We start from the raw sequence: 144,179 nt of genomic DNA, 5'->3' as shown, positions 1-144,179 counted from the left end.
TACAGCAGATCAAACAATCTGGGGTATTGGGAAGGAGAAAGCTAAACAACTGATCTACTGATTCTTTCCCATCTCTGACTTCCTTTATTCCAAAAATTCCCTCTATGGCATCAATTTCTAGGCCCTACGAGGTTTGTGCTCAGCCTTTCCAGACAAACCCTGGGGGCGGCAGTGCCCCCGTCGGTCCAGTACAGTTAATGTGCCAGTACAGAAGTTCCTCCGTGTCAGCTGGGACTTTGCATGGGGGCTTTCGGGTCATGAGCAACAGCATTTGATAGTATTGTTCAGGTTTTCTATATTTATACTGCCTTTCTGTCTACTTATTCTATCAATTACTGAGAGAAATGTTGAAGTCTTTAACTGTATTTGTAGATTGGTCTATTTCTCCTTCTAGTTATGTCCATTTTTGTGCCATGTATTTAAGATCTGTTATTAGTACACACAAAGATTGCATTGCCATGTCTTTTTAATGAATTGATCACTTCTCCACCATGAAATGTCCCTCCGTACTCTGTTATAATACTTTCTTGTTATGCACTCTGATTTTAAGTTTTTAATACAGAATACTTCAACTACATTGTGATTAATGTTGGCATGATGCATTTATTTCCATGTTTTAACTTTTAACCTCTCTATGTACATAGTTACATGTTTATCCAATCTGATAAAGTGCTTTTTATTTATTTATATTTAAAGATTTTATTTATTTGCCAGAGAGACAGAGAGAGGGAGAGAGCACAACAGGGGGGAGCGGCAGGCAGAGGGAGAAGCAGGCTCCCTGCTGAGCAAGGAGCCCAATGATGTGGGACTCGATCCCAGGACCCTGGGATCATGACCTGAGGTGAAGGCAGATGCTTAACCGACTGAGCCACCCAGGGATCCCATGACAAAGTGATTTTTAATTGGAATGTTTAGGCCATTTGTATTTAATGCAACTATTAATATGATAGTTTTAAATTTACCATCTCACTATGTGCTTATTATTTGTCTAATCTTTTTGGTTGTTATTCTGTATTTCTTTTATCCTTCCTTCTGAATGTCCAGCTATTAAAAAAAAAAAGTCTCTCTTCTCAGACCCAATTTAAACTTGTGAACATTTTCCCATCCTCTGTGAGCTCTGGGAATCATCTGTCTTACAACTCACAGTCATTCTTGCCCAGATTCATGCAGTTTCACCCTATATATGTGCAGCTTTATATTCAGCAATAGATTCAAGAGAAAATATTATGTAGATGTTTGTAACTCTTTATTTGAAGAGTTCCCTCCTATCTAGTATTTTGCCCCTAAAAATTTTAGCCACCTCTGCTGCTCTGAACTTGAATTTCTATCTAATTCAGAAAGATCACACTGTATTCTGCTTCAATACCCAAACTTACACCAGAAAATGTCTCTAGGCAGAAAGGCAGGTGATTAGAGACCTTATATGTTTTATTCCTTCTTTCAGGGATCATAGTCTTACACTGTTTTGTGATGCCTGAATTGTTTTATATATTTTGTACAGTTTTCTAGTTGCATATGACAGGATAGTTAGTCTTTTTTTTTTTTTTTTAGTAAGTCTAGTCTTAATATTTCACATGGTAGGAGAGGGAATTCTCATTAACCATTGTGGGACAAGAACATAAGTAATGGATAATACTAGTGATTTTTAAGACATAATGATGAGGCAAAGCAGATGAAAATATAATATTAAAATATTAAAGTAACTAAATAGGTTTAAAAAAGAATATGAACATAAGCAAAATTAGCCTATTATAACTGAAGACACGAATAGTCATTTGAGGTAAGTGGTAAGTGACCAGCAGGGACCATGAACAGAATTACTATGCTACCGGTAATAATCTCTTCCATCATCTATGTGCTGATTACCTCAGTGCATTCATTTTGTGCACGTTGAGCTGCACATTTTGAATATACATAGACATGCATATGTATATATATTTCAATAAAATAATATGGTCTACATTACACCACAGAAATTACTAGAGGAAATGTAAGTTTAAAGCACATGTAGTATATATGGAAAGAAATGGAAAACAACTTTGTTATACTGGTAAGTATATAAACACCTGAAAGTATTTTGAGAAAAGTAACACTAAGTTTCAGTTATTAAAATATTAGTAGATAATTCAAATATACACTAGGACTCATTAAAGGCTAAGGAAATGAAACAAGTTAGTAACAAGCTAGTAAAGTAATAAGTTAGTAAACAAGTTGTCATAGTAACAAGCGGGTTACTATGACAAATTGTAAAATATTCTACACATTCAAGTAAATTTTAAAAAGCATGTGGAAGGCCCATAAAGAGAAATATCAGTGGAGCGAGAACAGAAAGCTAGAATAATCTAAGGCATTTACAATCAACTAGTTTATTCTTGGGACGCCCGGGTGGCTCAGTCGGTTAAGCGTCTGCCTTCGGCTCAGGTCATGATCCCAGATCCTGGGATTGAGTCCCACATCAGGCTCCGTGCTCAGAAGGGAGTCTGCTTCTCCCTCTGCCTGCCCCCTCCCGCCCCCCGTCAAATGAATAAATAAAATCTTAAATAAATAAATAAATAAAAATAACTAGTTTATTCTGAAAGTAGTACTTTTAGTTAGCAAGGGATGACTATATATCCAAGAGAGTGAGAATGACATGAATTACATACAAAATACTCTTAGCCATGTGAGTGTTCAATTATTTCCCCTTTCAGTATGTACATCAATTTGATTACCAGCATGAGTGTGTGTCTATGGGGGCAAGTTTATTTATTTCTTTTATTTTCAAGTTTGTTGACCCAGTGAATCAAAGCCATGGCTCTTTTTTTAAACTCTTGTGATATTTAATTCTATATTTCATCTAAAAATATCTTCATGCAAGAGATATTTATCTTTTGGTTATAAAATATGTTATTACTAATTTTGAGGTTTTTCCTTAATTTTTGTATGTGCCAAGTGTACTGATATATGGTATTACAATTCAGGAATTTTTTCTATCAGTATTTTCATTCACAACATCATTCATTATTTTCTTAACTCAAAAAAGTATACCTCAATCTGTAAGCATGCATTTCTGATCTAAATTTTCTCTTATGCTTTTATTTCTTAATACATTTAAAATTTTAATTAATCTGATATTTAAATTGCTAACATATGATATGAAGTAAGGATTAACTTTACTCAGCCTGCTTTTCATACTAAATGGATTATAAAATGAGGTCTCTCTGAAAGTTAAGAGCTATCTGCAAATCATAGCACAACACATTTTCTTTGGAAGGTAGTCAACATGTATAGGTTCTGTGGATTTTCTAGACAAAGATTCCTGGAACTATAATCATTGTCTTCCCTCTATCCCTCCCTGCCTTCCTTCCTTCCTTTGCTCATTTAGGTAATCTCATCTGTGGCATTTTCCTTATCTTTCAAATGCTTTTGAAGTTCAAACTGGTACATCATAGTGATTCCCTTCTAGGAGACACCCATGCCTCCTCCAGCCTCTACCAAAATATTTTCTTACTCTATTGAGTAGGAATTCCTTATGATTTCAGGCTTTTGTGTGACACCTCTCCTTCTTGGCAGCAATGTTTTCTTTCTTGTTTCCTTCTCTTTTGCATTTTTTTTTAACTCCTTATGATTCCTAGTGTTTGCTTCTTTCCAGGGACCTGGATGAACCACTAAATGGGCTCCAATTGAGGTAGTATCTTTAGAATTATTTAATAAAACCCATGGTCACAGTAGTATAGAAAGAAAATATAACTTTCATCTGCTATTTTAATGTTCTACTAACAAGTAAACACTAACATATCCAGTAATTAGTCCATTAACTATGAAATAATTAGGTAATTTGTTTTTTTAACTTTGTGCTTTTGTAATTTTTCCATTTACATAAAAGTTACAAGGATGGTTCAGATCTCTATACACCCTTCATTCAGCGTTTCCTAACATTAACATAACCATTGTACATTTATCAAAATTAAGAGTAACATTAACTAACTACAAACCTCATTTGGCTTTCACCAGTTCTAACACTGATATCCTTCTTCTGTTTTAGGAACCAACCCAGGATTCTGCACGGCACTAGTCTGTGACTGTATTCTGTGTCTTTGTCTTTCATGATCATCTTCTGTATGTTGTACTTACTCTAATGGTAGCTAAGGATTTTGATGTATATGCTCATATTACATACATATAAATAAAAATAAACTAAATTTCTTTCAGGGTGAGAGCTAAGAATTAAATTTAAAACTCACACATTTTCAGGGTGCCTGGGTGGCTCAGTCATTAAGTGTCTGCCTTCGGCTCAGGTCATGATCCCAGGGTCCTGGGATTGAGCCCCGCATCGGGCTCCCTGCTCAGCAGGAAGCCTGCTTCTCCCTCTCCCACTCCCCCTGCTTGTGTTCCCTCTCTGGCTGTGTCTGTCTCTGTCAAATAAATAAATAAAATCTTTAAAAAAAAAAAAAAACTCACACATTTTCATAATTCTTGACAAAATGCCATGCTTCCTTATTTTGATCATCGTTACTGTATAAGCTGACTTTCTAGCCCCTCACACTGCATCTTTCTTGCTTTTCCACTCCCAGTACTCAATTTCAGTAGCTTAATTAGCCTAGGTTTTCATATGGTTTTATGTTATTATTGTGTCAGGTGTTTTTATTGTATGTAGCTTCAAACACATCTGAAAGCACATTAAGTTGTAAATAAGTTATTCACAGAGAGAATGTGCAATACTAAAAAAGCTAGAGAATAAGAATTTGAGAAAGGTTAGAAGGAACAAGGGATTTCACCCAAAGGCTATTTATTTCTAGCCGCCTCAACTACTATCACCAAAAAAAAGCTAGGTTGTTACTACAAACAGCTCTAGTTTATGGTTTACATAGAAAGACACTATATGCACAACAAACAAGTGCATGCTTTTCATTTTCTTTAAATTATTTTTTCCACATAGCGTATTCACTGATATAATCATACCTAAGGTATATGTTTCTCTTACTTTGAAGGTATAAATATAAAATTTGCTAATCTCCCTTTAGAAAGCTGATCTTTTTTATCAAAATAGAAAAAACATCCCATATATTTTAATATATATATTTATGAATGCAAAGCTCTTAAATCATGAGAGTCTTACAAAGTAAATATTAAGTAAGAGTCAATGATATGTCATGAAATGTGATTTAATCTTAGACAGTTGGAACGGAGTTGTTATAGAAGAAAAAATACTAAATGTGGACTACTAGATGGTTTTAAATATATAATTCTAAAATTTTTTTATAATCTAAAATTAAACCTTGTGTTTACCATATATGTAATCTTTGAAAGGATTTCTAAGCCTCCTGCTCTCTGAATTAAAGGATTATGAATACTTGAAAATCATTTCTTAAAATACAAAAATAAAGTGGAGAATAATGAGATAGATCAAAAAATGGCATAGCAATTGAACTCTTGCTATTCACCTGTAATGTCTTCACTGAACTATTATAGTCTATCAATTTATGTTTAATAAAGAAACATTATGTTTTTAAAATTATGTAGAATGGTATCATATCAGTTTGCTACTTTAAATACTTATAGGTATAAAAAAAATGAAGTGCATGAAAATTACTGACAAGATTACTTTTTTTTTTTAAAGATTTTATTTATTTATTTGACAGAGAGAGACACAGCAAGAGAGGGAACACAAGCAGGGGGGAGTGGGAGAGGGAGAAGCAGGCTTCCCACTGAGCAGGGAGCCCAACACGGAGCTCAATCCCAGGACCCTGGGATCATGACCTGAGCCAAAGGCAGACGCTTAATGACTGAGCCACCCAGGTGCCCCAGACAAGATTACTTTAAATGTCTACATTTTCAGAGAACTATTCAAGGGCTCCCCAAAAGTAGTGCCCATTTAGTCTAATTCCAATTATTCCAGTTAAGACCAGAAAGGTTAATTGAAACACAAGTTTACAAAGTATAACAGAAATAAGATGAGAACTCAGTTCTAATTATAATGGGCATATCTTTCTTCTCTGCCATGTTTTACTTAGAAATACGCATATGCGGCACCTGGGTGGCTCAGTCGGTTAAGCGGCTGCCTTGGGCTCAGGTCATGATCCCCAGGCTCCCTGCTCAGTGGAGAGTCTGCTTTTCCTTCTCCCTTTGCCTGCAGCTCTGCCTACTTGTGCTCTCTATCTCTTTGTCAAATAAATAAATAAAATCTTAAAAAAAAAAAGAAATATGCATATAAGTTATTTCTTTTATTAGTTTGAAGTATGACATACAGGTTAAGTACATAAGCCCTGACTCATAGAGTCTGGGTTCAAACCTATTTGTTCAACAGTCTAGTTGGGTAGATTTTAAGTTAACCTAACTCTTCCCAATTTTCTCACCTGAGAAAATGGACATGACCATGGTACTTACCTCATTGCTTAGTTTTGACGACTAAATTATAAAATGAATGATGTCCTTAGCATGCTTCATGTAACAATTTAAGCACATAAGTGATACTGTACTTAAACATAATAAAAAAAAGGATACCAAGAATCATTTTTTTTTTTTAAACAAGTAGATCTTTACACTGATCTAGAGAAAAGTTCAGATGGAATAGAAATAATAGCCAAGTAAACTAACAAAATTTCATAATCTGGCTCACCATTAGTGTTGTGTAGTAGTGTGGTAGTGTATCATATTCTAGGCAGAGTACTTGGAACCTCACTCAGAATAAAAAGCAAATCTTACTAGGTATTTAGTACATAAATAATCAAGTTTATAATGAATTAATTGATAGGAGTATTAGGGCTCCCCGGGAACAAAACCAATAGGCTATGCACATGTGTGTATAATAACATATAGTACAAAGTAAAGAATATATATATATACAATTGTCCTGGCAAGGCCAAAATCTACAGGATTGTCTGGCAGGCTGAAGACCCAGGACAGAGTTGATACTGCATTTCAGGTCAGAACACAGCCGGCTAGGAGCACTGCATTTTTCTCAGGGGACATGAGTGTGTTTTCTATTAAGGTCTTCACCAATATTATGGAGGACAGTTTCTTTCACTCATAGTTTGCAGATTTAAATGTCATTCTCATCTAAAAAATACCTTCACAGTAATATAGAGAATGGTATGTGACAAAACATCTAGGTAGTTTGCCCTATTCAAATTAACACCCAAAATTAGCCATCACAATAGGTCGACCCAAAATTGTTCTTTAGCAGATTTCATCATCTTTCTTTCTTTCTTTTTTTTATTTTATTATGTTATCTTAATCACCATACATTACATCATTAGTTTTTGATGTAGTGTTCCATGATTCACTGTTTGCGTATAACTTAAGAACACCAATACCCATTTATTATCAAAGCAGAAAGCTGCTTATCGTCTCCTTTTCCTTGAAATTCATATACACCACCTTGCCTCCTTCTATTCCTTTCACCTATCTATCCAAGTAATCAGTAGGTACCCCTGACTGTCAACTCTTCCATAAAGATCACCAGAAAACTACTTTATCAGGCAAAATTGAGCTTATCTGACTTACCACAGCAAGGGAGAACACCCCCTGAGAGTCTCAATAGTGTCTCAGGAGAGGCAAGTTAGGGAGGGATATTTAGAGAGTCTGGAGTCTAACTTCAAGTGGTATTAGGCAGGTTCTTCAAAACGGGGTATTGGTTGGAATTGTGCAAAATCCATTATAGAATATTTTAGTATCTGTGAATTCAATATGGCAAGAGTTTTGAGGAGCCTTTTAAAGCAAACTGGTATCTGAGAAGCAGGATATTTCTGCAGGTGAGCAAAATGTTATCTTAATGGGAGATCTATTTACACAGATGAGCAAAATACTCAAATAAATTTGTTTGCAAGAACTCCCTGATACAAACAGGCAAAGAGTGACAGTAATTATCTGACTACAGCAATGCCTTCCTAGCAAAGAATTTCCTGGAATGAATGGTTAAGTCATGTTGCTATAAGTAGTCTAGATTCTTCATTAAGTTGTGTCTCCTTTGTAATCTCTTCCTACTCTGTTCTTGATCCATCATCTACATTACTTCTTCCTCTCTCCTGCATGTTTAAGAATGTTTATTATATACGGTCTTCTAACCTCCCACTCAAACTTACCTTTACTTTTTTTTTCCTCTAGTTTGCTAGACATAAATCTAAAATGCCCATCTTATCCTGTAATTCGCATAGTAAAACCTTCAATATCTCTAAGTTTCCGGGTCACCAAAAAGGATAAACAAGCTCATTACAATAGTCCTTATTGTTTGGCCTTGGTTTATTCCTTCAATATCTTCCCTAGCCAAACATCTATATATGAACTTATATATGTAAACTTTGCCCTGGCCATATCAAAGTTAGAATTTAAATAAAAGCCAATAAGATGGGAGATATTTATAGAAGGGTTTAAGTACCAAGATAGAGGGGTGCCTGGGTGGCTCAGTTGGTTAAGCAACTGCCTTCGGCTCAGGTCATGATCCTGGAGTCCCAGGTTCGAGTCCCACATCGGGCTCCCTGCTCAGTGCGGAGTCTGCTTCTCCCTCTGACCCTCCCCCCTCTCATGCTCTCTCTCTCTCTCTCAAATAAATAAAATCTTTTTAAAAAAAGTACCAAGATAGAGAATATAGAAATAATCAACTCTTATATCAAATTATATCAGGTACATAGTGAATTCGGTAGAACCTGAAGCAAATGTTCTCTGACTGAACCATTTGAGTAAAAACCTGATATTCATGTTTTTATATTTACATGAAAATGGGATACTTAGAATGAGGTAGAGTAGGAAAAAAAGCCCATCAACTTTCTTCTCTAAGCCTGACCAAATTATTGATAAGCAATCAGGAAATTGGTGGTCCAAAAATCATTTGTCAATATAAGAGGAGAAAGTGGTTTGAAATCAAAACAGAATGAAAAGTGACACAGTGGATAACTTTTACAGAACAGTTCTGCTCTAACAGTTTAGTTAATTCTCTGACTATATCAACTGTTATTTACTGGGCACCTACCGTATATAAGACACTTTTCTGGGCAACATGTGACTTACAATGGCATTTAATTTATAGTCCCTGTTATCAAGAAATTTACAGTCATGTTGAAAAATAACTCAAAAGAATTCATAAATGTCAAGGTTTTAAAACTATAAGGAAGCTTAGTGAACTTCTATTAAAAATCTTTTCTGGAGCCTCAAAAATGTTAAATAGACCTTTTTTTTTTTTTTTTTTAAGATTTTATTTATTTATTTGACAGAGACACAGCGAGAGAGGGAACACAAACGGGGAGTGGGAGAGGGAGAAGCAGGCTTTCTGCCGAGCAGGAAGCCCGATGTGGGGCTTGATCCCAGGACCCTGGGATCATGACCTGAGCCGAAGGCAGGTGCTTAACGCCTGAGCCACCCAGGCGCCCCTTAAATAGACCTTTAATTGCTAAGGAGTTGGGCTATTTTTTATATGCTCTGACTTTCCTCTAAAAGCATTCAAAAATATGAGTTATCAATACTAGTAATACTAAAAATAACAATATAATATCTATTCCAAGATGACATGATTAATTTCTAATTTAACAATACAGAACATCAGTACTATTAGTTTAGGAAAGCAAAACATAAAAAACAAACAAAAAACTTCAATACACTGATGGAGATACAGGTTTGGGTCATTTTGAGTTCAATGAAATATCCCATTTTTCCTTCCAATTTGTTACTGTTTGTTGTTAAAATATGAAACATAAATGGAAAATAAAATCAACTCATAAAATAGACTTGAAGGCAGAGTATATCATTAAGTCAGAGTTAGTCCAAACCTACCCCATGAATACAAAGATTTTTGAGTGGCTAAAAATTTGTACAACAGATTTTGAAGCAGTCTTTCACATACACAAGCAAACATTCATTCAGTGATGTTTGCTTTCATCACACACAGACAGCAAGCCCAGTCCACATGCCCTGTGCCTCTCCACACTGGCTATATAACAACCGCTATTTGGTATTTAAGGAGCACTTTTTGTGATGAACGCAGTGTGTTCATTAATCCTCATTCATTTTTGAGAAGCCATTTCTGGAAGATTTGTGCAAAGCTTACAATACAGTTAGACATATGGAGACAGTGACTCACAAATTGAAGAATATGATAGCAGCATTACCAAATACTGTGTTTCACTGGGGTCAGAACTTTCTTCTAATCCACATAGTACATACCAAACAGATGGAGTGAGAAATCAAATCTTTGGTGTGGGTGGCCTTATCTTTTCAGCCAAAACAGTCCACATATACCCACAAAAGATATGCATTCAATAAATTTCCTGAAAAAATATTTCAGGGATTTTTTTCTCAAAATATTTGACTAAGTTCCTTGAAATGCTCAATCCCTTTTCCAAATAATCTAATTTCTGGAAATTAATTATTTTTTATTATTTTTTATTTTTTTTTTAAAGATTTTACTTATTTATCTGACAGAGAGAGACACAGCGAGAGAGGGAACACAAGCAGGGGGAGTGGGAGAGGGAGAAGCAGGCTTCCCACTGAGCGGGAGCCCAATGCAGGGCTCGAACCCAGGACCCTGGGGTCATGACCTGAGCCGAAGGCAGATGCTCAACGACTGAGCCACCCAGGCGCCCCTGGAAATTAATTATTTTTAAAAAATGACTATGTCCAAAAAATCTGCTTTATACATATTATTAAAACACACAGTCATCTAAGTGTCCAACAGTTGGAGAGTAGTTAAGGAATTTATGTTTCATGAAATTGATAGAGTCTCACTCAGCCAACTCTCAGAATAGGGTCATGCAGAGAAACGGAATAGCGTTTACCATGTAACATTTGGTAGGAAGAAGTAAATATAAGATTTTATGTATATTACGATTACAACTGTGAAAAACGTGTATGGGATATTTTGGAAGGCTAAAACAAAATATGAAAAAAATTAAAAAATCATGCTTTGTTGGATTCAGCGTATTTTTTTCTTTATAGACATGATTTATGTTGCCATAATCTTCTCTGTATTATAATCAAAACTATAGTTAAATTTTATTTATTGTTATTTTTTTATTTCAGAAAGTGCTTGGCTTTTGTCTCAACTCTTCCATTCTTTTCTGGTCACACCATACACAAAAATAAACTAAAAAAGGATTAAAGACCTAAATGTGAGACCTGACACCACCAAATCCTAGAAGAGAGTAATTTCTCCGACATCAGCCATAACAACATCTTTCTAGATATGTCACCTGAGGCAAGGGAAACAAAAGCAAAAATAAACTATTGGGAGTACATCAAAATAAGCACAAAGAAGGAAACAATCAACAAAACCAAAAGGCAACCAATCTTGCCTTTGTTGGCAACAAAACCAACCTATGGAATGGAAAAATAATTTGTAAATAACATATCTGATAAATGATTAGTATCCAAAATATATATGTAAAGGGCTTATAAAACTGAACACTCAAAAAGCAATCCAGTTAAAAAAAAAAAAAAGGGCAGAAGACACGAATAGACATTTTTCCAAAGAAGACATACAGATGGCTAAAAGACACATGAAAAAGATGCTCAACATCACTCATTATCAGGGAAATGCAAAGCAAAACTACAGTGAAATATCACCTCATACCTGTCAGAATGGCTAAAAAAAAAAAAAAAAAAGGAACAAAAAGTGTAGTTGAAGATGTGAAGAAAAAGTAACCCTTGTCCACTGTTGGGGGGAATGCAAGTGGGGGCAGCCACTGTGGAAAACAGTATGGAGATTCCTCTAAAAGTTAAAATTAGAACCACCCTAATATCCAGTAATTGCACTACTGGGCATTTACCCAAAGAATATGAAAACACTAATTTGAAGGGATATATTCACTTGTATTTTTATTGCATACATATATATAATGGAATATTATTCAGCCATAAAAAGAATGAAATCTTGCCATTTGCAACAACATGGATGGAGCTAGAGAGTATAATGCTAAGAAAAATAAGTCAGAGAAAGACAAATCCCATATGATTTCACTCGTATGTGGAATTTAAAAAACAAAACAAATGAACAAAGAAAAGAAAGAGAGACCAAAAAAGAGAGACTTCACTGCAGAAAACAAACAGATGGTTACCAGATGGGAGGTGTGTAGGGAATGGGTGAAATAAGTGAGGTGGATTAAGAGTGCATGTATAACAATGAACACTGAGTGATGTATAAAATTATTAAATTATATTGTACACTTGAAACTAGTATAAGACTGTATGTTAATTATACTGAAATTAAAATAATAAGGTAAAAAAGGCAATTATCTAGGAAATCCTCTTTATACATATCTTTAATGTTAAATCATGATTATTTAAAATTGTCTAAAGTCATAATTTTAAACATCTTATAACCTGTAAATACACACACACGTAAACTCTACATATACTTGGTTTGCTCTGGGTATTTTCTTTCCCCATGATTCCAAGGTGACTGTTAAACATTGGAAGTGATTCCTTCTCATTCAAATCCAGGAAGAGAGCAAATATTTTTCACCCACCACCATTTAACAGATACCCTGTGATGGTATTGATTGGCCCCCCCCCAGCACATCTTTTGGTTTAGGACATGTCCTGCACTAACTAGCTTAAACTCCAATCACGGCCTATCCAGAATTTCTGTGAAAGGGGTAAAAAGTGTCAGTGTCATCGACAGATGAAGCACTTTCAAAGAAGTGTTTAGTAAGACTGCAATCTAGTCCACCACCCTTGCCGATATTCTGGGGAAAACTTGAGAAATTTAGCCAATCATTTGACTCTTGAATTTATCATCCATCCATAAATATTTTCTTATTTTTTGCTTAGTTTGCTCTTTCAGACTACAAACACGGTCTTCAATTCGTAATAAAAATGTTCAATCTGAAATATTGGGTCAAAACTCTGAGCTTTCTTTATAGCTAAATATTTTCTCCCTTTGTAGTTTGAACCAAGTTTTGGCTACAAACTTGCTATAGGAAAAGAGTATGTTTGTTTGGTGTCTTCTCTAAATTTTCTAAATGACGAGCAATGGCCTTATTTAAACTGGTCACATCCAAAGCTAGGTTTGGAGCAAGTATTTCAAGGTAATTTTCTTATGGGATGTTTTCAAGTGATCCTTAGAAGATCCCTACTAGGTTCCTCTATCCTGAAACTCTTAATCCTGAGATGCTTTTATTTTGTTCTAGTACTCGCTTTTGGTTCTTTTCTCAAGCTCTAGGAGTTAACATCTAGGTTTTTGCTAGTGGAGTGCCTTCACCTTTCCAAGCAGCCTGAAGAATCCAAGACCATCCCACAGAGTCACTTGGGACTAGTATATAGTGCATGAGAAATAGCCATGTATACTTGTATGCTACAAATTTGGGGAGTTCAGCCCAACTGATCCCGGCAAAGCAGCACTCTAAAGGCTCCAAATTCAAAGTAATTCTCCAGACTGTCTCTAGCCTTCTTAAAATTCTTTAACAGAAACAAGATTTTCAGCAGAGTATGTCTTCAATCTGCATGGGTCTCCTATTAAGTATTCTAAGTAAATTAACAGAAGTTCCACCCTAACTGTCTTTGAGGGGCAGCTACTACCCCATGCAGTGGAATGGAAAAGGGACTTACAGTTCCACTTTCCTCGAAGAGATCCTACTCACAAAAACCTACTTTATTCACCTCTCTCATCTTTTTAATAATCTCAAAATAGGTGGTGGGTGGGAAGAGTGCGTTCTAGGATGCTGGACTCATGGAACAAGTCCCAGGCCATATCCTCAAAAATCTGCACATTACAATTCACACATACCACTGCATGTCAAAGCTATTGTGCCTAGTTGAAATTCCAACTTTTAGGTCTTGTTACATTTGTGATGATTAAATTCACTAGCTTTCCAATTTATTCATTTTTAAAATATTTTCATTGTAAAATATACCAATGCTTGCTTAAAACTGTGTAAAACATTTTAGAATAATCTTCCTAAGGTTTTTAGAAAACATTCATTAATAGTTTGAAAACACTTCATGAAATAAAGACCAGTTTTGTCATTGGCAAGGCAATGTTTCATTATGAAAGTAGTTCTGTTTACAAATTTAGTATCTATTACTACATTAATATAAAATAAGCTTTGTGTTAAATTATCTGGGACATATTAATTATATTAATATATTCATTTACAGCATTAAAGTTGTTAACACTTTGATTTACATGAATATTTAAGAAGAATGGAGCTAGTAGTAAAAAAAGATCTAACACTGATTTAGTCTTTTCTAACATTTCTAGCACAGAGGTAGGTGCTGAATAAATGTTTTTCAGTTCCATTAGTTGAAATATTTTAAAAGTATAGCAAATTTCAGATTTTCTTTTTCTTCTTGTCCTTATCTTCTCCCTTCTTAAAAGCAATCAATAAATTCTTCAGGTCTGTGGTTCATCAGAAGAAAATGATTTAATTGATCACAAATATTAGTCTAAATACAGTCAACCCAATTTAATGGACAGTAGTCAAATTCATTCAGAATATAAATTCTGTAAGGATACAATCAAAGAAGGACAGGAAAATCATTCCTTTAAAAATGCTGAATATTCACATGCATTTTAATGAGACTTGCATTTAGATGAAGACAATTAAGAAACAAACTTTGAACAGGTTGGAACTCAATAAACACTTCTGAAACTTTTTTTTTTTAAATGTAATTTGCTTTACAGCCGAGCTCTTCCCTGGCAGCTTCTCTATGGGTTCTTAGCAGCACATTCACTGTAGTCAATGAGCCAGTTCCAAAGATATTTCAGGAACCTAGTTTGTGCTTAGGGGCAGCATTTTGGTAATTAGAACTTCTATTCTACACAAGTGGAACTTATTAGGGGGAGTACTTTAAGTGACTTAAGCAGGTAGGACTATTTGTACTTATTTTCTGAGCTGCCAATATGTTAATCTAACATCTGGTTGGGAGGGGCAGTTTGCTCTGCTCTGCCTCCAGACTTATCTTTGTTTTTTCTTTTCTCATAGAATTTAACTGTTCTTTACCTAAGTATACTGCTAATGAATGCATCTACTTCCTGAGATAATATTTGCTTTCATTTTGATAACCACAGTGCAGAGCAATTATGCTAGGCCTTGCACATGGCACCTGTTTAATAAATGTTTGTAGAACTGAATTAGCCTTAAAAAAAAAAAGAACTGAATTGGCCTTCTGAATTTTATTACCCTAAAGAAGTCATGGATATATGCTAACTTCATTATTTTAAACAACAAAAGTAAAATCAATAAGAATATTAACAGCTAATATATTAGAGCACTTAAGGCAGTTGCTATTTCAAGCACTGTCTATACATTAACTAATCCTCATAACAAGCCTATCAGTAGGTAGATTTGTTTTCTCTTGTTTGCACAATTAGTAATTGAAATGATATGAGATTAAACAATCTTTTTCTTGGTCATATATACAGTAATGTAAATTCAAGATTCAAAATCCAACATTCTAGCTTCACATAATTTGTGTATTCAAACAAACAAATCTTAAATCTTAAAGGCATTTTTGCTTATGGCTAGAATGGAATAATTTGGAACAGATCAAAGTTCACATAGACACCAACTATAAAAGCCAAATAAAACAAAGATATAATTTACTTAAAAGCATCAGAGACCTGCAGAAACAGGGAAGACCAGACAGGCTAAGATTCTGGAAAAGAGAAAAACCTAAAAAGGAAAGCTTATTATCTGCCGTTGCTTTTTCCCTAGAGTATTCTTCTGGGGATAGGCAAGAGGCCAGGACAAGGACTATGGCTATGAGTTACAGAAACCAGCGAATTTCCATCAGTTAGGTGCAGCTACAGCAATGTGGCTAAAACTCAAGGCACCTAACACACCTGGGTGTCTCCCATGGAGATATTTCACAAATCCTGATACATAACGCAGCAGAATGCAAAAAAACTAAGAAAAATCTCTGAATTGCAGAACAGAATTTTCTACAGTCTTGTGACGGGAAAGATATAAGGACCCAACAGGGGAAAAGACCCAGTTTAAAAAACAAAACAAATAAATAAATAAAACAAAGGCCCTAATGTGAAAACTCAAGAGGCCCACACCTTTAAAAAAATGTGATAAATGGAAATAACAGAGCCTTAAGAAACTGCACCCTCAGCTCAGGCTTTGATTGGATTTAGAGTTCAGCTCAACTTCCTCTTACTGAAAGAGGAAAGTGTGACACCTTTCTAAAGGAGGATAATTTCATCTGTGTCCTCTAAAATTTTATTATAAAAGGCCTCTCTAGCATTCAATAAAATATTACCACAATTATTTTTAAAAGGACCAAAAATCTAGAAGAGAAATAGTCAATAGCAGCCCAAAATATGGTTTAGATAATAAATTTTATTTTTATTTACCAAACAAATTTTAAATAGAAATATGATTAATGTATTTTAAAAGAAAAATATGGAATCTTTAAAAATGAATCAAGTGGGTTTTCTAGAGTTGAATATAAAATATCTGAATTTAGAAATGTAATGGGATTAACAAAAATATAAACAGATCAATAGAAATTATCCAAACTGAGTCCCAGAAGGAAAGAGAATAAGAAATAAAATAGACTTGTAGAAAACTGTGACAAGTCAAATACGAGTATATGTATACTTAGAGTATATAATTGAAGTCTTGGAAGAAGAAGAAGAGAGAGAAAATGGTGTAGAGGAAATGTATGAAGAAATAATGGTCATAATTTTGCCCAATATGATAAAAAAAAAAAACTCCACAAGGAGCTCTACAAACTCAAATCATAATAAATACAACAAAACAAAATATTCCTCAGCATACAATAACAAAATGGCTACAAACAGAAATATCCTTAAAGGGGGGGAAAAAGAGAAAACATGTTAGTGTGAATAAAGCAACAGTGAGATTCTCAGTCAGGCAGGTGGATGATTAGATAAATGATATATAGACAGATAGATAGATACGTAGGTAGGTCGGTAGGTATACAGACAGACATAGATTTAGTGCCTTTCTCAACCATTAAAACATTTAGTTCCTTAAAACATCTCCAAATGAGGGAATTCAAATTGATCCATATAGGGGCGCCTGGGTGGCTCAGTCGTTAAGCGTCTGCCTTCAGCTCAGGTCATGATCCCAGGGTGCTGGGATCGAGCCCCGCATCGGGCTCCCTGCTTGGCGGGAAGCCTGCTTCTCCCTCTCCCACTCCCCCTGCTTGTGTTCCCTCTCTCGCTGTCTCTCTCTCTGTCAAATAAATAAATAAAATCTTTAAAAAAAAAAAAAAAAAAAAAAAAAAAAAATTGATCCATATAATCTGTTAACTAATCATACCAATTTCACATATTCTTTTCCAATGACTTCTAGGTTGATAAAAATAACATGTGGTATGAGTCAATTTCACATTTTTATAGGATTATCTGATTGAATTCCTAGTTGTATACTTTAACTCTATTACTTCACCAAGTACATATATTGCAGGGGTTCTTCTTATTGAAATCATATTTCCTTCACTTTACTGGATCCTAACTTAAGTTTTCAAAATTCTTACCATTTATATTTATTAAAATGACTATTTCAATGTTAGATCAGTTGTTTTATAATTCTCTTAAAGACTTTTTAGGCAGAGGAGCTGTAATAGCATTTACCTATTAATTGTGAGTTTTTAACGATGGATTCCATATTTTAAACAAACAAGTCTAAAATTATGCTACTGAGTTCCTTCAGAACACTAAAGTCAATACATATATAAATACATAAAAATTACATACATATAATTTTATATATTTACATATGACATATTATATTTTCCCCAAGGTGATAATATCTTAAGTATATAAAGAACATTTAAGGAAAATGTAAGTTAAGTTATAGAGGGAAATGATATAGTTCTGTCTTAACAAACGTGAAGATGCCAATGTAAGGTCACTAGCTGCCATTACACAGAAATATCAAGTACACTCCAGAAAAGAAACTAAAAATTTCTTAGAAAATCCATAAATAAGTGAACCTGTTTTGCTAATGATGCAGTCAGCTTGGTCAAGGGTAGAGTTTGACCTTTTGTTAGCTTTTGGCCAATTAGTTTTAAAGAAGAAAACAAAACAAAACAACACATTGTTCTAGCTTTTATTTCTACAAAACCTGCCTTGGCTTTGTTTGGTTGTTACTAATCTATATATATATGATTGATTTTCCTTATGATATATCATTAAATTTTAGCTTCACTTTTAACAGAACTAAATAGTTTTTATTATTTATGAAGATGCCACTGAAATGGCCTACGTGTCTCATTGCATTGGAACTATAGAGATGTACTGCCTGAGTCCAATACATATAACAAAACATCAATTTGCACAACTTAACTATATACAATTTTTGTCAGTTATACCTCAGTAAAGCTGGGGAAAAATATCCTAAAACTATTTTTTTAAATGTTTTATTTATTTATTCATGAGAGTCAGAGAGAGAGAGAGGCAGAGGGAGAAGCAAGCTCCCCACCTAGCAGGGAGCCCGATGCGGGACTCGATCCCAGGACCCCGGGATCATGACCTGAGCCGAAGGCAGACGCTTAACCATCTGAGCCACCCAGGTGCCCCTAAAACTATTTCTTAAATAGGCCTTTAAATTGGGCTTTAAGTGAATGTTTGAAGAAACACATAGTTTTGCTATAAGAAATTAGTAGAAATTTTTCATTTGTCAGTGAAAGTATGCTTCTGTATAGAAACACAATGTATATCAATATTTTGGAATTGAGGAAAATATGAACAAATATGTGTGGATAAGTAAAAAAAAAAGTAGTATCTATCAAAAATTTTTTCCACATAATTCTCCATATGTTTTGGTCTATGTCTAGGGTTGGGTGGGAAAGTTATCTTTAAAATTTTAGGTATCACTCATGGCCCAACATCTGGAGAGTAATAGGAACACATTTGTTTCATAACTACACGTAAAGGAAAACTATAATATATGTTTAAAAACAATTACTTCATGTGATGTAATTTTAAGGTTGTTTTGTTCTTAAATTTTGAGGAAAAACTCATTTGTAAACAGTAGAAATATAATTGTGTGAGTATTTAAAGGGAGTTCTGGAGAAAATGATTTTTCATTTTCCAATTTGAACTATTTTTAAGTCTACCAATTTATACATTTCTAGAAATCTATCTTTACTTCTCTGTATATACTCTTTCCTTAGGCAGGCTCATTTTCAGGACTTCTAATTTTAGTCACTTGCAAATGGCAACTTATCTTTTGCCTTGACTATTCCAGTTGATTACTTTGCACCATCCTTTGGATGTTCTGATATTTCAAAGACACCTAAAATTCAACATTTCAAAACAAAACAAAACAACTCTTAATATCTTTCCCCACAAAACCTGATCCTCATGCAACATTACTTTCTGAGCAGTTGCACAAATATCTATCCATGTATGCAAGAGCTATCTCCTCCCTACCCCAAGCCTCAGTCACAGTCAGAGCAACACCAAGAATTTCTTTTCTACCTCTTAGAGATCTCTTGACATATTAGACTGCGTTTCATAAGGACAGAGACTGTGCCTACTTTTTGTTCACTGATATATTACCAAAACCCTGGTGATGGGTATTTAAGAGGGCACGTACCACATGGAGCACCGGGTGTTATATGCAAACAATGAATCATGGAACACTACATCAAAAACTAATGATGTAATGTATGGTGATTAACATAACATAATAAAAAAAAATTACCAAAACCCTATATGGTACATACCTAACCACAAAGAGGTACTTAATATTTATTGAATGAATAAGTGAATATTTATTCATTCAACATATATATATATGTTTATTTTGGTCTACAACAATCAGTATATATATGTTTATTTTGGTCTACAATAATCAGTGAAACTTATAATGTTTTAATCTTTTGGGATCAAGCAAGAAAAATAGAAACAGCATTTAAAGGGGAGGGCCGTAGGGGTGCCTGGGTGGCTCAGTCAGTTAAACCGTCTGCCTTCAGCTCAGGTCATGATTTTGGGGTTCCTGGGATCAAGCCCCACATCAGGCTCCCTCCTAAGTGGGGAGTCTGCTTCTCCCTGTGCCCCTCTATTCTGCCACACCCCCCCTCCCCGGCCACTCTCTGCTCTCTCTCATGCTCTCTCTCTTTCAAATAAATAAAATCTTTAAAAAAAGAAATCAAGGGGAGGGATGTTATTACAGTGAATTGGTTACACAGTTGGCAGAAAAATCTGAGAACCTAACTAGGGACAGTAAAAGAAATACAGATTTCAAGGACAGAAAGCGATTAACTCTTAGGCTGGAGGGACAAAGTGCAGAGAAATGTTACATTTTAGCAGTTAGTATCATAAACAGCAGCTGGATGTGATGGGTGTATTCTCTATGTGCTGGAGCCATGCTGGAAATGTAATCTTTTTCCAGAGAGGATGACTGAGGCATGGAGATGGGGAGACAATACCACACCATCTCCAGCTGCCGCCACTGACTATCCAAAGAGCCGGAAATAACAGACCATGGGACTTGGGAATGTACCCTCCATGTATTATTATATATTACTACCACTACTACTACTAATAATAATGTATATATGCACACAACATGATAGAACAGAGTGAGGTAAGGGTGAACTTAATATAAATGCAGATTGTCTAAATCTATGAGAACAAGTCTGAACTCTTGTTCCCAGGTTAAGGTTCACTGAGCACCTGGACAAAAGTCATTTAATGATGGTTGATTACATGGACTATGGAGTGATACACAGTAGAGCCTTAAACTCAAGGGTTAGGGGTACCAGTCCCCACCCAGTAAAAAAAAAAAAAAATCCACACATAACTTTTAACTCCCCTCACCTACTGTAGACTAGAAGTATTACCAATAACATGAACAATTAACACATACTTCGTATGTTATATGTACTACATACTGTATCCTTACAGTAAAGTAAGCTAAAGAAAAACGTTAAGAAAATCATGAGAAAAAAATCATAAGGAAAATACATTTACATTACTGTACTATAAAAAATCCACATGTAAACGGGTCTGTGTAGTTCAAACCTGTGTTGTTCGAGGGTCATCTATATTTTTCTACGTATTTTAATTAGTACTGAAGTCCATGATATATTTTTTGAAAACAAAACCACAAATAATCTTTCACAGTAAGATCCATTAGACAACAGATGATATCTAAAAGTTTTGCCTTTCACTTAGTTCATTTGATGGTATTCAAATCTCCTAGTTGTCAGAGAAAGAGAAATACTGTATGGTATCTATCACTTAAATGTAGAATCCAAAAAGTTATATACATAGAAACAGAGAGTACAGTGGTGATTATTAGGAGATAAAAGGTAGGGGGAATGGGGAGATACTGGATAAAGAATACAAACTTTCAGTTATAAGATAAATATAGTTCCGGGATCTGATGTACAGCATGGTAACTATAATTTAATAAAACTACACTGTACATTTCAAATTTGCTAAGAGAGTAGATTATAAGTGTTCTCACCACACACACATAAAATGGTAACTGTGTGAGGTGATGGATGGGTTAATTAACTTGACTGTGGTAATCATTTCACCATGTATACATATATCAAATCATCATGTTTTATACCTTAAATATATACAATTTTACTTGTCCATCATACCTCCATAAGGCTGAGGGAAAAAGATCTCTGATGCATTTGACAAAAATATAGTTTAGAATTTTAAATTTATTTTATCATAAGACAAGTAATTATTTAATTTAAACTCATTTGGAGGCAGCTACCTGTATTACTAACAGAACTTCAGAATTTCCAGTAATCTATATCCAAGGCATGACACAAGGGACCTTATGTTTGAGCATGGTACTAGGGGATCACTGGTCCTAGGCAAGTGTTTTGAAATAGTAGGCACTTAATAAAAAATACACAAAACCACAAACTAGATACTTGGTAGGAAATGGCTCCACATTGAAAAATAGTTGAGGCTGATTCTAAATCTCTCAAGTCATCTTTAGTTCACTTTTCTTTTCATTAGAATGAATTAGGAAGCATTAGCTTGAAGGGCATGAGGATATATAAAGTCCTCTATGCGGCAGACAAAATTCTTAGTGAGGTGTTAAGTCCTTTACATTAAAAAGTAAACAAAGCTCATCTTAGTGATTAGCTGAATTCTCCAGCTATAGCAGAAAATTTAAGGTGGATTTCTTCAATGATTCATTCTATTGAATGAATTTATTCAATGACTCTATACTAGAAATTATTATCTAGCACAATCTTACTAATCTAAAACTGGGGACCCCCTGTTGCCTAGTCAGGAAATAAATCTAACCTCAGATTTATATTTTTTCATTAAAAGCACAATTATCTCCACCTCTGCAGGAGACAGCAGGTCCTAAACAGATATCTCAATCCAAGCCAACTGTTTCTTGGAGCTCTGTTTCCACAACTTACTTCTTAATCACAATTTACAGGACAATATGGTGTACATATTTATTATACATAGCATGCACATGGATGATGTGAATATCTTTACTTTGTCTCATTGTTTTATTGCTTTCTCCAAATCTCACCTAAATATATTCCACAGTCAGCTTTTGCAATCTTTTGCATGTACCTTTTTCACTTTGTATTTCTCTTGCTCCAGTTATTCTGTTGACATTTGCCCTGATTAGATCTACCTCTTTTAGGTCTGCACTTGGTGGAGCAAAACACAATGGCTTTTTTTTTTTTTTTAAAGATTTTATTTATTTATTTGACAGAGAGATAGAGAGCACAAGTAGGCAGAGAGGCAGGCAGAGGGAGAGGGAGAAGCAGACTCTCCACTGAGCAGGGAGCCCGACGTGGGGCTCGATCCCAGGACCCGGGATCATGACCTGAGCCGAAGGCAGCCGCTCAACCGACTGAGCCACCCAGGCGCCCCAAAACACAATGGCTTTAACAGGTCTAATTTTGACTAGTTTCTCTTTAAAGTCATGGCAACTAACAAAGCTCAAGTGGATCCTTAATGATGTCCAGCAATCATATGTTCTCACTCCCCCATATCAGATGTGACTATTTAATCTCTTCACCTCTTCACTCAAACCTCCAATCACTGCTTCTCAAAACAAACGCTCAACTTATGATCTTTCACCTACTGGAGTGAAAGAAGAACTTTCTTGGAGGAAAGAGAACCAATCAAAGTTAAATTTCAGCAGACTACCAAACTCCTTTCTACCCCTACACTCTGCCTGATACCAGAGGTGAACTATTCATGCTTTCTACTGTCAATCTCTCTATGTATTCACTAAATAATTTTGCAGTTATGAAATAAAGGGGTTACTGCCATGTTTTTGTTATCTCATCAACCAAAGTATATTTAGCTATTCTGTTTAAAATGGTTGCCCAATATATCAGATATCAGAAGTGATATGTTTTGCTGTATCCTTTCATCACATTTTTTTAAAAAAGATTTTATTTATTTATTTGAAAGAGAGAGAGAGAGAGCATGAGCAGGGGGAGGGGCAGAGGCAGAAGCAGACTTCTTGCTGAGCAGGGAGCCCGATGAGGAGTTCCATCCCCTGAAGCCTGAATCATGACCTGAGCGGAAGGCAGACACTTAACCGATGAGCCACGCAGGCACCCCTCCTTTCAACACTTTTTTTTTTTTTATTAAAGATTTTATTTATTTATTTGACAGAGAGAGACACAGTGAGAGAGGGAACACAAGCAGGGGGAGTGGGAGAGGGAGAAGCAGGTTTCCCACGGAGCAGTGAGCCCGATGTGGGGCTCGATCCCAGGGATCATGACCTGAGCCAAAGGCAGATGCTTAACGACTGAGCCACCCAGGCACCCCTTTCATCACTTTTAAGCTAGAAAAATCACTTAAAAATTCACTTCAATTTTAAAGCAAGACAAAAACATTAAAAATGTAATATTTCATGAACAGAAATAGGGCTTAATGCATATACAGAACCCCAGGTCTAAACTTAGGATAAAACAATAATAAAAGCCTAACCACGTCTGTCTGCCTACATGAAACCCCGGATTGTTTCTAGATGTATCTTAGTGGGTGGGGGGGAACCTCTACTGGAACCACACTTCAGTGACTCATGATTATGATTCTCCTCCCCATCCCCTCAAATTTTTACTAATAAAAATGTCATCAGATTAGAAAAATATATATATTTTTATGATTCATAGAGAAAAATTGTAAAATATTTCATAGAAACATAATGACATAAGAGCATACTTTCACACCTCAGTCAATCCTTTTTTGGATGGTATATAATCCAAATTCACTTTGGACCCAAGCAGTGTTGTGATTTCAATTTAACATCTCTTCACTTTTAGGAAATATGCAACTGGGACTCATGCAAAATCCAACTCTTTGTCCATGAAATTCTTCAGAGTTTATCTTGCATGAGAAACTAGGAAATGTTCTATAAATATTCATAAGCTGGCAGTTATATTTGAGATATATTTGTGGTATGAAAATAAAAGCTCATAGAAAAGCTTAGTTGAGATATATTTGAGATATGAAAATAAAAGCTCATAGAAAAGCTTAACCTGATTATTTTAAAATTGAGGTAGGAAATTTTTGTAAGGGCTCTTGCATGACCAATGTGTTTATTTTAAACAGCTCCTTTTACTATCTTGTTTTCCATGTTTTAGCTGGTATTAATGTAAAACGATTTCATATAATAGATGTTATTCCTTCTGATGCATAGTCTGCTGTACTGGTCGTTTTGCTTGGAGGTTATCATAAAGGAGAAACTTTTTTATATACCCTGTCAATACTTAGCAGTACCTCCACGTTCTTAACACTCTTACTTTTTTATGTGATGTCTGCCAATTTCTCTCTCACCCAAACTTCTGATTTACAATGTTTATGAACTTAGCAAACCAATTTTTCCTATTTATCAAAATAAATATTTGTCAAAATCTATTTAACATAGGAGTAATTCAGAAATCAAGCCTTTAAAAATTTTTTATGAATATATGTATACCAGGTGATTGATAGGATGATCACTTTAGTGAAAAAAGTCCTGGAAGATATTGCTATAATTATTATATTTGGAGTATTGCAGGATCTCTGAGTTCATTCTTATTGACTCAAAAGAAATTTATGCAAATGATATCCCAATTAAACTTAGCAGTATAAAAAGGATTCTTATTAAGAGATAAATTTTCTAGAGACCAGATCTAATTTATTTATTTTTTTTTTTTTAATTTTTTTTTTTTATTTATTTTTTTTTTAAAGATTTTATTTATTTATTCATTAGACACAGAGAGAGAGAAGCAGAGGGAGAAGCAGGCTCCCAAGGAGCAGGGAGCCCGATGCGGGACTCGATCCCAGGACCCTGAGATCATGACCTGAGCCGAAGGCAGACACTTAACCATCTGAGCCACCCAGGCGCCCGAGACCAGATCTAATTTAAACAAAACGTATGCAAATGACCAAATAAGACATTTTAAACATATAAAATGAAATAAGACCAATGTGTGTGCTTTCTATTGTATAAAAGTTATTCTGAAGGTAATATTATCTTTGGTATTCTCACTTTACAATTATCAGAGTTTCTCTTATATTAATAAAAGAGCTAGAATTTTGTTGCATAAGAAATAATTTTTCCCGGTAGGACATTTTTAGAATCAGTATGCATATGTCATGTTAATAAACCAATTTAGTAATGCTTTGGAGTGGAATGGTTGAAAAATGGGACTATTACTTTTGCCTCACTAAATTTCTATGAAAGGAAAAAGACCTTGTCTTTATTAAAGTGGTTGAAATAAATGAGATTGAGTCTTTGCTATTTTTCATGACTGCATATTTTATATGGCCCAGAAGCATCAGACCAAATTTACAAATTTCCTTAGGATTGTTTCTAGGAGTCAGACCTTTTAAATATGTTCTTCCATATTCAATATATTCATACCATACAGACTTAGCAATAATATTGTATATCCAGCTTATTTTTTCACTGAGGAAAAATTCCATACAGACCATAGCTATGTAATTTAAGGTACATAACTATAGGTACATAACTATATATTTGTAACAACTCTCCCTACCAAGGTTTGGGTATTTTACATCACCCAGAAAGTGTTCATGTGCTTTTCAGTCAAGCTCAAGCTCCATCAATTAACACTCTTCTGAGCTCTACCACCATAGCTTAGATTAGTGCTATTTTGAACTTCATATAAATGAGATCATACAGTATCTACTCTTTTCTCTCTGGTTATTCTCACTCAATAAAATGTTTTGAGATACAATCAAGTTGTAACATGTACTAGTTTATTCCTTTTACATTTGTGTAGTGAAGACTTAAACTCTGGTGTTTGCCATTACCTGGAGATGATGCCTAGGCCCTTGGACTGTCACATCTGTTAGGAATATCTTTGTTTGCATGGGAGCTTTGGCTACTAGACAATCTGACAACATGATGTAGAACATGAGCTTTCATTTGTGCACTATCAGTTCTTTCTCCAGAGGGACTGGAGACTAAAATATATCAGCCAACTTCTGAAAGGGCTAAAGACAGGCAGAATGTGATCAAGCCCCAGTAAAAACTCTACGCATTAAGACTTGAGTGAACTTCCCTGTTCGACAATATTCTGGGCTTTCCCACATCGTAACAGGAGAGTAAAGCATCCATGACTGCATAGGGAGATGATAATGGAAGCTCTGTGCTTGGTACCTTTCTTGGACTCTGACTCTTTGAACTTCTTCTCTTCTCATAGTTTCTAGCAGCTTAATGCAAAGTACTTGCCAATCCTGGACAATGACTTCTAGCAAAGCTGATCAGAATATTTTCAACTGAGTAGCGGAAAAACAAATATTCAGTTCATAGTGGGAAAAGTAGATATAAAAAAAGGGGGGGGGGGAGTTGTGTTAGCTGATGGCCAGCACTAAAATATACAATCAGAGTCTATAGCCTTGGATTCTGAGTGATTTGTTTTTGTTCCTGAGAAGCTCTGGACCTACTATCTTTTTTTTCTTCCCAAGGCCTGTTTTTTGTTTTTGTTTTGTTTTGTTTTGTAGGAATCATGACTTTACCTCCATGTAGCCCCCAAATTATCATTACTTAAAATAATTCAAGCGAATTTCTATTCCTTGTGACAGAAAGCACTTAATTACAATAATCTTGCATGAAGCTCACACTTCCCCAGATGACCAACTTTTTTTGTTACTGACACTTTGTTTATACATTATGTTTTAATTTCTCAACTTTCTTTCTCTTCATTTTTTCCCCACAATAATAATTAAATCTTTTGGTATTAAAGGGAAAAATAAACCATTTGTTTACTGAGGAGCTAACTCTGTTGTCATCTGCATCCCCAAATTTGTACCTACCCTTCATGTATCTCCTCTAGAAACTCCCCTCATCACTCTTTCCCAATCTCTTCCCCAATGTCTTCCTTACTTGACGAATGCCTTCTTATTTCGTTATTGCTTTACCTCAATTTAGAAATGTATTACATTATATTATACTTGCATCCTAAGGAAGAATCCTCTTTTGTCCAATGTTTTTCCATCAAGATATTATCTATTTAGCATCACATTTCTTCAAAGAATAACCTACATTCATGGTTTCCAATTCCTCAGGGAGCATTTATACTTCAATCCTTTTGAAATGTCAGAATGCCTCGGTGGCTCAGTCAGTTAAACGTCTGCCATCGGCTCAGGTCATGATCCCAGGGTCCTAAGACGGAGTCCTTGCTCAGTGGGGACCCTGCTTCTCCCTCTGCCTGCCATTCCCCCTGCTTGTGCACTCTCGCTCTCTGACAAATAAATAAATAAAATCTTAAAAAAAAAAAAAAAAAAAAGAAATGTCACTTCTACCCAACTTCTCCATTATAAATTTAATTTCACATCACTAATGGCCAGGCATTCACAAAATGTCTTCATTTTAATTTTTGTTTTCTGTAACTACATTGATGTGTATGATACAACTGATAATACATTTATCTTTTATATATCCATAACTCGTTCCCAAGGACTACGTAAAGGGTAGGGAATAGAAGGGACAGAAAAGAAAGGCTGCCATCCTATGTAGACAAATAAAAAATGAGAGAGCTTATGCCTGTCTCTTAAAGTTTGGTGTTCTTATGAATTTTCTCCTTAGAACTCTTATCTTTTTATTGTTCTTATCCTCTTAATGTATATCTTTTGTGTGTTATCCTTGGGAAGAGTTTAAAAAAAAAAAAAAGATTTATTTTAGAGAAAGCGCACATGGCAGGGGCGAGGGGATGGGCAGAGGGAGAGGGAGAGAGAAACCCAAGCAGACTCTGTTTTGAGCATGGAGCCTGACATGGGGCTTGATCACAACCCCGAGTTCAAGACCCCAAGATCAGGACCCCGAGATCACAACCTGAGCCGAAACCAAGAACTGGATGCTTAACTGACTGGTGCCCCTACACCCTTGGGAAGAGTCTTAAGAGGACAGATTGCTGCTGAACACCAGACTTCGGTGTGCAATCTTACAAAATTTACTGTATTCACCCTTCTCCAGTCTCTTCTATCAGGAGGCTGACCTATTTGATCTACACTAATGAACTCTCTTAACCTACAGCTTATGGTTAGGTTTGGCCAATGAGGACCACTAACAGAAGGTCAAGGAAAGGAAGAAAGTAAAGCTCAATTATGTATTCTACAGTTTTTCCTCCAATTGAGTTCCCAAAGGTTGGCAGCATCCCTTGACCGAGTAACATACTTTTTATCTGTTATTCTTCTTTACACGGTTTGTTCACTCTGAATTCTGGGAATAATTTCCTCTTATTTAGAGTTAGGGGCATGAGTAGATTTCAGCTACTACAAATTCTGGGATTAGCATCTCTTATAGTTCCATAAACACTTTAACTGAACGCTTCTCAAATTACCCAGTTAAAGTATGCCATCCATTTCCTCTCAGGGCACTGACAGAGATAGCACTCTTCATGTATCTATGAATTTTTGTTTTCTGTCATGTTTTTGGGTTGTTTTCTTTTTGGTGTCTCTCCCTGAAAGATAAATTCTCACATCTCTTTACTGTGTCTCTGGACCATTAAATGGCTTTTAGTCACCCAAGCCTCTTGACATAAATAGTAGAAATGAGCCAATGGTAGAAACCACCTTCTTTTCCCATTTTGATTCCCATTTACATTCATTTCACTGTTCTTATACTCACCTGGCTCTAATGTTTCTGAATCACACCTTTGTATAGGGTTATTGCTTTTGGCCACATATAGACATTTCTCTGTTTAAGAAAAGACACATCTTTTTCCTTGTCTAGTCACTTGGAATTCCACTTACAGTTCTAGCTTTTGTCATCTCATCCCTATACAAGAAAGGTTTAGTCAGGCTTAATAATCAGCCCTCTTTTCTCACCATATGCACTCTTCCTTAGCAATTATATCCATGTACACAAATTCAACTATCATCTCTTTGGATAACTTTCAAATATATGACACAGGCTTAATTTTTCCTTTGATTCCTTCTCTAAACTTTAATCTCAACTATCCATGTAAGATATTCATTATACAAACGATAAATCAGTTCGTGTTAAAGAACAAAGTTCCAGCCCTGGCAGAAAACCAACAGTTAGTTGATCATGGTAGCTATTACTAGTAGCAGTATTTACAATGGACCGTCAGTGAGTATCTAAATCCCACCATACTCAAAACAGAATCCATGGTTTTCTTTTGCAAACTTACTCTGACAAGGTATTGGGCAGAATAAGTTGAAATTGTAAACAAGCAGAAGTAATTAGCTGTATGAACCTCCACACTCTTCTTCTTTACAAAGCGATCTAGACCTTCTATGAGGATGAAACAAATTCTGATATCTCCCTTCCATCTGGTGGGCTGGCAGTGAATCCTTATAAATGTCCTTCTACCTAGAATTCCCTTCTCCAGCTAATTTTTTTTTTTATCCTTTGAAAACTGGCTCAAACCACTATCTCCCTCTAAAAAGGCATTAATGACGTCCACAACTAGAACAAATCTTTATAAATTCACTTAGAATTCTGTATTTCATTATAGATTGTATTGTACTATATTGTAGACAATATAAGTCTACAACCTACTTGTACTTATTATGGTTCAACGGTTATTCATGTAGACTCTGTCTCCTCCTCTTGTCTGTATGCCTTCTGAAATTACACATTAGGTTCCATTAATCCAGAAACTATTAAAATGTCAAATGTAAACACTCAAAAGATACTTGTTGAAATAAAATGCTCTTTTGATCTAATATATAGTTATTTATGGAGTGAAACTAGCTTATAAAGAAAGAGAAGTGGGGTGCCTGGGTGGCACAGTCGGATAAGTGTCCAGCTCAGGTTTCTGAGATCTCAGGGTTCTGAGATCGAGCCCATGAAGGGCTCCGCACTCAGTAGGGAGTCTGTTTGGGACTCTCCCTCTCCCTTTGCCCTTCCACCCACACGTGCTCTCTCTCAATAAATAAATCTTTAGAAAAAATAAAAATAAATTTAATTAAAATTAAAAAAGAAAAATGTTTGACATTTTCCCATATTTGTATGCTGTTTTTCAGCATAACTGTTTCTAAAGACAACTATAAGAATAGAGATTATTGCATCATTGTCCTAGCAATATTCCTTAAATAGGTGATCACAAAGCAGTGCTTATGGTTAATGACAATATCAGTCTATGTTTGAAATCTGGTCATCTCTAACTCACTAAAGATATATATATACCCACCTATATCTAAATATATCATTCTTTCAGTCCACGGGAAGTAAAATAAGGTTCTCACAAATTAAAGTGAATAATACTTTTTTTAAAAAATTATTTATACAGTTCTTAGCAGACTTAGCTGTCAGAATGGTATTCTAACAGAAACCCTTAACCTTTTATATATCTTGAGCTAGTCTATTTTATATGACTCATAACTTTGCTCTGTATTTAAAAAACATTATATGTACTATTTCCCATGCTAAATGATTCAACATAGTTTTGCTCTTAACTGTCATTGTATCTACAATATCATTGTAGCCTAGTAAACAGTCATACTCCACCAATTTCATAACTCCTCAAATTTTTATACTAATAACTCTGAAAATACATACAGATTGCATTTTTTTAATAGTTATTCTCTTGTCAAGTCATTGATCTCAAAATATGGTATCTTTATTATATGAACTGTAATTTAGAAGGGCTCTTCATAAATTGGAAATTAAGAACTTTTAAAGAAACCAATGAAAAGCATGCCCTACTTCCTTTCGTTACTTATCTTGGAGAATAATGCAGTTTCTTTACATTTAACTTAATCAAAATAAAGATATTTAATTTTTAGAGAGAACAGTAAGATAGCCTAACTCTTATAATGTGCTTATAATGTATCAAGCCATGGATTTTGATAAAACTCTTCTTCAAAAATGTGTAAGCTATAGATGAAAAAAATCTTGCTTATGTTTGCTAATAAAATATTGCTAAAAATTATATAGTTCATATTTTTTTCAAAATTACTAGAGTACATCAATAGCCTTTCCTAGTTAATAAGGATTATTATAATTTCTTTCAACATGCCTACTATACATACATTCATGTATTATAATTTTTTCTAAAAATTTATAATGTAGAAAATACCAAATCATATCAAGAATGATTTAAAAATTTATTAAGCTATATCAAATTCTTGGTTAAGTGTTAAGTGGTTAAAACCCCCATTTTTCTGTAAGAGTTCTGAATTCTAAAGTAGTTTTTAAGATGCAGCCCCTCTATATGTAATAATGTAAAAAAAAATCAAAATATTGCATCCATATATATTTTAATTAATTACATGTCTGAGAAGAAGTAAAGGCATACTCCAACTCAGCCGGGATTTGGCCAAATTATATTGAGTTTCTACTCTATGATAGACAATAAGAATAGGATAATGAACCAAAAACTTGTGAAGTTTATATTCCAACGTGAGAGACTGACATTAGGTAACAGGTGCACAATAATATACAGTCTGAGAATTTAAGTAGCCATTGGCCCTGCGGCTCTTAGAAGCGTAGACATGGAAATCATCGAAATACTTTTTGAGTCCAACTTCTCTACCAAACCCTAGACTCATATCAAACTGCCTAATCAAATCTCCATTTGAATGTCAAACAGAACTTTCTTAGTGGATACATCTAAAACTAAGTTCTATCTTCTAAAATCTGCCTTACCAGCAGCATTTTATATCTCTGCTGATGCACTGAGCACTTTACTTGCTGCCAAGATCCCTTATCAGCACTGAGGTGCTCATTCCCCCAGATGCCAGGGGTATTGGCTGCTTACAGATCACAGCTGGGTCATTCTCCCAAAATTTCCTGATCTGAATGGACAGGAGCTGATGTGCCAAGGTTATGCCCCATGTCCAGTGATAATTTACATCCAATACAGTGAGGGGGTACAGAGGCCAAACCCTCTTGCCTGAACTCTGGACAACTCAAAGGGTCCACCTTATTTCTGGAGTTCCTAGTAGCATCAGCTAAGGCGTCTGTTACAACTCAGACATATTTCAACTACTATGTCTGGTCTATCCTGCTTCCCTTATTCCTTATAGTAGTCTGTATTTCACAATAAACCGCCTGAGTGAAATCTCCATTTCAGATTCTGACAGAAGAGAACTGATCCTAAGTGTGGTCCTAGGAAGCAGACTCTAAAATGGGATTTGGGAGCTGAACCACCAACTGACTGACTGGCATGAAAATCCTATCACTGGTGGTGGACAGCGTACTGACAGCCCCTGGTAAACTCTAGGGGTGCCACTCTTACACAGTTGACAGATACAGTCCTATATACAATACATCAGGCATTTGAGAAGGTAGAGAAAATACTAATTATACAGAACAATGAATATATTGGAGGAAAACAAGACATAAGGTTAATTAATCAGTAATTTTAGGTGAAATGGGAAAACTAGAGGGCTTTCTTGACATATGTAAAGAGATGCTCTTCTCCTGGAGCTAAACAACGGATGAAACTGAGGATAAGGCACGAGATGTAATTATAAGGGCAGCAGAGTTCCAAGGAAGGTTTAATTCTCAATCCAAGCCCTAAGTGGGAAGGAAGGGAATTTGACACTTGGGATGTAAGCATATGGCTCTTTGCACTTGAAAATCTGCAGATGTGACCTAATTTTCACCCCTTGTTTAAAGATGATACAGAGGTCTCTTCCTTGCCAGATAATACATGTACCCATGAGGCCTTACCCTTCCTACCTTCTTTATCACTAGACCAATAACTATGGTTTAATGATAGCGTATTCCAGGAGTGCTGAGATTCCCATGGTGTAATGGTTATACCCAGGAGTATAGGAGTGGAAGACCCAGTGAACATCTACAGAAAACAGAAGCTTGCTGAGTATTTATGTGAATGGATTCTGAAAAATGATGGACCTAGAGAAAAGGTACATAAAGTTGAACAAAGGAAAGTTTATCAGTATGGGAGCACTCTTTGATAATGCAGTCTTTAACTCTGTGGCAAGGACCTCAGAAAAAAGTGAAACTAATATGCTGCTGCTAGTTTAGAACTTGGAAGCTGGAAGCTTGGTGAAAATGATGACCCATCTAAAATGAAGTAGAAATGCTGGAATAACTGTGACAGATGGTAGAGAAAAGGATTAAAAGCCTCAGAGAAGTATGCATGCCAGAATGCATGTACTATATAACACCAGAAAATTTCAGCCTATTATCTTCCGTGGGAGGTCATACAATATACATACAGTTGACCCTTGAACAATGTGGGGGTTAGAAGTATCAAACCCCTGCAGTCAAAATTCATTTATAACTTCCTGAGTCCCCCAAAACTTAACTACTAATAACCTACTGGTAACTAGAAGCCTTACCAATAACAATTAACACATTTTGTGTATGTATTACATACTGCATTCTTTTAATAAAGTAAGGTAGAGAAAAGAAAATATTACTAAGTCATATGGAGAAGAAAATACATTTACAGTACTGCACCGTATTTATTGAAAAAAAAAATCCACATATAAGTGGAACTATGCAGTTCAAACCATGTTGTTCAAGGGTCAGTTGTACTATTTTCCAAAGCAATAAGGATCTCCTCTATAGACAAGAGCATCTCCTTCAGAGATGGTAGAGTACTGAACTGGGCTCACTGATAGAAATAGCATGATAGGATTTTGAATGGATAGGGACCAACATAGTGGTAATACTTAGCCTTCAAAGCAAGACAGGCACATTTGATGACAAAGAGTAGATACATTTGAAGGCAGAAGGCAGGTCTGACTTCAGAGAACCATAGAGACAGTTAATAGGACATAGGTCAAGATAGATGTGTAGCCAACAAGTATATCACTACAGTAATTTAACAAAAATAAATCAAGTATAAATAACTGTAATTTTAAAAAGGAAGCTGTCCCAATAAAAAGTCAATGGACCATCTCCTTTTTATCCACCAGTTCTCCTCCCATAAAAAATGAATAATAGCAGACACCAATGGGCTATTATGACAATTTTAACCATATAGTAACCCAACTGAAGCTACTTAACAGATGTGGAATCTTTGCTAGAAAAAAACATAAAGAAAGACTCAGGTACACGGTATGGGTCGTTGATCTGGCAAATACTTTGTTTTTCACCTCTCAAGAAGAATCGGAAGCAGTTCACAACCACCTGGGATGGAAAATATACTAGACATTTACAGTCTTGCCCCAGGCTATGTTAACACTTCTTCTCCTTATTATAATATAGTTCAAAGGGACCTAAACCACCTGGACATTCTGTAGGATATCACATTGGCCACTTTATCAATGATAGAATGTTGACTGGATCCAATACGCAAGGAATGGCATATCAATTGAACACTTACTAACACACGTGTACTCTGAATGGTGGGAGATAAACACTGTTAAGATTCAGGCACCCAACATATCAGAGGCATGTTAGGGAATTTAGTGATCTTCAGGATGCTGGGACATTACCTCCAACTTAAAGGATATATTATTGTATCTCATACCCGCAAGCACTTAAGGTGGAAGTACAACACCTAATAGGCTTCTTTGGGTTCTGAAAGCAGCCTATTCATACTTGGTGATAGATAGTTCTCCAACCATTCACTGAATGACAAGAAAAGTGGTCATCCTTGAGAGTGTTCTATAGCATGAAAGAGTTCCACAGCCCAGGCCATCTTACCAGTAACCCTGACACTTGGGTCATATGACTTGGCAGGATTTATGCCACTAGAGGTAACTCTGGTGGGAAAAGGAGCTGTGTAGAGTTTACGTCAAGTCCCAATAGGAGAATCACAGGCTGAGGAAAAACCCAAGTTCTTACAATGGCTTACAAAATTTTGCATCATCTGTCCTCTGTCCTCTCTCTGACCTCAATTTTCTGTTATTCCCCCAACACTATTCATTCCAGTCACACTGGCCTCTGTGCTGTTCCAGGAATGCTCCCAAAATAAGGCGTTTGTGATTTCCCTGCTGCCTGGAAGGCTCTTCTCCCAGATGTGTGCATGACTAATTCCCTCACTTCCTTTAAATATTTGGTCCAAGTCACCTTGTTAATAAGGTCCATCTTGTGTTGTAACTTGCTCTCTTCCTCTATCACCGCTCACACCAATGCCCCAAATCTCTATTTTCCTCCACTACTTTTCCTTTTTTAAAATAGCACATTACAAGTTCCAACATTCTTGATATTTTACCTATTTTTTTTTAATTTTTACCTGTTTTTAGTCTCTCTTCACTGATAGAACATAAGGCAAAGATCTTTGTTTTGTTTGCTGAATTGTCCCAAGTGCCTTGAACAATTCCTGTCATACAGTAGGTACTCAACAAATTTTAAGAATGAATTAAGAGAACAGTCACCACTTTGACTACAATAGCCTTTGAAATGATAGTCTTTTACTTCAGGAGAATATTGAAAGTAAGGGTAAAAAATAATACATGCATCTGAATAATGCCTAAGGGCATCTGCTAACAGGAGCAAAGAAAAACAATCCAAACCTGTGTGAGGAGAAATTAATACAGTTGGTGCAACAATGATACACTAAATTAACTGGTCTTCTGAAACCTCATTAACATCTATAGAATTTCTTCTTTATCTACAGCACAACATAAACATTATTGCTTATAGTAATGACTTGAGATTCTTAAAGGAAATGCTGCTAAAATATATTCCATGTGTACTCTTTAAAAGTCTGGAGAAGATAATGTAGGTATTCATATTATTCATTTTGTATAATTAAAAACAGTTTGAATGGTAAAAAAGTATAAATGGTTAATTTCTCAGCTAATATTTAGAAAATACTAATGCAGATTAGCACCTTTGCCTATAATTCTAAATAAGAGATACACAATGTCGTACTGTGAAATCTCAATTATCGGTGCGTAGTTTTTCCAGTCTGTGGATTCTGTACCATGTGTTTCAAATCACAGAGCAATTGCTCTGCACTACACAGAACATTTCTGACTGTCAGATTCTGTCTCCATCTCTAACTTCTGCCTATCCAGGTGTTCCCACATGTGTAGGTTACCACCTGCAAATTCTGGAATTGGCAGCAGTCTAAAACTAATTCAGACCCAACAGAATCCATAGGAGATATTTCCATCCTGAGGCAATAACTTAATAAAATCATAAGTTAGTCCCAGTGGGGGCCTTAGATACAATCTAATCCTATGGCATATAAACAGAGCCCTAAGTGGACAGCTCTCGGTACCAATGAAAGGCACATGGTGTTGGCCTAAAAGGCTGAACTGAACATCTCTGCTTTATTTCTTCTATTTCCTGTGCTTCCACTTGAGATACTTTTTTTTCCAACCAGAGTTGAATTTTTTTTTTTTAATTTAAAACACTTCTAGGGGCGCCTGGGTGGCTCAGTTGGTTAAGCGACTGCCTTCAATTCAGCTCCGGTCATGATCCTGGAGTCCTGGGATCGAGTCCCACATCAGGCTCCCTGCTCAGCAGGTCTGCTTCTCCCTCTGACCCTCCTCCCTCTCATGCTCTCTGTCTCTCATTCTCTCTCTCTCAGATAAATAAATAAAATCTTAAAATAAATAAATAAATAAATAAATAAATAAATAAATAAATAAAACACTTCTAAGTTTTATTCTTTACAGATAAAGAACTAAAATTCCAGGGTGGAGAGAGCCCCATGACTCAGGCATAAATGTTCTTCAGTTTAATTCACGCATGAAACCATTTTTTTATACTACAGTCTAAGTATTGGAAAGGTTCTGTAAATTTCCTGAGGTTAATGATACAGAGCCAATGAAAGTGATGGAAAAGTCTTTGGAATGCATAGTTTAAAAATGTAAAATTGATGATGTTTCAGGTTGTGAAAGCCAAAGAGGAGCAGTACAAAACCTACAGGGTCAACAAAGCAGAGCTACAAAGCTACATGGCCTACTCCAAAATCTGTTATCACCAGTTTTGAACTTTCTCTAGAACTCCAACTGTCTCCTTGACCTCTCCAGTGGCTATATAAAAGATTCTTAAACTTTAATGTAACTTCCCCAAGAAAACCCTTATTTTTCTCCTTTAAACTCTTCTCCCTCAGTTTCCCCCAGCTCTGCAATTAGAACTACAGACCCAGAAGCTTAAGACAAATATCTAGGGTTGATCCTTGCTTCCCTGTTTTCTCAGTTCCCTCAATGAATATACGAGCAAACCCTGTCAATAATATCCCCAAACATATCACCAGTATTTTTATTTTCTCCATTTTTATTGACCTACACCTAATTCCAAGCAACCACCTTCCGGCAGCTAAACATAGCAAAAGCCTTTACCAGCGATCATCACTTTTATTCTGCCATTTATTCTTTCACCTGTTCTTTACCTGGTAAATAAATCTCAGTAACTAGTTATTCCCAATTACATAGTTATTGGCTTGTACTCATCGTTATTTGGAAATCATTAGTGTTTATTTATGTATTTAATGTTTGTTTGCTTGTATCACTTCCTGGAATGAAGGCGTGAGGGGCATGCCTGTCTCATTCTTATTTGCATCTAAAATACAGCCTGGAACATAACAGGTACTCAATAATATCTTGTTGAATAAAGGAATAACAACAAAAAAAAAACCGTTATAGGATGCTATGACTATGGTTTGATGTTTTTAAATTCCTATTTACTAATTCTTTTGTAACTGTGGTGAATCTTTCTTAACATGATCAAGCTCACCAATCACAACATAAAATGTACGAGGCTTAAAATACTGCCAGATGGGTTATCATTTGTTTTCAGCCAAACAGTGGCTAATTATACAGACAGCAATAATTAATGCTATTTTGTTTTGTTTCTAAAACAGAAAGATAATCTCTCTCAGTGACTGCCTTATCCATTGTCAAGTTTCCTTTTTAGGAGGGACAAAACATGGTGTAGGTAACATTAATATCATTCATATTTGCCTTGCGATCTCACATCTTTTGGTTGTACTTTTGTCACTTTTTAAATTCTGTTATACATAGATTAATAGCAACTTTATTTTATTTAAGTAGCACATCTAATGATGCCATGGGGATTTACTGCCAATATTGGCACTTGGCCCTAAGCCATAACTATTTGGGGGAATATGTTCACATTTAAGAAAAAAAAAAAAAAGGCTAACATTAAAAATAGATTTTGTTTATAACTTGGAAAAATTAAATCTGCTACATTTTTTAAAGATTGTTTAATCCAGTTAACCATACTTCTTCCAGAGGTTAAATCACCTGTTGAAACTCTCATAGTTATCTAATGACTAACCCAAAGCTGGAACTAAGGACCTCAGTTAAAGTCCAGTGCTTCATTACATCCTATTTTATTCATTTATTCATTCAGCCCATTTATTGATCATCCACTATATTTTTTTTCATTAATGTATTTATTCCACAATCAAAATAAATCATAATTTAAAGCCATAACATTTTGAAAAGGTAAAGGAGACTTTGTGACACAGCGGCATTAATAAAACAACACTGGTCTAAAGTGCAACACTAAACAGGTGTTTTCTGTTCCCGAGGTAGAATAAATACTTAACAATTACACATAAAATTTCACTAAAGATCTGGGAGGAGGCAAGTAGCCTTTGGAAACAAACTGTCCAATGAACAGAGGCAGGCTGCAAATAACTTTCCTTAACATTTTACTGCAAGAAGGAAAAACCCCCAAGGTGTCTACTAGCGCATACCCCCGTTTCCTGCTCCTGGCGTTGGTTTCTTCCTTCCTTCCTCAATCACATCCAAATCCAGAAAGGCCTCTGCACCCCATGCTCAAAAACACCACTGTGAGTCCCCAAGGACCTCAGCACAGACTGCTGTCAATGAGTCTGTGTGCGACCTTCCTCCAGAACCTCCAGGGAAATCAGGAGCCTAAAGAGCAGCAACATCTCTTTAAACAATGGTTTTAACTGTCCAGTGAGCTCTGATGGACCATGTGCATTTCATAAACAAACCAAAATAGCGCCTTAGTATCTTCCTATTTCTCCGGGAAAATGTTAAGTAAACCATTCAAGTAAAAAAGAAAATGTTTACAGAGCAGTGAAAAATGAAAATTCAAAGGGTTTATGCCAAAAAGCAAACCAGTCCTCTGCAGCCTAACTCATTTGTTTCTGGGCCACGAAGCCATGTAGACAGCGATCAGGCAGTAGATGGTCCCCCCACCCCCAGCCCAGCGTCAGCGCCAGGGTGGTCCGGTGAAGCATTTGGTCAGGCAGGCCTCGTTTCAGGTGGATGGGCACACCGTCGGATTTCTGGAAAAACTTCTGCAGCTCAGGAACTTTGTTTTTCCCAGCATAATCATATACAGCAAAATCAGAACTCAGTTTGGTTGGTGTGGCAAATATGATAGGCGGTGCTTCTGTGGAAACCTCAGGCCTTAATCCCTGCGGGCTACAGGCGTCGGAAGCCCATGTTCCCGTCAACTTCTGCGAAGCCACTGAACTTGTAATACGTGACGCCCGGTGTCCGGCTTCCCGCAGCCGCTGCTTGCGCAACTCAATCACCCGCTATATTTTAGGCAAAGTACCTGAGACTACAGAACGCTGCAGAAATACACTGAAATTAACAGAATTATCTATAGCTATATAAAATAAAGAAAAATACATTTCAAAGTTTGCTTGTAACTGATCAAACTGCTTGCGCACATACCAACTCCCTGAATTTTACATCTCACTTATTTAGAAAGATTTCATGCCTGACTACTGGCTTTATCTTGCTCTACTCCCTGTCTCCGTGGCTGTTTGCCAGGCAATTGCTTCATTTAGTAAGAGATTTTGTTATATACTTTATACATGCTGTTAATTTAATATTTATGTCAAAGCAGTAAATCAGACATTACAAATCCCATCTTTCAGGTGATTACACTGAGGTTTATATACCATAGCTAGTAAGAAGCTGAGCTAAGTTTTTTTTTTAATTTTATTTTATTATGTTGTTAATCACCATACATTACATCATTAGTTTTTGATGTAGTGTTCCACGATTCATTGTTTGCGGAAAACACCCAGTGCTCCATGCAGAACGTGCCCTCTTTAATACCCATCACCAGGCTAACCCATCCCCCCACCCCGCTCCCCTCTAGAACCCTCAGTTTGTTTCTCAGAGTCCATAGTCTCTCATGGTTTGTAAGTTTTGATCTCCTATCTCTACAGCTTATGCCTACACCCATTCAGTTATGCCATTCTGTCCTGATTATTTTTCCTTGATCTTCAGTACTTGAATGTTTCCTGATTTTTTACTTCATCCATATTTTTCACTCTGAAATCCATGTAAGAATTTTTGATCTCTGTATTTGCACTGTTGTTTTCAATGTGTATTTTCAAATTTAATTTCCTGTCTGGAGCATTTTTGCCCATTCTATTTCGATAAACGTTCCCCTACAACCAAAAGCCTGTGACCAAGTGCTGCCGATGACAGTTATTCACAAAATATTTTTGGGGGTACCTAGATGAAATATGATTATAGTATTAACATATACAAAAAAGGAAGTATAAAGGTGAATAATCAAAACACATCGTTACTTTTACAATACACATAAATGATGCTGTTCCACTGACAACAATAACTGAAATGAGGGACCAACACAGAGGAAGATTACCTCTCTGTCCTATGATAACCCACTCCTAACCATTATTATTGATACTATAGTTGTGATAAAAAATATTGAAAGCATAACTAATCTTCTTTTCCACAACAGATTTCTCAAGTTGTACCTGGTCTATCCAGACTCTTTAATTAAGATAATAAACAAGGTAAGAAGCCCTGGCCAGCCTGTCTCCAACTTGGTCTTTAGCATTATAGAGAGTAAGACAAGACGGAGTTTCTATTCTTATATCAAAATATTTTCTTTTCAACTCATCCATGTCTTTAGGGTGAATCTCTTAAAGTTTGGCTTTCATGACTTTCTATGTATTTTGATTTAGTAGTTCTAAATAGTAATAGTTTTGCTGATTAATATTTACTTCCCCTTCTTAAACCTTCTCCCTGGTTTTTGGAGAGAGTTCTAAACCTGAACATCGGGTCTTGACCTTTGATGTGAAATCTCATCACCCATAGTTCCCGCTCTCCTGAGTAGGAGGAGGAAAATCGTTCCATGTCAGAATGGTAATATTTGCAATGTGACTTAAGAATTAATTTCTCTCACACTTTGAGGGCAATGCAAAGTAGCTTTAGTTTTATAAATAACAAAGAGGACGGGTTTCTTCATTTTAACACATTATGAACATAGTGACTGGTCAGTACAACAGTTTGCTCTTTCTACTTGTTTTTCCATTAGATTAGTGCTCTGTGTCTTTAAATTTTAAAGCACTCCTAAAATAGAATAAAAAAATTAAATAATTATGACAACTACAAAAAAATGTATTCACAGACTCCCTATGTATAAATAAACTCAGAGAACTCAGTACACAGAATATTCTTTTGAATGATCTCTTGCGGGCCCATATTCATTGATCTGAATAAAACTCCTTTAAAATTCAGTCAAGTCTGAAACTTCATCTATTAAAAACAAATAAATAAATATATGACCTTCATCAATTCAAATTAATCTTGTTCTTCCAATTTTAGTTTGTCATTATTTAGACACATATAGTCAGAGACAAACATAAATGTATTTACAATAACCAACCTATGAATAATGCACAAGACAATTTAACTGCCCCTTTTTAGAAAATGGTCAAATAAAACATCAAACTGAAGACCCAGGTCATGTTATTTTAATGACATCTATTTGAGATTTATCTTGAGTATGTCCAATTTCACACCAAGTGGCTGGATAATTCAACATCCCATCTGTGGAAGGTTCCTGGCCACATAAAACTCACAGCCAGGACTCATTTCCTATTCACTTTTAGAAGCAATTTAAGCATTGATTTTAATGTTTAAAGGCAGTTTGAGTTCCAGATACCCAGATGTTTAATTTTTATGCTGCATTTTTAGAAGAACATGGTTCAACTTATGGGTTCCTGTGAACAAGTTTTAAGTTTGATTTTTGGAGAAACAGAAAAATTTGGGGGCCCAGGTGTATTTGTGTTTTAAATGGTACCTTGTTATTTTGAATTATCTTCTGGTAAAATTCAGGATCTCATTATTTGTTTGACAAATATGTATTTGTATTATTATAGACATCTGCATTTTTTTTATACTTAATATCTAAGCTGGTATATTTACCTATAGGAAAGCAAAATACTTAGCAGAAATATCAGATTTTATTTTTATCCTCAAACTGTATATTATAAGGAGAATATTATAAAAGTTACACTAAAATTTTAAGCAGAGAAATCTGTGAAATTGGAAAACAACAACTGAGTTCAATTCTAACCATGTTTCTACATAAAGCTAATGGAATCTAACTAGAAACCAAAGTTCCTATTCCATTAAATCAACTATTATAACATATGACTCAATGTTTCAAGCTAGACTTCACATCACATTATGACAAATGAAGAAATATTCCCATTCTTCTCATCAGGGCCTTGAAGACATGAATAGACACATGTAAGTTTTACTTTTTTTTTTTTTTTTTTTTAAAGATTTTTTATTTATTTATTTGAGAGAGAGAGAATGAGAGAGAGCAAGCACATGAGAGGGGGGAGGGTCAGAGGGAGAAGCAGACTCCCTGCCAAGCAGGGAGCCCGACGCGGGACTCGATCCAGGGACTCCAGGATCATGACCTGAGCCGAAGGCAGTCGCTCAACCAACTGAGCCACCCAGGCGCCCAAGTTTTACTATTTTTAAACTTCCCATAAAGATACAGTTTGAATGAATATCAAATGAATATCAGAATGAAACAGTGAAATAAGTTTCTTAAGTCCTGTATCTACTCTTGAGAAGACATCAAAATCTAAATTTTACTTTCTATGCTATAAAACAGTACCGTGTTTGGTTTTTGTAATACACATTATGGAAACATCATAGGAAATACCAATATCTAAAACAAGAAGGCCAAACAGACACATGAAAAGATACTCAACATCACTGATCATCAGGGAAATAGAAATCAAAACTACAATGAGATATCACCACACAATTGTCAGAATAGCTAAAATCAACAACACAAGAAACAACAGGTGTTGGTGAGGATGTAGAGAAAGGGGAACCCTTTTGCACAGTTGGTGAGAATGCAAAATGGTGCAGCCACTCTGGAAAACAATATGGAGTTTCCTCAAAAAGTTAAAAATAGAACTACCCTACAAATCCAGCAATTGCACTAATACATATTTACCCAAAAGAAAAAAAATATGGATTCGAAGGGACTCATGCACCCTGATGTTTACAGCAGCATTATCAATGCTAGCCAAATTATGGAAAGAGCCCAAATGTCCACTGACTGATGAATGTAGGTGTGTGTGTGTGTGTGTGTGTGTGTGTGTGTGTGTGGAATATTACCCAGCCATCAAAAAGAATTAAATCTTGCATTTGCAACAATGTGGATGGAGATAGAGGGTATTATGCTAAGCAAAATAAGTCAGAGAGAGACAAATACCATATGATTTCACTCATATGTGGAATTTAAGAAACAAAACAAATGACCATGGTGGGAAGAAGAGAGAAGCAAACCATAAGAGACTTAACTATAGAGATCAAACTAAGGATTGCTGGAGGGGAGGCGGGGGAGGCATGGGTTCATTGGGTGATGGGGATTAAGGAGGGCACTTGTTGTGATGAGTACTGGGTGTTGTAAGTAATGAACCACTAAATTCTATATCTGAAACTAATATTACATTGTAAGTTAACTGGAATTTAAATAAAAACGTGATACTAAAAAAAATTAAAAATAATAAAAACTAAAATCAAATAGTCAAAAAAGGGGGATACATGCACCCCAAAGTTTACAACAGCATTATCTATAATAGCCAAACTATGGAAACAGCACTAGCATTCACAAACTGACAAATGGATAAAGAAAAGGTGGTATATATATATATACACAATGGGATATTACTCAGCCATAAAAAAGAATGAGATCTTGCCATTTGCAATGGCATAGATGGAGCAAGAGAGTATTATGCTAAGCGAAATAAGTCAAAGAAAGACAAATACCAATGATTTCACTCATATGTAGAATGTAAGAAACAAAACAAATGAGCAAAGGAGAAAAAAAGACAGAGAGAGAGACAAACCAAGAAACAGATTCTTAACTATAGAGAATGAACTGATAGTTACCAGAGGGAAGGTGGGGGGTAGGGTGGGATGGGTTAAATAGGTGATGGAAATTAAGAAGTGCACTTGTTGTGATGAGTACAGTGTGATGTATGGAAATGCTAAATTACTATATTGTACACCTGAAACTAATACTACACCATATATTAACTAACTGGAATTAAAATATAAACTACCAAAACTGAAACAGAAAGAAATAGAAAACCTGAGCAGACACAAAACCAGCAAGGAAATTGATGCAGTAATAAAAAAAAACTCCCAACAAACAAGAGTCCAGGGCCAGAGGGCTTCCTAGGGGGAATTCTACCAAACATTTAAAGAAGAATTAATACCTATTCTTCTGAAGCTGTTTCAAAAAATAGAAATGGAAGGAAAACTTCCAATATCTTTCTATTACGCCAGCATTACTTTGATCCCAAAATGAGACAAAGACCCCACCATAAAAGAAAATTACAGACTAAAATCCCTGATGAACATGGATGCAAAAATTCTCACCCAGATATTAGCCAATAGGATCCAACAGTACATAAAAAGGATTATTCACCATGACCAAGTGAGATTTATTCCTGGGCTGCAAGGGTGGTTCAACATCTGCAAATCAAACAATGTGATACGACACATTAATAAAAGAAAGGACAACAACCATATGATCCTCTCAATTGATGCAGAAAAAGCATTTGACAAAATACAACATCCTTTCTTGATTAAAACTCTCCACAATGTAGGGATAAAAGGAACATACCTCAATATCATAAAAGCCGTATACCAAAAGCCCACAGTGACTATCATTCTCAGTGGCAAAAACTGAGAGCTTTTCTCCTAAGGTCAGGAACATGACTGGGATATCGACTCTCACCACTGTTGTTCAACACAGTACTGGAAGTCCTACCCTCAGCAATCAGACAACAAAAAGAAATAAAAGGCATCCAAATCGGCAAAGAAGAAGTCAAACTCTCATTCTTCGCAGATGACATGATACTTAATGTGGAAAACCCAAAAGACTTGACCCAAAATTGCTGGAACTCATACAAATTCAGCAAAGTGGCAGGATATAAAACCAATGCACAGAAATCAGCTTCTTTTCTATACACTGAGACAGAAGAAAGAGAAATTAAGGGATTGATCCCATTTACAATTACACCAAAAACTGTAAGATACCTAGGAATAAACCTAACCAAAGAGGTAAAGGATCTGTACTCTGAAAACTGCAGAACACTTATGAAAGAAATTGAGAAAGAGACAAAGAAATGGAAAAATATACCATGCTCATGGATTGGGAAAATATTGTTAAAATGTCCATGCTACCCAGAGAAATCTACACATTCGATGCAATCCCTATCAAAATACCACTGACATTTTCCACAGAGCTGGAACAAATAATTCTAAAATTTGTATGGAACCAGAAAAGACCCCAAAAAGCTAGAGGAATGTTGAAAAAGAAAACCAAATCTGGTGGTATCACATTTCCGGACTTCAAGCTCTATTACAAAGCTGTAATCATCAAGACAGTATGGTACTGGTACAAAAACAGACACATAGATCAATGGAACAGAATAGAGAACCCATAAATGGACCCTCAAATCTATGTTCAACTAATCTTTGACAAGGCAGGAAAGAATATCCAATGGAAAAAAGACAGTCTCTTCAATAAATGGTGTTAGGAAAATTGGACAGCCACATGCAGAAGAATGAAACTGGACCATTTTCTTATATTGTACACAAAAATAGACTCAAAATGGTTGAAAGATCTAAATGTGAGACCGGAATCCACCAAAATCCTAAAGGAGAACACAGGCAGAAATGTCTTTGACCTGGGCCACAGCAGCTTCTTGCTAGACACGTCTCTAACGGGCGCCTGGGTGGCTCAGTTGGTTAAGCGACTGCCTTCGGCTCAGGTCATGATCCTGGAGTCCCGGGATCGAGTCCCGCATCGGGCTCCCTGCTCAGCAGGGAGTCTGCTTCTCCCTCTGACCCTCCCCCCTCTCATGTGCTCTCTCTCTCTGTCAAATAAATAAATAAAATCTTAAAAAAAAAAAAAAAAAAAGATAGACACGTCTCTAAGGACTAGGGAAACAAAAGCAAAAATGAACTATTGGGACTTCATCAAGATAACCTCATAAGCAACTCAACAACCTCACAACAACCCTTTTAATAGAATAGTTATGACTCTACCAAGTTTTTTACATATAACCTAGAAGCAAGAAATTTAAGTGATTCGTCAACAGTTAAACAGCCAAGACTTAATTATAGACACTGACTGGGACACACTGTCTTCTTAGAAATAAAAGCTACAAAACAATCTTAAGATCTTTCAACTATTTTTTTTCTCTTTGTCCACTGTTCCAGAATAAATCAGAATAATAGTAGAGTCATAAGAAGGAAGTCATGTAAACAACAGAGGAACTTTGAAGGCAAGGACTCTTCTAGTACAGTTCATAAAAGCAGGGGGAAAAAAAAGTAGTATATTCTTTCTTCTAGTAAACCTCTGATTACCTCTCAAAATCTACTTGCAATGCAAATGAAAAGGGTGCAGAGAATTCTCTCAGTATTACTCCTTACGTTTAAACATGTTTCACTTCATTGCTAACACACCAGGTTCACTGTGCATAATAATGAGTGTCATTGGCAATGGATTTTGTACATTCTATAACTACAAGAAATAAGTCAAATCCTTTTAAATCCTATGAAAAATTAATGCTTAACAAAAGAAGCATAGTAATTCTGTTACTCAATACTGGATTAGGTTAATTTGTTCTCCTTTGTTATTTCAATCTGGAAAACATTTTCTTCATGCTTTTGCACTTATCTACCATATTATGAGTTTATTTTGTCCTCTTAAAATTGAACAGTGTGACATTCTCTTTACCTCTGATACAATGCTGCACAGGGTTTTTCAGTTATTTTGCTTATTTTCTAATCAAGTGACACTGTCATTGAACACTTATTTAGCATATGCTCAAGCCAATGTGAAACCAAAATACAAGTATCTTATAGGTAGGTGTATAGAAAGTAGATTTTGGGCATGTGGTAGGCAGATTAAAGAAACTGTGTAATCCAATATTATGTCCTTCACATACTTCTCATGTCAAAGTTGAGAGCCTTAGTCCATCCTACACTATTATTTACCCATGATTCTGGGCTGGATTTATATCCATTTACATTCAGTAGGCACTCTTTCACAGTTGTTTAATACAATATATTAAAAAAATCACTATGAAATTTTTATTCAAGATGTCAAAGAATGTTTATGTTCTTTAAGCCAAAATAGACACTTGTAGGCACCAAGTCATAGAAATACACTGAAATAACTATAAGGAGGAAAGTTTGCCCAATATTTATCTCAAAATTATTCAGACAAAATATTGGAAAGAATATAATGTCCAATATCAGCCAAATGTCAAGTACATGATGAAACATCTAAAATGATGTGAATAAAAAATATTTAATCACATAGGAATCTAGTCTAGTGGTTGAGTACAAGTCTTATTGGACTTTCTGGGTCCTCCTACAAACTGCTTCCACAAAATATCTCCCACAAACTACTAAATGAGTGATGAGCAAGTTATTCTTTGCCTCTTCTTTTCTCAGCCATTAGACAGAGAGTGTAACTGTCTTACAGATTACTGTGAACATAATGAATTAATGAACATTAAGGTCTTTGAACAGTGCTTAGGGGTAATTAATGCTCAAAAAAGATGAGCTATTATGAGTATTTTATTATAACTAAAGTAATATATTAATGATTTGAAATAATAAAAAGATGAAAATAATTACTGAACATTATACACTGAGATTATCAGTGATGGTTTTATTTAAAATGTGTTAATTTCATACTTTTTAATTTAAAAAAATATTTTTATTAACAACCCATATTTTATAATAAAAATTAGAAACATGAAAATATACTTAACAATTACTCTACGTGACAAAAGCTAACCCTACTATGGCCTCTAATTGACCACTGATTCCTAGATCGTTTTGAATCTAAAAACTTTGCAAGCAGAATTTTGGAAGCAGACTTCCTATAGGACTGTTTCATCGAAGATTCACTGGATCATACTGTGCTTTAAAGAAACAAAAAACAAAAACACTATCTCAAGCTAAGGGAGAGAGTACTCTGCTCATCATAGTTTCTCAGTAACCCAGAATGATGGAACAACCACCACCTCAAAGTTCCATTAATGTACAAGAATAAGGAAAGCCATAGACAACCTTGTATTGGCAATTAAATGCTTTAGCATTGAAGTATCACACTTCTTCTAACAACTCATTGGTTAGAACTAGTCGCATGATGAGATTAAACAATGAGAGAGCCTTGGTGTGGCAAAATGGATTTTCTTATCTTTTACAAAAGCATGTTAAAGATTAGAAAGTTAAGGAATGTGCCTAGCAGTCTAAGATTTAAATGCCAGTTGGCATCCTAGCTCACAAATGAGGTCTCAACCAGTCCCAAAAGATTGGGATCATTCCCTGCATATTTTCAGACCACAATGCTTTGAAACTAGAACTCAATCACAAGAGGAAAGTCAGAAAGAACTCAAATACATGGAGGCTAAAGAGCATCCTACTAAAGACCAAATGGGTCAACCAGGAAATTAAAGAAGAATTAAAAAAAAATTCATGGAAACAAAGGAAAATGAAAACACAACTGTTCAAAATCTTTCAGATGCACAAAGGCAGTCCTAAGAGGGAAGTATATAGCAATACAAGCCTTTCTCAAGAAACAAGAAAAGGTCTCATATACACAACCTAACCCTACACCTAAAGGAGCTGGAGGAAGAACAGCAAATAAAGCCTAAGTCCAGCAGGAGAAAATAAATAAAAAAGATCAGAGCAGAAATCAATGAAATAGAAACCAAAAGAACAGTAGAACAGATCAACGAACTAGGAGCTGGTTCTTTGAAAGAATTAATAATATTGATAAACCCCTGGCCAGACTTATCAAAAAGAAAAAAGAAATGACCCAAATAAATAAAATCATGAATGAAAGAGGAGAGATCACAACCAACACCAAGGAAATAAAACAATTATAAGAACATATTACGATCAACTGTATGCCAGCAAATTAGATAACCTGGAAGAAATGGATGCATTCCTAGAGATGTATCAACTACCAAAACTGAAACAGGAAGAAATAGAAAACCTGAACAGACCTATAACCACTAAGGAAATGGAAGCAGTAATCAAAAATCTCCCAACAAAAGCCCAGGGCCAGATGGCTTCCCAGGAGAATTGTACCAAACATTTAAAGAAGAATTAATACCTATTCTTCTGAAACTGTTCCAAAAAATAGAAATGGAAGGAAAACTTCCAAACTCGTTTTATGAGGCCACCATTACCTTGATCCCAAAACCAGACAAAGACTCCATCAAAAAGGAGAATTACAGACCAATATCCCTGATGAACATGGATGCAAAAATTCTCACCAAAATACTAGCCAATAGGCTCCAACAGTACATTAAAAGGATCATTCAACAAGACCAAGTGGGATTTATCCCTGGGCTGCAAGGTCGGTTCAACATCCGCATATCAATCAATGTGATACAATACACTAATAAAGAAAGAACAAGGGGCGCCTGGGTGGCTCAGTAGTTAAGCGTCTGCCTTAGGCTCAGGTCATGATCCCAGGGTCCTGGGATCGAGCCCCGCATTGGGGTCCCTGCTCCGCAGGAGGCCTGCTTCTCTCTCTCCCACTCCCCCGCTTGTGTTCCTGCTCTCGCTATCTCTCTCTGTCAACTGAATAAATAAAATATTAAAAAAAAAAAAAAGAACAAGAACCATATGATCCTCTCAATAGATGCAGAAAAAGCATTTGACAAAATACAGCATCCTCTCTTGATCAAAACTCTTCAGAGTATAGGGATAAAGGGTACATACCTCAATATCATAAAAGCCATCTATGAAAAACCCACAGTGAATATCATTCTCAATGGGGAAAAACTGAGAGCTTTCCCCCTAAGGTCAGGAACACGGCAGGGATATCCACTATCACCACTGCTATTCAACATAGTATTAGAAGTCCTAGCCACAGCAATCAGACAACAAAAAAAAATAAAAGGCACCCAAATCGGCAAAGAAGAAGTCAAACTCTCACTCTTTGCAGATGATATGATACTTTATGTGGATAACCCAAAAGACTCCACCCCAAAACTGCTAGAACTCATACAGTAATTCAGTAAAGTGGCAGGATATAAAATCAATGCACAGAAATCAGTGGCATTTCTAATATACCAACAACAAGACAGAAGAAAAAGAAATTAAGGAGTCGATCTCATTTACAACTGCACCCAAAACCGTAAGATACCTAGGAAGAAATCTAACCAAAAAGGCAAAAAATCTGTACTCAGCAAACTATAAAATACTCATGAAAGAAACTGAGGAAGACACAAAGAAATGGAAAAATGTTCCATGCTCATGGATTGGAAGAACAAATATTGTGAAGATGTCAATGCTACCTAGAGCAATCTACACATTCAATGCAATCCCTATCAAAATACCATCAACTTCTTTCAATGAAATGGAACAAATAATCCTAAAATTTGTATGGAACCAGAAAAGACCCCGAATAGCCAGAGGAATGTTGAAAAAGAAAAGCAAAGCTGGCGGCATCACAATTCTGGACTTCAAGCTCTATTACAAAGCTGTCATCATCAAGACAGTATGGTACTGGCACAAAAACAGACACATAGATCAATGGAACAGAATAGAGAGCCCAGAAATGGACCCTCAACTCTATGGTCAACTAATCTTCAACAAAGCAGGAAAGAATGTGCAATGGAAAAAAGACAGTCTCTTCAACAAATGGTGTTGGGAAAATTGGACAGCCACATGCAGAAGAATGAAACTGGACCATTTCCTTACACCACACACAAAAATAGACTCAAAATGGTTGAAAGACCTCAATGTGAGACAGGAGTCCATCAAAATCCTAAAGGAAAACACAGGCAGCAACCTCTTCGACCTCTGCCGCAGCAACTTCTTCCTGGAAACATCGCCAAAGGCAAGGGAAGCAAGGGCAAAAATGAACTATTGGGACTTCATCAAGATAAAAAGCTTTTGCACAGCAAAGAAACAGTCAACAAAACCAAAAGACAACCGACAAAATGGGAGAAGATATTTGCAAATGACATATCAGATAAAGGGCTAGTATCCAAAATCTATAAAGAACTTATCAAACTCAACACCCAAAGAACAAATGAACTGGAGGGTATTATGCTGAGCAAAAGAAGTCAAAAATACAAAGACATGTATCATATGATCTCACTGATATGAGGAATTCTTAATCTCAGGAAACAAACTGAGTGTTGCTAGAGTGGTGGGGGGTGGGAAGCATGGTGTGGCTGGGTGAGACATTGGGGAGGGTATGTGCTATGGTGAGTGCTGTGAATTGTGTAGGACTGTTGAATCACAGACCTGTACCTCTGAAACAATACATTATATGTTTAAAAAAAAAGAAGATAGTAGGAAGGGAAAAATGAAGGGGGGGGATCGGAGGGGGAGACGAACCATGAGAGACTATTGACTCTGAGAAACAAACTGAGGGTTCTAGAGGGGAGGGGGGTGGGGGCATGGGTTAGCCTGGTGATGGGTATTAAAGAGGGCACATATTGAATAGAGCACTGGGTGTTATATGTAAACAATGAATCATGGTACACTACATCAAAAACTAATGATGTAATGTATGGTGATTAACATAACAAAAATAAAATTAAAAAAATAAGTAAATCATAACAAAAATAAATAAATAAATGCCAGTTGGCTAGAAATTTAATCGTATCATATGAATATTAGCTATACCTTTCAAAATGATGGTCTCAGTAAAACTAAAACAAGAAATAAAGGAGGTCAAGTGACTGAAAGGACGCTGGTGAACTTCAGATTTAATTAAGAGGGCAAAGGGAATTTTTTCAATATGCCATGAGACTCTATGCTTTTGAGTTTAACTGCAAATGTCAGAAGTCAAGCAGGGAAAATATCAAAAGAAAAAAATCAGTAACACAAAAAGCAGATGAGATAATAAGTATAGCACAAATCTACCAAAAAGTGAATATTTCTGTCTCAGAGCTATTTAAAAGGTCCAGGAACAATGTCCCCTTTCTCCAAATGCCAAAAAATTTCATTTCTATATTAGTAGACTGAGAATTAGTTATTCAGTATTCTTGGACATGGTCCCAACCTTCTGTAATTATCTGGTAAGTATTGGAAAATACAATTAACTATTTTAAGTTAAGTAAGGACTTCCTAATTTGTAAAATACTTTTTGGTTGAATAATGTAAGATTCCTTTGAATTCAGCCATTCTAAACTAAAGGTTTAGATTAAAATCAGTTTTCTATTCTCATTCTACCTGCCCAATAAGTCCTAGTTGATCATTCATTTCCACTCCCTATCTTCATCCAGTATCCTATAATCCACGGTGTCATGGTCTTTCTCCTATATATCTAGGGGCGCCTTCTCCATCTTCTGTTTACTCCCAGACTCTAAAACTTGGGAGTGCCCAACGTTTATTTCGTTGAATTTCTTTTCCTCTACATTCTCATGTCTATCAAATCTTTGGTGAACTCATAAATGGTTTTAAATATTCTGATAACTCCTAGATTGATACCTTGAGCCCATAGTTTTCTGCTCATCTAGCTTATGTAACTAACTTAGTTACTTGGCATCTCTCCTTGAATGTCTAATAAGATTATCAAACCAACATACCAAAAACTGAGCTTCTGATCACTCCCCATCAACCACCATACACACATACCCTGTAAATCTATTTCTTCTCCATCTCTACTAAATACAATTGTCCAAGTTGCTCAGATTGAAAAACTCAGAGACAACATGAAGCACAATAGGTTATTTGGTAAGTCAAAAATTCCTTGCTTTCCAGGTAGATTACTCAAAATGTTAAACAAACAAACAAAAACCTTTTACAACCTCTAATTAAGAGCAGACCAAAACTCCAAGAAAACATCATCCTGTTAATAGGGAGAAAACCAAATTCTAATTTTGTACCAGTATACTTTAGATATTAAAACTCATTCTTTTAAAAATTTAATAAATCCATTCTAATCTTAGCCAGCTTGACCACACATAAAATTCCTTTTCCAAGATTCCTTTTCCATAAATTTTCTACAACTTTTTTATGTGCATTCAGATTTTGTCTTTTTTTTTTTTTTCTTTTTCTCTTTCTGGAACAACCAGTCTTTCCTTACCTACTTTTCCTACACAGTTGTTTCCTCTTGTCCTTATTATTTAAAGGAGCTTTAAGTACATATATTGATTAGAATGCTTTATTCCTCATGAAAACTCAGAAGCAAGCAATTGTGGACTCTTACACTAGCATTCTGTGGATTGGCAAATTTATAAATATATTTTATAATTTCTAGAAGTATATTCTTCCTCAGTAAATTTTTTAGTGTTGCACAAAACATGTTTATTAATACACCCAGTTATCTTTAGTTCCTCTGTAAATACAAGCCAAAAGTGGATAAATCTATGTTCAGTAATTAACATTTCAATATTGCATCTTTTTTTGGAAATTATGTAGATATTCAATGAATATCACTAAACTTATATCATTATAACTTAGTTTTTAAGTTACTAAAGATTTAGAAACTATTTTTAAGTAGACATACAATAAAGCATAATTATTAAAGTTTTTATAAACTAAGTACTTTCATCTATTTACTTGTTCTTAACAACTATGTTTAGATTACAATGAAAATTTCATGAGGCATTAAACAGCTTAACCATAATCTAAAATTCTTTCTTTACAAATTCTGTAACAGAGATAACATGAGCTTATTTGACTTATAGTAAACCTAAGTAAAAATAAAGTATTATATTTAATGCTAACTCTAAAGACATGCCTGTCTTACCCAATAAAATTAAACTAGCTTTTATTTACCAAATGTTACCTAAGATTATGTGAACTTGAAAAACATCTGGGTTAGTTTCTATATTTTCTAAGTGTATACTTGATTTATATAAATGTTTGTCTTTAAGCCAATTAAATAGAGCTCTTTGGCAATACCATCCAGAGGTAGGGAAAAAAACAGATCTAGAACATACACATAATCATACATAGACCTATAGACAGACATAGCAATCTTACAGCTTTTAAAATTTTAGCCATGAGCTATGCTAATGCAAAACTCACTAGTTCATAACAGAGCATTAGGATACAAATTATGTTTCTAAGCCCTAGACTGGAACCACAGACTAACCAAGGGCTAAGGATTGGTGCAGTTTGGTGACATAGGGCTTAGCATAAGCAACTCCATTTTGGGATTTTTGTCTTGTTTTTCATAATTACAACTATACTCTTTGCTCACTCTGACCTCTTAACTGTTCTATGCTTGAGGCCATTTGCACTTGTTTCTTGTACCCAAAATGTTCTTTCCTCATATATTTGCATGACTTAGTTCCTTTACATTCTGCCTTCAGATCTTTAATAAAATGTCACTTTCTCAATGAAATCTTTTCTGACTACTCTATTTAATTTTGTAAAACCAATACTTCCATGCAACTCCCCAACCTCCTTCCAAAATCCCTCTTATTTTTTGTTTCGTAACATATCACCATTTCCCATACCATTAACTATCTACCTTGGTTTTTGCCCAATTTTCCTATTAAATGTCCCATGAGCAATGATATTTTTTTCTGTTTTGTTCACTGTCGTAGCTTCACTGTCTAGAAAACCATTGGTATATAGTACACTTTTGTGATGACTGACTGAATTATTTCAACTCAACAGAAATACTTTGAACTGTGATGGCAGTATAATTTAAGTTTTATTTATAATTTTATATTAGATTTTAATGTGTTTATAAATATTTTAGCTGTTTCCATGGTATTTTAATTTACAAAAAATAGTTAAATCTATCGAGAAGGTTTTATTTTTATTTTTATTTTTATTTTTTAAAGATTTTATTTATTTATTTGACAGAGAGAGACACAGTGAGAGAGGGAACACCAGCAGGGGGAGTGGGAGAAGGAGAAGCAGGCTTCCTGCAGAGCAGGGAGCCCGATGCGGGGCTCGATCCCAGGACCCTGGGATCAGACCTGAACCGAAGGCAGACGCTTAATGACTGAGCCACCCAGGTGCCCCAACGGAAAGGTTTTAATGTTAAATCAGCTTGCTATTAATTTAGAAATGCTTAAAAGTCCTCTGGTTTCGTACTCTTAAAACCTACACTTAATAATAACAGAAAAAATATCACATAGCTAAAATACATAATTGTTACTTTTTCTTGTATCACTGAAAAACTTAAGTTTTTCTGAAGTGTAGGACACTGAGTAAATGTTAATCAAATATTATGTTGTTGGGGCGCCTGGGTGGCTCAGTTGGTTAAGCGACTGCCTTCGGCTCAGGTCATGATCCTGGAGTCCCTGGATCGAGTCCCGCATCGGGCTCCCTGCTCAGCAGGGAGTCTGCTTCTCCCTCTGACCCTCCCCCCTCTCATGTGCTTGCTCTCTCTCATTCTCTCTCTCTCAAATAAATAAATAAAATCTTTAAAAAAAAAAAAATATTATGTTGTTTTATACAAATGTTAAATTCAAATCCAGAGGTACCTCATTTTATTATGTTACGTTCAAAAATGAATATGTATGGCACATATGGTCAAAATTCCCTTCATAATTACCCTTAAAGTATAAAAAAATCTAAGCTGTTGAATGCTATTTTATATAAATATGTAAGCTAACTTGTAGTATTTAGCAGAATTCATGTGCAAATTCTAAGAATTTAAAAATATATATAAGCAAGTGATTGTATATAGTTGAATAGAGTTAAAAGAACATATGTTGGAATCCCACTGCTCAGATACGATATTCATAGTCTAGAACATTTGGATTATTTCCTAGAAATCTTAGAAATGGTTCAGATCTGGATATGATTCAACGGAATGATATAAAACTTAGTAAAGTTAAAGGGGTAAAAATGTAAATTTCTACTAAATGAAAAGATCTTCAAATGATAAAAAAAAGTTTAGGAATCCATTTTATAGAAAAAATGATTTAAAAATCTTTCTATAAAACTATATAATGTTTGATTTTTTTATCACCAAATTCTTACAGTTGACCACCAAAATTGATTTTGTGGTGGCTGATCACATTAACATATATGCAGTGTTCTCACAGAGCTCTCTTTGTAATTGACAGGACCTTACATAGAGACAAAAAAATAAATGTCATATTCAATATTAAAGTTGTTTAATATAACTAAAGTTTCATTGAGGCTAGTTTAATATGCTTAAAGAGTTACTTAAATAAGTCTATATATTTTAAGGTATTTGCTCTGCCTAAAATTAATTTAAAAAGCTATATTTTAAAAGGTTGTAAAATTAGACATTGAAAACAAAGGTTCTGATTTCACTGTGTAATGCTGTTAAACTTTTAAAAGCAGAATTACCATGTTAGTAGCCAAGTTCCTTTATAACATATTAATCTGAAAAACCACATATATTGTACACTTGCAACTTGGCACCTTAGAGTATCTCTCCCAATCCAAACACCACTACCCAAATAGTGTTTCACAGAGATTTAAAAACTCATAAAGATTTTCAAACTCAGTTGGTGGTCCCTGCATCTTACAATGGGCCCATTTCCTATACATTAAAATTGTAGCTAAGGTAATTCACACAGAGAAGAGTAAGATATAAATATATGTTAAGACCTCACGGGGCGCCTGGGTGGCTCAGTCGTTAAGCGTCTGCCTTCGGCTCAGGTCATGATCCCAGGGTCCTGGGATCGAGCCCCGCATTGGTCTCCCTGCTCCATGGGAAGCCTGCTTCTCCCTCTCCTACTCCCCCTGCTGGTGTTCCCTCTCTCACTGTGTCTCTCTCTGTCAAACAAATAAATAAAATCTTTAAAAGAAAAAAAAAAAGACCTCACAATATGTCACTCTGCTAGGAGCACTATATACATTCAGTTTTAACCAAATTCTTAGTAAGTTTATTCTAGTTATACAGATGATTCAATTAAAGACAACTCACCTAAACACAGGCTGCTAGGAAAGAGCCTCAATTTCTGATTGGGTTACTACTTTCACTGTTTCTGTCATTAGGAATAATAACAGCAAAAGTGATTCAATGCCAGGCACTGGGCAATATGGTTTATACACTTTATGTTATTTATTTATCCCAATAACCTTAAAAGATAAGTGCTATTATTCTCATTTTATAGAGAATGAAACTGAAGCTCATGAATATTATGTAAATTTCCCAAGTTTACACAGTTAGAAGATGGACGTGTCAGAGCTCCTTTCAGCTCTCTCAAACTAAAATTGCAACATGTGGGTCTACCTGCTTTCAGTTATAGAACTTAAAGGCTAACTCAGAAGATTCCAAACACATGGACCTGAAAACCACAGGAGAAAAAGAGTCCAGCACTTCTTACTTCTGTGTGACCAGAGGAATGCCACTTTCTTCATATTAAAAAGGAGTAAGAAGAATTCATCCCTCAAAAGATTGTTATAGAGTTTGATTAAGACATTCATTTAATGCACTTAGTACACCATCACTGAGGAGCCCCCACCTTACTTCCTCCACCAGCCCAGGAATAATAAAAACTCTTTCCTCATCATGGTGAAACATAAAGTAGAAGTTATTGTCTTAAGCTTTGCCACAGATTTCTCCCTCAATGGACTGGGCTTAGAGTTAGATAATTGGTTAGAAAGCATAAATGCTTTGGGGCCACAACAGAGAAAATAATAAAGCCACAAGACACCAAGAATATAAGTCATATCATAATGATAAAACTACCAACCTTTTGGCTTTAGAATTTCATTAGAAACTTTACCAGAGAATGTATCTCAAGTAATAGCTCAACTGTATTTTATAATTAGGATATCTTTTGTATTTAGTAACTTAATTTTGTATGCATAATTGAAAAGGGAATTTAGTTTATTAATTCATATGACAATTCTCCATTATAAATTGACTATACAAAGCAAATGACACAATTTCAGACAATAAGGAGATGAGTTTCTGAGATGAAAAAACTTAGTTTTATTTATTCATAGTCTACCAGGTTCCAAAAAGACTTAACATTGAACCCATTTTTTAAACTATGTAAAACCAAGCAAAATGACATAAATTGTAAGTGCTTATGAAAACAAAAACAATATATTTCAAATAACTGTACATATTTGATACTGTATTTCTTTTGCTCAGGGATTAATTAAAATTTTACTGAGAACTAACTCCTCTGTTTTGCAATAGTTGTCACAGACTATCATGCTATTTTGGCTAAGCTGTTTTTTATTCTCAAAACAAGTAACAAAACAAACACTTGTCTGCTTTTTTATTTGATAAGCACTATCCATTTTGGGGTTTTTTATAGTTCAAATTGCATTTTTATGGCAATGGAAATGTTAATGAAAATTCAATAAATATTTATTGAGTTCCTACCAGAGCAAGATGTTTTGCCAGGTCCTAAGGGGAATAGAAAGATAAATAAGATTTGCTTTGTGACTTCTAAGATTTTACCATATCATGCAGTTTACATGATGAGATGGAATGGAAAATTAGATTGAAAGGAAAGCTAGGGCCAGATCATGACAATTCTTCCACACTGTGATTAAATTTTGGATTTATCTCTATCATCAGGAGATTTAGCATCAGACAGACCAGGTTTGAATCTGATACTTCTGATTACAATGAGATACTGATAAAGTCACTGTAAGATACTCTCAGATAATATGTCGCTTTAAGCCTTAGCTCAAAATGGGGGCAATACTGACTTCTTTCAGTTATTTGCAGCCATTCTTCTCCCACTTTCCCTTGGAACTTCCCACATTTCTAAAATGTGAGATCCCTTCATTTATTCATTTTATTAACTCCTACTCTTCTTTTAGATGTTAACTAACACTTTACATATTCAAAAAATTTATCCATGACATTACATCCATGATGGATCAGTTTCCCTTTTAAAAGTTTACAGCATTCTGTTTCCTCACTTGCAATGATGTTTCTATAATTTATTATATAACAGAATCTGGAATCATGGCAGGGGCGGGAGGGGCAGGGGTTAAAGTGACTTTCTTTTGGCTTACCATTCACTTTCTTCCTTCCTTCCTTCCTAGGTCAGGCATGATGAAAATGTTTAATATATTTTTTAAAGATTTTATTTATTCATTTGAGAGAGAGAAACAGAGACAGAGAGAGCATAAGCAGAGGGAGAGGCAGAGGGAAAGGGAGAAGCAGACTCCCCATTGAGCTGGGAGCCCGACATGGGGCTCGATGCCAGGACCTGGAGATCATGACCTGAGCCGAAGGCAGACTCTTTTTTTTTTTTTTTTTTTTTTTTTAATTTTTTTTATTGTTATGTTAATCCCCATACATTACATCATTAGTTTTAGATATAGTGTTCCATGATTCATTGTTTGTGCATAACACCCAGTGCTCCATGCAGAACGTGCCCTCCTCAATACCCATCACCAGGCTAACCCATCCTCCCAACCCCCTCCCCTCTAGAACCCCCAGTTTGTTTTTCAGAGTCCATCATCTCTCATGGTTCTTCTCCCCCTCTGATTTCCCCCCCTTCATTCTTCCCCTCCTGCTACATTCTTCTTCTTCTTTTTTCCTTTCTTAACATATATTGCATTATTTGTTTCAGAGGTACAGATCTGAGATTCAACAGTCCTGCACAATTCACAGCGCTTACCAGAACACATACCCTCCCCAGTGTCCATCACCCAGTCACCCCATCCCTCCCACCCCACCCCCCACTCGAGCAACCCTCAGTTTGTTTCCTGAGATTAAGAATTCCTCATATCAGTGAGGTCATATGATACATGTCTTTCTCTGTTTGACTTATTTCGCTCAGCATAATACCCTCCAGTTCCATCCACGTCGTTGCAAATGGCAAGATCTTATTCCTTTTGATGGCTGCATAATATTCCATTGCATATATATACCACATCTTCTTTATCCATTCATCTGTCGATGGACATCTTGGCTCTTTCCACAGTTTGGCTATTGTGGACATTGCTGCTATAAACATCGGGGTGCACGTAGCCTTTCGGGTCCCTACTTTTTTATCTTTGGGGTAAATACCCAGTAGTGCAATTGCTGGATCATATGGTAGCTCTATTTTCAACTTTTTGAGGAACCTCCATACTGTTTTCCAGAGTGGCTGCACCAGCTTGCATTCCCACCAACAGTGTAGGAGGGTTCCCCTTTCTCTGCATCCCCGCCAACATCTGTCATTTCCTGACTTGTTAATTTTAGCCATTCTGACTGGTGTGAGGTGGTATCTCATTGAGGTTTTGATTTGGATTTCCCTGATGCCGAGCGATATTGAACACTTTTTCATGTGTCTGTTGGCCATTTGGATGTCTTCTTTGGAGAAATGTCTGTTCATGTCTTCTGCCCATTTCTTGATTGGATTCTTTGTTCTTTTGGTGTTGAGTTTGATGAGTTCTTTATAGATTTTGGATACTAGCCCTTTATCTGATATGTCATTTGCAAATATCTTCTCCCATTCTGTCAGTTGTCTTTTGGTTTTGTTGACTGTTTCCTTTGCTTTGCAAAAGCTTTTTATCTTGATGAAGTCCCAATAGTTCATTTTTGCCCTTGCTTCCCTTGCCTTTGGCGATGTTTCTAGGAAGAAGTTGCTGCGGCTGAGGTCGAAGAGGTTGCTGCCTGTGTTCTCCTTTAGGATTTTGATGGACTCCTGTCTCACATTGAGGTCTTTCAACCATTTGGAGTCTATTTTTGTGTGTGGTGTAAGGAAATGGTCCAGTTTCATTCTTCTGCATGTGGCTGTCCAATTTTCCCAACACCATTTGTTGAAGAGACTGTCTTTTTTCCATTGGACATTCTTTCCTGCTTTGTCGAAGATTAGTTGACCATAGAGTTGAGGGTCCATTTCTGGGCTCTCTATTCTGTTCCATTGATCTATGTGTCTGTTTTTGTGCCAGTACCATACTGTCTTGATGATGACAGCTTTGTAGTAGAGCTGGAAGTCTGGAATTGTGATGCCGCCGGCTTTGCTTTTCTTTTTCAACATTCCTCTGGCTATGCGGGGTCTTTTCTGGTTCCATACAAATTTTAGGATTATTTGTTCCATTTCTTTGAAGAAAGTGGATGGTATTTTGATGGGGATTGCATTGAATGTGTAGATTGCTCTAGGTAGGATTGACATCTTCACAATATTTGTTCTTCCAATCCATGAGCATGGAACGTTTTTCCATTTCTTTGTGTCTTCCTCAATTTCTTTCATGAGTATTTTATAGTTTTCTGAGTACAGATCCTTTGCCTCTTTGGTTAGATTTATTCCTAGGTATCTTATGGTTTTGGGTGCAATTGTAAATGGGATCGACTCCTTAATTTCTCTTTCTTCTGACTTGTTGTTGGTGTATAGGAATGCCACTGACTTCTGTGCATTGATTTTATATCCTGCCACTTGACTGAATTCCTGTATGAGTTCTAGCAGTTTTGGGGTGGAGTCTTTGGGATTTTCCACATAAAGTATCATATCATCTGCAAAGAGTGAGAGTTTGACTTCTTCTTTGCCAATTTGGATGCCTTTGATTTCTTTTTGTTGTCTGATTGCTGTGGCTAGGACTTCCAATACTATGTTGAATAGCAGTGGTGATAGTGGACATCCCTGCCGCGTTCCTGACCTTAGGGGGAAAGCTCTCAGTTTTTCCCCATTGAGAATGATATTCGCTGTAGGTTTTTCATAGATGGCTTTTATGATATTGAGGTATGTACCCTCTATCCCTATACTCTGAAGAGTTTTGATCAAGAAAGGATGCTGTACTTTGTCAAATGCTTTTTCTGCATCTATTGAGAGGATCATGTGATTCTTGTTTTTTCTTTTGTTAGTGTATTGTATCACGTTGATTGATTTGCGGATGTTGAACCAACCTTGCAGCCCAGGGATAAATCCGACTTGGTCGTGGTGAATAATCCTTTTAATGTACTGTTGGATCCTATTGGCTAGTATTTTGGTGAGAATTTTTGCATCCATGTTCATCAGGGATATTGGTCTGTAATTCTCCTTTTTGATGGGGTCTTTGTCTGGTTTTGGGATCAAGGTAATGCTGGCCTCATAAAATGAGTTTGGAAGTTTTCCTTCCATTTCTATTTTTTGGAACAGTTTCAGAAGGATAGGTATTAATTCTTCTTGAAATGTTTGGTAGAATTCCCCTGGGAAGCCATCTGGCCCTGGGCTTTTGTGTTTTGGGAGATTTTTGATGACTGCTTCTATTTCCTTAGTGGTTATAGGTCTGTTCAGGTGTTCTATTTCTTCCTGGTTCAGTTTTGGTAGTTGATACATCTCTAGGAATGCATCCATTACTTCCAGGTTATCTAATTTGTTGGCATAGAGTTGCTCATAATATGTTCTTATAATTGTTTGTATTTCCTTGGTGTTGGTTGTGATGTCTCCTCTTTCATTCATGATTTTGTTGATTTGGGTCATTTCTCTTTTCTTTTTGATAAGTCTGGCCAGGGGCTTATCAATCTTGTTAATTCTTTCAAAGAACCAGCTCCTAGTTTCGTTGATCTGTTCTACTGTTCTTTTGGTTTCTATTTCATTGATTTCTGCTCTGATCTTTATTATTTCTCTTCTCCTGCTGGGTTTAGGCTTTATTTGCTGTTCTTTCTCCAGCTCCTTTAGGTGTAGGGTTAGGTTGTGTACTTGAGACCTTTCTTGTTTCTTGAGAAAGGCTTGTATTGCTATATACTTTCCTCTTAGGACTGCCTTTGCTGTATCCCAAAGATTTTGAATAGTTGTGTTTTCATTTTCATTGGTTTCCATGAATTTTTTTAATTCTTCTTTAATTTCCTGGTTGACCCATTCATTCTTCAGTAGGATGCTCTTTAGCCTCCATGTATTTGAGTTCTTTCTGACTTTCCTCTTGTGATTGAGTTCTAGTTTCAAAGCATTGTGGTCTGAAAATAGGCAGGGGATGATCCCAATCTTCTGGTACCGGTTGAGACCTGATTTATGACCTAGGATGTGATCTATTCTGGAGAATGTTCCATGGGCACCAGAGAAGAATGTGTATTCCGTTGCTTTGGGATGGAATGTTCTGAATATGTCTGTGAAGTCCATTTGGTCCAGTGTGTCATTTAAAGTCTTTATTTCCTTGTTGATCTTTTGCTTAGACGATCTGTCCATTTCAGTGAGGGGGGTGTTAAAGTCCCCCACTATTATTGTATTGTTGTCGATGTGTTTCTTTGCTTTTGTTATTAATTGCCTTATATAATTGGCTGCTCCCATGTTAGGGGCATAGATATTTACAATTGTTAGATCTTCTTGTTGGATAGACCCTTTAAGTATGATATAGTGTCCTTCCTCATCTCTTATTACAGTCTTTGGTTTAAAATCTAATTTGTCTGATATAAGGATTGCCACCCCAGCTTTCTTTTGGTGTCCATTAGCATGGTAAATGGTTTTCCACCCCCTCACTTTCAATCTGGGGGTGTCTTTGGGTCTAAAATGAGTCTCTTGCAGACAGCATATCGATGGGTCTTGTTTTTTAATCCAATCTGATAGCCTGTGTCTTTTGATTGGGGCATTTAGCCCATTTACATTCAGGGTAACTATTGAAAGATAGGAGTTCAGTGCCATTGTATTGCCTGTAAAGTGACTGTTACTGTATATTGTTTGTGTTCCTTTCTGGTCTATGTTGCTTTTAGGCTCTCTCTTTGCTTAGAGGACCCCTTTCAATATTTGTTGTAGGGCTGGTTTCGTGTTTGCAAATTCCTTTAGTTTTTGTTTGTCCTGGAAGCTTTTTATCTCTCCTTCAATTTTCAATGACAGCCTAGCTGGATATAGTATTCTTGGCTGCATATTTTTCTCATTTAGTGCTCTGAATATGTCCTGCCAGTCCTTTCTGGCCTGCCAGGTCTCTGTGGATAAGTCTGTTGCCAATCTAATGTTTCTACCATTGTAGGTTACATATCTCTTCTCCCGAGCTGCTTTCAGGATTTTCTCTTTGTCTCTGAGACTCGTAAGTTTTACTATTAGATGTCGGGGTGTTGACCTATTTTTATTGATTTTGAGAGGGGTTCTCTGTGCTTCCTGGATTTTGATGCCTGTTTCCTTCCCCAAATTAGGGAAGTTCTCTGCTATAATTTGCTCCATTATACCTTCTGCACCTCTCTCTCTTTCTTCTTCTTCTGGGATCCCAATTATTCTAATGTTGTTTCGTCTTATGGTATCGTTTATCTCTCGAATTCTGCCCTCGTGATCCAGTAGTTGTTTATCTCTCTTTTTCTCAGCTTCTTTATTTTCCATCATTTGGTCTTCTATCTCGCTGATTCTTTCTTCTGCCTCATTTATCCTAGCAGTTAGCGCCCCCATATTTGATTGCACCTCATTGATAGCCTTTTTGATTTCTACTTGGTTCGATTTTAGTTCTTTTACTTCTCCAGAAAGGGTTTCTCTAATAACTTCCATGTTTTTTTCAAGCCCAGCTAGTATCTTTAAAGTGATGATTCTGAACTCTAGATCTGACATCGTACTAATGTCCGTATTGAGTAGGTCCCTGGCAGTCGGTACTACCTCTTGTTCTTTTTGTTGAGGTGATTTTTTCCGTCTTGTCATTTTGTGCAGAGGAGAATAGATTAATGAGAGAACAAAATGCTAGCAGGGTAACAACGTCCCCAGAAAATATACTCTAAACAAATCAGAAAAGACCTGAAGCAGTGGGAAAAGAAAGGGAAAGAGAGAAAAAAGAAAAGGAAAGAAAAAAAGAAAAAAGATAAAGATAAAGATAAAAACAAACAAAAGCAGAACAAAACAAAACAAAACAAAAACAGAGTGTGATCAAATATGATCAGGCTGGATTATAGATCAGTGCCACACACTAGATTTTGGGTGTATTTTGGTCTGTTAAAAGAAAGTCCCTCCCAAAATTTTAAAGAAAGAAAAACTTATATGTGTACAAAAATAAGGGTTGATATGATGAAGGGATGGAATATGACTGTAAAGATGGAAATTATAAAAAAATTTTAAAAAGGATTTAAGTTGTTTGAAAAAAGAAAGAAGAGGATTAAAAAAAAAAAAAAGAAAGAAAGAAAAAAGGGAGAGAATGTGATCATGCAGGGGAGTAGAAAAAAACCATACACTAGAGATTTAGAGTATATTTTGATCTGTTAGAAGAAACTATCTCAAGATTTTAAGGAGAGAACAACTTATATATATATGCCAAAAATACGGGTAACTACTATGAAGGGATAGAATATGACTTTAAAAATGAAAAATAAAAATGTTTTTTTTTTTAAAAAAGGGATTGATAAGATGTTGGTTGAAAAAGGGAAAAAGAAAAATTCAAAAAAAAAGAAAAAAGGAAAAAAGAAAAAAAGACAGTTAAAAAAAATAATTAACTTTGAAAGACTAAAGAATCATGGTAAAAAAGCCATGAATTCTATGTGCAGTGTTCCCCTAGCGCTGGAGTTCTGCCGTTCTCATTGATCGGTAAACTTGGTCTTGGCTGGCTGTTCTTGCTGATCTTCTGGGGGAGGGGCCTGTTGCCGTGGTTCCCAAATGTCTTTGCCGGAGGCAAAATTGCCCCGCCCTTGCCGGTCCGGGCTAAGTAATCTGCTCGGGTTTGCTCTCCGGAGCTTTTGTTCCATGCAAGCTCTCCGTACAGCTTTGGAGGCGGAGAGTGAAAATGGCGGCCTCCCAGTCTCTGCCCCGGCGGAGCCGAGAACTCGGGGTCCCGCTCCTCAGCGAGCCCCCAGAGAAAAGCCGTCAGTCACTCCCGTCTCCCCGGTCTCCGGCCGCACTCCGCGCTCACCCGGCCTGTGACCGCGCCTTTCTATCTGGCACCCGACCCTGGGTGGAGTCTCCAAACCCAGCAGATCCCCGCGGTGCGCTCCCGCACCTCTCCTCCCGGGGGAAGAAGGTGAGTCTCCCCGGATCTGCCGCTTGTTGGGTCCCTGCTGGAGGAGCAGTGGCCCGACTGTGCCGCGGATCACGGTTTATGGCAACCCCGAGCTGAGAGCCCGCGTCTGGGCTCCGTCTCTCCAGCCGGCTTCCCTGCTCCGATACCTGGGAGCTCTGCCGCACTCAGGCACCCCCGGTCTTTCTGTGACCCCGAGGGTCCTGAGACCACACTGTCCCGCGAGGGTTCCACCCCCCACTTCGCCACCAGAGTGACGTCCCTCAGCGGAGCAGACTTCTAAAAGTTCCGATTTTGTGCTCCGTGGCTCTATCACTTGCCAGAAGCGGCCGACGGAGGCCCCTCCCCCGCCACCTATCCTCCCGAATATCGCCTCGGATTCACTTCTCAGCACGTCCTACCTTCCAAAAAGTGGTCGCTTTTCTGTTCAGAGTTGTTGCTCTTCTTTTCTTTGAACTCCTGTTGAGTTTGTAGGTGTTCAGAATGGTTTGATCCCTATCCAGCTGAATTCCTGAGAGGAGACGAAATCCAGGTCTCCTACTCCTCCGCCATCTTGCTCCGCCCCGAAGGCAGACTCTTAACCATCTGAGTCACTCAGGCACACTGAAAGTGGTTAATAGTAAGAAAGCCCATCACCCAGGGGCACATGGGTGGCTCAGTTGTTAAGCACCCGACTCTTGATTTCAGCTCAGGTCTTGATCTCAGCGTCATGAGTTCAGGCCCCACTTTGGGCTCCATGCTGGGTGTGGGGCCTACTTTAAAAAAGAAAAAGAATAAATAAATAAATAAAAAGAAGGCCCATCATCCAATTAATAGGGTTATTGATCATAAGATGACAAGTTAACAACTGTTTATCCTCGTTAAGTTTATCATATATATAATTATTCAAGATATATTTATTGCATTCCTATTTTGTGCCCAATTCTGTGAGAAAACAAATTAAAATGATATAATCTCAAGGTTATCTTGGCAATATGTACATAATATAATAAATGAGAAATATAAAAGAATACATAATCAAATATAATATCTGCTTTATGCTTCTGGCATATTATCGGCACTCAACAAATAACTGTTTAATTGATTGATCCAAATGATGAATGTTAATATAAACTTCGATAAAGGGGCGCCTGGGTGGCTCAGTTGGTTAAGCGACTGCCTTCAGCTCAGGTCATGATCCTGGAGTCCCGGGATCGAGTCCCACATCAGGCTCCCAGCTCGGCGGGAAGCCTGCTTCTCCCTTTCCCACTCCCCCTGCTTGTGTTCCCTCTCTCGCTGTCTCTCTCTCTGTCAAATAAATAAATAAAATCTTTAATAAAAAAAAAATAAAATAAAATAAACTTCGATAAAAAAACAAAAGATCAATATGGACTAGAATACTTGGGAAATTTTTACAGGAAAGACAACTTTTAAGTGAGACCTAGAGATGGAGGTAAAACTCAGCTCAGTGGCTTACCATTCATTTTCAATGCTTAGAGTAGTAATTGCACATAGTCGATACACAAAACATATTTAGAAAATGAAGAACAGAAGAATTATCAGCACTAGAAGCCGTACTAGAAATGTATTTTGTTTTAACATACTTTAGATTTAAAAATCTATGTTGAAGAATAAAGTTAATGAGAAATACATTGCTAATGAAAAAAAAAACAATTATGATCAGATGTAAGATTTCAGATATAAATTACATGATTCTGATCAGTATTAAGTTAGACTAATTCTGTGAAAGCTCTTCAGAAAGAATATTAACAAAATTATTGTATATCAGGTATAATATAAACATTAGGAAGCGCATGGTAAAATGAAACCTACCAAGGAGACAATATTTTATTTAAAAATGCAAATTGCTAAGACAACTTTCTTGAACTGTGATAACATAAAATAACAATAATTGAATACTTTTTTAAAAAAAGTAATTGCCTCCAGAACTCCAAACCTGTAATCATGAACTCCACATTATAATTTTCAAACACCACAAATTAAATAAGTAAATCTCTTGGTCCCTTGTGTTTGGGATTTCTTTCCTTAGATTTAAAATATAGCTTTCAGATCATCTCTATATAGGAGTAAAAATGAGAACAAAATTTAAAAGATTGAAAAAACCATCAAAAATATTATTTCTCCCTTTTTTCTCCCATGAGTTGTTAGAGAACATTTTTGTTCCATTTGGGTAACATTTGAAAAAATAAAATGCCAAAAGAAACTAAACTAGTAGTAGAGTTGAATCCTGAATCCACATTTTAGTTTTAAAATCAACAAGGAAATATAATACTCTACTACATCTGGGATATAAATATATGAACTAACAGTTGGGAAGCACCTAAAATGTTCTGAGGAGAAAGTAAGTTGAGGAAATGAGAAAACTATTTTCTATGATTACCAGTCATAAAGTCTATGTTTAACATTCAAGTAAGTTCCCCCTTTGTTTTTAAATGCACTGAATTGGATATTGGTCAGGGGAAGAGGGGGGGAAACTGATATTTTTTTCTAAACCAGCTTACCCTATCAGTATTAGGTATCCTTTAAAAACACTATTTTCAAAAGTCCATGACATAAATCTCTTAAAATCAAGAAATCTAGTTTACTAGATTAAAGGTGAGTCATTTCTCTGTATACTTATTATCGAGTTTCTGGAATATTAAGGTGTGTAAGTAAATTTTAATCAGAGCAATAACCCCACAAAAATTCAATCTTCAGCATATACTACAAAAAAAAGATCAAATTATCTGTAGGACTCATTTTATTCATGTGTCCTTCACTTATACAAATATAATCAAGGACTGAATGTTCTTAAATTTACTATGGAATATTTTACATAAAAGCTATTTTTTTAAAAAAAAACTTGTTTTGACAGGTGACAGAGAAGTTGAATATTAAAGTGATTTTAATGTGATGATGTGACTCTTTAATTGCTTTTAAATCATGGCAAAATTATTCTGGTTGGCTAATTTATAATCAACTACTTTTTGTCTACTTATCTTGTCACCTGACATCTTGCAGCCTCCACAAATTTAGCTTGCTCCCTTAGTTAACCATCACCTTCTGTGCCACTGGTTTTCTCCTCAGTTTTCTCATTTTCCTCCAACATTCTGATTGTGAAAAGTGTACAATGACCCATTCTACAGGAATTTCCAGCTAACATGAAAGACTCAGATACACATAAACAAAGAGAGGCTGGCCAACGAAACTATTTCTTTCCTAGACTCTTTCCCTAATCCTATTTTTAATGTTCTCCTGTGGAATTCTTCTAGACTTTGCTTATAATTCATCTATAACCAGTCCTGGCGAGATTAGATACCAGATCAGCTTACTTACACTTTTCGCTGCTATTTTTCCATTTGCTTTTCTGTCACTTCATGAGCCAGTTTCAAATATTTTTTTCTTCAGGTAAGAGCGAGCTCTAAAATAACTCTCTAGGGCACCTGGGTGGCTCAGTTGGTTAAGCGACTGCCTTCGGCTCAGGTCATGATCCTGGAGTCCCGGGATCGAGTCCCGCATCGGGCTCCCTGCTCGGCAGGGAGTCTGCTTCTCCCTCTGACCTTTCCCCCTCTCATGTGCTCTCTCTCTCTCTCTCACTCTCTCAAATAAATGAATAAATAAAATCTTTAAAAAAAAATAAAATAAAATAAAGTAAAATAAAATAACTCTCTAAGCCCATTCCACTTTGCTTCCAATAGTTTGGTTCTTGGCCTTCTAAATGAGCAAGCACTCCCTGCTTTATCTAAAAAATTATTTTCCACTCAGTGCTCCATTCAGTATGTGCCCTCTTTAATACCCATCACCAGGCTACGCAAACAATGAATCATGGAACACTACATCAAAAACTAATGATGTAATGTATGGTGATTAACATAATAAAATAAAATAAATTATTTTCCAGAATTTTGTGTTAATTTAACCTAACTGGAAATCACCTCCTTCTTACCCCTGCCCCCTTTTTGAAGGTCTCTCCAAATAACAATATTTTATGAAAATCTCCATTAACCTGAACCATTGCCTCTGGACTATTAATTTACTGTAGCTCAAAGACCGAAAATACGCAATCTGATAGATTTCTGCATCCACGTGCCAAATCTATCACTTCTCTTTTTCTGTAACAACTTTATTGAGATGTAATTCACATACTATAAAGTTCACCCATTTAAATATACAATTCAATGGTTTTTAGTATTTTCAGAGTTGTACGCTCATCACCACTTAATTTTACTACTGAAAAAGAAACTCTTGACCTTCCTATTTCCTATGTCCTTTCCTCCCAGCCATAGGCAAACACTAATCTCTATAGATTTGTCTCTGTAGGTTTGTCTATTCTGTACATTCACCTTGCTTTTGTCATGAAACAACCCACCCCAGCAATCTCTTCACAGCAGTGAATTGACCTTCTTCAGTCCTTCTTACAGACACAGAGCCCTCCATTGTGTGAATGAAACCTGGCTTATTCCACCAGTCCCTATTGATAGACATTTACCCTGTTTCTACTCTTCTGCTATTACAAAGAATTCCACTGAATAGACTTGCACATACATCATTCGGTCTTTTCACCACTGCATCTATGGAAGCTGTTCTTAGAAGTGGTTTAATACACATGCAATTTTGCTAGCTATTGCCAAATTCCCCTCAATGGGGTTTGTGCTATTTTGTGTTCCCATCAGCAGTATATGAGAGCACCTGTTTCCCCACAAGCCTTTCCAACAGAACATGTTGTAAATCTTGGATTTTTGTCCATCTGTAAAGAATAATAACAGTGTAATTTTTAGGTGAATTCACCTAACATAAAATTAACCATTGTAAAGTGTACAATTCAGTGGCATTTAGTTCATTTACATTGTACAACAACTACCTCCACCTAATTTGAAGATATTTCATCACCCCAAAGGAAAACTTTGTACCTATTCAGCAGTCACCCTTCACTTCTTCTCCTTAGCTCTTCTACTTAGGCCACTGATCTATCTTGAGCTGATTTTTGTATATGTTGTGAAATAAGGGTAAAACATCATTTTATTGCCTACGGATATCTAGTTATCCCATTATCTTTTATTGAAGAGATTATTCTTTCCCCATTATATGACCTTGGCAACTTGTCCTGGCGTTTTAGGATTATAGATGTAGTTTATTTCAGGACTCCCAATTCCACTCCATTGGTTTAAATGTTTATCATTATACCAGCATTATACTGTATTTATTACAGTAGCTTTGCAGCAAATTTTGAAATCAGGAATTGTGAGACTTCCAACTTTGTTCTTCTTTTTCAGGATCATTTTGGTAAATCTGGTTTCCTCACAATTCCATATGAATTTCAGGATCTACTTTTCCACATCCATAGAATTGGCCATTGGGAATTTTAGTATGGATTGTATGAAATCTACAAATCCCTGGGCAGTTTTGACTTCTCAGTAATATTGACTTCTAATCCATGAACACAGAATGTCTTTCCATTTCACCTAAGTGAAAAGAAAACAGTTCTTTCAGCACTGTTTTATAGTTTTCAGTATATAACTTTTTTGCATTAAATGTATTCCTTCATTAAATTCATCCCTGGGCATTTGATTAGTTTGGACACTATTATAAATAGATTTACTCTCTTAATTTCTTTATTGATCATTACTTGTATATAAAAACAATTCATTTTTTATATTGATCTTGTATCCTGAAACTTTGCTGAATTTATCATTTCTCATAGTTTTGCTTTAGGTTTTGTTGGTTTGTAGATTCTTTGGGATTTTCTTTTTTTTTCTTTTCTTTCTTTTTTTTTTTTTTTAAGTAGGCTCCATGCTGGGATTGTACTCACAACCTTGAGATCAAGACCTGAGCTGAGATCAAGACTCAGATGCTTAACAGACTAAGGCACCCAGGTGGTCCTTTGTGATCTTCTATGTATAAGATCATGTCATTTGCAAATGAAGATAGGCCAGTTGAAATTTCAGTAATATTTTCAAATTACAGTGGAAGAAATAACTACCTACACAGATGTAATACCTTCCTAAATTTGTTGAGCAAGATTTTGAAGAAAATGAATAGTTTCAGACCTTCAAAGATTAAGAGCTGTCTATACAAAATTTTCTTGTAATTGAAAAATTCAGATAGGTTAGAAGTAAGAAGATAAAGACTTTTGTTTATTTTCTAGCTAAGTACTTCCTGCAGAACTCAATGATGTCACAGATAACAAATATAAACTCAAAAAAAAAAAAAGTGCGCACACACACACAAATACACAAACATCTGAAGGCAGGCAGACTCTGAAGAAAAGTCAATATTCAAAAGTAGGAAGTGGCACAGATATAGTTACACGTTTTTCCAGCTTTCAGCCTGAGGGCTGGCTAAAGTCAGTGCATTGTGTAAGGCATAAAATACTAACAGAAAACCCACAGTCTTTCTGTCCTTAAGAATCAGAACCAGAGTGTAAGGCATCTGTATCTTCTGGAAAATGAGGTTTGAATCCCTAAAAAAAGAGAAACACTAGTTGGGAATCCCGTATGTTGTACACAAATTCTTCCTAGATATCTGACTGATTTCTGAACTACAAATGTACTAGATACACTCCTAAGAATGAATTAAAAAAAAAAAAAAAAACTGAATTAAGAATTAAGCTTCCACCTAAGAGATGGAGTTTTCATTTTGGATAGAGCCAAGTATTGCCTGCTAAGATAAACAAATGAAAATCAAGACTCTTCAGAATCAAAGAGCAAAACAGAATTTAGAGCCTTCATAACATAGCATTCACAGTATACAGAAAACAATTCAAAATTACAAAAACCAGGAAAATCTGACCCACGTTTAAGAAGACAATGAAAGGAGACCTACATTAAGATCACCTTGATGATGAAGAAACACATGTGTTAGATTAAATATTTATTCATGATAAAAATTCTTAGAAACATAACAGAAGCGAACTTTTTCCATCTGATAAAAAACATCTGTAGAGCCACACTCCTAACCTACTTAGTGGTAAACATGGGCAAATTCCCCCTAGGATCAGGAAAACAGGAAAGAATGTCTGCTCTTACCACTACAACATTTCTGGATGTAACATCCACTGCAAGAAGATATAAAAAAGAAAAAAAATGCATGAAGATTAGAAGGCGAGAAATTAAACTATATTTTCAGATGATAAGATTCTTCATATAAATAATCCTAAAGAAACTATAAAAAGACTAGAATAAAACAATTTCGTAAGATCTCTGGATAATAGGTTAACTTATAAATCATTTTCATATGCCAGCATCGCAATATTGGGTATTATATTTTTTAAATTTCACTTATAGCAACATGAGACACAAAAATTATTAGAAATATATTTAATAAAAAACATAAAAGGCCTATAAAGGAGGTCATTAGGACTTTAACATAAGACTGATAGAGACTACATGTGTTCATTTTAGCATTACTTTTAAAACTGTGTATAGATGTAATAAATGTGCTTCATGGGAAGAATAAAGCACTTAGAGAGTATTCCCAACATATAGTAAGTTATTTTAGATTGAAATGCATTTAAATATTATTCTGAATTAATATTTCATCAGGATAACAGTAGCACCTTAGTAGGCTCAAAAGCATGTGCCTATATTCCAAAGTTACTTAAATCTGCAAACTTCTACATTCAGATAGAATTTATTCCTTACTTATAAATGAGTCAGATCATGTCACTTTTCTGCTCAAAATGTTCTAATGGATTTACATTCAATTTAGATTAAAATATAAATTTTTATATGGCCAACATGATCTGCTCCATGCCTTCATGATGTGTCCCAGGCCATAGTTTCCCTCCACATACTCCTCTGGCTTTACTGATGTTCCTTAAAAATAATAAGTATGGGGGCGCCTGGGTGGCTCAGTTGGTTAAGTGACTGCCTTCGGCTCAGGTCATGATCCTGGAGTCCCTGGATCGAGTCCCGCATCGGGCTCCCTGCTCAGCGAGGAGCCTGCTTCTCCCTCTAACCCTCCCCCCTCTCATGTACTCTCTCTCTCTCATTCTCGCTCTCTCAAATAAATAAATAAATCTTTAAAAAAAATAATAATAATAATAATAAGTATGTTTACACTCATGTACCCTTATTTTTTCAAACTGGAAATCTCTTCCCATAGGTTGTCACCCATTTTCAGATCTCTGCTCAAATATCACTCCCTCAGAGACACTTGCTTTGATATCTCTCTTAAAATGGCATCATCTCAAATTCTATTATCTAAACAGCTCCAACTTTTCTATAAACCCATGACCCTGTCAATACATTTTATATTTATATTATATATTTAACATGTATTTCACATATTACATATGTATTTTTAAATTATATGCCTTCCCTAATAGAATACAAATTAAGTTCCACTAAGTTCCATAGGAACACATATATTGTTTCTTTGTTACTATAGCTCTAGGGCTTAAGACCATACCATCTACATGGTTTGCTATCAATAAAGTCATTGAAAGACTGAAGTAAGGACAGTTTGTGTCTCTTTCTAAAGACTCCCTAGTTAAGTTCCTCTTGTTATATATGATTAAATCATTACTCTCAGATAATTCTAGAGCATAAAAGAGTGACTAAGACTCAGCCCTGTGAAATATCAAGCTGTTCATGCGCCTTATAGCCAAGATAGTCTACTTTCACAGGATCACTTTCATGACTCTCAAGTTTCACCCTTGTGCACATTCACTCACTCACACACACACACACACACACAATTTTTCACAATGTAGGATTAGAGTTTTATGATGTGCTCAGACAGTAACAAACAGCACTTTTCCCAAGGGAGATGTAATTTCTTTATATCAACATTAGGAGTTATTTCTGGCCAGATTTACTCATTGGGTAATTTTAAATTTAAAAATATTCCCTTTGCTATTGGTATAGTATGATTACATGAGTCTGCCAATGGTCATCATAATAACATATCCAACTCCATCTATTTTCCTGAGTACTTTCATAATTTAGTTAGCTTTTATTGCATTTCATCACAGTCTGCAATACTGCATAAATTCCTTAAGGCATTTCACACATTAATAGTTATTTCATCCCAAATTTTAATCTGAATATCACTTTATTTTAGTTCCTGTGAAAATGGAATCCATCTGTATATTGACATGACTTTGACAGAAAACAAGTGGTTGCCAAACATTCTGTAGAATTGCATTCAGTGCCAATTTGGTTTTGGCAAAATTAATGGAAAATAAAGCACTAATGAACACTTTGCCTAGAATAATATTTGATATTTATATAGCTTCTCTCATCAAAAGATATCAAACATGCAATAAGTGAAAATCTTGTTAACCTACCAAAAAAAATCCCTGCGAGAAAATAGAGGTCATGCATTTCTACTCCAATTTCATGCACTTTCCTTTCTACCTTTTCAGGGACAGAGGTAGAGCTTTTAAATAACGACACATACAAAAGTGGAAAGGAAGCTGTCCCTTATCCACAGAAAAATTATTTAAACCAGATTTGCTCAAACACTGGATTCAAATTAAATTTTGATAGGGTTCTTTAGAGCATTCCACACATGAAGACAGATGTGAATGATTATGTAATTCTTTGAAATGTGTTGTAAATTGATTAAATCTAATATTGGTCAGGAAGTATTTTGTTACACATTTTGCAGTCAAGTACATTACGGTTCCTTGACTGTAACTTAAATAATATATTTTCATGAGTGGCAATGTTATTAGTTCATTCATTCATTGTTTTAAACATTTCAGAAATAAAAACTCTGGGTCAAAAATTAATCTTGGAATTTCAATTCCTCTGCCTCTGTGGCCTCCTCCGTTGCCAAATACCGGCTTCCTCTCCCTCCTACCTGAAGTCAGAATCCAGTACTTCCCCTTATCCCTTTGGCCCCCCAACCCCAGTGTTTCCTGTATTACAGTCATTCACAATGTGTGGTCCATAGACCAGCAGCATCAGTATTAACTGGGTACATATTACAAAAGCAAAAATTCAGCCCTACACCAGACCCTCTGAATCAGAATCTCTAAGTTGAGCCCAGAAATCAGTATTTTTGATGGTGATACTGATGCATGTTAATATTTGAGAGTCACTGCTTTATATAATTTTCTTTACCAATGTTCTGAAGGTCTTAAGTTAGAGGCTTAGATTTATATTTTTCAAAATAAATAGTGTATACAGTAGTCTATCTGTTCCAGTGCTTAATGCAGCTATTTTTCTTATTCTGAAATGTGTCTATGTATTACTTAATTCCCTAATTGATGTTTTTCAAGTGATTCTACAGCCTGACTTGGGAATCTATATTCAAAAGAAGAGAGAAATTAAATCATCCCTTAATTTAGAAAAAAAAACTTAAGATATTTTAGAATGTGTGACCATATAGTATCTTTATAATCTTCATTTTAATCTTCATTACTGAAAAATGGTATAAGGAAATTAATACGATGTAGATAGATTTAATAGAGGGTAGTAGGGTAGAATAGTTGGGCTGGTGAGGTCAGGGAAGACTTCTCTAACCATGTAACATTAAAGTTGGGGGGGAAAAAAGAGAAAACTAGGCATGCACAGAAAGAATGTACAGGATTTTTGAGGATGCAGAAACCATAGGTGGCATGAAAGAGCATCGTGTGTATGAGCAACTTAAAAGAAGTCAGGGTATGTTCAGCATAGTAGACAAGGGGAAGGATGAGAGAGACAAGATAGAACATGTATCTAGAAGCCAGATATGACTTCATTTAGAATAATGCATATGAAACTCAGACATGTTACATGAAAAGGATAGTTTATCCTTCCTATCACTTAACTGTAGTCCACTGTATTAATGCAGTGCAATTTCTTTACATAGGAAAAAGTAAGGAGTTTAGATTTTTATTGTAAAAGAGTCTTTATGGGTGGCAAGCAGAGGAGTGACATAATACACCGGTGTCTGTAATAGAGAGAGAAAGATGTTTGCACCATTATTAATACAGTTTTGAATGTTCTAATAATGTGACATGGCATGAAAGGAAAAATGTTTAATACAATACAAAATACAAAATTAGCTAACACCTCCCATCATATAATTATCATTTCTTTTTTGTGGTGAGAAAATTTTAGATCTATTCTCTTAGCAGTTTTCAAGTATATGATCTAGTACTATTGACTATCATTACAATATATACATTAGAGCTGCAGAACTTATTCATCTTCTAACTGGAAGTGTTTACCCTTCATATTGCAATATATATAAGTGTATCAAATCAACAGGTTGACACTTTAAACTTACACAATGTTATATGTCAATTATATCTCATTAAAGCTGAGAAAGATACAAATTTCACCTTCTTATGACTCAGAAAATGTTTAAAAACTCAAATAAAAAGTACCTCGAATTGATAATAGCTAATACAAATGATAAAATTACCATTAAAAGAAAAAAAAACCTTTGAAGCAGATAACCTCAACTTCTATTTGAGCAGTATATTTTACAGAATTATGAAAAATAAATAATAAACGTCTCAAAGTTGTTTAGTCTTAATGAGCATCAGTTTCCTCACCTGTAGAAGAGGGGAAAATAATATCTATTTTGCAGGGTTGCACTGAAGATGAAAAATTATAGTACAGCGCACAGCTAACATCATCCTCAACAGTGAAAAGCTAAAAGCATTTCCTCTAAGAACAGGAACAAGACAAATATGTTCACTCTTACCGCTCAGGGAGCATCACACTACCTGATTTAAACTCTATTACAAAGCTATAGTAATCAAAACAGTGTGGTATTGGCATAAAAACAGACACACAGATCAATGGAACGGAACAAAGAGCTCAGATACAAATGTACACAGATGGTCAATTAGCTTAAGACTAAAGGATCCAAGAATATACAATAGGGAAAGGATAGTCTCTTATAAATGGTTTTGGTTAAACCAGACAGTCAGATGCATAAGAATGAAACGTGACCACTATCTTATACCACACACAAAAATTAAGTCAAAATGGATTAAGGACTTGAATATAAGACCTGAAACCATAGAAATACTGAAAGAAAACACAGGAGAAAAGCTTCTTGACATTAGTCTTAACAACAGTTTTTTTGGATTTGACACCTAACAAAAGCAAAAATTAACAAATGGAACTACATCAAAAAAAAAAAAAAATTCTGCACAGAAAAAAAAAAAAATCATCCACAAAATGAAAAGGCAACCTACTGAACAAGAGAAAATATTTACAAACCTCATGTCTGATAAGGGGCTAATATCCAAAATATATAAGAACATACACAACACAATAGCAAATTTAAAAAAATAAAAATAAAATCTAATTAAAATATGAACAGAAGATTTGAGTAGACACTTCACCAAAGAAGACATGGATGGCTAACAGGTACATGAAAAGATGTTCAACATCATGAATCATCAGAAAAATGCAAATCAAAACTACAATGGGTTATCACCTCAGACCTGTTAGAATGGCTATCATCAAAAAGTCAAGAGAACAAATTCTGAAGAGGGTGTAGAGTAAAGGGAACATTTGTGCATTGTTGGTAGGAATGTAAACTGGTGCAGCCACTATGCAAAACAGTATGAAGTTTCCTCAAAAAACTAAAAATAGAACTACCATATGATTCAGCAATTCCACTTCTGGATATTTATCTGAAGAAAACAAAAACACTAACTCAGAAAGATATATGCAACCTGATGTTCACTGTGGTATTATTTACAATGGCTGAGATGCAGAAGCAATCTAAGTGTCCACTGACAGCTGAATAGGTAAAGACAATGTGATATATATACACATGTACACACACAACATGGATTATTCATTCACAAAAAAAGAATGAAATCTTGCCATTTGCAACAAAATGGACGGAATTTGAGGGTGTTACAGTAAGTAAAATAAGTCAGAGAAAGACAAATACTCTATGACCTCACTTGTATGTGGAATCTAAATTGTGGACATTTAAAACCATATTTTACAACTTTCTGTGCATTCATCTATGCAAGTTAAGATTTTTTCTTATTTCCACAATCCTAGCCTAGAAATAAAAATTTAGGGAAAAACTAAAGAATGCCTGAGGTATGAGTTTTTATTTGAAAGAATGCTTGAATTCTGAAGCAGATTTTAGTTAATGGTAAAAAAGCAACATTAGAAGATCTTTGTTTTTTTAGTGTGATTCCTCCTGAGAAAATACTGACTGATAAATAAGAATCCATGTATTATCTCTAGGCAAAAACAAAGATTTAGACAAGTTACCTTGGGCTATTTGCCTAACTGTAGGCAATCACCTTTTCCCACAAATTCCTTAGGGATGTTCTGTTTTATGCTCCTTTGGCTTTCAGTTGTATAACATCTGAATAAATATCCACATCAAACCTTAAAATAAGCATACTTAACTCCATCAGTGCACCTTTAAATATACTGAATATTGGTGATTATTAGCCATCAAGGAAATGATTAATTTGCTCATGAAAACCAAGTGCAATCCTGTCTGTTATCAGAGTGTGGTTTGGAGAAGAATCATTTTAACAGAAATATTAGGACAGAAATAAGCAGGCCAACAGCTAGTACCTTGTTACTCTGGGCATTCCTTACATGCTATCAAGGATACCCCAATATACATTCTGTTTTTATCCTTATTATTAAAAAATCTTATTTGTGACTAAGGATATTTACCTCTGGTGATGGTGAACCAAGCTTACTCATTAGGCTATAGATCTTTCTCAGGCTCTCCTGGCATAACACTAGGTTATACTGTTTTCCTTGCTTTCCAAGCACTAGTAATATATTCCCCTCTATAATTTTAGAATATTTCCCTAATTCCTCTTGTCCCTGACACCTGTCCAGGCTTCATATTGCCAAAAATTCTCTTATCTCTTATCAAATACAATTTTTAATATTTTGACAGTTTTCAGAGCCTCTGTTTCTTTATTTTTCCAATATCATGTTTCTAATGTTACATCCTTCATTGATTTTATTATCATTGGTCAATGTTTTTAAATGTCCATCATTAATTTTCTACCATTATTCTTCTTTCCCTGGGTTATTCGAAGTAGAACGAGTTATAGCAAGGGAGTGTGAATAAAGAGTTATTTTCAAAAGTGTATTCTTGCCTCACTTTTTAAACATATTACTGTTTTGGTTTTTTTATTGTTTTTAAAGGTTTATTTATTTATTTGAGAGAGAGAGAGACCATGGGGCTGGGGGAGTGCAGAGGGTGAGGGAGAGAATCTCAAGCAGACTCCCCACTGAGCATGGAGCCTAACACAGGGCTCGATCTCACAACCCTGAGATCGTGACCCTGAGATCATGACCTGAGCCAAAACCAAAAGTTGGGACTCTCAACCGACTGAGCCACCCCAAACCCCTGTTTTGTTTTTTTAAATCAGGACTGGGGGTGCCTGGGTGGCTCAGTCGTTAAGCGTCTGCCTTCGGCTCAGGTCATGATCCCAGGGTCCTGGGATCGAGCCCCATATCGGGCTCCCTATTAGGTGGGAAGTCTGCTTCTCCCTCTCCCTCTCCCCCTGCTTGTGTTCCTACTCTCGCGCTCTCTCTTTCAAATAAATAAATAAAATCTTTAAAAAAAAAAACATCAGGACGGATTTAAGCGATAAAATTTAGAGTGTCATCTCCTTCGTATGCAAAATTTTATGCTCTTAGCTTAACTCTGACACAAATCTTATAGCTTTTTTTTTCTAACCTTTGAGTCTCCTTTTGAGACATGCTCCACAGACTTGTAGGTGGTTGTTATGAAGAATTACTGAAACAATAGTTAACACATACAAACTACCACAAAATGCCAGTGGCAAATGATAATGTATTTTTCATTCCGACATCTAAGGTTTGCCTTTGCTCCACATTTTTTGTTCTGGGGCAAGGGCTTCCCAAGGCATGGTCTCCCTATGACAATGGCAAACACCCAGGACAGCAAGGGCAATAGCCTAAGAACAATTAAAGGCTCTGTGTGAAATGCATCCACTGACCAAAGCAAGTCACATGGCCGAGCTCAAAGTCAAGAGATAAGGAAGTATAATCTTCCCATGGAGGGGGCAGCGCTGGGGGCGGGGGGGCTAAGTAATATTTGCTGCAAAAATAATCTACTATACCAGTAGAGTGTTTACAAACCCTTTTCAAAAGTTAAAAGTCTAAAGAAGTAAAATAGTAACCAGTATGACATTAGTGCTTCAGTGAGAAAGACATATTGATTTATTTTCCCATAAAAATGTAATTACATATGGAGATTAGAATCAATTTTTAAATTACATTTTGGGTTAACTGGATTTGAAGACTGGCCCAAAACCAAACCACCATGAATAGCATTATTTATATGTTCCAAGTCATAAAAGTTCAACCTATCAACACTTTGGGGGCGTGGGTAGTAATTTGGGGATAGATTGCATATGCTGCTGTTACACTTTTTCATGATTCCCACAGAACACCTAGAATTGTATTTTTGATTGTGATGGTGGAAGCTTAGAATAAGATGTGAGTTTATTCAGATGTGCATTTTCAGAAGATGTGCATAAAAACAGAGCCCAAAGCACATACCATCTGATGTATTAATAGTAAGTTAGCTTAGAGTATCCTGTTTACCCTCTTCTGTTAGATTTGTGTGTTTAACATTAACTATATGGTCAGCTTCTAAAACTATATTCATTTATTTATGTTACACAATGGAATTTAACAAAATAAACAATGGTTAAATATAACCTTTAAAAGACAAACAAAAGCTCAAATAGGATATGCAATTTTATACTTCTACTAAAGCCAGTAGATTTGTACTCATCTCACCACCCTTTCTCTGAGGCTTCCAAGTTATCCAACAGTACACTTTTCAAAGAACAGTTAGGCAGTACTATGAGAAAAACACACAGGCAGTGCACACACACACACACACAATATGCTTATATATGAGCTACTGAAACTGCCTTGATATTTAATCAAGCTCTAAGTGTCTACATGAACTATTCTCTTAGAAATTCCATTTATCTGTGGTAACATAGAAGATAAAAGTTTTAAATATGCAAAAATCTTAGAAAACCTAATTAATATGTCTATTTTTTTATTTTTTTTCATTGAAGTATATTTCATTTACATTATACTAGTTTCAGGTATATCACATAATGATTTGATATTTGTAAATATTGCAAAAATGATCATCACCACAATAACTCTAGTTATTGTTATCTATTTAAATCTGTTTATCTGTTATCTATTTAAATATACAACTTGTCCTTTCAGATTCTCTAATAGAAGTAGGAAGTTCATTCCCACTAAAATAAAAAGTTTACATTTATTATTTATTACTTATCTTACTTTAATAGATGGAGCTTTTTCTAATATTGACATTTCTGACCCAGAAAAAGATGACTAAAATTTTATGCCATTTTTTATCACCAGTCTTACATTACTATTCAATAATGAAATAATTAGAAAGTAAAATATTTTATAAAAAGTCCATCAAATATAGAAAGGCTGAATTCCATGGAATTTGTTTTGGTGATTGATTCAGAACAACCTGCCTTAAGGGACTTTGGTACAAACTAAATGCTGCCGAAACAGTCTGCATTACTTGGACTGTAACATATTTTTATTTTTTTCTTCACATTAACAACTATGGGTTATAATAATTATGACATAAAAATATATTAATAGTTTTGTGATATTTGATTGTGGCTACCTGTGAATTACATCAGTGGGCACCACATCTTTACCTACCTTAAGTTCCCTAGTGTCAGCATTTGGGACTCTTTGAAGACCAAGCAGTTTTTTGTTTGTTTTTAATGTGGCTGTCAGTCATAATAGAATTTGCAGAGTAAAAGGTATTGTCTTGCAAGTGAAAACAAAATCCCAATGGCTGACTAGAGTTTTATAAATCTAGGTTAAGGAAAATTCTATACTGTTTAATCTGGACCAGTTTTCAGGTCCATGTCAATACAATATTTTCCTGTAAATCAGCAGTTGTATGAGCAGAACATAGGAGTCTTAAATACAATACAGGCAATATTGAAAATGTACATCATTTTCCTCACGTCTCCGACTCTCAGCTTCTGGCATACAAGATTCATAGTATGCCAAATATAGGATATATCAAAGACCAACAAAGATGGTAGATAGCTTTCAGTTAATCGGTAATGGAAGGTCTGGTCTTTGATCTGCATCAAGGACCTGTTTTTCTCTATGTCAGTCTCTGATAGTCTATGAAATCTAAATTCTTGCAATTGTTGCTGATTTGTCTCTAATTTAGATTTCATTTCTGTTTTCTTGATATAGTGGTACTACGCAGGGGAAAGGGAGGGAGATGGATTCTTAAGGACTGATCCAGGGTTTTCATTGCCCTACAGAGCCTTTGTGTGAATATTTATGTACTGTATATCTACTCTGAGCAGAAGAAACACATCCTGGCATGTTTCACATCCCTCTTGCTCAAAATGCAGTTACTTTAAAGTGGTATCATGGGGATAATTTACTGCCAAATACCTCCTTACTTTAGAGTAAAAATGTACATGTCAAACAAAAACATATAAGCACATTGTGAGACTATCCCTTGGCATATTTCTAACCAGTATGCTAGCACTTTTATTCACATGTATTGAGTAGGAATGGGAACAAAATATTTACCTATTAATATAAATGGTAAACATGCTGATATTTAAGACATGGTATATTACAAAAAATAAACATTATATAATATTCTAACTTTTTGGAATTTCAACTTTCATATGTCTGTTATTCATACCTGGGCAGCATTTATCATGCATACTAAGATACAGAACCTGGAGAAGGAATGGTACATTTGTTAGGATTAGGTTTGGTAGATTCATCTGAAAACCTCAGAAAACGAAATTTAAAAAATGTCTCAAGACAGAGTTTCTATGTCACATAAATGAATTATAGAGGCTACTGACTCTGGGCCAGTGATTTCAAATTCTTGAGAGAGAATTTCTTGGGCTGCCCTTCCATCACACTGGTGATAAATTTAGTACATGGTCAGTTATAGTGGTGAGGGAACCTGGGGAGTATAGTATTGATTCTGCACAACAAAAGAAAGACTTAGGAAAGATGTACTTAAGATACTTTAAAGAACAAAAAGATACAATCAAATTTACTGGGGGTCAGCTTTGAGAGAACAAAAAAATTAAAACATCAGTAAATTAAATAAACTAAAAAAAAAAACACTTTGTTGATTAAAGAAGTATATTTGGATACCACTAGGCAACAGCATGTTCTAAGCACTGTGGTTCCTAAGTACACACACACACTGACTTCACATGGCTTACATGCTGGTGGATCAAGACAGTCTTTTGTTTTGTTTTGCTATATTGCCATAGGTAGACTGATTTTGCTAAAATTGAGGAATCATACTTTCTCCTGAGAAGTCTCTCTGTACGTGAGTTCAGCTGATGAAGTAGTATGTGGTTCCTATCCTACGTCTCCTATCCTATATCCTGTACCTGGCAGTGTGGCATCCAAATCCACATTTCCATTTTGTTAATGGTATTATCTTCTTTCTCTTTCTCACATTTATGTATTTATGTCTCTAATTTGTAGAGAAACAAAATACCAGTTATTTTCTCTGCAAGTTGATCTATAACTTCTTTCATTTTTAAAAAACAAAAACAAAAAACAAATCAGGAAACCCAGGATTTTAATGTCCTAATTCTCCTCTTTCCTTCCACCAACAAATGGGATATGTGCAACATGTTATCCGCCCCCCAACCCCACAATCTAATCCCACACTAAATCCTGGGGTTTGTTGGATTTATACATTTAATTTCAGTCAGTATTTTCTCTTCTGTGAGTTTATTCAATTTCAAGAATATTAAACACCAATATTACATTATTTTTTCACCAATTTTGAAACTTTTGGGAGTCCATTATTATCTTGCACTTTAATTACACTTAAAAATAGATATAGCTTAGAAAAGCAGCTTTATGACAACATAGACTAAATATGAGGGTGCTTCAAAGATTCAAATACATTAAAGTATTTAAGAAGATGCTGTACCTCTTTATCCCTAGCACTTGTTTAACTAACATACGTGATGTAAAACATGTTCCATCTGATATTCCCTGATAGGAAATTCTTGTGTCAAAATAATTGGTGAGGATGCCTTTAGCAGAAAAAGAGAAAAAAGCATTTTCTGTCTAGAAAGTACCCTAGCTTCCCAAGACCTAGTAATGGGATTATTACACATGTATGTGCATGTTTGTGCGTGTATGTGTATATACCCATATTCTCACACACAATACAAAATTTGCGAACATATGCATGACAAAAGTAAGTATAAGAGAAGACAGAATTAAACTTCTATCAATTACTTGTAGGCAGATCCATTGTATATTAAGTTTTCTATCAATTACTTGTAGGCAGATCCATTGTATATTAAGTTTTTGTTGATACATTGTTAATAAAGTTGTAGATTTATTTATAAAGTATGATATTTGTATGAAAACAAAAAGTAAAAATCCATGTGTGTGTGTACATATAAGTATACATATGTGTAAACAATGAGAATTTGGTAAAGTATGAAAGAATAAAAATGAAGTTCTTTAACATTTATTAATAATTAAGAACACCCCTTGAAAAATTTTAGAGTGCTGTTATTTATGAATTACATTCTTTGCTCTTTGATACCCTGTGAGAAAAACAAGTAAAAATGCAGTATATTCAATCAGTATGCAACTTCTTTTTATTTGCAGAAAATGGAAAATGATTCAGAGGCATAACTACTTGGACTCTGTTTTATATTGGGATTAAAGATGTTTAAACATATTTTTCAGATTTCCAATTTCACAAAATATTTTGTACTCGGGTTGTTCCTTCTCTTTTTCAAACTTAGCTTTCTAAACTTGGCAATATTTTTAGAGGAATATTAATTTGTATAAAATTTAGATTTTATACAATAAGTCACCCATTCACCACAAATAATATCATGCCATGCATTTTAAATTCAATTCCAGAATTTCGGCTCGCTGTAACTGCCAAGATCATACTACAATCAAGCTTATTTCTGAGTTAGTAATGTGGCCCTTTAATTATAACATGCAACATGAAGACTGCTGATCCCCAAAATACTTAGAGATATATTACCAAGTTTTAAATTGCTAGTTTCATTAGAGCAGAAAGAACTTAACTTTCTGCCAGTTATGTTAATATGTGCCTATAAGAAACTCTGTTAACTGGCTTAGCATTTTAAACATATTCCAGGGATGGCTTAGCATGCTGGTAGACTGGTGCCAAGTATCTGCCCAGATGGCCTACCCTTTAATGAAGGACTACTTTCAACAGCAACTGGCAGTAAGTAGACAGCTCAGTGTTGGGTCCTTAAACACACACCTCCAAGATGCTCCCTCTCTGTAATTCAGCATCTGTGGGACGGCTCAGTATCGAGCTTTGCCTTTGATCTCCCCATCTCTATCGGTATAAATATAAATAATCTCATTTCCACCAAATTCAGCTTTAAGATCTGCATATCTTTTTTTAATTTTTTTTTTTTAAAGATTTTATTTATTTATTTAACAGAGAGAGACAGTGAGAGAGGAACACAAGCAGGGGCCGAGCAGGGAGCCCAGTGAGGGGCTGATCCCAGGACCCAGGAGATCATGACCTGAGGGGAAGGCAGACACTTAATGACTGAGCCACCCAGGTGCCCCAAGATCTGTGTATATTTCAAACAAGGAAGATCTACATGAAAATGGCCTTGAGGCATTTCTATTTACTTCACTCATTTCATTAATCTCATTTACCCACCACCTACCTTCACAGAATTCACCAAGACTTTTTCAGCAGCGCTGAGGTATCATCGGGATAAACACTGTCAACTTAAAGTGTACAACTTGTTTTGATATATATATCTTATATATCATATATATAAAATAGACGAATGTTACCAATATCACCATATGGTGAGAACTTTTAAGATTAACTCAACAACTTTCAAGTATATAATTCAGTATTAACTACAGCCAGCATGCTGTATATTAGAGCCCCGAAAATTATTCATAACCATAAGTTTGTACCCGTGAACCACCTTCCCTTCTTTCTTTCCGTTCCCTCCCCTCCCCCACCCACGCCGCCCACCACCCATCTTCTGTTTGAGTTTTCTTCAGATTCCACATACATGTGAGATCAAACAATATTTATCAAACAATATTTATGTTTTTCTGTCTGAAAATGTTAGGTTTTTAATGCGTATGTTTTAGACTTTTATATTGCAATAGTCAGTGTTTTGCGCCATTCTCTGCCCCTGGATAATCGATAATCAGCTAGAAATGCCTGAGGGCACTCACGGGGAGGCCCAGGTGCAGCCCCCACAAACATTTCCCCTCTGGGAGTCAGGTTTATGGCTGGACCACTATTGTGTTTCTTTTTTCTTTTTTTAAAGATTTTATTTATTTATTTCACAAAGAGAGCACAAGTAAGCAGAGCGGCAGGCAGAAAGGGAGAAGCGGGCTCCCCACTGAGCAGGGAGCCCGACACGTGGCTCAATCCCAGGACCCGGGGATCAGGACCTGAGCGGAAGGCAGACCCCTAACCGACTGAGCCACCCAGGCGCCCCATGCTGTTGTGTTTCTTCTGACTGCAAGACTCACCTCAGCAACAACCATCAGGAAAATTCCAGAAAAAACAAGGTTTATTACTCACATGTTCTGGAGGATTCTCCGCACTCCCCGAGGTCGCAGGTAGGGCAGAAGAGCATGCACCTCAGTTCTGCTTTTGCTGGGGTGGGGGGTGGGCGCCTGTGGTTTCTGCTTCGCGGGCTTAAAGTTTATTGGTGACTTTCAAACAGAAGCACGAAAATCAAAGCACGGGACTTAACGCGCCAGAAGGGGCGGGGGAGGGAAAAACAAGCAGTCAAACCAGAGATCTCTGAAGAAAAGAAAATTCAGAGGTGGGACAGCCTGGCTCTTTATCTAGTCAAGTAGCTGGCACTGTGTTTATTCCAGATAGTTGTCCTTGAAAAGCTAAATGCCAGGCACCTGCCTTACAATCCAACAAGCCAACTGTCCAGGTGCTTACACTTCACATAGAGTCGCAGGATGTTAGAAAGGTAATTCCAAGAGGAACCACGTACCCTTCGCTGTTTCCTCTAAGGTTGCGTCTGACAGAATTATAGTACAAAATCAAAACCAGGAATTTGGCATTGGAACAAAGTATGTGGTTCTATGCCATTTGACTCGTGTAAATTTGTGTAATCACCAATTCAGTCAGGATACAGAGCTGTTTCAACACCATGAAGATCTCCCCCATGCTACCCTTTATAGTCATTGCATTGCCCTCCTGCCACCATCCCTAACCCATGACAATCACTAAACTGTTTTCCATTGCTATAATTTTGTCATTTCAAAAATGTTACGCAAATTGAAACAAAGTACACAATGGTTTAGTTTTTGTTTTTCTCAACATAGTGCACTGGAGACCCATCCAAATTGTGTTTATAAGTAATTTAATTCCCTTTTATTACTGAGCAGTATTTCATGATATAGAGGTACTATAGTTTGTTCAACCATTCACCTATGAAGGGATATCTTAGTTTTCCAGGTTTTGGTTATTTGCTGCTATGAACAATCATATACAGGTTTCTGTGTAGATACAAGTTTTTATTTCTCTAGGATAATGTCCAGAAGTACAATCTCTGGGTCATATAGTAAATATATCTTTAGTTGTGTTTGTTTTCTTAATACTTTGCCAAATTATTTTACAGAGTGGCTATATCTTTACCAGCAACTGATATTGTCACGTTAAAAAAAATTTTTAGCTGTTCTAGTAGGCATATAGTAATTTCTTATTATAGTGATAATCTGCATTTCCCTAGGCTAGTTACACTGAGTTACACCTTTTCCCATGCTTAGTGCCATCTTTATGTCTTCTACAGTGAAATGTCTCTTCATGTGTTTTGTCTATTTTATAATTGGATTGCTTGCTTTTTAACTAGTGAGTTTTTAGAGTTCTTTATATAGACTAGATATGATTCCTTTATAAGAAATGTAGTTTGCAGATACCCCCCCCTCAAAGTCTGATGCTTGATTTCTCATTCTCTTAAAAGGGTCTTTCACAGAAAATAAATTTTAATTCTTATAATTAAAGTTATAATTTTTTTTTTTTTTACCTTTTATGGATCATGTTTGTCTAAGAACTTTTTGTCTACTAGCTTGGTCCTGAAGAATTTCTCCTGCTTTTTTCTAAAAGTTTTAAAGTTTTATGTATCCCCATTTTGAGTTAATTTGTATAAAATTGGTAAAATTTGGGGGTGAGGTTCATTTTTTTGCTTATAGATTTCCTATGGTTCCAGCACCATTTACTTAAAAATCTATCATTTCTCCATTGAATTACATTGTATCTTTGTCAAAATCACTTGGCCATACTTTTATGGGGCTATTTCTGGGTTCTCTCTTGGTTCCATTGATATCTGCATATATCCTTCTACCAATAACACACAGTCTTGATTGCTGTAGCTATATCATCTGTCCTAAAATCACCCCACATTATATTTTATTTTTAAAATTGTTTTTCAAAATGGTTCTTTTGCCTTTTCCAAACAAATTTTAGAAAAATCTTGTTTATAACTACAAAAGATTTACTGGGATTTTGATAGAAATCGGTGGGAATGAAAGCCCAGTCTCTTATGGTGTCTATTTATACTATCCAGGGTTGAGAGGGGGGATATTACTGCTCAGTAGGGTAAAAGTCTTGTTCCCCTGGTAATCCTTCTCTGATACCTCCGTGTGTAGAGTGGGGGATTGGGCCACCTCATTGCAATCTGGCAAGGGTGGATAACTAGGCTCTCTACTTGGTTTTTGCTGGCAAAATTGGGGGGAGGGCAGTTTTTCTGTGTTGTTTGGCTGCTATAGAGCAGTTATTGTCTAAAAGTTTTCTGTCTTGGGGCACCTGGGTGGCTCAGTCATTAAGCGTCTGCCTTCGGCTCAGGGTCCTGGGATTGAGCCCCACATCCGGCTCCCTGCTCGGCTGTGAGCCTGCTTCTCCCTCTCCCACTCTCCCTGCTTGTGTTCCCTCTCTCGCTGTCTCTCTGTCTGTCAAATAAAAAAATAAAATCTTTAAAAAATAAAAAATAAAAGTTTTCTATCTTGCTAATCTCCTTCACTGGTCCTTTGACTAAAGAGAACAGATTTACAGGGTTTTTAGGGTGCTTTTTATTTTTTGTCTGGGCTTATTGGTGTTTTGGGGTTGCCTGCTTATTCCACCCCAAGTCTGAGATATATGAGGCAAAATAAAGCCCCCCCCCCCCAAATGATACTCACCACTGTGTCATTTCTTGTATCATTAGCCCATTAACCTTCTCTCCACCTTTCAGAGTCTTCTTATGGTTGCTTCATATGTGATGTTCTGATTTTTTACTTGTCCATAGTAGGATGAATAGGGAAAAGTACATCTATTCCATCTTTCCGGAAGCCACTGTAGTAGTTTGCAATTTAATATTACCCTGCACTGTGCCCTGGACTGTGTTAGGCAAAGGAAGTTTAGACTTTAAGGAAATTATTTCCTACTAGTGAAGGAGCAAACCTAGACAGATGATTTCTCAATGGCATAAGTTAGAAGAAATACATCTATACCCTTGCCAAGGAGAACTTAAAGGAAGGCTACTCAGCTAAAACAAGAAATTTAGAGAAATTTCTTACAGGATCTGATGCCTGAATTGAATTTTAAAATATAAGCAAAATTCACCAAATAAAGTAGAAAAAAAACAATACAACCAAAAGAGTACTTAACATGAAAAACGATGATTCGGCATAATATATTTAAAAAGCTGTTTCAGGATATGAGTATAAAGAAATACATAGAGACTAGACTTTGAAAGTCCTTGAATTCTGTCATAAAGATCATATATATGTTTTTCTAAAAGCAAAGCTGAATTGCTGAAATATTTTATAAAAGTTTAGAATAGGCCAAATTGCTTTCAAATGGAATTATCTAGCTAGATAAAGTTAGGTAAAGTATAAATAGAAAAGGGGACAATATTAAAGGCAAGGTGAACAAGTATGAAATTACTGCAATATCTCAAGATACAGAAAATAAGGGTCTTAAATATAAAATGAAAGTAGGGGATATAAAGGGAGAATAAAAATATTCTATAGGTAACTTTTCAGTATTAATTATTAATCATTTCCCCTCCACTGCCATACAAAAGCGTGATATAAAATGTGAAGCTCAGAAGAGAGGTTATGATTCTGAAGGCCTCGATAATCGCAAAAAAATACAGTGAAACACACACAAGGGGAACAGAACCCAGTAATCTTAGAGTGAAAGGATGAGCAAAGCTAGAACAGAGAATTATGAGAGGATAACATCTCTGTCTTATGGAAGTAGAGACATTTCACAAGGCTATGCCTCTTACAGTTATGAAAGTAGTTTAGATGTTCAGTAGGAAACCTTAAATAGCATGCTTGTTTATTTTGACAATAAGATAATTACTGGTATTCCTCATAAGCGCAGTGTCTCTTTCTGTGGGGGTGTGTGTGTGTGTGTTACAGTGGGAACTACTTTGAAAAGTATTAAGAATAAAGTAGACAATGATTTTGACTTCATGAAAATTGATAAGGGAAAAAAAGAGTCTAATAGTTTAGGGATAATGATTAAAATTCACTTTTTTTGTTATTTTAGATCACAGAAAATAAATAGGCTTGCTCACAGGCTGGTATGAATAAACTAGCTAAAAAAGAGAGGAAATCAAGAGTATATAATGGTAGCATGGCTTCAAACACTGATCTTCATAATGCTGTCACAGAGCAAACAATTTTTAATTCCTTATTGACTAAATGGAGAGAGGTTTCAGCCCATGAAACTATAGTATAGAAACTATTTAAGATCATAAATATGTATGGGTGAGGGATATGGCCAGGGAGTTAAGGTTGTTCATACCTCATTGCCTCAATTTCTAAGATTTCAGTGGATATCCTAGTTATCTGGTAAAAGTAAGAGGCCTGGTCTTGATGGTAATCTTGAGGAAAGAGCTTACTATCTTATAAAAAGTGAGAGGAGACTAAGAGAAAAAAATATTAAGAACCAGGGGAAAAATAATCTAAAAAACAGGGTTATTTAGCTGTGATACAGAATCAGTTGAAACTGAGAAAGTATCAATTTGTAAATAAAGCATCCACAATGTAGATTTAGCTTTCCTTTGTTCTTATGCTTTAACTAACCAAGACAAAATTCTCTGAATAAATTAAAACTGTGGAAATACTAGTTTTTGTAAAAAAAAAAAAAAAAAAAAAAAAATCAGAAACTCTAATTATTGGGGTTTTTTTAATTCCAAATTTTTCCTTCATGAAAAAGCATTTTTTAAAAAATTTGCTAGCACTTATCAACTATCAAAGTGTATTAATTATAGCCACTTAATATTTGGTGTGCATTAAATGAATGGGTAGGTTTTTGACATCGTGAAATGGACACAAATATCTGTCTGGTACCAAAATGCAGGTATTTCATCATGTTAATAGTTTCAAGTACAGAGTAAGCCTCCATTTCATCTATGTCATCCCTTCCTATTATTCATCATTTTCCAATGTTCAATTATTTTCTTCAGGATGGCAACTTGCTACTGTAATATTAAATTTATCAGAAGAGGCAAATCTAAGAAGTCACCTCATTCATCAATCTGTCTTCTGATTAGATTACATCTAAAATTATTACATTTGTAAACACATGCAGAAGAGGAGATTTCACAACTTCTCTTAACAATTTAAATATTTAACCTTCTTTGCTGTTAGAAAATGTCTTCCTTAGGGGCCACTGGGTGGCTCAGTCAGTTAAGCATCTGCCTTTGGCTCAGGTCATGACCCAGGGGTCCTGAGATCAGTCCTGATCAGCCCCCTTAGGCTCTCTGCTCAGCAGGAAGTCTACTTCTCTCTCTCCCTCTGCCCCTCCCCCTTCTTGTGCTCTCTCTCTCTCTCTCTCTCTCTCTCTCTCTCACTTACTCTCTCTCAAATAAATAAAATCTTTAAAAAAAAAGAAAAGAAAATTTCTTCCTTAGATTTTCTTAAATGCTGCATGTTCAAAACGGAGCCAGGTTTCTCTTGTTCCCTATTGATTTTAAAAGATCTGGCCACAATCATCATGTAAGAATCTTGAGTTTATTCTCAGTTATTTCTAATAATTGAATCATAAGTAATATGTAAACAACCCCTGACTAATACGGTAACCAAATGAATACATTTATGACATGATTTATGACTGTTGATGTACGATAGAGATGAATCATAAGAAAATAAATGTCTTTAGCCCTAATAATTTCCCTTGTTCTAAAGTTTGGCTTTGTCTGAAATTAATATAGTTATTCTTGCTTTCTTCTGATTATATTAGCATGGTATATGTTTCTCCTCTTGACCTATAATCTATCTCTATATTTAGATGGATTTCCTGTAAACAACATATATTTGGGTCTTGTTTTATCCACTCTGCTAGATTCTTTCACTTGATTACATTTAAAGCTGTTATTCACATAATCATTAACCTCTGATGTTCCTCAATTTTATCCCACCCAAATATTAATATGCATGATCATCTGAATGAGCAGATTCAGAGGTCAAAGGTAGCCCTTTACAATCTTAGGGATCACCCCCCATGCATCCAGTCATTGTGCTTTTTAACCGTTCAAACCCTAAGAAAGGGCTCAAATGTTAAAATCATTCTTTCCCTGTAGAAAACCTCCTCTCTCTCCCAAGAGTAAAGGTCACCTGTATCTTGAAAATGTAAAGGCCTGTTAACTCTTACACATTGGGTTTGACTGGGACTTGGAGAGCCCAGGACATGAACATCCCATTGCAAGTCAGACAGAAGAGAGCTCTAGAGCCTTTTAAATAAAATAGAATAATCCTCAAAATGTCTTTCCACTAATTTAGGGTTTCTACCATTATCATATTACATCTGTTTAAACAGCCAACTACACTGGAGCCTACGGAGCGTAACTTCACTGATGCAGCTACCCACCTCACATTATTGTATGCTTGTTTCTCAAGCTATTTGGTAGAAATATGAAATTTAGAATTTCCCCTGCCTGGCCACAAGCCCAGACATCCCCTGCAACTGTGAATGACCTAACATTCTTTTCTTAAGTAGTTCTTTCTTCCGATATCTCTGAGTTGAACCCGACTACCATACTTCAACTTTTCAGCCAATCTCACTGCAGATATAGGTACACACACAATGTAATTTGGCAATAAGTGTGAACTTTTACTTGCTTTCATATATAGTTCCTATATTATCTAACAAGCTAGGCAGCGTATTTACAGAACTACAGTAGTATATCCCTTCCATGCCCTTTATGAAAAAATCATGTGCTTAGCCTCCAGAGCAGAAAAAAACATGCTATCCTTCACCAATGTAGTGTTCTGCTATGAAAGGACAAGGAAATACCAGCAAGGAAACAAGATATTTTGAAAATCAAAGGGATGCTTACTGCTGAGGATTATGGGAAGCTAAATGAAAGTCAGGTATGTAAATACCAAAGAATGCTCTTAGATTTATCAACAAGGAAGCAATTAGTAACCCAGAAGGGGCAGGTTCAACGTAGTAGTAAAGGAAGTATAGATTGTAGTAGGTAGAGGAATAAAATGCAACAAAGCAGTGCAGATATTAAGTTTAGGATTACATTCCATCTAAAAGTTTAAATTTTATAAGGATCTTTTAAGACGGTATAAATACCTTATCTCTCTTTTTTCGTGTTTTCCTTTATTGTTGTTTCGCTTTAAAACTTTACTGTTTTAGGGGCGCCTGGGTGGCTCAGTTGGTTAACTGTCTGCCTTTGGCTCAGGTCATGATCTCGGGGTCCTGGGATAGAGCCCCACATCGGGCTCCCTGCCCAGTGGGGAGTCTGCTTCTCGCTCTCCCTCTGCTGCTCTCCCTGCTTGTGTGCTCTTTCTCTCTCTCTCTCTCTCTGTCAAATAAATAGATAAAACCTTTAAAAAAAAAACAAACTTTTTTATATTTGAATGCAATCTGCCTTAGACTCTTTTTCACAATAAGCACAGCACAAAATAGGAAAAAATAAATGAGTTGAAAAATGCCCTTTCATATGAGTTGTAGTTACTGTAATATTTCAAGTATTCTTAAAATCTCTTGTCCATTCTCTTTTCCTTTGGAACTCAATTCTTTTATCTACCTTCTTTGAGAGCATCAGACTTTTTTTAAGTAGGCTCCACGCCAGGGCGCCTGGGTGGCTCAGTCGTTAAGTGTCTGCCTTCGGCTCAGGTCATGATCCCAGGGTCCTGGGATCGAGCCCCGCATCAGTCTCCCTGCTCCATGGGAAGCCTGCTTCTCCCTCTCCCACTCCCCCTGCTTGTCTCGCTGTGTCTCTGTCAAATAAATAAATAAAATCTTAAAAATAAAAAAATAAATAAGTAGGCTCCACGCCAAGAGTGGAGCCCAATACGGGACTTGAACTCATGACCCTGAGATTAAGACCTGAGCTGAGATCAAGAGTCAGACACTTAACCAGCTGAGCCACCCAGACGCCCCAAGAGCATCAGACATTCTTAATATCTTGACTTAATGACAATTTTATGGTTCTATATACATAGATTTCTCCCACAGTATCTAAATGACTTCCTTCTCTCTCTAGGTCTGATTGATAGCGTTGGAAATGTGAAACAGAGCTCATTACATTAAGCCTAAAAAATAAACACATTCATATCAGCTAGCTGAATGTAGAAGCATAAATAAGGGTATTTATTAAAATATTCAAAACTATATTCATTAATAAACTACCTTTGGGTGGTGAATATATTACTCATTTATTCATGGTGAAATCAATGTCTGAAAGTTTGAATCCTCTCTTGCAGGGTCATCTGGAGTGATTTCCTCTAAACAGAGTCTCTTGGTTGGGATATAGTTCATATCTCAATTATTATTCAAGTTGATTGACTAACATTATTATTCAAATTGCTCTTACTAACAAAGGAGAAAGAAAAATGAAGAAAATGGAAAGAGTAAATTTCTAATTCCTACCGAGTTACATTAAATAAGTTGTATATATATTTATATAGTGTGTGTATATATGTATATACACACATAAAAAGATGTAACAGTGTTGTTATTCATTAAAATTACTTAGTGCCAGTTACAAAATGTACTAGAAACAAGAATTAGGTGAATAGGATAACTGAATGTCATCAGAATAAGGTTCATTAATTAAATAACAGATTTTTGGTTCCTCCTGCAGATTGAGGAATATAGGCAATCAACCTCTATTTCATGAAATTTGCATAATTTTGAAGCAAAATCCAATCCTTAGAGCAACTAAAATCTAATTTGTTTGGAGGCCAAATCTAAAGGCTATATAACAAAAGTTATCAAGTATAATGCTGCATTCTTTTTTTTTTCCTGCATTCTTTTTTTTTTTAAAGATTTTATTTAGGGGTGCGTGGGTGGCTCAGTCGTTAAGCATCTGCCTTTGGCTCAGGTCATGATTCCAGGGTCCTGGGATTGAGCCCCGCACTGGGCTCCCTGCTCGGCCAGGAGCCTGCTTCTCCCTCTCCCACTCCCCCTGCTTGTGTTCCCTCTCTAGCTGTCTCTGTGTCAATAAATAAATAAATAAATCTTTAAAAAAAAAAAGATTTTATTTATTTGAGACAGAGAGCACATGAGTGGGGGTGGAGGGGGGTGGGGAGAGGCAGAGGGAGAAGGAGAAGCAGGCTCCCCACTGAGCAGAGAGCCCAATGCTAGGCTGATCTCTGGACCCCGGTGATCACGACCTGAGCCAAAGGCAGAGGCTTAACCCACTGAGCCACCCAGGTGCCCCTAATGCTGCATTCTTAAGTGCATAGTTACCTGACATACATTTTGGGGGTTTTAATATTATCAGGAATTCATTTATGATCACTCATTTGCATGATCATTAAGGTAATTAATTTATTTAAATGCTTGAGTCCATGAAATTCTCCAGTTACCTCATTATGTCTTCATTCCCTGCCCAGAGTTTTATCTTTAGGCATGTATTCTTTGCCAGATGAGGTACTTGTTTTGTAAACATAGAACTAACTGTCCTTGTTTTACTTACTGCCTTACACTAATTCTGCAAATGGCACAGGAGGGGATGGTTTGAACTGAAGTCATGTACTTCAAACATAGACTTTAGTAGCATGCAAATAATATATATTTATTCCGCTGTTACTTTTTATTCAGAATCTTTTCAAGCGGTGTAAAGGGAGTAAGAATCAACATTTGCAATTTAAGAGGGCAAAATGAATACACATTGCTTTAATTTAACAAAAGAAATATAATAGACCAAATGTTGATTAGTTTTTTAATTAGCAGATCAAAAGAAAATATTGTTACCTATGTGATTATGAACTTTAGGTTTGTTTGGTTGGTTTTCCCTTTCTTTTGTTTCAGTGATCTTTAACCACGTAAAAGTGTGCTTTTTCTACAGTGCTCAGAACTCAACTTCAGAATTACTTAGGGCGTTTCCTGGCTGTATTTTTTTTTTTTTTTCCATTAAAAGCCTGCAGTTCTCTCAGTGATATGACCAAAGGAAATTCTGTTTGTTTTTTCATTTTCCAAGAGTTACCCAAGTATCTACAATGCTCACCTTTCTACTTTATGAGGATTCCATAATGCAAATAAAAAGAGTCATGGGAATCATTTGTGAGGCCTGAACTAAAAAAGCTATATATGCACATGCACAAAATATCTATATGGACACAAACATTCTGACATGTGACTAAAGAATTTGGAGGCAAATAATATGTATGTATTGCCATTGAGCTAAAAAACAAAACAAAACAAAAACCAACAGCTTAATAGTCTAAAGGGTTTTTTTTGTTTGTTTGTTTGTTTGTTTTAATAGCACTGTATCTTGAGAAGCCACAAGCAGTGTCCCTACTAACTTGTTGAGAATTCTCCAAATGGACTATTCCTAACCAGGTGGTATGGTCAGCTTTGCCATCCTATGTAGTCTTGCCTTACCTATGTAAACCAAAGCCTGGTGTTACTGGTATAATTAAGAAAATACATATATTTTAACAAGTGTTATTGGATTTCAAAAAGAAGAGATTCTTTTTTTTTTTTTTTTTTAAAGATTTTGTTTATTTATTTGACAGAGAGACATAGCGAGAGCAGGAACATAAGCAGGAGGAGTGGGAGAGGGAGAAGCAGGCTTCCCACAGAGCAGGGAGCCTGATGTGGGGCTCAATCCCAGGACCCTGGGATCATTACCTGAGCCGAAGGCAGACACTTAACGACTGAGCCACCCAGGCGCCCAAGAAGAGATTATTTCTAGTAGGAAGAATTTAAAAGGTATTTTAGAGGACATGATGTTTGATCCAAATGCTGAAGAATTTACTAGATTTTGATGGGAGAGGTTAGAGAAAGAGCATTCCTCTTAAATGGGAGAATATTGGCTAAGAAATAGTGCAGCACAAGTCTGGACCATCACCAGGAAATAACAGATAGTATGGCTTGTCAAAATTGCATATATGGCCTGGGAAAATGCATAGATGTAAGATAGATATTAATTGGCCTTAGATAATTGGCAAAGAAATTTGGATTTTATTTTGTAAGTAGTCAGAAGCCATGTTTTAGAAAAATAAACTTACTCTAAGGCAGTAGTGATAGACATACTAACACTGAATTAAATGCTGAGGTTGGATTCTACTTTGTATTCACTAAGGAGGTATATATGAGAAATACTAGTCTGAAATTCTCTTTAACAAAATTCAATCAAATCATTCCATAACTCCTTTTCTTACTGCTAAGATGTTACATCCTTTGTATTTTATTCTTATAAATATTTTTCCTGAATTAAAAATTTAAGACAATGATCATTCTTTTGATTATATATATATTTCTTCTTTAGCTCAAGTTGTCCCTAACATGCTTCCATGTATAAGAAAAAAAAATGACTTCCTCAATAATTAGGAAGAATTGTCCCAATTTATACTAAGATCCAAACATGCGGTGCTCTAATTAAAAGTACACCTACTAAAGCAATGCTTTAACACACAGCGTATAATCAATAAGTACCTACTTACAAGCTAAATAAAGGCTTGAGGGTTGTATTTACTGTTCTTTATTTTTTCTCTAGGAGGAAATGATTGAGGGAAAGAAGAAAGCCAGACAAACTGATTATAGAAGGCAATCCAAATATATAACTTAAAAAAAAAAAAACAAAACTTTTTTTAATGTAGAATCAGAGAAGGGAAAATTTAGGTCCCTTGCTTATAGTCACATGTGAGTTAGAAAAAAAGAAGAAAAAAACAATATTAGCCTGCTAGAAACCTTATTCTGTCTTATGTTAGCACACATTAAATTATACAGTCCCTCATCTACAAAAAGAAAGATTTCCCAAATTAAATCAAACATTGGTATTTTAGCTTTCAATATAGCTATTCTCATTTGTGATAAAAGGACACCCTTAATTCCCTCTGATTGCTATACACTCAGCTCAGTGCCATGCCCTGAACTTTAACAACACATTAACAGTGTTTGAGTTCTTCAAGCAACCAGTCAGATATGTATTGTGAAGAATTTAGCTTTTTCTCAATTCTGTCCTCAGAACTATATCAGGCCCAAGAAAAATAGCATGCCATTAAAGAAACTTAAATAGGATGTTCTGCCAAAAGAATTATATCTCTTATGTTATAATTCATTTGGCCACTGGAGGACATCAAATGATATTTTGCAGACTTGTTTAACTCATCTCCCATTCCATAGGTTAGAATAATATTACACAATCTTACAGCATCAGGCACATTATGAGCATTGTTATGTAATAATATTTGCTAGACCACCAAAAAAGAAACTGCTTTTGACAATTTTAGCTTTTGGAGGAAGTTTATTTATATTCAAACTGCAATTTGTTGGCCTTATGCCAGAAATTGATGCCATAAAACAGGAGGGACTCTACTTCAAAAGCATACTGTGTTTTTATTATAAATTTTAAATACTTGACGACAGTTATAAACAAGATCTTTAGAGATGTTTTTTTAAATCCAAATATATAAGCTTAGGAAATGCTTATGAACAGTTATCTCCCAAATCTTTTTATAGACCAAACTAGAGCTATCAATCTAAGCATATTTCTTTTAAATTAAAAAAAAAGTACATCTCTAATAAACTCATAAATGCGAGGCTTTGCATCCATTGCTTCTGCCAAATCAAATGTTTTGGCGGGAGCAGTAATAGATCGTGCCGATAAGAACCTAATAAATTACCTAGTGAGGTGATCAGTCTTACAGCACATGACAGCCAAGTCACCCAGCTAGATTCTCCCTTTATAAAAAGGAAATGCAAGCGCAAAACTATTAAGTTCCGTGTTCATTTCTATTTTTGTTGAACCTGAAGTATAATTAATGTTTATTTCCTTTAGAGAATATTTACGTGTGAGAAAGTATTTCTGTAGAGTGTTTGTAGGTTAAATATTTTGAGAGTTCAGTGATAAATTCTAGAAGTACATTCATTCAAGTAATAAAAACTGCTCTTTAATCTGCTCATAAAATAATTAGTAATGTTTAAATGCTTATGCAGCACTGTAGTATATAAATGATGATTTCAAAATCATTACTAAGCCAGTAAATTAATAATTTTATAGTGAGGAATGTTGTCACTTCAAGAGAGTAATGCATTTATTATTGAAGAGTATATTAATTTTTTTAGTTCATCAAGTCAATAAAACATCTTAAGATAGAATATTTTTTTCTAGAATAATTATTTTCTTGGACTGGCTGCCTCCAAACTATCTGTGCATATCATTTATTGTTCTGATATATAACAGTGAATTCATGTTTGAAATACACAATCATAATAAATAGTGCTTAGCACAATTTCATAAAAAGCTATTATTCATGAAATAATCTCTGTAGTGCTGCTAACAAATATTAGGCAATGTTTCTCTGTGTGTGTGTGTGTGTGTGTGTGTATGACACAAACACAGAGGATATATTAGAAATAGGAAATACACGTTTTCCCAATAGGTAGGAGAGATAACATATGTATATGTTATAAAAAGAAGTATTTTTGCTTTTAACCATATTGAAGCTAGATGGTTTGATATGAAATAGTATACCATAGGGTATTTAGTACAGTATAATAGAGTTGAATATGATATAGAATAAGATGAGATAGGAAAGGATAGGATGGGATTTAACAGTATAGTGTAATATGTCAGAGCAGAGTATAAAGCATAGCATTAAATTTAATTTCACAATTGATGTATAAGCATAAAATCCAGAATATCATGGTTGTGCAATCCTGAGCAGATCACTTAACCATACTGAGCCTCAGTTTCCTCATCTGTAGAATGAAGATTTAAAATAGTTCCTACATCATAGATGTTTTGCGAGGAAGAGATGAAATAATGTATATGACATGTTTAGCACACATATAATAGGCATACAATTGATTGTGTTTTTTCCTATCATTTTTATTTTCATGTAATTGGTTAGATTCAGCTCATATGTTATAAAAAGAGATCTTTTGTGTGCCATATATGTTGAAATATTTCCATTCTTTTAACTTTAGGGTGTTTATTGCTATACAGATGTTTTTAGTTTGTACATAGTTCTGCCCAAGGTTTCCCATATGGCTTCTGGGTTTATGTCACAATTAGAAAGGTTTTACTTATCTAATTTTATAAAAATATTCTTTTATAGTTTCCTGTAGTTTTTAATTTTAAATCTTTAATATTTTGTACATCTGAAATATATATGTAATGTCAGATGGCTATGTAATTTATTTTTCCAAATTGTGAGTCAATTGTTCCAGTCCACTGAAAGGTTAATTTATATATCTGGGATCTGAATTGTCATCTTTATAATTTACCAAATTCCTCTAAATAACAGATTATCTTCCTGAACTTCCTATTCTGTTTTGTTGATACCTTCTTCTCCATAACCAAGTCACCGAAAACGCCTACCAATTCTATTTCTAAATATAGCTGGAATTCACTTTGATCCCCACTGCCACCACTCTAAATTACTATCTCCTTTTAAATTGGCTAAAAAATAGCTTCCTAAATAGACTCCAGTCTTGCCCCTCCTCATGTCTGTTTTCTACAAATCAGATGCTTTCCTTTTTCCTTCAGTGACATACCACTACAATTTTAAGAAGATTCAGACTCTTTTACGGGCCCTATGAGACCCTAAAGTCTAACCCCAGGCTTCCACTCTGAATTCCTCTGCCAATATTGCTCTCACCCACCAAAGTGGCTTTTTTTTTTTAATGGTTTTTCAGGCAAGCCAATAACTTTTCATTTTCAGCATATCTTTTCCTCGACTATTCTTTCACTGGTCTTTTTTTGTGCTATTTCCCGGGTCTATTTCTGTTTTCATTTCAGATGCCCTTCCCTACCTCATTTCTTGAAATCTAAATTAACATATTCCTTGTATACAAACCCTATTAGCAGATTTCTCCATAAATGTCAAAGAGATTTAGTTAATTTAAAAATACAATTGTTCTGTCTTTGTAGCTGAATATTCCTGTTTTACGAATATATTGTGTTCCTACATCTCACTTAGGATACTACTTAAAATATTTTCAAAGTACTAGCTTATTTCCAGACTTATTTCTGCTTCAGTGAGAGCCATTTTCTCTGATAACTTGTAATCCTCTTTCTGAAAATTAATTTTCCTTAATTATCATTTTTTCATAGTCAAAAAGGTAGGTTTAGATTAAGGAATAATATATACAGAAAAGGCCTTCCTCAATATTGATATAGGTCGCTTTTTAAATTTCCACAACAGAACTCCCTAAAGCACTGTAGTTGAGCATAGAAGAGAACAGAAGTTATCTGCCCTGGATGAAGTGAGTGGGTAGGTATAGGTATCATCTAAGTTTTTTCAAGTATTCAGCTTAGTCCTTGGGATGGTTAATTCTATGTGTCAACTTGACTGGGCTAAAGGATGCCCAAATAGCTCATAAAATATTATTTCTGAGTGTGTCCGTGAGGGTGTTTCTGGAAGAGATTAGCAGTTGATTCAGTGGACTGAGTTAAGAGAACCACCCTCACCAATGTGGATGGCATTATCCAACACATTACAAGCCTGAATGAAACAAAAAGACAAAGGAAGGGCAAGTTTTCTCTCTCTCTTTGCTTGAGCTTGCATTGTCTTTTCCTGACAATGGAGCTCCTGGCCCTAGAGTCTTTGGACTCCAACACTTGTATTACTGGCTCCCCTGATTCTCAGAACTTCAGATGCAGACTCAAGTATGCTACCAACTTTCCTGGTGCACACGTTGCAGATTATGGGACTTCTCAGTCTCCATAACCATGTGAGCCAATTTCTGTACATCTCCATATATATATGTATTATTGGTTCTGTTACTCTGGATAACCCTAATAAAATTCTCCCTCAAGGTGGAAGACTTAGACATTTTAGCTAAGTCTCAGTTATGTTGTTTTTTAGACAAGCTAATCTGAAGGCTTGTGGCTGGGCAAATTGCTCCATTTTCAAAATTCTGCTGGAGTTCTGAATGTCTTTCAGTGCACCACCCAACATTATTTTGGATTATGAAGATTGCCTGCACTTACAGATTTAGTTACAACTTGGGAATAGGAGATTCATCTGTAGATTTAAAGCATTTGCTTTTTGAAAACTTTTGAAGAGGAGCAAGATGGCAGAGGAGTAGGAGACCTAAATTTTGTCTGGTCCCAGGAATTCAGCTATATAGGTATCAAACCATTCTGAACACCTACAAACTCAACAGGAGATTGAGGAAAAGAATAGCAGTAACTCTCTGAACAGAAAAGCGACCACTTTCTGGAAGGTAGGACATGCTGAGAAGTGAATCCAAAGTGATATTCGGGAAAATAGACCGCGGCGGGGAGGGAGCCACCATCAGCCAGCTACCGGCAAGTGATAGAGCAGTGGAGCACAAAATCGGAACTTTTAGAAATCTGCTCTGCTGAGGGACGTCACTCTAGTGGCTAAGCAGAGGGTGGAACCCTTGCTGGGACAGTGTGGTCTCAGGACCCTCGGGGTAACAGAAAGGCTGGGGGTGCCTGAGTGCTGCAGAGCTCTCAGGTACCAGAGCAGGGAAGTCGGCTGCAAAGACAGAGCCAAGGAGAGGGCTCTCAGCTCGGGGTTGCCATAAACTGTGATCCACGGCACAGTCGGGCCACTGCTCCTCCAGCAGGGACCCAACAAGCAGCAGATCCGGGGAGACTCCCCTTCCTCCCCCAGGAGGAGCGGTGCAGGAGCACACCACAGGAAACGGCTGGGTTTGGAGACTCCAAACGGGGTCGGATGCCAGAGATAAAAACGCTCGGTCACAGACCGGATGAGCACAGAGTGAGGCCGGAGACCAGGGAGATGGGAGTGATTGACTGCTTTTCTCTGGGGGCTCACTGAGGAGTGGGGCCCCAAGTTCTCGGCTCCTCCAGGGCAGAGATTGGGAAGCCAATATTTTCACTCTCATCCTCCAAATCTGTACGGAAAGCTTGCAGGGAACAAAAGGTCCCGAGAGCAAACCCAAGCAGATTACTTAGCCCGGCCCCCGGCAAGGGTGGGGCAATTCCACCTCCAGCAAAGACATTTGAGAACCTTGGCAACAGGCTCCTCCCCCAGAAGATCAGCAAGAACAGCCTGCCAAGACCAAATTTACCGATCAATGAGAACGGCAGAACGCCAGCACTAGGGGAATACAGCACATAGAATTCATGGCTTTTTTTCCCATGATTCTTTAGTCTTTCAAAGTTAATTTTTTTAATTTTCTTTTTTTTCTTTTTCTATTTTTTTTTTAATTTTTCTTTTTCCCTTTTTCAACCAACATCTTATCAATCCTTTTTTTTTTCTTTATCTTTTTTATTTTTCATTTTAGAGTCATATTCTATCCCTTCATAGTAGTTAACCTTATTTTTAGTTGTTCTCTCTTTAAAATTTTGGGATATAGTTTCTTCTAACACACCAAAATATACCCTAAATCTCTAGTGTATGGCTTTGTTCTACTCTCCTGATCACATTCTCTCCCTTTTTTTTTTAATTTCTCCTCTTCCTTTTTTCAACCAACTTCTTATCAATTCCTTTTATAAAATCTTTTATAATTTTCATCTTTACAGTCATATTCCATCCCTTCATCATATTTACCCTTATTTTTGTACATATATAAGTTTTTCTTTCTTTAAAATTTTGGAAGGCACTTTCTTCTAACAGACCAAAATACACCCAAAATCTAGTGTGTGGCACTGATCTATTCACCAGCCTGATCATATTTGATCATATTCTTTTTTCTTTTTTCTTTCTTTCCCTTTCTTTCCCCCCAGTTTCAGGTCTCTTCTGATTGTTTAGTGTATATTTTTCTGGGGTCATTGTTACCCTGTTAACATTTTGTTCCCTCATTCATCCGTTCTCCTCTGGACAAAACGACAAGATGAAAAAACTCACCTCAAAAAAAACAAGAGGCAGTACTGACTGCCAGGGACCTAATCAATAAGGACATTAGTAAGATGTCGGAACTAGAGTTCAGAATGACAATTATATAGATACTAGCTGGCTTGAAAACATGGAAGATATTAGAGAAACCCTTTCTGGAGAAATAAAAGAACTAAAATCTAACCAAGTTGAAATCAAAACGCTATTGAGGTGCAATCAAAAATGGAGGCTCTAACTGCTAGGATAAATGAGGCAGAAGAGAGAATTAGTGATATAGAAACCAAATGATGGAGAATAAAGAAGCTGAGAAAAAGAGAGATAAACAACTACTGGATCACCAAAGCAGAATTCGAGAGAGAGGTGATACTATAAGACAAAACAATATTAGAGTAATTGGCATCCCAGAAGAAGAAGAGAGAGAGGGGGGCAGAAGGTATATTGGAGCAAATTATAGCAGAGAACTTCCCTAATTTGGGGAAGGAAACAGGCATAAAAATCCAGGAGGCACAGAGAACCCACCCTCAAAATCAATAAAAATAGGTCAACACCCTGACATCTAATAGTAAAACTTAGAAGTCTCAGAGACAAAGAGAAAATTCCTGAAAGCAGCTCGAGACAAGAGGTCTGAAACCTACAATGGTAGAAACATTAGATTGGCAACAGACCTATCCACAGAGACTTGGCAGGCCAGAAAGGACTGGCATGATATATTCAGAGCACTAAACTAGAAAAATATGCAGCCAAGAATACTACATCCAGCTAGGCTGTCATTGAAAATAGAAGGAGAGTTAAAAAGCTTCCAGGACAAACAATAACTAAAAGAATTTGCAAACACAAAACCAGCCCTACAAGAAATATTGAAAGGGGTCCTCTAAGCAAAGAGAGAGCCTAAAAGTAACATAGCTACAGTAAGAAACAGAGACAATATACAGTAATAGTCACCTTACAGGCAATACAATTGCACTAAATTCATATCTTTCAACAGTTACCCTGAATGTAAATAGGCTAAATGCCCCAAACAAAAGACACAGAGTATCAGATTGGATAAAAAAACAAGACCCATTGATATGCTGTCTGCAAGAGATGCATTTTAGACCCAAAGACACCTCCAGATTGAAAGTGAGGGGGTGGAAAACCATTTACCATGCTAATGGACATCAAAAGAAAGCTGGAGTGGCAATCCTTATATCAGACAAATTAGATTTTAACCAAAGACTATAATAAGAGATGAGGAAGGACACTATATCATACTTAAAGGGTCTATCCAACAAGGAGATCTAACAATTTTAAATATCTATGCCCCTAACGTGGGAGCAGCCAATTATATAAGCCAATTAATAACAAAGTCGAAGAAACACATCGACAACAATACAGTAATAGTAGGGGACTTTAACGCCCCCCACACTGAAATGGACAGATCATCTAAGCAAAAGATCAACAAGGAAATATAGGCTTTAAATGACACACTGGACCAGATGGACTTCACAGATATATTCAGAACATTCCATCCCAAAGCAACAGATACACATTCTTCTCTAGTGCACATGGAACATTCTCCAGAATAGATAACATCCTAGGTCACAAATCAGGTCTCAACCGGTACCAAAAGATTGGGATCATTCCCTGACTATTTTCAGACCACAATGCTTTGAAACTAGAACTCAATCACAAGAGGAAAGTCAGAAAGAACTCAAATACATGGAAGCTAAAGAGCATCCTACTAAAGAATGAATGGGTCAACCAGGAAATTAAAGAAGAATTAAAAAAATTCATGGAAACAAATGAAAATGAAAACACAACTGTTCAAAGTCTTTGGGATACAGCAAAGGTGGTCCTAAGAGGAAAGTATAAAGCAATACAAGCCTTTCTCAAGAAACAAGAAAGGTCTCAAATACACAACCTAACCCTACACCTAAAGGAGCTGGAGAAAGAACAGCAAATAAAGCCTAAACCCAGCAGGAGAAGAGAAATAATGAAGATCTGAGCAGAAATCAATGAAATAGAAACCAAAATACAGTAGAACAGATCAATGAAACTAGGAGCTTGTTCTTTGAAAGAATTAATAAGATTGATAAACCCCTGGCCAGACTTATCAAAAAGAAAAGAGAAATGACCCAAATAAATAAAATCATGAATGAAAGAGGAGAGATCACAACCAACACCAAAGAAATAAAACAATTATAAGAACATATTATGATCAACTGTATGCCAGCAAATTAGATAACCTGGAAGAAATGGATGCATTCCTAGAGATGTATAAACTACCAAAACTGAACCAGGAAGAAATAGAAAACCTGAACAGACCCATAACCACTAAGGAAATTGAAGCAGTAATCAAAAATCTCCCAACAAACAAGAGCCCAGGGCCACATGGCTTCCCAGGAGAATTGTACCAAACATTTAAAGAAGAATTAATACCTATTCTTCTGAAACTGTTCCAAAAAATAGAAATGGAAGGAAAACTTCCTAACTCATTTTGTGAGGCCACCATTACCTTGATCCTCAAACCAGACAAAGACCCCATCAAAAAGGAGAATTACAGACCAATATCCTTGATGAACATGGATGCAAAAATTCTCACCAAAATACTAGCCAATAGGCTCCAACAGTACATTAAAAGGATTATTCAACACGACCAAGTGGGATTTATCCCTGGGCTGCAAGGTTGGTTCAACATCCGCAAATCAATGTGATTCAATACATTAATAAAAGAAAGAACAAGAACTATATTATCTTCTCAATAGATGCAGAAAAAGCATTTGACAAAGTACAGCATCCTTTCTTGATTAAAACTCTTCAGAGTGTAGGGTTAGAGGGTACAAACCTCAATTTCGTAAAAGCCATCTATGAAAAACCCACAGCGATTATCATTCTCAATGGGGAAAAACTGATAGCTTTCCCCCTAAGGTCAGGAACACGGCAGGGATGTCCACTATCACCACTGCTATTCAACATAGTACTAGAAGTCCTAGCCACAGCAATCAGACAGCAACAAGAAATAAAAGGCATCCAAATCGGCAAAGAAGAAGTCAAACTCTCACTCTTTGCAGATGATATGATACTTTATGTAGATAACCCAAAAGACTCCACCCGAAAACTGCTAGAACTCATACAGGAATTCAGTAAAGTGGCAGGATATAAAATCAATGCACAGATATCAGTGGCATTCCTATATACCAACAAGACAGAAGAAAAAGAAATTAAGGATCGATCCCATTTACAATTGCACCCAAAACCATAAGATCCCTAGGAATAAATCTAACCAAAGAGGCAAAGAATCTGTACTCAGAAAACTACAAAATACTCATGAAAGAAATTGAGGAAGACACAAAGAAATGGAAAAACGTTCCATGCTCATGGATTGGAAGAACAAATATTGTGAAGATATCAATGCTACCTAGAGCAATCTACACATTCAATGCAATCCCCATCAAAATACCATCAACTTCATTCAAAGAAATGGAGCAAATAATCTTAAAATTTGTATGGAACCAGAAAAGACCCCAAATAGCCAGAAGAATGTTGAAAAAGAAAAGCAAAGCTGATGGCATCACAATTCCGGACTTCAAGCTCTATTACAAAGCTGTAATCATCAAGACAGTATGGTACTAGCACAAAAACAGGCACATAGATCAATGGAACAGAATAGAGAGCCCAGAAATAGACCCTCAACTCTATGGTCAACTAATCTTCGACAAAGCAGGAAAGAATGTGCAATGGAAAAAAGACAGTCTCTTCAACAAATGGTGTTGGGAAAATTGGACAGCCACATGCAGAAGAATGAAACTGGACCATTTCCTTACACCACACACAAAAATAGACTCCAAATGGTTGAAAGACCTAAATGTGAGACAGGAATCCATCAAAATCCTAAAGGAGAACACAGGCAGCAACCTCTTCGACCTCAGCCGCAGCAACTTCTTCCTAGAAACATCACCAAAGGCAAGGGAAGCAAGGGCAAAAACCAACTATTGGGACTTCATCAAGATAAAAAGCTTTTGCACAGCAAAGGAAATAGTCAACAAAACCAAAAGACAACCGACAGAATGGGAGAAGATATTTGCAAATGACATATCAGATAAATGGCTAGTATCCAAAATCTATAAAGAACTTATCAAACTCAACACCCAAAGAACAAAGAATCCAGTCAAGAAATGGGCAGAAGACATGAACAGATATTTTTCCAAAGAAGACATCCAAATGGCCAACAGACACATGAAAAAGTGTTCAACATCGCTCTGCATCAGGGAAATACAAATCAAAACCTCAGTGAGATACCACCTCACAGCAGTCTGAATGGCTAAAATTAACAAGTCAGGAAACGACAGATGTTGGTGAGGATGTGGAGAAAGGGGAACCCTCCTACATTGTTGGTGAGAATGCAAGCTGGTGCAACCACTCTGGAAAACAGTATGGAGGTTCCTCAAAAAGTTGAAAATAGAGCTACTGTACAACCCAGCAATTGCACTCCTGGGTATTTACCCCAAAGATACAAATGTAGTGATCTGAAGGCGTACATGCACCCCAATGTTTATAGCAACAATGTCTACAATAGCCAAACTATGGAAAGAGCCAAGATGTCCATCAACAGATGAATTGATAAAGATGTGGTATATAAAGACAATGGAATATTATGCAGCCGTAAGAAAAAAACGAAATCTTGCCATTTGCAACAACATGGATGGAACAAGAGGGTATTATGTTAAGTGAAATAAGTCAGTCAGAGAAAGACATGTATCATATGACGTCACTGATAGGAGGAATTCTTAATCTCAGGAAACAACCTGAGGGTTGTAGGAGTGGTGAGGGTGGGAGGGATGGGGTGGCTGGGTGATGGACATTGGGGAGGGTATGTGCTATGGTGAGTGCTGTGAATTTTGTAAGACTGATGAATCACAGACCTGTACTTCTGAAACAAATAATACATTATATGTTTAAAAAAAACAAACATAGTAGGAAGGGAAAAATGAAGGGGGGGAATCAGAGGGGGAGATGAACCATGAGAGACTATGGACTCTGAGAAACAAACTGAGGGTTCTAGAGGGGAGGCAGGCGGGGGGATTGGTTAGCCTGGTGATGGGTATTAAAGAGGGCACATATTGAATGGAGCATTGGGTGTTATACGCAAACAATGAATCATGGAACACTACATCAAAAACTAATGATGTAATGTATGGTGATTAACATAACATCATAAAATAAAACTTAAAAAAAAGAATTTAAAGAAAAAAATAAAGCATTTGCTTTTTAATTTTATTTTTGTTAGTTTAGATTAGGTATGGCTTTGTCCCTTTCTTATTCCTCACATATTTCTAAATGATCTTTTCTTGCTTATGAGTTTAAAAATCCAAAGCATTGTTCTTTAAATGTCATGACTTAGAAGATTTAATAAATGAAGGAAAAGTTCACAATATTTAAATGGAAAAAAAATGGTTACACTAAGTATGTAAATAAGTAGTTTCAGTATGATTCTAGTTGTTGTGAATATTTGTGGGTACAGATATAGACCTACTGGAAGAGGAAATTAGCAATGGTTATCTATGAAATGGAATTTTAGATATTTATCATGTATTCTTTGTACTTTCTCATATGTCCCTAAGTATCTTTAATTAATGTCTTTAATCTGTAAAAATTTAAAAAGGAATGTTATTATTAATAATTTTAAAACTAATCTGGGGTGCCTGGGTGGCTCAGTCGGTTGAGTGCTAACTCTTGGTTTCAGCTCAGGTTGTAATCTAATGGTTCATGGGACAGAGCCCAGGGTTCTCTGCTCAGTGAGGAGTCTGCTTGAGAGTCTCTCCCTCTGCCCCACCCCACTCGCACACACTCTCACTCTTTCTAAAATAAATAAATGTATTTTTAAAACTTATCTCTAAAATTTTATTTTTATAACAGTGACTTATTTCTGACATTTTTAGTGTGTATCATTTAATTTTAGTGTGTATCATGCAATTTATTTCACAGTGACTTAGAGAAATCAACCGTGGAGTGTTTCAGAATATCAATAATTTTTTTTATGTAGGAGGTGGTAAAATGTTAATTGTGGATCAGTGAAAGGTTTAAGTAAGGTGACAAATATTGTTGAGACGGTCTTGTGAGATTTTCTAGTTATGTATCTCATCTATACATGTACAAATATAATTGATTTATATGTAATATTGATTCATATTATATATATATATATGTTTGATATATACATAGATATTATATGTAAGACAAAATAATGCTTTCTTTGGAGATATAAAAATTCTTAAAGAACAGATGCCACATTTAAAATAAAATGTACGTTTTATTTCTCTGGCCCCAGGAAAGAAACCGTTCTACATTTCCACTGGCATGTGTGTGTGGGCCATCATGATTTCTAGGGTGGTCCATGTATACCAGATAAGCTTCCCATAAGGAAAAAAATACATGGAAAGATACAGGGTTAAGATTTGAGGTAAAATCTCTTAAATAAATGTCAGGACTGGGGCTGACACCCCACCCTATTAGATAATGCCCTTGGATGAGGAGTGAGGAAACTTACCTGAAATGAGAATAGAGATCCATGCTCACTAACAATTAAAAGAATACAAGGAAGAATATCTTCTAGCACGTGATGTCTGATGACACTATATCTCCTGACCAAGGGATAAGATGAGTTTCTTGACTTAGGAAGACGTAAGATAATAAGAGAGCAGTAGAGTCTCTTAAGTGGAAGAGTGCCTCAGTCACTTCTGTGAGAGCTGTCTCAGCAGTGACATGAGGACTGCAGGGGAAGATTGGCAGTGACAGGAGGAGCAATACCTCTGTGACAATGAAAGAAGAGCTACACACCAACAGCAATGTCAAGCGTGAGCCATGAGGCAGAACTTTTAACAGCTGGTGAAAGCCTAGAGGCGAATGTATGTAGATGAACACCAAGGACTTCAGTTAATTTAACTGCTCTCAGGGCAAGATTCTTTTTTTTTTTTTTTTTTTAGCTTCTTACAGAGGCAGAAAAAAAATAAATTTGAGATTTGAAATCTTACTAATTCCAAATGACATAGGTTTATAATAAAAGAGTACTATTATTATTATTATTACCACCAAAATGAATATTTCCTGTACTCAAGACTCAAACCAAGGGTTACTAAGATGATAGGGAGTGGGATATAGAGATGGGAATGTAGTTAAGGGAAACGTTCTCAAGTTCAAACTAAGCTGTTATTGTATTTGGTTATTTCAATACCTTTCTGTTGTAGCATTTCTCAGTAAAAATTTTAACATAGTCTGATTTTCCTCCGCAATATGAAACACAATAGAAGGAAGAAGAGGTCAATTTCCCTTTTTCTCTTGCAAGAAGGAAAAGTTTAGCTTTACATGAGAAAGAATAGGGTACCTTTGCACCAAGTAGAGAGTTAAGAGAGTTTTGTTCTTCCAAAACTATGATCAGAAAAGCAAATAGTTGGGCTGTGCCAAGAGGACTGCCTCATTACTAGCTGAGGCTTCTAAACCATGAGAGAGAGAGAGGAACTCCGATCTTAGGAAGGGAAATGGTAACCTCAGGGTTTGACTCTCGTGGTAGAGACCAGGATTCAGCAAATCATAAACTGATTATTTTTTGATACTGGTACAAAAAGCATCACAGATTTTGAAATGTCATTAAGGGTAGAGAGAGATGGAGATTTCGTAGGTCATGAAGTTTATACAAATTACAAGAGGGAAACGCTTCAGGAAAAAAATAGAAAACTATGAATACAGTACTAAAGTACATATTTATTTATGGGGCGCCTGGGTGCCTCAGTCGTTAGGTGTCTGCCTTCGGCTCAGGTCATGATCCCAGGGTCCTGGGATCGAGCCCCGCATCGGGCTCCCTGCTCCATGGGAAGCCTGCTTCTCCCTCTCCCACTCCCCCTGCTTGTGTTCCTGTTCTTAATATCTCTCTCTCGGTCAAATAAATAAAATCTTAAAAAAAAAAAAAAAGTACATGTTTATTTAAATAAAAAACAAATCCAATAAATTATAAATTTTTAAAAAGCTGACAAATATGATAATTATTCAAAACAATAAACTAGCCTTTTTTAAACTATCCTGCCATATCTCCAATATATTTTTGACCTTCATTTTTGTCTATATATCCTATAATGTTCTCCTCATATGAAAACTATATTGTAATTTGATTTTCTATGTATAGAAGAGAAAGAATAATAATCTTCAGGATTATTTATCAAAATTTAATTTTTGCCATCGGTAGTTTTAAAAATTTCTTCATAATGTATTGGTAATATGATACATATTTTTAGGATTATTGTCAAATTTGGGAATATGTATCAAGATGTTATGATATTCCTGTATTTTAAGTTCATTTTAGCAGTGACTAATTCTAAGTAGTCTTTTTATGAATCACAAACAAAACCAAAATTTATAAACCATTTAATCATACACTGTTTGGTATGAATGCACATGTAGTGTTAAGCTCCATTATAATCCATTTCTGTTTTTGTTTTTCCAGTATATCTATTACAGTACTAAAGGCTTCCTTTTGTTTGTTTCCTGTTGAAACAGAATATATTCTTTATGAGCATCTAAGAGAGTATGAAATGTAATCCATTTATTGTTCTTTATTGAACATATTCTCAATATTACCATGTGTTTTATTACTAAAGAAAAAATTGAAGATTTTTTTTTTACTACCTCTATTGCTTTACAATGTTGTCCTATGTTTTAAATTGGCACAGTTATTGTTTTTAATACAATGTTTATTTTTGTAGAGCTTATTGAGATATAATTTACATACCATAAAATTTCATCAATTGCAAGTATATAATTCAGTGATTTTTATTAATTTATATAGTTGTGTCACCATCACCACAATCCAGTTTTAGAACTTTCTATCACCAGTGAAATTTCTCTCAATCCCATTTGCAGGTAATTCCTATCCATGCCTAACTACCAGTTAAACACCGAACTGCTTTCTGTCTCAATTAATTTGCTTTTTTTCTGGGATTTCGTATAAATTGAATAATACTATGGACAGACTTTTGTATCTGGTTTATTTCTCTCAGCATGATTTTTTTTTAAAGATTTTATTTATTTACTTATTTGACAGAGAGACACAGTGAGCGAACGAACACAAGCAGGGGGAGTGGGAGAGGGAGAAGCAGGCTTCCCACGGAGCAGGGAGCCCGATGTGGGGCTAGATCCCAGCAACCCAGGATCATGACCTGAGCCGAAGGCAGACGCTTAATGACTGAGCCACCCAGGTGCCCCCCAGCATGATGTTTTTGAGCCATGTCCATGTTGCAGCATAGTCAATATTTCCTTCATTTTCATTGGTGACCATTATATGGATATGCCACATTTGTTTATATATTCATAAACAAATATTTAATATTTGAATTTTCTACGTTTTTAAACAATTATTAATAATGCTGTTATGAGCATTCACATACAAGTCTCTTTGTGCACCTATGTTTTCATTTACTTTGGGTAGATTCTAAAAAGTGGAATTATTGGTAAGTCAAGTGAGACCATTTCAGCAGTGGTTGGCAGGCTGCTGATTTTCACAGCCTCCCTGCCTCGTTTGAACTGATACACTAACAGAGCTGGGGGGAGCTGGGGAAGCTGAAACAGCTCCAGGCAAGAACTCCATACACTTCAAGCTATTCTTACCTGAATGAAATTCAGTAGTTTTCATGAATAAACACTTCTCAGCTTCCTCAGTGTCATTGGTCGATTTCCAGAGCACCAACATGGTTGAACCTTCTGTTCAACTTTATAGTTGCTTTTGGGGGAAAGAATTTTTGACCTCCTTACTCTATCATGCCAGAAGTGAATCTCCAAAATCTATTTTTCAATTTTCTCCTAATTTTTCACTGTTTCTATTTTTTTCTAATATTTTTTGATGCTCAAGACAATAAATGGAGTGCAAATTTTATCTTGTTTTTCAAGCACATGTATACGGTGGTCTATAAATTAGGGTGAATTACATATTTATGTTGTTCAAATAGATATTTTAAATTTAAAATCTATGAAAATGACGCATATTTTATAAGATGTTACATCACCATTTAAAAATTGGTTGCATTGTATATTCCATACAGGTTCTTTATAAAACCCAAATCCATTAGTTTTAATCAGCTTTTAAGTTGTCTACTAGTTTTCTTGTGTGCATGTGTGTGTGTGTTAGTTATAACCTTGTCTCAATGTTTTATGCCTTTAAAATGAACCTATTCTACTGGTTTTATTCAAATACATAATTTCTGATTAATTAAGAAAGTTAAGATGCCAATGTCATTCTAACACATACTGGCTATAAACTATGAAATACTAGTATGGAAAGCAACAAATAATGGGTATTTGAGTCAAGGTCAGTAAAGTATCTCTAGGAAAATATCCCAGTGAAGATGACGCATCTATGAGGGTCAGGTTGCCCTAGTGGGAATTTTAAGATGGTTTCCCAGTGTTTTAGTAAAAAAAAAAAAAAAAAAAAAAATTCCTAAGGGAGAAATCTCTTGAACAGAAATACGTTCATGAAGGGTGCCTGGGTGGCTCAGTTGGTTAAGTGACTGCCTTCGGCTCAGGTCATGATCCTGGAGTCCTGGGATTGAGTCCCGTATCGGGCTCCCTGCTCAGCAGGGACTCTGCTTCTCCCTCTGACCCTCCTCCCTCTCTTGCTCTCTGTCTCTCATTCTCTCTCTCTCAAATAAATAAAATCTTAAAAAAAAAAAAAGAAATATGTTCATGAAAACATTAGGTTTAATGTAATTAGCATGTGAAAATAAAATTTATACTAGGAATTGTGACATAAACTTTAAAAAACCATCAAACAAATAAAAATGCTTTTCCCAGAGAAATAATGTAAAGGACACTGTTCTTATAATCATAGACAAAGGACCATGTCAAGATCAGAGCAGAGCATAGTGGAAAGTATGTGTGTGTAGGGGGGCTGGGAGGGGGAAGAGATGGTGAGGATGAGCCCTTTATCTAACTATTAGATATGATGATTAATTTTAGTCATCATCAGAGATACAAAAATAAAAAGGAGAAGTCTGTATCTAAATAGATATTTTGATTCTAAACAGGAAAAACCTTTTCAAAAATTAAATAAAATAAATTGTGCTGTAAAATAGGAATCCCATAGAAAACAAAAATAAGTATCAAGGGAAATGAAGAGAGAAATTAATATAGTAAAGGGAATGAGAACAGGTTTCACAGTGGAGTTTGGTAAGAATGGATACAGCCATTATGCTGGGCATGAAAGTTGTGTTCCTTCAATATTTGAGCTCAGACTGAGTTAATGGCAGACATGTTTTTTTTACTTCTGTTCTAGATGCACAAACTTCTTATACATGAAATACCCTTTTCTTAAGTTCTAGCCATTTTTTATTCAAATGTCACCTCTGTAAAATTTTAATATGCTAGCCTAAAAGAATTTAATCCACCTTAATCTTCTCTCTCCTAAGTCTTAACTGCCATTATTTTATTGTATATACCCTGTGATCCTGACTAATTCAACCACTTGCTGTTTCTACCTTGTTGTCTTCCTTTTCCATAAGCTATGCCCACTGGATAGAGTTTTCTTCCTCTGCTTGTCTTAAATTCTCCAGCCTTTCAAATCTTTTTAATATTTTCAAGACATGGGGCGCCTGGGTGGCTTATTTGAGCATCTGACTCTTGGTTTTGGCTCAGGTCATGATCTCAAGGTTGTGAGACTGATCCCCTAGTAGGGTTCCATGCTTAGCAGGGAGTCTGCTGGAGATTCTCTCCTCCCTGAGTCCCAATCCCATGCTCACACACATGTGCTCTCTGTCTCTGTCTCTCTAAAAATGAATAAGTAAATCTTTAAAAAAAATACATCTTCAAGACCTATATGTATTGTTAAGTGCTGTTTGGGAAAATCTCATTGGGGTTTAAATAGTGAGGGAATGGGGTTAAGGTTCTTCATTAAAAAAAATATGAGATTTAAATAAGAGAAACACTACATCTGTGTATTTAGTTTTAAAATATAAAATGTCAAACAAAACTTTCTTCTATGCAGTGAATTCTTCAACCATATTTAAGCAAAATTCATCAATACTGTTGAATGTCTACTACATAGTGAACACTGCTTTAAGCATTGTGGCTAGAACAATGAAAAAGAGTGACGTGAGAGTACCACCATGGTGCTTGTACTCTAGTTGGGGAAGATACAGTCAATAAATGAATAAATATACAATAATTTCAACTAGTAAAAAGTGATAAAAAAATTAAAAGGGGTTAATGGGTAATAATAAGAGGGGAATACAGTAAAAGAAACTAAGATACAAGACAGACCAAGAGAGTAATTTAGACAGGGTGATCAACTCATTCTTGTTAAAGAGATCACATTTGAATTAAGGCATTATTGATGAAAGGAGTTAGCCATGGTAAAACTGGTGTTGGAAGTAAGGGTGGGATATATTCCAGGGAGAAGTTACAGCAGTTAGCAAAGGCTCTGACATGGGAATGAAGCCTATTTGATTCCAGGAAGAAGATATATACTGCTGGAACACAATATGGGGAAAGAGTAATAGAAAATGAAGTCAAGTCTCTTATAAAATGTGCTCAGTGTAGTCAGAAAGTATGAGTACGTATCACATGACTTAAATAATTCTCAAACACCATCAAAATGAAATTTCATAATTATTTGTTGATGTAGTATCTCCTAATATCTTGAGCCCTTCTATCACTTTGCAATTCAGTCATGGATTTTACTGGTCTCTACAACATGTTATTCATGAAGTGTTTTAAGTTATGTATCAGATAATGTTCTTGAGGCTGAGGACCATATCACTCATTTTTGTGTTCTTGAAATGCCTAATTTGTTATCTTTATCAGGTATTAGTAATTTTTGGACATGTTAATATCCTGATAAAATTAACCTGAAGTGAACGTTGTTGGATTAATTGGCATGATTTATAACTTTTTAGCAAGTAATTCAGTGAAGAGTTTTCTTGAATTTTTTTGTGATTTTTTTTGTTTACAGTATAGTTGAAGTTTTATAAATCACATTTGTAAAATATTATGGAAGCATACTTTAGATTTACTAGAGTATGGGACTTTAGCTTATCAAACTTCATTATCATACTTACTTTAGACACTAAAACAATTCTAATGATGTTAGCAAATCCAAATGGAAACCTACTGCAAATTGCAACTTCTATAAAGTTAATTAATGGAAACGCAGGGTAGTCAATACCACAGATGCAATATATCAAATCTGAAGTACAAGGAGACTGGGTTATTAAATTCCAAAGACGTGCTTGCATTTCAGGGATGAGGTAAATCAAGATGTGGGAAACTTTACAGAAACTTGTTGCCTCTACTGTTCAATGTCCTCATCCCAGACCCTAAGATATGATGATGTAAAATACTACTGTATCCTTGAAAGAACATTACATTAGTATTTGAAAGGTTCTACTGCAAGGTTAAGTCAAGCTAACAGAGTTATATATGAGAGAATATGTTAAATACATTTAATAAACATGGACAAATTTAAGAGGAGAGTAATAGCATTTTCTTCTAGCCTTATAAATATGATTGACATATACAAAAGTCTCTAAGTGTGGATTTTAACTACTTAGGCTTTACTGTGTAGTATTTTATTTCCTGAAGGTTCATAAAATTTTGCTTTTTGGGTCAATGTGAATAGTAGTGTGAAATAAATCACCTTTAATAATAGAAGTTATTTAACTGATGCTTTCCCTCTGTGTTCAATAGAAAACAGTTTCTGTACAATGGCACATAGTTTCTCAAAAGAATACAAAAGGAAAACAAGCCCTATCTTTAGTTTTGTTGCTGTCCTCTCTGTCAAAGTGTTGCAGTGTTGGACCAACATCAGTCAACAATGAAAATTAACAGCTTTTTGTAAGATTTGAAAAAAAACATAATAAAGAAATTGTTAATGCCAAGTATATACTTCTATATGTTTCTTTTGCAGTGAATGAAGTAAATAACATTTCTCTCTAAATTATAAAAATCTGCCACGATGTCAAGTGCTCTAAGGAAACATGTCTTATTTATAAATATTTGCTTTTTTTGAAAAGTCCCATGGACTCAAGCTGTTCCTTCCTATTTACCAGTTTATTTATTTTTTGTTGACCTGAGTATATAAGCATAGTTATACACTTATAGGACTAGAGAGACTTTGTGTTCATTGAGTGTCATTTTTTGTGAGGTTTTCTTACCCTTTTGAAAACTCTGATGACAGCTGTGTACCCTCTCCTCAGAATAATGCACTAAAGCCCTTACCCACAAACTTCCTTAAACTGTTTCAAAGAGTTTATGATCTTTGATTTTGTTCATTCCCCTGTCTGATATACAAAGAAAAATAGTTTTCTGCCATGTTCCTAGAGTGCTTAAGAAAAGATATTTCATAACATCACTTAGTAATGCATTCCAAATGTTCAAAACCTTTCTTAATCAGTACCATATCTCAGAAGAGATCAGATCTCATAAGTCAATGCAGACAAAAAACAATTGTCCTCCTTTTCCCTGTTATTGGGTTAAACTGAACAGGTACAAAGATGGAAATGTAACCAAAAGTAAAAATCCCCAAATCCGGATTTTCTCTGGACCATTTTCATTTGAATAAAGCTTTCCCTCTGAAATATGGACAAACTGATAAATGGAAAATATAAGGTGAAATGCTTTACAAAACAAACATCTGTATTCGAATTTTCCTTTAGTACATTCAGGAAAATCTGGAGGCACTTCCTGAGACTCCAGATCATAAAGAACTGACAGTTGAAAGCAATGACTTTCTCAACAGATTTGAACATCTGCTCCTTGTTGATATTCTCAACATCTCATCTACCCTGAACTCACCCTATTTTCCTTGGTTCTACCTGAAATGTGGATGGAAAGCAGTCCTGATGTACCACGCATTCCACATTTTGTCTTTACAGTTAGAAGCATTTTTCAGCAGCAGGAATTCAACAAATAATTATTTAAGTGCAAGCTTATTAGATTTAACCACCGTGAATCAACACTAGTTTCTTTATCCTTTTCCAATCTCTTAACCTTTTAATTGTTGGTTTCCAAAGTCACAAATTATCCTCTAGATTTTCAACATTGTTCTAGAAAAGGCAATAGGAAAAGACCCAACTATCCTTACTGTTATAGATAGATATATAAGTAAGAATAAACATGACAGGGTAAAAAAAGAGAAAATGTGTGTGATTACCATATGCTATTGAATTTGTATGTAACATCACTACCTTTATTTAAGACAAAATGAAATATTGTAGGATCTTTATTTATTCATTTATTTCTATCATTTCACCCACATTCTGTATGATTCTATTCAAATCATATTCTTAAACACAAAGTTTAAAATACTTGTGTAATTATAATAAAATTTTAATTCTCAAGCTAAACATCTTTCTGAGAGTGCACTAGAATAATGACACATAGACAGTGTGACAAAGGATGATAATTCACTTAGATATATACAAGAGAAATACATCAAAACTTTAGAAAAATTTTCCTCTCAAAACCCCATTAAAATGATTGGCATGGGGTGCCTGCGTGGCTCAGTCGTTAAGCGTCTGCCTTCAGCTCAGGTCATGATCCCAGGGCCCTGGGATAGAACCCCACATCAGGCTCTCTGCTCAGTGGGGAGCCTGCTTTTCCCTCTCCCTGCCGCTCCCCCTGCTTGTACACACTCTCTCTCTCTCTCTCTCTGTCAAATAAATAAAATCTTTAAAAATAAAATAAAATAAAATAAAAAGGTAAAATGATGGGCATAGAAATTAAATGAGATTTAAATTCACAAGGAAGATGGTGAAGAACAAACTACAGCCTATGAGAAGTATAGGGTTTTGTTTTGTTTTTTTTTTTTTGAAGACTGAAAAGTTAAAGAATTCCAATTTCTAGAACATCAGAATCTACCAATGAATTATATAGATATTTATATAATCCACCAGTAAATTACATATATATTTTATTTTAAAAATAAAAGGACGTCACAGGTCCTTCCAGTTTGGCTATTGTGGATATTGCTGCTATGAACATTGGGGTGTGTGTGCCCCTTCTTTTCACTACATCTGTATCTTTGGGGTAAATAACCAGTAGTGCAATTTCTGGGTCATAGGGTAGCTTTATATTTAACTTCTTGAGGTACCTCCATACTGTTTTCCAGAGCGACTGTACCAGCTTGCATTCCCACCAACAGTGTAAGAGGATTCTCCTTTCTCCACATCCTCACCAACACTTGTTATTCCCTGTCTTATTAGATTTAGCCATTCTAACTGGTGTAAGGTGGTACCTCATTGTGGTTTTGATTTGTATTTCCCTGATGGCAAGTAATGTGGAGCATTTTTTCATGTGTCTGTTAGCCATTTGTATGTCTTCTTTGGAGAAGTGTGTGTTCATGTCTTCTGCCCATTTCTTGACTGGATTATTTGTTTTTTGGGTGTTGAGTTTGAGAAGTTTTTTATAGATGTTGGGTACTAGCCCTTTATCAGATGTGTAATTTGCAAATATCTTATCCCATTCCATAGGTTCCCTTTTGGTTTTGTTGACTGTTTTCTTTGCCATGCAGAAGCTTTTTATCTTGATGAAGTCCCAATAGTTCATTTTTGCTTTTGTTTCCCTTACTTTTAGAGATGTATCTTGCAAAAAGTTGCTGCAGCCAAGGTCAAAAATGTTACTACCTGTGTCCTCCTCTAGGATTTTGATGGATTCCTGTCTCACATTTAGGTCTTTCATCCATTTTGAGTTTATCTTTTTGTATGGCATAAGAGAATGGTCCAGTTTCATTCTTCTGAATGTGGCCATCCAATTTTCCCAGCACCATTTATTGAAGAGACTGTCTTTTTTTCCATTGGATACTCTTTCCTGCTTTGCCAAAGATTAGTTGACCATAGAGTTGAGGGTCCATTTGTCCTTTAACAGACAAATAGATAAAGAAGATGTGGTTCATATATACAATGGAATATTACTCAGTCATCAGAAAGGATGAATAGCTACCATTTACATCAACATGGATAGAACTGAAGGGTATTTTGCTAAGTGAAATAAGTCAATCAGACAAAGACAATTATCATATGGTTTCACTCATATGTGGAATATAAGTAATAGCACAGAGGACCATAAGCGAGGTGGGGGGGGTGGGAAACTGAATGGGAAGTAATCAAGAGACAGAGAAAAACCATGAAAGACTTTTGACTCTGGGAAACAAACTGAAGGTTGTGAAAGCGGGGGGGCGGGGGGGGGAATGGGATAACTAGGTGATGGGCATTAAAGAGGGCACATGATGTGATGAGCACTGGGTTTTATACACAACTAATGAATCATTGAACACTACATCAAAAACTAATGATGTACTCTACATTGGCTAATTTAATTTAAATAAATAAATAAATAAATAAATAAATAAAATAAAAGTAATTAGGGCACCGAGGTTGCTCAGTTGGTTAAGCGTCCAACTCTTGGTTTTGGCTCAAGGTCATGATTTCAGGGTCCTGAGATCCTAGGCCTCCATGCTCAGCAGGAAGTCTGCTTGAGGATTGTCTCCCTCTGCACCCCTCCCACCACTCGCAGGCACTTGCTCTCTCAAATAACTAAATCTTTTAAAAAATAAAATAAAAAAATACAAATAAAAGTAATTAAATTTAGAACTTTGAAAAAAGCACAGGGAATCCTTTGAAGTCCACAGGGATCTGAAAGGTAGAGCAAGAAGCACCATATCCAAAACTGAGTTGTGCTGGTTAGAGATAAAGGAGGAAAATTAGACATTTGGAAAACATCTACCATCATTAGCTTTACATCTTCCCAATACTTCAAGACTTTTTTGATGATCTCAATAGTGATACTAATATGATTTTTTGAAACTTCATAATGAAATTGGGCAGTGTTTGGAAGACACTCATAATTCAGTAAACCAGTATTTTCCAAATTTGTACATGGACAAAGAATCCATTCAAAGTGAAAGATAAACCAATGAATTTTAATACAACAGAGTAAGAAATGTTCCCTGATACAGTTTCATCTGCCACTAACCATCTGTATACTATACAGACCTACTTAAGGTTTAGTATCAAAGAATATCCACAATGATCAGATAACTATATGTGTGTGTGAATCTGAATTTGTTCCATATACTTCAAGCAAAACAACATTTTCCAACAAACATATACCAAAGCAGATATGACAATATATTAAACAGGATGAAAAAGAAATCTGGTAAAAACTAAAAAAAAAACACAAAACAGTGCCACTTTTCTCATTAAATATTTGTGGGTTTAGAAAAGATAATTATGGTTCATAAAAAGATACTTATGTTAAGACATAATAGGTTTATTATTGTCATTTTAAAATGAATTAATATATAAATATGTTATAAATTTCTTAGTTTTAATTTTAATATGCAAAGTATCAACATATATATTACACATGAAGAAAAATTCTTTGGAGTTCTTGGTAATTTTTAAAAGTGTAAAAGAGTCTTGAGACCTAAACAGTTTGAGAACTGTTGAATTAGAAGAGCTAAGTAATTTGTTCAGTGACACAGAGGAACTGAAGTTTGACACTTCAAAACCCATATTCTTCCTTCGCCAAGCTCTTCTCCCATAACACCTATTATCACCTAGATATTTTTGGATTCAGACATTCAACAAATTGAAAAATATAGTATATGTATATGTTTGGGTAACAATATTCTTTTCAAGTGTCTTTGTATGTTGTGGGTGTATGTAGTCTGTGTGTGAGAATTCATAGATGTGTGTTGATAAACACTAATGGCTATGCTCAGCTCTTTGTGTCCTAGCAGCTTGTTCTGAGAAATCAAAAGAATATATGCATTTCTTTGAGATGTCAATAATTTAAAAAATTTAGCTTTCCTATTGGTCTTAATTATTTATAAATAAGTATAGAAAGTGAGATGTTTGAAGATGTATCTTAGAAGTTGTATATTCCCTTTATTTATAGTCTTTTTGAATGTAAGTTCCCTGAGGGTACTGTGTTGTTTTTTTTTTTTTTTTGCCAATTTGGTTGACCATTACTATTATAGGTACCTAGAAAAATCCCTGATATTCAATAAAGGTTTAATAAATTAACATGTGCTAAAAAATATACAGTAGAGAAATTGTTAAAAAGAATCACAGGCAAGGTTATATTGACCATTCCCATCACTGGATATTTTTCCCTATTCTTTTCTTTCTAAAAATTCTACGTCTTTATTCTGGCCCCTGTCTCCGGCAGCTCAACTCTATCCTCTCTTGATTATTTTATTTTTCTCCAGTTCCGGGGTCCCCAGGCTTTGTTAACCCAGCTTGTAAGGAGATAATCAAAATTCATATAACAAAATCATTACATCAGTGCAATATTTTTTGTGTTTGTCTAAGTCTTTCATATCTGTACTTGCTTTTTATAACCAAAGGCACTATATAAAAATTTTTTTCTTCTAGTGAAAAGTATAATTATCCTTTCTCATATCATAAAATATAGGATTTTATCTATGAGAAATGGAGATCATCTTGACATTTTTAAGAAAAGATATAATATCACATGGTATGTCCTTTAGAAAGATAATTGGCAGCCTTGGGAGAGAGACAGACTGGACACAGGGACTTGTCAGGAGGCAATGGTGATGAGTAGAGTAAGAGAATGAATAAAGCAAAAGCAATCAGGTTGGAGTAAAAGGGATAAAACCTAGAAATATGCAAGAGAAAGAAATGCCACGATTTATTTTAAATAATTACATATGAGATAAGGGAGAACTCAGTGATGACTGAAATATTGTGCAAACTTTCTGGGAGAAAAAAAAATGTCATGCCTGAGATAATGCCTGTAAGAAATAAACCATGTGTGTGGAAAGTAAAAATTAGCTTGAGAATCTTGACGTGTGGTGCCTGTGAAACAATGAGATGAAGATGTCTAGGTAGCATTTAGAAATATCTGGTTCTGGGACTTAGGAGAAAGACCAGAGCTAGGAAAAGATATTTGACAATCACATATTACTGGTGGAAGCAGGATTTGATAAAAAGGATGAAATCAATTGGTGAAGGAGAGAATGAGTTACAAAAGTGCCTAAGGATAGAAACCTAGGACTCAGTCGTCTCAGATGCTTTGGAAAAGTGAAATGGGATAAAGAAACATATTTAAAAAAAAATACAGAAGAACTTTTTTTTATATCTATCCAATTATGTATGTCAATGTCCACAAAAAAATTAAAATTGTGGCATATCAACTACATGGATCATAATTAAATCATAAAGAAAATATTTATAATACTAGACTAAATATAAAAATAGAATCATAAAATACTAGATGTATATATAATAGTATGTAGTATTATAGTATATATATTATATAGTAGTATATAATAGTTATATTAGTAGTATATAATACTAGCATTATAATGCATATATAATATTACCATTGCAATATAAAGTATAAAAATATTTAATTATATAAAATAATATAAAATATAAAATATCATTAAATTATCAGCATATAAGTAACTGTTGAGGAGCAGGAGAACAGAATGTTTAAATATGGGCTCAGTGAGGAGATTGGATATAAATAGAAGCTTTGACAATATTTTATGACTCTTAAAGTTTTGGGTTTTTTTTCCAAATTGTCTAAACTTCAGTTTTCTCATTTGTAAGTTAGGATTAATAATAGTGTTTCCTTCTGCTTGTGGAGAGCATTAAATGTGATCATTAATATAATTAGCACATGACTAGCACTTGATAACTGTTAGATATAATTATTAATTTTGATTATTGGAAAAAATAGAGAAAAGCAAAATAAATTGCTATTTTTGAATGGTTGATTGTCATATTTTAAGAAACTGTGGTCAGTCTCTATTTGTTCAATTTCTGCACCCTGAGCAAGTTACTTAGTCTGTGTAAATAACAGTAACACTTACCCAACAGATTTGTTGTGCGGATATAATGAACAGGGTAAAAACTAGAATAGTACTTGCATACGTATATATTTTTTTAAGATTTTTTTTTGTTTATTCATTTGAGACACAGAGATACAGAGAGAGAGAGTATGAACAGGGGGAGAGGCAGAGGTAGAGGGAGAAGCAGGCTCCCCGCTGAGCCAGGAGCCCAATGTGGGGCTTGATCCAAGGACCCTGGGATCATGACCTGAGCCAAAGGCAGACGCTTAAGCTGAGCTGCTCAGGTGCCCTATATTTTTTTTTATTGCATTTATTTAGAACTCACTTTTTTGTTAATGTTCATAATAACCTTGTCACTGTTATTGTAAAATGGTCATTTTATGAATTTATCTTAGGATTTTTTTTACTAAATATTTAAAAATGCAGGCTGTTCTTGAAACATAAATTCTAAGTAGAAAAATATCCAATGAAAACAAGATTGACATAGGCTATTTTAACCTCCCAATGTAACCCATTTCTTTTTCTCAATTTCATTAATCTACCTAAAAAAATAGTAAATAATCATCGCATTGTATATTATTATGCTGTGATATTTGAGCTTATTTTATGAGTGTGTTAAAATATATGTGAATATCTGTTCTTCAAGTTGGGAGATCACAGACCATTTATTTTCATATTCTTGACATTTTGTGCATTATGTTTTGGTTTTAGTATTTACGAGTTCTATGATACGATGCAAACACACACCATCTTAAAAAATGGGAATGAATACTCAAGAAAATGTAATCTAGGAGTTATATAATCTGAAGGTCAAGCAGTATAAGCTTTTTACAATTTATACACTTGAATAAAAAAATGAAATAGGAGAAATGTCAAGGGTAACTTCAGGTTTATTCACAACTACATATAACAAACTAGATCTTTCTGAAATTAAAGTACTGAAAAACAATCTCAAATAGAAATTTTGAGAGTGCACAAAATAACTTTATAAAATTATGGTATTGTTACTATTGTTTGTTTTTAAACAAAATAAGCAACCCTACTGGAGTACCCTGTATCTCACATGCTGATCCTTTCCTTCCGCAGTATCCAGTAATTCCTGAGGAATACAAAAAAAAAAAAAAAATGTTATTTTGTTGGAGGACATGTTCCTGTGGATGCCTTTAGGAATTCCAAGTCAAAATCAGATATACTCATTCATATTCTATTACAATTGCTAAAATATTACTGTAGTTATTGTGACAAAATTATACATTCTGTAATAACAGAATCTACTTTCACTTTGATAGGCAGCAAGAAAGCAAGAGATAAGCTTTGTGCAGTGCTTAAGATTTTTGGACCCTAAAGTCACAGCAGTGTCTTCAGATTTAACTCTGCCACTTTCTCATTGTGTGACCTTAGCTAAATGTTCTAATCTCTCTGAAACTTAGTTTTCTCATTTGCAAAATGAAAATAATTATAATACCTATAATAGTAATGCAACTCTTAAGGCTATTATGAGTATTAACTGAATCAATAAACATGTAGCACTCAGAACAGTGGCTAGGAAACAGCACACAATAAGCATTATCTATTATTAACATATACAAATATATGTGTTTATGGGTCTTAAAGCCTGTAAATTTCTGCAAGTAATTGTTTTTGATGATGAACCAATAATCTCCCTGAATAAAATTTCCCTATTGCATTTTAAATTATGGAATCTGGACTGCCACAGTTAATGCATCTTTATAGAGGTGTCTCTAGCTGATTATGGAGAAGCTTGGAACAAGTCAACAAGTTAATATTTCTCTTCAATCAATTATATATCAATACATCTTCAATATCCTTAATGGATAAAATATTATAAATCATTTGATGTTTTTAAACAATGTGGTAAGAAACAAGCAGCAAAAATATTTTACATGGTCAAAAAATATAGCAAAATGGTACATTCCTTGTTACTATTTTAAAACAACTCGCTCTCTGGGAGAATTTTCTCCCTTCTCCACTACTTAGTAGTTGTGTGACCTTGTACCAGTTTTTTTGTTTGTTTTGTTTTGTTTTTATCTGTATCTCAGTTTCTTATCCAAAGGGAAAAAAATTAGGTAACATAGAATGTTCCTCATAGTGTTGTTATAGAAATAGAATGAAATGACACATGTAGACACTCAGCAGAGCTATAATATAGCAACATTCAGTTGTTGAACTTGTTATTCAGGCCCCAAATCAAGTTGCATCGTTTATTATTCTCTTATGCCCAGGAGTAATCTTTTGGGATCTACCTTCAAAGATACATTCTGAATTCCACCATTTTCCATCATTTCTACTGGACACCTCAATTCAAGCTTCCAACATCTTTAAGCTCGGCTTCCCACATTTATTCTCACTACTATTCACACTCTCCAGTGCTTCCTCATCGCATTTAAAATAACATTAAAAGTCTTTAATAAAATCTGGGTCTTCTCCCATTTATTCATGACAGACCATCTACCTTCTTCTCCTTGATGCTCTTTGAATAAGTCAAACAAATTTTCACCTCATGACCTTTGCACTTGCCACTTTTCATTTGGCCAATTATTGCCTGAATATAATACATGACTCCTTATTTCAGTTATTTAGAACTCTACTCAGAATTCATCTACCTCCTATTCCCTTACTGTCCTCTATCATTCTATTTCTATCTCTGCTTGATACATAGTTGTGAGCTTAATGAGCCTAGGTACTGTGTTTTATACAGAGTTATATCCCACAGTGCCTGGTAGGCAGCAGGTACTAATATTAGTTAATAAACTTAATTGCTATTATAATAATTATTTGAGTAAGGTCCAGAATATATACATTTCTTTTTTTCTGATCATTGAATTATAACTGCTTATAAAGTTATAAATGTCAGAAAATAAAGTATTTGGGAAAAATTATATTGTAAAGGGTCACCATATCCTCCCCTATTCCAAGAGCTATCATTGAAATTTTTTGACAAATTTCCTTTCAGCATATTTTAGTGCATTTCTGTTTTAAAGAATTGAGATGATGAGTAAAACAGAAATCATTATGACTATTTAAAACAGGAATATGTTTAATAGAGGTTATCGGATGCTTATAAAATCATTGAGTTATGAATAAAGAAGGATACAAAAAGTCACTGTTAGCTCCCCAGCTGCTGCTTCCTCTTAAGGTGTCAGGCAGTCGCAGGAATCACAGGAAACTTCAGAGGATAATTACAGTGGCTTACAGCAATGAGGTATTTGATTCACAGAAAAGCACCCTGAAGGACTGCGAAATTATCACATCTGCCATAGTGCATGCTTATCCAGTAATGCTGGAGGAAAAATAATATGCCCCAAACTGTTTCTCCTTTATTCTTCTCCAACTCCATAAATACTATCCCTTTCTGCCAGTTGCCCACACCAGTTATCTAGATGGTATTATTAACCTTTAATCTCCTCTCCAAATTCCAGTCCTGAGTACTGTTTATTCTAATTCCAAAGTTATCTTAAATGTCCCCCTTGTTTCCATCTTTGTTTGTAGCAACTGACCTCATTCCTCAATTGTTGCAACATTCTACCTTCTTGCTTCCCTCCAATCTCTTCTCCACATGGGACTCAGAACTTTGTGTTAACTTAAATGAGAAGCACTTCCATTACACTTAGAATAATGTTAAATTTATGAAGGACAAGATTTAGCAATTGACTGTTTAAAAAGAATAAAAGTTTTAAAGGAAAAAAAGTGTAGTTTTACTCACTCTGGAAGTAAATTGGATAAACATATTAAGCAAGCATTTGAATTGTCTGACTGGAGCATTGGTCAGGGATAGAAAATAATAAAGGTGGGGAGGAATTAACAGAATCATTTCTTTCTTTTTTTTTTTTTAAAGATTTTATTTATTTGACACAGAGAGACACAGCGAGAGAGGGAACACAAGCAGGGGGAGTGGGAGAGGGAGAAACAGGCTTCCCGCCGAGCAGGGAGCCCGACCCGGGGCTCGATCCCAGGACTCTGGGATCACGACCCGAGCCGAAGGCAGACACTTAACGACTGAGCCACCCAGGCGCCCCTCTTTCTTTTTTTTTTTTTTTTTTTAAGATTTTATTTATTTGACAGAAACACAGCGAGAGGGGGAACACAAGCAGGGAGAGTGGGAGGGGGAGAAGCAGGCTTCCCACGGAGCAGGGAGCCCGGTGCGGCTCGATCCCAGGATCCTGGGATCATGACCTGAGCCGAAGGCAGACGCTTAACAACTGAGCCACCCAGGCGCCCCCAGAATCATTTCTTCTAAGAAGTCTGACCTAATGATAAACTTTCCAGTACACTAAGTTCTTAAATAAATTGTATTAAAGTGAAAGTAAGATTCAGTGATTAATTTATGAAATGGAGCACAGAAATTCTAAAGGTGAAGAAAAAAAAGCAACAGCAGAAAGTTGTAAAAAGAAAAAAATAAGATCCAAATGATAAGTCTCTTTTTCAAATTGAGTTAGATATTAGAGAAGTCTAAAACTTCATACAATGATGCTAGACCTTAGCACTTCTACATGCTAATAAATTCTCACCAGTTTTCTTAGCGTTTACCAGTTGGATATTGGAAGTCTGCTATAACACACACACACACACACACACACATACACACACAAAATCTCTGTCATCTATCAAGTTCTAAAATCCTGACAACTTCAATTTAAAGAAATATAAATTTCTAGGAGCTATTCATTATAGTTCTATTTATACTGTGTATTTCTTTTCTGCCTTAGCTATTTGATCACTACTTTTAGCACTCCAATTAAGTAACTTGGAGTATTACATATAACATAAAAATTCAAAGTGATATAAAAAACAGATTTGTTACCAAAAATATGCTGACCTATATGTAATTGTGTTAAATTTTTTAAATTTTCTTTTGTCAAACCAGTCTTTTTGCATTTTTTTTTTTTTATTTTACAGAAGCAGTCTTTTAAATTCATCTGCTAATGCCTCTGAGGTCAAAACCTGTTATTTTTTTCTCAATCCTTTGGCTTTAATGTGTTATTTAAAGAAACCAGACATCAGCTTTAACATATCAAATGAATCCAGCTATGACCCAGGTATAGGTTGACCCTTTCATAGTCCCCAGTTCTATTTTGTTTAACTAGGAACATTTGTTCACAGATACTGATAGGAAATTGACAAATGTTAACTGACAAGCATCTGGTACTTATTTAGCAAGATCTACAAGAAATCATAGATCATATACCTTTTTTAAGCAATAAAATTCAATATGAAGAAACTCATTAAAGCACTTTTCAAATATATGAAAAATATTTATTACAATGGAAATACAATCAAACCACTGATTTTTCTAAAAATAAAATTTGATGATTTCCTCCTCCCCCTACCCTAGGAATAACATCTTCACCAGTAATTTCACCAGTAACAATTGCTGCCTTTAGTTCACCAGCAAGGGTGACAATCTCTTCAGCAATCCCATTGCAACCAACCACTATCTACCTGATTCAGTCTAGTAACAAATCAATCACATGCTGATATAGAGACCACTATCATTGAATAATTAAACTTTCTTCTCTCTAATAAGGAACAACTGAGATAAAACCATGATTTTTTTTAATTTTATTTTTATTTTTATTTTATTTTATTTTATTTTTAAGATTTTATTTATTTATTTGACAGAGAGAGAGAACACAAGCAGGGGGAGTGGGAGAGGGAGAAGCAGGCTTCCCGAGGAGCAGGGAGCCCGATGCGGGGCTTGATCCCAGGACCCTGGGATCAGGACCTGAGCCAAAGGCAGACGCTTAATGACTGAGCCACCCAGGTGCCCCGATTTTTTTTTTTAAATCAGTCTAAAGTTTGAAACAGTTAAACACTAGCTTGATCTAATAGTTAAAGAGTATTCAGTCCTAGGAAAAGAGCTGAGAGCAGAAGTAGAACATTGATTTGCCAATGGCATCTAATTTACACACTTATGGAACATCTGCTCTCTGGAAATTCTCCTTTTCCAAATGACCCTACAACTTAAGCAAAAATTTTTCAGATTGTTTTCTGTGGATCAGTGGTGCAACAAAAGTGCAGTAAGAGGATATTTAAACTTATGCAGCAATCTGAATTGAGACAGATATGGGCAAATTTTATCCAAAAAGTGTGTGGAAGAGAAGGAGAATTAATTTTCTCTGCCCTAAGTATGTGCAAAAATATTCCTAAATATGGCACTCTTAAGATATTTTTATTTGCTTCCTTTAATAAGATGGCATTTTATTCAGTTATAGATAATCTTTTGAAATTGGCTGGCTAAAAGTTAGACTTCCTTATAGTTAGTGGTCATTATGAGATCAACAAATATAGAGATGATCATTCAAAACATGATAAGTAACTTTCTTTGAAAATAGTCCATTCTGGGGACGCCTGGGTGGCTCAGTTGGTTAAGCGACTGCCTTCGGCTCAGGTCATGATCCTGGAGTCCCGGGATCGAGTCCCGCATCAGGCTCCCTGCTCGGCAGGGAGTCTGCTTCTCCCTCTGACCCTCCTCCCTCTCATGCTCTCTGTCTCTCATTCTCTCTCTCTCAAATAAATAAATAAAATCTTTAAAAAAAAAAAAAGAAAATAGTCCATTCTGCTTCAGTATTATTGAATATCTGTGAATAGCATGCACCCCAACCCCATGCCCTAACCTCAGTGAAATATTGCTTTGGGAGGGGGTCCTGTACATACCATCTCCTAAAAAAACACACAATAAAGTATTACATTGTTCAGCTCAGGCTGCCATAACAAAATACCACAGACTGAGTGGTTTAAACAACAGAAATTTATTTTCTTATAATCCTGAAAGCTGGAAGTACAAGATCAGGATACCAATATGGCTGGTTTCTGATGAGGACTCTTAGCTTGTAGGTGATTGCCATCCCCCTGTGTGCTCACATGACCTCCTCTTGCACACAGAGAGAGAGAGTGAACAAGATATATGGTTTCTCTTCTTATAAGGACACTAGTCCTATAGGATCAGAGCCCCTCCTTTGTGACCTCGTTAAACTTAATTCCTTCCTTAGAGGCCCTATCTCTAGATACAGCTGCACTGGAGATTAGGACTTCAACATATGAATATTGGAGGCATGCAAACATTTAGTCGATAAAAAGATTGTTGTGAGATATAAGAGAAATAATGAGAGGAAAAAAAGAAAATTCAGGAGCTCTGTTTTAAGTATTATTTAAAGTTGTATATACTTTCAAATGTAAATATGATACATTCAATTATCAACACAAGAAGTGCAGAATAACATGCAAGCTTTGAGTATGGAAACATTTTTATTTTAATAAACCTTGCCTGCCAAATGTTATTATAACATATGTAAGATGGAATGAATTTCAGCAAAAATAGATGCTTTTCAATTTAAACATAAGGATGCAGCATTTGGAACTTTTGAATTCTATACTAGTTGTTTAAGTAACACAAGTCACCAAAATAAAATCACAACAGAAAGAAAGAATGGGTTTTTTATTTATTTATACAGCAATACCAGCAGCAGCCCTCAATTCATGCAAAGTTCAGATACAGGTTATTATGAATCATGCTGGTGCAGTTTTATGAGTAAAATGACCTTTGACCTTCACATTTCCAGATGTTACTATTTGCTGTTTAATAGTCAAAACAGAGCTCTGACCCACACTGAGCACTGGCAGGAACCCATAGTACAGTAGATAGGGCTATTTATTTTACATATCAACAGAGTTTGGGTGTGTCCCCCATCAGTATATGCTCATAAATCACCATTATGCACGTGTGTTTTAAGGATTCTTTGAATTAATGGCTGTGCATTTGTTCCTTTTTTCTTTTTTCCCATCTCACTGTGAATAAATTGTTTCAACTATATTAGTGGAGAATACAACTCATTAACTTCATTCAAGAAAGATTGAGAAAAACAATTAACATTAATTCCTCTGCCTTTCTATCAGAAGTTTTGAGCGCTCCACAAATGTAGATGTAAACCAGAATTTAGAAGTGATGCTAAGTAAATATGATGTAACGTGTCATTTCATTTAGGAAAATGGGTTTCAGATAAAATTCGTATCACTCACCTTTTTAATTAAAGAAATGCATTCCTAGGGAAGCTTAGGTGGCTCAGTTGGTTAAGGGTCTGCCTTTGGCTCAGGTCAAGATCCCAGCGGATCAAGTCCCACATCATCGGGCTCCCTCCTCAGCAGGGAGCCTGCTTCTCCCTCTGCCTCTTCCTCGCTTGAGCTCTCTCTCTCTCTCCTTCTCTCTCTCTCTGACAAATAAAATCTTAAAAAAAAAAATACATTCCTTAAATACAGCGTGGAGGTGATTATTAAGAATTTTTGTTTGTAAAGGTAGTCTTATAGGAAGTGAATTTGTTTAATCCCTTCATTTATCTGTAATTGGGGAAATTTTTTTACTTCTTTAACAGCAAGCAGAATCTTCCAGTATCAGTAACTTTAGATTGAAATCTCAAAATTGGGAAAAAACAAAAAAATAAATCGTTACCACATATTAATATATGTATTTAATACAGAATCTAAAGAAAAGAGTCTCATATTCTCATAATCATTCACATGCCCACAATTTATATTTATATCTCAGTGTAGAAAGATACATGAACATAGTATTTGTTTAGCTTTAAATATATGTAGTGTATTTGTAAGTTTAATTAAAATGTTTAATCACTGCATTTACTTTTATAGAAAAACTTCTAGATTTTATTAATACTTTTATTTACTTTTAGGGTGTCTTTTGAAAAGGTATAATATTGTTTCACCTTGCAGTTATATGTGTGGCACATTAAATGTTTTTCCTCCTAATGCTCAGCTTCCCTTCCTCTTTCTTTTCTTTCTTTTTCTTTTCATCCTCTTACCAGTAATGAGTATGTACTCTGTGGCATTATATCAAACATTTTATATGGAATGTGTTATTTGAACCCCACCACATGTACAAGCACTAACCATCCAGATGTATTATCTTTCTTTTTGAGAAGGAAATAAAAATTTAGGGAGATGAAGTAATTTGCAGCCATTCAATTAGATGGCAATTAATAAATGAAGTCAATTTATGAGCAATATTGCCTTTTTGGAGTTAATAACATTCCCTATAAGATACTCAGTTTTCACAAATTCTGTGGGTTCATGTGGTTCATAATGGAAGGTAGAATAAATTCTCAGCATAGTGTTATGTGGTCATTCTCAGTTGTGGTCCCTGGACTGGCAAGGTCAGCATCATCTGAATATTTGTTGGACAAGCAGATCCTTGCACCCAATCTACTGAATCACAAACTCTAGCTGCAACCCAAGCAATCTATGTTTTAACAAGACTTCCAGGTCATTCTAGCTAAATTTGAAAACCAAAGTCTTTGAGTAGCTCCTCTCCCTAACTTATTGATATTTGTATCTCATAATGAAAATACTCCTTTGTTGGAAAAGGTTAATCTGGGAGCATTAATAACTAATCTGGGGGAAAAACAGCTTGTAGTTAAAGAGAAATGAGTGGAGAAAAATTAAGTGAACATCTTATACATTCCTTGAGGAGAAGATTCTCACTCAAAGTATTTCTTTGCTATTGTTTGTGTCCTCAAATTTATGAATCGATAAATACCTATAGTGATAGGAAGATGAATATCTACATTGGGGTGAAGACAGAGAGGATCCACACTGAAGACAATGAAAGAGGATAAGGGTGGTATGTAGTGATGGGGACTGAAAGAGGAATAAGCCACAACCCCAACAGAAGCTGCTTTTTAAGGATGCTGAACAATTCCAAGGACTTTCTTACAAACTTTTTTATGCTTTTCTTTTGATTCATTTTCTTTATCTTTTTTTTTTTCCCTGATCATTACTCTAGGCTATTATTTACCTAATAGGATTCACTTCATTTTGACCTTACTTCTATTGATACTTGTTCAATCTCTTAATTGGCTTTCTAGTTCTATCTTATTTAAAATTGTATTTGAGTTTACCTAGATCACTTTATTTGCCTTCTTAATTTTACTCTTATGTTTTAGTTTTACTTATTCTGGGTATTTCTTAGTTGCAGACTAATTATTTTTCTGTATTTTTGTGTCTCTCATTTTTGACTTCATGCACTTTAAGACTATATAGAATAATACAAGCAAACATGTCTATACATACACATTCCAGTCTTGATCACCTGGCATTAGATTTACTTTTGCTAAGGTACTATTTAGGCCTTTGCCTTTAGCCAGCAAACATGGAGGGAAACTATGCTTAACTTACCTGACCACACTTTTAAAAAATTAGAACTCCTTCTGAATATGTTCTGTCTCCATTCTCTGCTTTAAAATTTTTTAAAGATTTTTATTTATTTATTTAAGAGAGAGAGAGTGACAGAGAGAGAGAGCATGAGATGGGGGAGGGTCAGAGGGAGAAGCAGAATCCCCAGTGAGCAGGGAGCCTGATGCAGGACTCGATCCTGGGACTCCAGGATCATGACCTGAGCCGAAGGCAGACACTTAACTGACTGAGCCACCCAGGAGCCCCCTCTGCTTTAATTTTTACTATAGCTCTTAGCACTGAATTAAAATGTTTTAATTACTTCCCTCTAAATTCTCAGTTCTCTGAGGCTAGGTGTTTGTCTCATTATTTACTTCTGTGTTCTCAGGTTCTATTTCAGTGCTTTGTACATAATCCAGGTTCAGTATATATATTTATGGAATAAACTAATTTTTTTTTTCTCGCTAAACAATGATTCTTTCAACTCAGTTCTTCCTTCAGTATGTTGTTTTCCTCGTCCTGGAATTTCCACTGATGAAGACTGATGGTAAACATCCTTAGTTTGTAAAAATAAAAATAAAATAATCACTCCTAGTTTGAATAATAGGTTAGGTGTTTTGAACCACTCAGTAATCTGATGTTATTTTTCCACACATTTATAAATGTTGTGGTTACAGTTGAGAATCTGCTGTCAATATTACTTCTAGGTAAAATGTCTTTTCTTAGATTGCTCTAAGATCCTCTTTTAACTTTTGGATCTTCAGTTTCATAGATGCCTAAGTATCAATTTCTTATTACCTGTTTGGGACATACTGTGCTTCCTTAATATGGTTCTCTCACCAGATCCAAAACATTGTTATTCTTTATGTTATCAAAATGTGCCTCTCCTCCAGGAAGGACTCCTAGTAAAAGTATTTTGGCCCCTCTGAATCTAAGAGGAAGAGCAGGTAGCCAGCCATGCCCTATAGTCTCATCCAATAATTCTCTTCTGCTTTTCTTGACAGATTAATCATACAATGTGTTTCTGTCTGTTGCTGACATCATAGTAGCATGCTTCCTCTTGTATTTTGTTATTTTAGATTAAAAGCTTATATTTGGTGGGACTTTATCTCAGAAATCCTGACTTGCCTGAGTTCCCAGACCTCACAAGTAAAGTAGTATAAATATTAATACAAAATCCATGTGATTAGAAGCATGTGGTCACAAAATGTCAAGGGGGGAATATTTTTTCTACCCTATTAATAACCAAACCTGAAGCAGACAATATTATTTTTATTTCCTGTTGAAGGTAGGCATTTTTTTTTTGTTTACATTTACACAGAGGTTAGAGACCCTTTGAAAGTCCAGACTTCATGCCAGGTTCTATTTCTCAAATTCTCACATTCCACCTTGACCTGTACCTACATGACAATTAGCACTCAAGCTCTTCGATGACCAATATCAACAAATGCCACCAGACACAACTGAAGCATCAGTACTCACTTTCTGCCATAGTTTTCAACTTATACTGTGTCTTTTGGACCATTTTCAGCGAAGCTTTGGTACCATTATAAATACCTCCTAGCACAGCTGCTACATCAGTTCTTACTTCCTACTCTTTGTTTTTGGACCCAAGGTGCTGTACTTGTAATCTTAAAAATTTCAGTACATATTTGCAGTGATGTTTGCTATATCCTATCCAACGTTGTGTTTTGTCACAAGATAATTTTCAAAGTACCTTGTCTTCGATTTTTCTGAAACAATTTTCGCCTTCTATCTTCTTTCCCTTACTTTCATGATATTTTAACAATTTTAATAACCATAACTTAACAATGTTTAAAGTTAGTTGTTATGATTGGTTTCCTCCCAAGATATACAAGGAGTTTATTATCTATTAGCTCCAATTGCTCCACTCTCTCCTGTCACAATTTTCCTGTCCATAATTTTTTTTTTATATTTTAAAAATTTAGGTAAGCCTTAATTAGATTTCCCATATTTTTAAGATTCTTTGATCACTGTTGCATCTAGTATCATATTCCTTCCGACTGTGTAGAAATTCCTTCCTCCTAAATGAAATCCTTAGTAAGTTTTTTTTGTTTTGTTTTTTCATTTTATTTTGTTTTTTATGAATGTCTGTGAGTGGTGGCTTCTCCATTTTTTTTTTTAGAAAATGTCTATTTTATACCTACTCTTTTTTTTTTTAACAAGCTTTAATTCACTTTATTTTTCTTAGGTAAGTATTTATTTTATGCCTACTCTTAATGATAGTTTACTTGGGGATGGAAGTCCAGACTAATAATCACTTTTTTTTCTGAGTACCATGAATGTAACATTGTCTTTTGCATTTTAATGATATCAAATTTAATGTCAAGCTTATTGGGGTTTTTTGTAGTTATCCTGTCTTTTTCCTCAGGCTGTTTATAAAATTTATTGTTATTTATCTTCATTTGGGACTGACTATACTTCTAGGATCTGATGATTTAAGGTAATTCTGGAATATTTTCACTTTATGTCATATATTGCCTCTTTATTTTTTCAAAGAGACTCCATTAGATAATGTTTGACTGTATAATTTTACCCCATAAGTTTCTTAAGCCTCACATATTTTTTCATCCTTTTTCACTCTGTTCTGCATTCTCCTTAGTCTTTTTTTCCGATTAACTAATTCTTTCTTAAATTGTTCCTAAGCTGCTACTTTTACCCATGTGTTTTAATATTTTATAATTTTATTTCTAAAATTCTATTTTTTAAACCTCTATTCACTGCCTCATGGTATCTTTTAAGATTATGTCTTAATCATTTAATATATCCATTTTACTATCATAATGCTTTTATAAATTCTTGACATTCTAAACCTACTTTTAATTAATATTCATTACATTCAGTCATGTTAGATTGTTTCCTAATGGGCTTTGTAATTTTATATTTTTAGCTCATAATTTGTCATGAATTATCAAACCCAGAAGTGAAACCCAAGGGCGACAGGAAAAACAAACAAAACAAAACAAAAAACCCAGAGGGTAGGACTGAGTCTTCATCAAAGAACTGCCAACGTGTACCTGGGTGTATTTCAGAATTGCTGTTAGACCAATCACTTATTACATAGCGTTTTTTTGGTGGGGGGGGCATCTCTTTAAGTGGTTATATCAATAGCACTTATGCAATGCCTGTATCACCATAGATGTTGCACATGTTTGGGAGAAGAGTGTGGGCAGAAAGGACAGAAGAGGTATCCCTTTGCTTCACAGATCTTCATATCAAGAGTGTCTGAACATAAAGAACTTCATCTGGACCTGGATCTGATTTAGATTGAGATCCTGGGCCTTGATCTGAACCTAATGCTATAATAAAATATAATTTTTGAGGGGTCTTGGGAGAAGATAAGTATATTTTGTAAGTGGGAGGAATATAAATAATTTATAGTCAAAATGCAGATTGTGGTGGTTTTAAAACATACCCACAAATCCTTTAACACTGTTCTTGTTGAGGATAGTTTCTGTGTCCCCTTCCTTTGAATCACAGCTGATATAAATAACTCACTTTTAACAAATAGGATATAGTGGATGTGATGCTTTAGGGCCTCTGAAGCCACCTCATAGAAGGCAGTGTTGATTCTGACTTGTTCACTTGGATATTTCCTTTTGGAATCTCGGGGCTACCATGTAGGAGAAGGCCAAGGCACACTGAAAGGCCATATGTTGGTGATCCTGTGTTGGAACTCCAGATTAGTTCCTAGACAACAAAATCAATTCATAGGCATGTGAAGACTTCTCCTGCTAATTCTAACCACCAACCATGGAGTCACCCCTACCTGTCAAGTCTTCACAAGCCTGTGTCCCAGGCATCATGCAACAAATCAAATATAACTATTGTGCTCTTTCTGAATTCTAAGTCCGAAGAACTCATGAATATATTAAATAGTTGTTTTAAGCCAGCAGCTTTGTGAGAATTTGTTTTACAGCAATAGAAACCCTAATAGGCTTTGTAAATTTGTTTATTATAAGCCAGAAATTTGTAACACTTTATCCTGAAACTCTTGTGCAGCCTAGATTTAGAGTTTGTCTTGGCACAGAAATGTAATTAGTTTAGGTTGTAATTTTATATTTCTTTATCAGCTAGACTTTCCTAGGTCAAGTTGTGGTGTACACTGAAGCCACACTTACTGGATGATACACATGTAGTTACAAATTTTTAGAAGACATCCCAGCTGTAGTCCAAAGGGGGAAAACATAAATATGCTTGTCATTTCCCTGCGTTTGCTGGTGGATATTTTAGCCAGTGTTTACACTGAGGATTATTTTTATGGTAAGGATTTCATTTTCAAACAATGACCCTTCAGGATCCCAATACATAGTTCTTATGCCTGTATAGATAGTAAAACACAAGCCTCCAGGTTATAGAAAAGCTCCCCATCCATCTTCATATATTCACTGATTCAGGGAAGCTACAACACCAACTTCAGCATTGGATGCTTACTGAACTTGTTTTGAACTCTTTCTTCTTTGTGAAAATAGGAAAGCACAAAAAGTTGTGCTTTCCTATATATGACCTCAATTACATATGTACAAAATGCTTGATATAATTTGTCTTCATATCCAGTTGTTTATAGTAGGAGGACTTTCAGATTATCTATTCATGCATATTTCTATTCCATATTTTATTTTTGTTATGAACAAAAATAGTATCTTTCAGAAAATATAGATACGCATATGGAAAAAGATACATTTTCATAAATCAAATATCTATATATTACATTTTAAAGAGTTTCTTCTACAGCTTTTCAAAAATTTTTTTGCTACATATATATGTTTAAATAATGATAAATGTTTTTATTTTACCCAAATGAAGTCATACTAAACATAATGTTTTATAACTCATTTTACTTAAAATATATCGTGGATATAGTATTCATGTTATTAAATACAACGTATACTACTCATCATTTTTATTGCCTTTATAAATTTTTTACTATTAAACTATATCAGAAATTTTTGTTAGTACCTTAATGTTGGATGGTTATGTTTCAAATATTTCAAAATTAAAAGCAGACTTGTGATGATTATCGAAATATTTTGTTACATGTGCTCTATATTTTGGCTTAAGGTAAAAGCTTGATTTACCTCCAAGTACAGTTAGTTTTGTATTTTATTTAGACATGCATCTTTGTTATATACCTCAATTTATATAAAAATATTTTAACCCAGCACCTAGCTTGGTTGTTAGGTAGATGTGCTAATTTAGTCAAATAGAAACAGACTAACAACATCCCAGATACTCTGGAAACATACTAGCAACTTCCCAGATACTCTGGACTAGACTGTCCAATACAGTAGCCACTAGCCACATTTGGGTATTGATAGCACTTGAAGTGTAACTAGTCTGAATTGAGATATTCTGTAAAATCTGGATTTTGAAAATTTAGTACAAGAAAAGAAGATAAAATATCTCATTAATAGGTGTATACTAAGTACATAGTGAAATTACAAATCTTTGGAATATAGGGTTAAAATAGAATTTCACCATTTTATTTTTAATACTTACTACTCAGCATTATATAATAGTCTTTAATGCAAGAATGTAGTCATCCTCAGAAGAATAAGGGACCACTGAAAGCCCAAATGATGAATAGAAAGTTCTTTTGAGGGGCGCCTGGGTGGCTCAGTTGGTTAAGCAGCTGCCTTTGGCTCAGGTCATAATCCCAGGATCCTGGGATCAAGCCCCACATCGGGCTTCCTACTTGGCGGAAAGCCTGCTTCTCCCTCTCCCTCTGCCTGCCGCTCTGCCTACTTGTGCTCTCTCTCTCAAATAAATAAATAAAATCTTAAAAAAAAAAAAAAAAAGAAAGTTCTTTTGATAATGAAAGTGCAGAACTTTATTTCAAGAGGGGCCAGAGGTGGGGATTACAAACTAAACAGGTTTGATCCTGGTCATGTTTGTCCCTCCACCTGATATCAGAAAGAGATGAAGTTTTGACCCAAGTAGTTTAGCAATTAGAAGTTCCTTTATGAAATAAATTCATATCTAGCTAAGAAAATCATTCTTTTTTTTTTTTTTTTTTTTTAATTTTTATTTATTTGTTTGACAGAGAGAGACACAGCGAAAGAGGGAACACAAGCAGGGAGAGAGGGAGAGGGAGAAGCAGACTTCCAGCTGAGCAAGGAGCCCGATGCAGGGCTCAATCCCAGGACCCTGGGATCATGACCTGAGCCGAAGGCAGACACTTAACGACTGAGCCACCCAGGCGCCCCGAAAATCATTCATTTTTATTCCGGCCCCATGGATATGTCTGAGAGATAAAATTAATAATAAAGTGTTACATTATACATTGTTATAGCCATTCAAAATACATATTTTTAAAAACAATTTAGTAAAACACATTTATAGCACTTTTTCATTTTAGAATCTTCCAAAAGTGGCTTTTTTCAGATTCAAAACAGGAAATGAATTTGCCTGCACTTTTTAGTATTTTTATGGATGAGATCAGAACTGAAAATTACATAACTTTAACATAATAATAAACATTTGTTTTAAAATTGCCAAATAAACAATGTGGCTATTATGAGATGATACTATTCCTATTATTCCTTTATCTCTTTCAGGATCATATATGTAATTTCACCATTAAATTATCCCCATTTATTTTCTCTTCTTTACTGCCCAGTATTTTCTCACAGAAGAAAAAAAAAAAAAAAGCTATTAACATCTCCCCTAAGTCTATTCTATTGCCTCAGTGAGAAAAACAGATTTAATAGCAATAGCAAAGAATCAACAAATACATAAAAGTTATAATGCCTGGTAGCACATTGTTAAGCCACCTGTCACATGCATTGTGGGTACATTAGTCCCTTTATGTTCTCACAGAAATATCCTTAGATCTATAAGTTTTCTATAAATATTTCTATTTTCTAATGTAGTACTATTCAAATTGCAATACCTAGTTCCATAACATTTTCCAGAATGCTCAGGTACAGTTTTTGAAAGCACGTTTTTAAAAATGTACATTGCAAACTTGTATTATAATTTTTTGAAGTAGTATATGTTTTCTAAAGTTTAAAAAATTATTTTGAATTTATAGAAAGATATTTTGTAAATACCAAGTAGTCAATTTAATGTATCTATATATGTTACTTAAATAGAACCTAAAATAATACTTAACACTCAACAAATACATACTGAATGAATAAATAACTTTTTGATGACTTTGGCAGATCCTCGTGGTTGGCTAATCAATTTCCATCCCCAAGGATGTTCTGCCTCTCCCATCTGCCAACAGTGAAGGCTAGAATAGTTAGGTCTCACTGTCTGGGTCTCATTACCCTTGGGGGGGGGGGTCATATGACATAGTTCTGAGCAATAAGATGTATTGAAAGTCTACAAGGGATACTCATGAGAAAACATTTGTTTCCTTATAAAAGGGACAATTGGACAGTTATAGCTTGAACTACTCTTTCCCCCTCTTCCTGCCATTTAAAGTTATTTTTACTGGAGCCGTGGTGGTCATCTTAGGATCTTTGGGAGAGGCCATAAGAATTGCAGCTACAGAAGACTTCAAGATTATTGAGCTGCTATAGCCATTACCATAACCACCTCTTCTTGTCACTTGATAAAAGTAAGAAAAAAAAACGCCTAATTTGTTTAAGCCATTGACAGCCAGAGTTTCCTTGATAATGGCCAA

At 35.4% G+C, this 144,179-nt stretch overlaps 1 pseudogene; it reads right to left on the bottom strand.

The window, feature by feature from the left end:
• Positions 1–38,606: 38,606 nt before the first annotated feature.
• Positions 38,607–115,204, bottom strand: LOC118551959 (cytochrome c oxidase subunit 7A2-like, mitochondrial pseudogene; annotated as a pseudogene).
• Between the last annotated feature and the right edge of the window lie 28,975 nt (positions 115,205–144,179).

Source organism: Halichoerus grypus, chromosome 6 (genome assembly GCF_964656455.1).
Source record: "Halichoerus grypus chromosome 6, mHalGry1.hap1.1, whole genome shotgun sequence".
Taxonomy (NCBI): Eukaryota; Metazoa; Chordata; class Mammalia; order Carnivora; family Phocidae; genus Halichoerus; species Halichoerus grypus.
The sequence above is the reverse complement of the archived record's forward strand: the minus strand, read 5'-3'. Positions and strand labels throughout refer to the sequence as shown.